Source organism: Mytilus galloprovincialis, chromosome 3, assembly GCF_965363235.1.
Source record: "Mytilus galloprovincialis chromosome 3, xbMytGall1.hap1.1, whole genome shotgun sequence".
NCBI classification, from domain to species: domain Eukaryota; kingdom Metazoa; phylum Mollusca; class Bivalvia; order Mytilida; family Mytilidae; genus Mytilus; species Mytilus galloprovincialis.
In genome coordinates, this window is record NC_134840.1 from 52,979,138 (window position 1) to 53,123,316 (window position 144,179).

The following is a 144,179-nucleotide window of genomic DNA, read 5'->3' on the forward strand; positions in this document are numbered from 1 at the left end:
AATTGTTTTACATTGTCATATCGGGGTCTTTTATAGCTGACTATGCGGTATGGGCTTTGCTCATTGTTGAAGGCCGTACAGTGACCTATAGTTGTTAATGTCGGTGTAATTTTTGGTCTCTTGTGGATAGTTGTCTCATTGGCAACCACACCGCATCTTCTTTTTTATATTGACATTACTCTGTGATATAACCACCAATACACTTGGTGTAAATTCAAACTGTAATTTTGATTTCAATATTTTATTTCTTTCATATGATATACAGACTTAAACTTTCAAGTCTTTGGAAATGCATCTAACTGACTGTCCAGTGATGAATTATGAGTCCGCTGATACCATAAATCTGGAAAGAAGATGTATAGCTTGTTTGATTAGATGGAAATTATCATAAGATCTATATATTACTGATGATGTATAATTAATTTTGGTTGTATTGGTTATCTACAGTATTGTGTTTCTTATGCCCGTTTTATTCAATTTTCCCATAACAGATGTGAAACTTTGACAATATGATAATAAAGTATGCAATTGTAATACAAGGTACCTATCTGACAAAGATGCAAACTAATTGTGACAAACAAATTAGTAAAGGAGGAAATTAGAACTTGATTGGTATACATTTCATAACATAATATTTAACCGTATTAACCGTATTAACATCTTCATCTAATAACTAGTTGTTTTTAAATTATTTGTTAATCCGATTCCCTTACAATTGTCCCTATAAAATTACTACAAAATACAAGATTAGAATTTCAAAAGGACCATTCTGAAACAACTTATGAATATAACAATATTCAACAAAGTAGAAAAAAATTCTAATTGATTTTTAAATATCATGATATATAAAAGGAGACTTACGGGCGTTCACAGACAAAGTTGATATGTCATGATATATAAAAAGAAACTTACAGGCGTCCACAGACTAAGTTGATATCACGGTCATGATATATAAAAGGAAACGTAAGGGCATTCACAGACAAAGTTGATTTGTCATGATATATAAAAGGAAACTTACGGGCGTTCACAGACACAGTTGATATGTCATGATATATAAAAGGAAACTTACGGGCGTTCACAGACAAAGTTGATATGTAATGATATATAAAAGGAAACTTACGGGCGTTCACAGACAAAGTTGATATGTTATGATAATAAAAAGTAAACTTACGGGCGTTCAAAGACAAAGTTGATATGTCTTGATATATAAAAGGAAACTTACGGGCGTTCACCGACAAAGTTGATATGTCATGATATATAAAAGAAAACTTACGGGCGTTCACAGACAAAGTTGATATGTCATGATATATAAAAGGAAACGTACGGGCATTCACAGACAAAGTTGATATGTAATGATATATATAAGGAAACTTACGGGCGTTCACAGACAAATTTGATATGTCATGATATATAAAAGGAAACTTACGGGCGTTCACAGACAAAGTTGATATGCTTTTGGCAAGGAACATCATTCCACATGAAGTTGCTACCACGAACTAATTCGATACAATCTTCTCCACCCAAGTTCATGCTAGCACTGTCTGGTTGTCCTGGAGCCCATCTAAAATAATCGATTGACCTGCCTTCCTTAGCCCAGATCCACTCGCCGTCCACTAGCAAGTCGGTACCACTAATCCAAACATCAGTCTGATTTGCTGTTTCATATAACAAGTAGTTAAAAATAATCAGTGTTTTAGTTTAACAACATTTTTTATTTGTCTTATTTTTTTTTATTGTGAAATTCCAAATATCATGCATATTTGACAAAACAACCTTTTTCCAAACGAATCGGATTCATCAGACACGATTAGGCTGGAATTTGGAAAGAAATATCGGGAGCATAAAAAAAAGAATCAAAAATACAATCGCAAGTAATAAAAAATTCACAAATGTATATAGAATGTTACGATTATTAATTATTAAATTTGATAAAAAAGTGCGTCTTATCGTTAACTTGAAAGGGCGGATATTTATTAAATTACCATTTTTCCACGTTGAATTAAGGTAACTTTCAAGAAAGAGTTGTTCTGCTTCTGTCTCGATAACTGCTAATTCTCCCTGGTAAATTTCACAAAATTTCTGAAATAATTAATCATAATTATAATTACCTTTTTAGTAGTGTAAGTAAAAGGTTCTTCAAAAAAAATACTCAACAACTGTCAGTACGTTTTAGATAATGAGGTTGATTCTGTCAGAGTATGCAACTTCTTCTGGACCGTCATAATCCAAGAATCAAGCAGTTTACGTTAATTTCAATTTTAAAAAGATTTTCAACAGCGACTGTCATTTGGAGTATGATCCAGTGTTTGAGATAATAGATTAATAAGACTTTAATGATAACAATTTGGTTGTTTCTTTGGTTTTCTTATCAATCGTTATTGCTGAAAATTTGGTGTTAAAAATGTGATGTTTCAAGAGGAAAACAGTGAATAAACCAGACATAGAATCTGGCAATGAGTCATGAAACAACAAAATACCAAATCTTTAAAAATGATATGGTTCTTGTTTTTAGATCATGTACATATCAAATATATTACCATGGCTTGTATCCAGGAGACTCGGAGAATTGAAAACAAGTAACACGAATCTCCATTATGGACGAAACCACCTGGACATTCAGAAAGTACTACAAAGAGAAAATTGAAGAGTTGTAACGAAAGAAGCTACACAAAGTCTGTGTCAATAATGGCCACTGTCGAAGCCACACTACTGTAACCATTTGATACGGTGCTTTTTGTCCGCTTTGGTTTTTGTTCTATAATTTTGCAATTTGTCCGACACTTTTGCTTTTTGTCCGACACTTTTGCTTTTTGTCCGTTGCTTCCGGTCCGTTTTGCTTTTATATACCGTGAATATATCCCGTCTATACGATATTTTCATTATTTTCTGCGTTTTCTTTATTTATCGATGATGCAATGTTTGTATTACTGCATTCATAACGCTAAACTAGGGCATTAGTCAAGAGTACGTTCAGGGTCACCTGGTATGTATGGTGCATATTAACTACATGTAAGAGTGCCTATAAATGCACATTTTACATGTCAATAAATTGAAACTCAGGAACGATAGTTTAGATAATTATATTCAGAATATTTTGTGTACAGAAATTGAACTTACCTAATGGTGATCCGAGAACAGCAAGAGTGATAAAAACTGACAAACATTTCTTCAACATTTCTATGGATCCAGGCTATCACAATTTTTGTCGTTCGAAGATTTATACTGAATACGAACAAATCTCTCAAAATATCCTCTAAACGTCTAGTAACGTATTTGAGAACGCAGTTATTTTTGTCCGTTACGATCCCTAGTCAAAGTACAGGAACAGTTTACTTTTAAGATCGGTGTTTCTGTGTCCAAGGTCACAGGTTATCTACTGTATATTCTACTTTATTTCCACATTATTGAACTGAACATGGAATTGATTGCCACGCTTACAATACTTGGACTGTTTGTTGTGAATGGTAAGATTCTTTTATCTTGTACTGGAGATTTTTAAAATATTGAATGCTTGGGGTTTTTTTTCGGTCATAAACTTAACGTTAACATTTTGTCAATCGTTTACTTCTAAAGCCTTGGCCACACCTTAACGGATAGCACGAACGGAATGCCAATTATTGGTATGTCAGATTTCTTGAGGTTCATAAATTCTTATTATTCATAATCGATCTTATAGTAAGGACACGTCTTCACTATCAAGCAGCTCTTATTCAGGCCAGACACTGCCCTTTTGGCGACATTTTGAAGAACAAACCAAAACCAGTTACACAGAAACATTATGAAAATTTATGCGATTTACATGTATTATTATTGTCGCCTTTAATTTTTCTGTATATCTTGTTCATCCATTTTATCCAATACGCTTCCGTTAGGTGTCTGTTTTATGAGGTACTCGTCCGTTGGGTGTACGTTCGACATCCGTTCTGTCGGGTACGTTTCCGTTTCTCGTACGGTACATGTCCGTTGTGTGTCCGTTATGCATTCGTTACGCATCTGTTTAATTTGGTCAGTACATCTACGGACTGCCAACGAATAACAATTTTGTCAACGGACAACTTTTATTTTCATCCGTTCGTGCTATCCGGTAAGGTGTGACCGAGGCGTAACTCTTTCAATAATATATTTTCCAAATGTAACTTGGCAAACATGTAAATTCAAAGCATTTTTTGCCAGCTATATTTTACAATTGGTTGAATTACCCCAAAGATGTGTTCTTGAATGAACAAATACAGCATATATATAACTCATAATATGATGAATTAATTTGCCAAGAAAACAAAAATAAATTAATCTAATTTAATTACAAAATGTACGTAATTATCAAAACATCCATATTAGCGTATTTTTTTTTTATGTTTTAGCCTTTTGCGATTGTCCTAATGGTTATATGAGGCATGACGATTCCTGCTATAAATTGTATGCTTCCACCAAAGCGTCATGGGCCGAGGCATTTGCAAGTTTTAAGATACATAATATATATATGTTAATTTATTATTATGTAACCAATACTAAATATTCATATGAACTGCTGTATACATTTTATTTTCGATTCCTTTAAAATTGTTTGGAAGTAAGTTGTCAAGTTAGTGACCACTTGTAAAAGAGGTCGGTTTAATGTTCTCTATATTTGTTTCAGTCATGAATGCGAGACAAATTTTAAAAAGTTATCCTATCTTTATCAGTACCTTTATATTTATTTAACATGTATTAATGATTTATAGTTCTTAAATACATTAACCTTTTCCTTAGTATTATTTCAAAGTTAATTTTTTCTGAAAATATCGTGCACAACAGTAACCGAAAAACAAAAATCTCAAGCCGGACATTTTGACATTAATATTTACTGTTGTATGGTAACGGTTCTTCTTCTGTTTAGGGAGCATCCATTTGGTTTTTAATAGAGAGGGCTAGGACGAAAAATTTTGTTCAGCATTTTTTTTAATGTAATCTTGTCCTGTCTTTTTATTTTCATTTTATTCGCTCCTGCATTTTTTTTATTAGTTTATCCTGACATTTTTTACATACAGTGTCATCCTGCCTTTTTTCCGCAAAGTTGTTCATCCTCCCATTGATTTTTTTACTCATAACTCCTGCATGTCCTGCCTTTTTTCCAAATTTCATCCAAGCCCCCATAAAAATCAAATTGTAGCTCTCTTATGCTTTAATTACTATTTCCATGATAACATTAGGTTAAATCAGACGTGTAAATGATTATATATGTGTGTATATAAATCTGTTGTTTTATCACAGATGTATTGCCAAGTGTTTGGTTCCGATTTGGCAATAATTGAAACAGCAAGAGAACAGAACTTTGTAGAAGGTTTTCTTAGAAGGGAATTCAAGTCAGGTAAAGCTCTCCGAATATCAATCTTCTTCTTATAGGGTATTCATTTGTACATTTTGTACATCTAGCATGTTTCGACATCAAATATTTAAGAAAAGGTATATACATGTAATGACGATATTGCGTCTCAAATGGTAACGTCAATTTCTTACGTTTTACGGCGATTAATGATTATTTGAGATAAGTTTTTTTATTTCGCTTGTAATTTTTGTTTTGCATATCAATATGGATACTTCTTAATGATTAGTTGTACTGAATATGCATGAAATATTTCCCACTGAAAGTAACGTAAGCAACAAACAACAAAATATATCGTATTTGGGTAATGCATAAATCTATATGAAATGAGAAGATATATACGGTATGATGAGTGCCAATGAGACAACTCTCTACCAGAGACCAATTGACATAAAACGTAATAAAATGCAATGTTTCCCCATTTAGATCCGAAAAGGAGGAAGATATATATTTTGCTTTACTATAAAAAGTTTGTCGGGAATTACAAGTTAAACGGGTCTTGCTTATAAAATTCAATTTACTAATAGCGGTTAAATCTTTGTATGATGTGGAGAGGTATATAGCCAATGGCACGCTTTAGGGCCAATTTCATTTTCACTTTCAAGTTCTATACATATAAATCTTATTGCAGAGAAATAAAAAAAAAAATCGAAGTTTTACGCTTCCCAAATTTGAAAATTTGAAAAAGAGGATTTTCCCCCTCAGTCATGATACTATAACTTTTTCACAACTTAAGAACCTCATCTAAACGAACAAACCCAGTCATCGGATTTTTTTTTTATACTTTGTGGTCTTATTGATAGTATCTGACCATCAAGCAAATTATGTCTGAGGAATTATACAGATGATCCACCCTAAATAGCGTACCCCGAATAGACAACGTTGAAAACGTATGAAAATCGTCCAGTGGACAAACTTGCAAGACATTTCATTTCTTTGAAAACGAAGTCGTTTTGACTACGCAAATTATTAAAAACTATGTAGCTGTTTTGCAAAGTTAAAGCACAATTACGAAAAAGCACTATGTAGCATGCAACTAATCTAATTTTTCAATGAATAGCGTCGCAAATGCCAATTCATTTGTAAAAAGCGGCAAAATCCGACATTGGACATCTTGCAAGACATTTGCCAGAAGCCGTTGCATTTTTATATGAAGTGTGAGTGCTGCAAAAATTCGATTCTGATATGGTCTATATATGTACTTTTGTGAGCATAATTTACACAAACGAAATATCATATGATCTTATATTTCAAAACCTATAAATTTTGATAACTTAACATTTTCCAAAATCTGACCATAATGACCACTATTTGTTTTTACCAAAAAATAGCGTTGATCGTTACAGGAACGCATATTCAGTAATATTGTAATACTTTATATATAAAGCATATCATTCTTTCGAATTTTCGTGGATATAACACTGTTTTGAAGAACACAAACACCCCTGCTAAAGTTATTATGCGTATAGTCTGTTACGTCTGACACGCATATTTTTGACGTTTTGTCTATATGTTGTCCTTATTTTAGACTATAGTAAAGTATGATAAAACAATTTGCACTTTTTTCGAAATAGTATTTACCTGTCTAGTCTATGGGTATAAGTTTTATAGCTTAACTGTTATGATTTTATAGAAAAGCTGTTTATTAGTGTGGACTTGTTGAATACACAGTATTGACGCAATAACGTGCGTAACGTCAATAGCAACCACCAATCATTAATCATTATAGCTTTAATCACGATAAAACTGAAATTATATGTGATATTTTGAAACATTTTCCCGTACTTGCGTTTCTCTAGCTATGGGTTGAGATTCTTATTTTCACTCATTCGACACAAGTTTATTTTTATAGTACTATCGAAATTACTTTTTGGGGACAAAAATGAACAATTTGGCTGAATCAGGATCAAGAATTAAACAGTTTCCCCATAAAAATCAATGTTATGAATTTAAAACAAATTGAAGCACACTGAACCTTAATAAAAATATCAAGTTCAATTTTGACAGCGGACATTTACCGTTGAAGAGATATGTTGCGGGCAGGGTACACGTGAGCCCTGTATTCTGTGGTTTACCAAACTTAACAAAACTTTAGCAAGTATGTTTGACGTCCAAACATTCAACGTACAGTACGATGATTTGTATTTGTTGTAACAATTCGTTGCTACCAATAAAAGTCCTTACACTGTACGTTGCTCAATATTCAAGGTGGAAATGGGAAGAAAAATTCCTATACACTTCGTGTTTTGTAAGTTTGTCATGGTAATGAATGTGATCCTGTATTATTTGAAGAGAAATAATCAACTAATTTTCCTCATATCCTTTTACTTGTATGATAACTCTGTCAATAAAATCGATTAACTGTTATTTCTAGAAAAAAAAATCTGTTATTTTGTTCTAGCTTTAAAAAAAGTTCAGGTCCATAAATTTGTGAAAATCACTAGTTGTAATCAAAATTGAGAAGAAAAAAAAATGACACTTACGTTTATTATGAATATATAAAGGTATGTCCGATGGTGTGTGGATAGGAGGTACAGATTCTTTAGTAGAAGGAGAATGGCAGTGGGTAAAAACTGGAGTGTCCATCAACCAACAGGAGTTCACTCATTGGTGGCCAGGAGAGCCAAACTCGAGTGGAAACCTCGGAGAAGATTGCATGGATCTCCTTCACCACGAAAATTATAACTGGAATGACGAACGGTGTGATCGCCAGGCAAATTTCCTTTGCGAAAAACTGTAAGTTTTGGAATTCATTTGTTTGATTTTTTTTAACTTTAGCGATTTAATTAAAAAGTTAAATGCATTTGTTTGTTTTAGAGCTTTAATTTAAAAAAATATCTTAAATATCATGTCATGGTAAAGTGATTTAAAGTTAGTTAATAGGTATAAGAAGATGTGGTATGAGTGCCAATGAGACAACTCTCCACCCAAGTCACAATTTGTAAAAGTAAACATACAACCTTTAACACGGAACAACAAGCTATAAAGGGCCCCAAAATTACTAGTATAAAACCATTCAAACAGGCAAACCAACGGTGTTGCCTATATAAAAAAAACGGGAAAGGAGAAACACTTATGAACCCCATCAACAAATGACAACAATACCTACTTTATATATTTTTCTATATCTTTTTCAGGGCGGCTACAGGACAGCAGATAATTGGATAAAGGATGGACTTAATCATCATATGATCGCTTTTAAGTCATAAACACAAAATAAAAATATCTATTATTTTTTTATATATAGACTGCCTTCAAATACACTACACAAAAAGTCATATTGTTTTCATTATTTGATCGAATCTTATGCTAATCTAAGGCTGTTATAGTTTACAGAACAAATACCATGAATGTTCTTCCTTTGTCTATTTTGTTTGTTCTTTTATTTGTAATACTTTGATTTTGACAGTTTTTCATCAGGAATAGTTTATTTACCATTTGGATGCAAATTACTTTAGAAAGTTTAAATGATACAAGATGCTGATTAAAGATTTTGGATTTATTAACTGAAAGTTCAATATATTTTTTTTATTCATAGAGGCTTAGCCATATGTATGACCTTTACTAATTAAAACTCGAATTGTAGCGTCTATATTAAGTAAGCAATAAAGTTGACTTTCTGAAATTTGAAAATGCATGTCCTGCGCGGACCTCGCATTCAATAAAATTGCGTTCTCTCTACGTGTCAGAACGATCAACAACACGATGAGCTATTATAATAGATATATATGTGGATGATAAATAGGATTTTGATTCTTTTTAATCATATTTATCGGAAAAAAATTGCGAGCTTATAATGTATCACCAAGAAAGGGATTTATTGTTGAGGTATGATATGTTTTATCCTCATGGAGAAAGTAAAGGGAAATGGACATGATTTACACATCCAGTTTTAAATTTACCAAATACAAAATCAATTTTAGTACCAATATTAAATGCTAAATGTTGTTAACACCTCTTTATTCGCAATTTGTTAAGACACGGTGGCGATAAGCTAAATATTGGCCTTTTGTCAAGACTGTGTTTCATTTTGTTGGTGTGTGTCTGTTAGTGGGGTGAGTTGATAGGTTTGTATATCTTTATTAGGGTTTACAACCATGTCTCCTTTTATCCATATTACTATTTCAATTTTGATTTTCTTTTTATCTACTAGCAGACTTGCATGTACAACAAATACGGAACAAAACTATAATGAACAAAACAAAAATTCGAGGATGAAAATATCGACTAAATGTTTTATGAAGTTTAAACAGCACAAAGATGATGATTATCAACCAGTTTGAGGTAATGCAAATCTTAAGCTCCGCTTGTCCGAATCATGGTACATAGTAGTTATTATACGCACACTTCTGAACTTGACTCTTGATATATGTTTGTGGTTCTTGTTTCAGTAACCTTAGACCTCATCTTATCATTTGTGAGATCGATGGCACATGGTATGGAATTGACTGTTCTTTGACCCATTAAGCAAAGTCTCAATCGTCTACCTATCTCCCTAGTCAGCTGCTCAGGACAATCTATATTAGGGGAGTCTCCGATATTTCGTTCAGCAAAAACTTCTTTCAAAGTCTAAAAATATACAAACATATTTAAACAGTCGAAATATGAAGCAGACCTTACTGTATGATCCTGTATCTGTGGTGCTTTTATATGTCCAAGTTAAATGGTATAAACAGGATATCATCTTTATAGCGGTACGTGAAGTTAATAATAGTGCTATTTGTTTTTCACTCTTCGTTAGCAGCCTTGGTTGAAACGAACAAAGGAACAAGTCGGTGAAATTTAGCGGTTTCAATTGAGATTAAATAACCAGAATGTTTTTTTTTTTACCTATTCCTTTTAAACTTTGATGGTTCGGAGGGTAAAACTCATCTTGTGTACGAAAACAAAAATTGTTTATCGATTTACATGTTAATGATTTGGCATCGATTTACATCGAAACATCAATTAATTTGAAATCTGACAGAACTCGTATGTCACCAGTTAAATACCTTGACAAAAGTCTTTCTCTTCTCTGTGATTTTCTGTTCAAATATTGTACTATCAGGATAACTAAGTGCTTGTTTTACCATGGAAAGATTCTGTTTTAGGAAAACAATTGGCAAACGTTCAGTTCTTCTTACTGCATTTAATAGGTCTAAAGACGATCTGTAAATATTATAAATTTAGTGTTTTTTCAATGTTCGAAACTTTTCAAAATTGAATAATAATGAAAAATGAAGCTGTTCCATTTACAGAATAGATGAAACGATCCTTGCTTAAATCAACACCAGTAGAAGCCGTTGAGTGTATTTAACTCATAGCTATTAAGTTCGATAAATCCTTACCACTGCTTTTCAAAACTTACATTATAACCGGCGTGTATAATGATAAGAACAAGTTGCTTTCTTTAAAAAAAGAAATGCAATCGTAAACCCAAATGCTTGTTTGGTATTATACATTACTAATGACCTTTTCGAAAAGCTAAGGATTGTCTACCCAAGAAATAGATTCCTTAACTTTGTAATGTATTTAGCCTTTTAACTTTTTTCATTCGAGCGTCACTGATGCTTTTTTTTTGTAGACTTAACTCGTGTCTGGCGTACATCATTTTAATTCTGGTATCTTTTTATATCTACATACCTTTTTATATATCTTTTTTTAAAGTGTGCACAGGTTTATAAACTTCTGAATTAAGAAATTCTTCGGCAAAACTAAGTTTCCCTGTACTAAGAATGTTTGAATTGATTTAAGTAAAATCAGGAAATCCTTAAAGTTTGAGATGTTTTATGAGACCAAAATAAGTCTCTTCATAAGAGGTCCCAATCAATTGCATGCCACAGGTTTCACCGCATACAACATCTAACATGAGTAAAGACAGCTTCAAATATGAGTCGGATATGATAGATAAAATAAATGCATCCTGAATTCCAGATTATAAAGCAAACTGAGTGCATAAAATATTGCGATAGGTTTGTGCAATTTGCATAAGTCATCTGGACCCGGTTGCACGAACGTCAGTTAGTTTAACTAACTGTTAAGCCTTTAACTGTTAGTTTAAATTTTAACTGCAAGTTACGTAACTATTGATTAAAAATCCGTTGCACAACAGTTAGTTACGTTTGAGTTTACTAATTTACGTTTAACTAGTAGTTTGGTATTTAACAATCAGTTATGTTCGACCTCGCGCAATTTCGCGTACTTTTGGCAGACATGGCGTCTAAGAGAGAAAGGCAACCAAACTGGAGCATCTCAGAAATAACTCTATTACAAGAACTTGTAGAAAAGGATGAGTTCGTGTTAAAATCAAAGCAAACAAACACCATAACAAATAACAAAAAAAATGAAAAGTGGGCAGAAATATGTTCTAAAATTAACGCAATGGGACTTCAAAAAAGAACGATGAAGCAAGTAATATATAAATGGGGAAACTTACAACAGAATGCAAAAAAAAACATATACTGAAGTAAAAAAACAGAGGAAATTGACTGGAGGAGGGCCGGCACCAAAGCCACCATCAGCCGTGGAAGAAAAAATCATTGAAATGATGAAGGACAGGCCAAATTTTAGTGGAATATCCTGTGGTTTTGAGTCCACTATGCCTCCAGTGTTTGAGAGTACGATTATTTTATTATGCATATGCTAAATAACTTTATATGAAATACATGTATACAGATACATGTATTAGCTAGACAATCTTTCTTTATTGTCATGTATCTATTTGTTTTGTTCACAAACGCTGGGGTTACAGTACAGTCATTTTAATGACGTCACAAAATGCAAAATAATCACATTTTTTACGATTTCGAAGAAAAAAAGAACTTACCTTTCAAATACTGGTTATTCCTTCTCTTTATATATGTACTCAATCTAACAGAGCAAGCGATTATTGAACACACTAAATCCTTTTTTTCCCTTTAGATTGCATGATTACAAGTTTGATGTTTTCTAAAATCATACATATGAACATGTTTAATTTTATAGTCATTCTGACTTTTCACTGAATGTCTATCGATTAAAAAGTCTGAATTTCCAGTAAAACTCGAGTGTATAATCCAACTCCAATGTTGACATTCCAATCATGCACACTTATATCAAGAACATGACGTGACGTCATCTTTTAAAACGTGTGTACACAGAAGAGGCCACCCAAATTAATTAATAGCCGAGTCGAAAGTAAAAAAAAAGTTAGCCCTTCATGACTACTTTCTTATACAAACATACTGTATATATAAATAAGAATACATGTATGTGGTATAAGTGCCAATGAGACAACTCTCCATCCAAGTCACAATGTTTTAAAAAAATAACAATTATAAGTCAAAGTACGGCCTTCAACACGAGCATTATAGATGTTTTATGACAATAAAATTGACTGATTGATTGCTTATATATATAAAAATCTGTTAAGTTTTAAGATCAGATGCATCTTTTTCTTTTCTATTGTTTTCACGTTGTATGAGACAATAAATTAATACAAATAAAGCTTTCGTCACAACACAAATTTCTTTTGCATCGCCTCGGAACAGGGGCAACGGTGAGGCAACCCAAGGGTAACTATGACCATAAGGGTGTGGATGGGGGTTTACAGAAAAGAGAATAATTGGCAAGAATGAATCACAGAAAGAATACGGAGAGAAATAGGCAAAATATTTAAAACAGAGAATAATGGGGAATAAGAAATAAAGAATAACTGCAAAAAAAAAAAAAAAAATGGGGTAATTTAATATACAAAAAAAAAAAAGACAATGAATACATTTTGAATTAAACAGTACTTCAGCAAGTAATTACAGAATAGCCAGCATTTGAGGCTTAATTAATCAGGGCTATGCAATATCATCAGAGTTATAAACCAAAATCGACGAAAACAGACCTTTAAGAGAGCAACCATTTGAAAATCGGGGGAGGGGGGAGGATATGCGAGTGTTCAAGTTGGGATGGGATGGGAGGGGTGGGGTGGGGTGGGTTGATTTTTTTGAAAACAAAATAGTTTGCTTCTACAATTTTGGAAAAATTTCCGAAATTTAAAAAAAAATGTTTTTCCATCTTAGTTTACTTGCTTCAACGGTATAATTGAAATAAAAAATAGTTTTTGCCTTGTTGCGAAAGAAAATACTTGTTTTTCGCCAAGTGTGTCGCGGGGGTAAAATCCATGCCCCCCCTCTAGAAAATCAAATGATTGCTCCCAAAGGGACCACAACTCAGACATCGTTACTTGTGCTACCTACCTATCTCTTATAATTGTTAAGATAATAGCCAAATAAACTCGGGGGGGGGGGGGGGGTGCTAAACGGTGCCTGACTCAATTAATTTATCATATATATACAACATATCATACCATTTTTCTTTTAATATACCACTTTTTACATTCGCTTGACTGTTTTTGCAGTTGGTCTGGTAGAGAAAGCTAAAAATATGCATGCAGAGATTCAGAGCTACTTAGAAAATTATACTGAAAGGTACAATTTACCCAGAGCAAATGATGTTCACCTTATACCTTTCTTGGAACCCTCAGTTGAGTCTAGTTACTCCGAAAACCAGATTGATGAACTTGTGAACTTTCTTTGCTCAAAATATCCAAGCCTGCAAGATATTTCGTCAAGGGATATTTCATCTCTAATACATAACATTGTACAGTTCATAGTTAATTACAGACAAGGAGGTAATATCCTTGTTAATGCGATCAATATTATAGACTCGTAAAAACTGCGGTTTGCTTGTTGTTGAAATTAAAGCTTTTGGTGTATACAAAGAGGAATAACTCTTGCTGAGGTATACGTAGATTGGGTTAACGCATAAACTTTTACTTCATGTCGTTATTGCTATATTTAAGATAAGTTAAAATATTATTTATTCCAATTATGGTCTCACAAGAAGCAAATTACAATTTTCAATCATAATTTAATATACATTTACAAGTTACACAGAACAGTCACTGAATACAACAAACAAACACCAATCACATAAATAGCCCCCCCCCCCCTTCCCTCTTTGCCTGCACACAGGCACAGTGTCCACTATTCTATATTCTAACCACGTTTCGGTATTACATTATCTACATTTGTTTCGGCCAAGATTTGTGAACGATTTAATGCTCAAAATTCGTTTAATGATAAATAAATATATATATGATGTATTATGATGTGTAAACATGTCCTTTTGATATACAACTCTTGTTTTATAGGCACTCCAAATGGATCTTTTGTAGAAAGTGAACTAGACAACAGTCAACAGCCGTGTTTCAGCGCACGTGTTGGAGATGGCCAGACAGGCAGTGTTTCGTCAATGTTTCCTGAAAGGTAAAGAACACTAGTTATTAAGCGCGGTCCTCGTTGAAGCAACAATTTGCTAACTGCTTTCAAAAATATAACACGCACAACAATAATACTGTATGTACATTTAGATTTTCAAAGAATGAATGTAAAACACTTCTCGAAATTTGAAATGATTTTTGATAATTTTATGAAAACGTAAAAAACATTTGTCTCAATATAGAATTATAAAACAGATTAACGATGAGTGATTTTTTTAGTAGCTTCACATCAATACCAAGATCAAGCACAGACTCTACGTCCTCCATAGCACTGATTAGTTTGACAGAAGAATTTGCAGTCGAAGAAGATGCCAGTTCTTCCAGTGTCGCTAAAAAGCCAGACGGGAAAAGGAAAAGGGTTTCTCTTGGTGATTTGCAAACGATGCAGTATGAGGTAAATTTTTTTAGTTTTCTTTTCAAACAGTAATCTCAGCCTTAATCTATAATTCCGATATATCATATATTATCATATTCGAAAAAATATTTTATGTATACATATATATACTGTATACTCTATATGAGCCCCGAACACTATATTTAAATACAACAAATAACGATGGGGGCCTCGGTGGCAGAGGGGTCTATGTAGTTCGTCATGACTACTAATGATCACTAGCCTGTCAACACTGAGGTTGTGAGTTCGAATGTCACTGCGGCGGGGTGTGTATTACTCCCATCTTAATTGACAAGGATTGAGAAATAGCCAAAATGTGCTGAAAACGTCGTAAAACCCCAACCAAACAAACAGACATACAACGATATTTAATTTGATGTGAGCTGCCCGTAGCGTAATATAATTGAGCTGGCTTAATTATTATTATTAACATACAGTGAAACCTGTACAGTGAAACCTGTATTAAGAGACCACTTAAGGGAGAGCAAAAAAGTGGTCTCATAAAACAGGTGGTCTTTAAATACAGGTTCAATTTAAATGAAATGCACTACTTGAGTATCTATAAATAGTGACCACACAGGTGATTGCTTAATAAACGTGGTCTCTTGAGCAGGTTTCACTGTGTATACTATATACGTTTGAACGTTGTTTTAAATTTAGACTTGTAAATATAGAATTCAGTATATAACTATTAACGTTATCTTGTGTAATTTAAAACATTGTACGATACAGGTGATAGTCACGCCTTGTTAATTTTACAGGTCCTTGAGAAGCAGAGAAGTCAAGCTGATTTGTTGACCACTAAACTGAAGATGGAGATAAACAGAGAAAAGCTTGAAACAAAAAACTTGAAATTAAGAAACACTAAGCTTCGTTTAGAGATAAGGATGTTAAAACAGTCTGTTCAGAGTGAAGAGAATGCAATGTTAGCATTGTCAGTGGTGCAATCAGACAATTATTGTAGCTAGATATTAATTGAACATACAGTATTGATACTTTTAAATTTTATATGTTTTGTATTGTTCACCAATTAACCAAATTAGGATAAAAAGGGAATGAATGTTTTTTTTTTAATTAGAGTGATGTATGGGTTTAAACAGTCATATTGTTTATATACTGTATTGATGTATGTCCTCACGGGCTTATGATTGAATAATAAAAATTTACTTTACATACTTCAGAAATATGATGTGGTTATAAAGTTTCTTATTGTCCTGCCATCCTCTGGACCATTGTAGTTCATCTGACCAACATCTTCCTGATTTTCACCAGATTCATCATCTTCCATTGGCTCCCGGAGCATGATAGCTATGTTATGTAGGATAGCACAAGCACCAATTATTCTACAAACTTTGGCGGGCTTCATGCGAACTTCTCCATGTAACACATGAAACCTTCGCTTCCACCAACCAAACACCCTTTCTATAGTGCAACGCGTGCGGGTATGTGCTCTATTATATGCCTCTTGGGAAGGTGTAGCCGGATGTAGATATGGTGTAAGTAGGAACTTTGAGCATGGATAGCCACTGTCACCAAGTAAAAAACCGTCATCTATGGAACGGTGTCTAGTTTGTAGGTATGTACTGACATCAGAGGCTCTGAACATGTGGCTGTCATGGGTACTTCCTGGCCACTGTGCATCAACGTTTATAAATTTTCCTATTAAGATTAATTCAAAGGAAGCTTTTAATTATTTGCAATTCCATGATGGCGCATTACATAAGTTTAAGTTAATCAAACCACTACAATGAAACAGAATAAAAAAAGCGCGACATAGGAATGAACCAATATACAAAACTATTATCAAAGGGAACTACTTTACTGGTCTGACACTTAAGGCTGATAAGGGATTTTTTTTCACTTCAATGTTTGTTTGCCAGAATAAAAAAGGGGGAGATAATAGGGTCTTTTCATTTTTTGTTATTTTTAGATGCTGAGATTAAATCATGAAAGTGTCCGATATATTGTGATAAATTGTTAATCTCCTGTGACTCTGTTTCATCTCATATATATTGAACGCAAAAGAAAGGCATGATAAAGTTGGCATTTCAATGTTTCTTCACATTCCTATGTTAAGTTAGAATTTGCCTTTAAACATTAGACTTGACACATTTGTGGCTCTAGTTAAGCGTATATTCAGTACATTTACCTTCATGGTCACATACGCCTTGCACATTGATGGAGTGCCAACCTTTTCTATTAACGTAGGCGGGTTCATCCTCCGATGGGGCTTGTATCTTTACGTGTGTCCCATCGATACACCCAATCACTCCTGGAAATAAACCTCCACGGAAGAAACCCTGCTTATTTCGATCCCTTTCTTCTTGACGTGCTGGCCATTTAATAAACTGGTCCTTCTTTGAGAGGAGAGCATTTGTTACATCATTTACTGCCCTACAGGCTGTGGCTTTATCCACACCCATCGTGTCACCTATAACTTCCAAAAAGCTTCCAGAAGCGTAAAATCGCAGTGCTAGCATTACCTTAATAAAAAAAAAATGAACATTATATTTAAGTACAGTATTCATTTATACATATACATACAAATGTTAAAATATTTGTTTTCCCCCGTCACCATGAGTTTGAATCAGCAAATTTTGTGGAGTTATGGAACAATTTTTCAACATTTACCAAATATGGGTCTTGTGGTTGCAACTCCTCTAAAGATTTCTTTGATATTTGGTAGGAGTCTGATATGTAGAGGTGCACATATACAACACTTTCATTCTGATTCAGCGAATTGTGTAGTTCTGAGGAATACATGGGTTGAGGACCATTTTCATTATTTGTTTAAACTGCTTGGACATGTAGCTACTGGTATTCTGTATATTGTTCGGCAAGACAATGTAGCTCATCAGTACTAGTCATTCAGGAACGAGATACTCCATATATAAGATCAATACAGTGGCGGATCTAGAACATCGCTGCAGTGACTGGGTGAGGAGAATTTTGAAGCATTTTTTTCACATAAGACTTATTATAATTAATCTTTCATAAAAGGTTGATGTTGGTGGTGGTGGTGGGGTGGGGGGGGGGGGGGGGGGCAGCAATTTATTATTACACATGTGTATTATACTTAAGCTCTAGGTCATTTTGAAATATATATATAACATATTTGCCTTTGGTTAATAAAATTATCAAACTGAGAGACAAGTGCTTGTAGGCAGAAATTGAAAGATGAACTGAAAAAAAAAATTTGGGTAAACAACTTCTGATTACAAAAAAGGCAATGTGCATAATACCTAAGTAAAAAAGTAGCCATTATGTTAAAAAAAAATAATAATGAGCGAAAAAAAAAGAATACAGAAATGAGAGACCTATACATGATCATACATCCATACCCTTAAATGTGTCGGTTATTACATTTATTTAACAAGACAGGCAGGCATATAAAACATTATTTTTATTTTAATGACATGTTGATAGATTGTGTTCTACATTGTTAATATTTAGGTATATAACATTTAGTGCATCAGGATCTTTTTCCTTTGCTTAGAAGGAATTGTACAATAAGGCATTGAAAGCATTCTACAAGCTACGAAAGGACTTCTTGTCACTGAATCCAAATATTAAAAACAGCCTCCACGTATTTGATCATACAATTAAACCCATTCTTTTATATAATTCGGAATTATTAATTTTTTTTTAATCCTTTCGAAACAATTAAATTCTCAGACTTCTACAGTTGATTAAGCTCTAGGTCACAGTGACGACAGTATAGTTTTCCGAAATATATAAGACAGTGTAATATCATTGGGATAATAACTAAAATCAGAAACGAAACCACTTCGTTTCTCCTTTGTTAAGTTTCGTTTTCATTTCCTCCAAAAAAAATTAACGACCTATTAAATGACCCAGCTTGCGGACGTGATAGAAAGCACTGTTGTTTTTAAAAAAAGGCACACATACATATCTAAACTGCTAGATGGAAAATTGGAAAAATATGAAACTGCTACAAAAATTTTTTTTATAATTACGCCGGAGTTGGATTATATATTTATAACTTCCATCGGGGAAAACATAATATCAAACTCGTGTGTCTTGTGTGACAATTAAGCTAGAAAAAGAGGGGGTGATACATCCGCATTTTCATTGACGATCGAAGCCCATGAAACAGCTATTGTGATCTATTGTGTGTTGGTGTGTATGGAATTATATACTAGGATAGATAGTGGTAGGAGAGATGATTAAATCCATGTTTGTAGTCATTTTTCAATTATTTTTTGTAATGTTTACGTTTGAATGGAGACTTTTCTTACCCTCAAACTGAACGGTACACATATATATATATAGTCTATAGAGAGAGATTTTCTTTGTTACTTAGAAAAATGAATCTTTGTCTAACTCTTACAAAAAGATAATATTCTAAAGAGTATACCTGCATTTCAACTGAAATTGGCTGACTCCTTCTTGTGGTGTGGGACAAATCATTCCGTAGCAAATCTGATATAAATTGGATTGATTCTCTTTTGAATCGAAACCTTGATCGTATCTGTCTATCACTAAGGGTGGCCAGCTCTATCCTTTCGCGATATACTCGCTGTTTTCGCAGTGCAAACACATTACCAAACAATAACTGGTTTGCCATCTTTGATTTAAACTGACTGTTAAATATTTAATGTTACCCCTCGGGCTTAGTTAAATCTGTAACTTAACTGGGGGAACTAACTGTCAGTTTACTGCTTGTTAACTTTTGTGCAACGCTTTTAATCCCTCGTTAAATTTAACGTCGCGTTAAAGCCGAGATAACGGTTAAGTTAAATTTAACTAACGTTCGTGCAACCGGGTCCTGGTTAGTAGGATTGCCAAAGGGTTATAATCGAAAAAAAAATATGTGCATTCCCAAGTGATAAATATAATAGTCGAGCTTTAAAATAGCTATTCAAATAGAAGCTGTAAATATATACTTTCAATTGGCTTCTTCTTTTCACAGTCAATTATTTCAATTCAAAAGCAAACACAAATTCAGCAACAATCTTTTGGTGACCCGACAGTCAGCGGTCTTAAGTTCATGTATTGCTTTTCTTTTTTTAAAGAAAGCAACTTGTTTAGAATATAAATCGTATTTCTTACATGCAATCTTATCTCGTATCGAAACACAGCTGGTTTCAACGTTTGACCCTAGTTAAAATAACTACGCATATATTGGAAGTAAATATTAGCAGCTTGTAATTGCGTGCAAGGAAGTATTCAAATGATAATTAAAGTAGCTTGCGTCATAATATATTATGCATCTTATGTAACATATCTCTATGGCAACTTTAAGATGCCAATGCTTATTCAACAGTAATCCGAATAATTCAGTCGTTATATCCTCGTGTGGGAGAAAATCGGACACGGAAAGGGCTTGAATTATTCCAGTTAATTCAACAGGTCAATTAATAAGCTATTGCGCAGGTGTGCAAGGTGGTCATGGAAAGAACAGATGTATTCCGAATAACATCCGGTGTTCCGAAAGACTACGGACATCGTCCAATATATACTGCGTAAACCCTCAGGGGTTTACGCAATAAGGACAGGAATTTCTTTAAATAAGTTATACCCAATTCAATTTATTTTATATGCAATAGCCTACACATTTTTTATGCTAAAAGTTTTCTTTAAAACAACCTCCTGGATAAATGGCGAAAAAAGCTTAAATTTATTTGCTTATAATACGGCGATTGTTGATCGTGTTTGACTGTTCAGCTTGAGAACAACTCTTTTGTTAGTAATATGGGGAATTTTAAAAGTGTCCATGTTCCATTTCTCTGTTAAGAAGTCAAGTTTTTCTTGAGCTTGTGTGATCTGAAAATGCCATATATAGCTTATAAAGGTATAGTTCTCTGATTTCTTTATATATTCCAGCACACGGGTAAATATGGATCAGAGTTTTAATCAGATTGCTGTCCTAGATGTGACATTACTGAACGCTGTAACATACTATTTCCAGCTTAATGTAAACATTTAAAAATAAAATTTTCACTGACAAATTCTTTTTTTTTAATACTGTTGTTAAATTTCAACCAATCAGTAAATAGTGCAAAGTACAAGAAAGTAAAAGGAGATACTTACGAATGAGGTTCTACAGCACTGTTGGAATGGTTTTCTCTTTTCCTTCTCCTTTCTCTGCTACACTCCATCAATAGCTGAAAATAGTCTTACAACAATAAAATATTTCATCTTGTGTGGCTGTCAATTGTCCCTTATACTCCCTTCTTTTAGAGAGTTTTCAGAATTTAAGTATTTTTTGGTATAGAATGAAATTCAAAACAGTGTGGCTGTGGCCATTGATTAACACATTAAATTCATCCATTGACTGGGACAATTTACGTTAACGTTTGTCTGTAACGACCACTGTTCACGACGTACCTACGATAGACATTTAAACTGTGGGGTCACCAAAGGTTTCTTAACGCCTTTAATTATAAAATAATTCGAAAAATTAATCAGGAATAACCTTTATGTTTTGATTTATATAATTGATATAAATCAAAGCTTTTAAAATTTTAATATGTTATTACTGACAACTATACGAAGGTCAAGTTCAATAATGGCGATTTTGACTTTTACCGTTCAGGAGTTATGGTTCTTGAAAGATTGAAAAATGGAGTTGTCCGTGCATTTACGCATGAACTGTTCTACCAAAGCTTCCCAAATTTTAATATGTTGTTACTAATGAAAGAATGGAGGTCAAGTTCAATAATGACGAATTTGACTTTTACCGTTCAGGAGTTATGGTTCTTGAAAGATTGAAAAATGGAGTTTCCAGTCGTGTCCGTGCATTTATGCATGAACTGTTCTACCAAAGCTTCCGAAATTTTAATATGCTGTTACTGATGACAAAATGGAGGTCAAGTTCAATAATGACGATTTTGACTTTTACCGTTCAGGAGTTATGGTTCTTGAAAGATTGAAAAATGGTTTTTCCCGTCGTGTCCGTGCATTTTCTCATGAACCATTCAACCAAAGCTTTTGAAATTTTAATATGTTGTTACTGATGACAAAATAGAGGTCAAGTTCAATAATGACGATTTTGACTTTTACCGTTCAGGAGTTATGGTTCTTGAAAGATTGTAAAATGGCGTTTCCATTCAGGTTGTTGCATTTACTCATGAACCATTCAATCTAAGCTTTTCAAATTTTAATATGTTGATACTGATGACAAAATGGAGGTCAAATTTGATATTGACGATTTTCACTTTCACCATTCATCAGTAATGGTTCTTGTGATATTGCCAGGACACAAATAAATGTTAATAAATCCGGTTTGCTGTCGTTGTGACAGCCTCTTGTTTTTTATATTTTATGTGTTGTTTTTTTTCTGTTGACCAAGTTTGTCATATTATGAATTTTAATTATCTTTAGTATATTTGTTTTTCTTGGCATCGTAAAAACAATCTATAATTACTATAAGTCATGTACTATAACATAAGTATGAAATGAAATAACAATATTATTAATATTTCTTTAAATTACTTTTACAACTACAATGATATTTTAAAACAACCATTGACCTTATTTACAGTACGACGAACTATTGACGGTTTTTTATTTATCACTAATATAGATTGGCTTTACAATTATCAAAAGATTCTTAAAAATGACTTATTGGAATTATGAGAATCATATTGTTTTATTAGTTAGCATAGATGCACTGTACTACCTGATTTGCACTCATGTCTGAAGGTACTAGTTCTGTGTCTGGTGATGGCCAGTATTCCTCGGGAAAGTCATAAACGCTAGGGTTTGGTGCTGGTCGTTTACCTTTTCTTTCTGTTGCTTTTGGTAAGGATTTGTGTTGGATAATATTAGTAGGAAGCATTTTTTCTGGTAAAGGAAGAACTTTGTTATTTTTACACACAGACTGTAAAAATCTGATCTTTTCGTCACACTTGATGTTACTTTTTGTCATCTTTAAAATATCTTTCTTGATGTTATCCCTATAAATGAAAAAAAATCTACATGCACACAATCTGAGAATTTCAGAACCGCTCCTATTAAAATCTATTTGTGATGTAGGGCCTATATACCCAATTTTAGCTCCATCATTTACAACAACAGGTCGAACCTTTTAAATTGTTTTATTTAGTAAAATTTATATCCAACACTGAGCAACTGTCCCAGTATTTACTTTAGGGGTCCCAATCCTTATAGAGCATTTCTAAACTATACTAAACCTAAAATCTTACCCTAACCCATACCTAACCATAACACTAGCCCTAACCATAAAACATAACCCTAACCTAAAATATCCCCTAACCTAACCATTACAATGAATGAACCCTACTCCTAAATTATAGGGACCCTTAAAGTAAAAGAAGGCCAACTTTTTATTGATAAGTAGATTGACGTTATTTGACTGTATTAACCAACTAAGTGCATTATTGCCAAAAATGACTGTTTATTAAAAATTTCATATTTTCTGTAATGGCCCTGTTTTTTTCTGTAATGGCCCTGTTTTTCTGTAATGGCCCTGTTTTTTCTGTAATGGCCCTGTTTTTCTGTAATGGCCCTGTTTTTTCTGTAATGGCCCTGTTTTTCTGTAATGGCCCTGTATTAATGCCCAGTTTGTCTGTATTCAGCCCTGTTAGGGTTTTTAATAAAGTTAATAAAACTAAGTTGTAAAGAGTATAATACCTTTTTGTATTTTAATTAATTTAGTAAGCAGCAACCAATATTAAAGAACCATATAAAGGGATCAATTTTCATCCTGTTTTTTAACACATATCTCTTTCAACTTAATATCTTGGATATTTGGTATATTTAAAGCTGTTTCAATATTTTACACTTTAGTTCAGTTGGTTAATAAATGTATTAAGAAATGGGTGTTTTTATAATGGCCCTGTTATATGTCCTCGGTCAGTAATAATGGCCTCGGATGTCTGTAATAGTCCTCAGCGTTGCCTCGGGCCATTACAGTCTTCCTCGACCATTATTACAGACCTTGGACATATAACAGGGCCATTATAAAAACACCTATTCATTAATACTATAGTAATACATGATACATAACGTAGGTGCCTCGACTCGCATTTGATTTAGAGTCACTTAAATCTAGAAGATGGAAACAGGATATATGTAAATCATATAAACAGACAATTTATTCCGAATGAGTATATCGCATACCTGAGGCCACAACTGTAAGATAAGTCAAGCAACTGATATTACTATTAGTAAAAAAACTTTTCTCAAATCGAGTAGTAAACTCTTGGAACCCGCTTCCCGCCTCTACTGTCATTGTGCATGTTTGGACATGTTCAAAAGGAAATTGAATTCCATAACCTTTTACCAAACATGATGTCTTACCTTTCTTTACGTAAGCTGTCGTTTTTATCTTCCACGTCATAAAACACGAAATTATGTATATCATATAGCCGCCAAAATGACGCTGTTCGATCCACTGGTCACATTATATCCTTTCATTTCCATTACTAGTAAATTAAGTTTTTTCCTTGTGCTGTCTCAAGCTGGAAAAAGTTGCATCCTTCATGCTTGTGGCATATTCTCTTATATTTTTATGGTTCTAGAGATAACTTCTGATACTGTGTACTACTTCATTATCTCTTGTTGGCCTGTTTTCAGTTTTCGATATTGGTTTGAAATCCACTGAAACTATTTTCCATTTTCATAGATCTTCATTTTGGTGTACACGTGGTTGTTTAAATGTGCATGAATATTCTGTATTTTGCGGAGAGCTTGTCGGGTATTTGATTTATTACAGTATATTTGTAGGACTCTAAAGTGCGATGGGGACTCTAAAGTACGATGGTCACGCTAAAGTGCGATGGTCTACGCTAAAGTACGTGGTTCCATACGCTAAAGTGCGATGGTCCGGAAAAATATAGACGTTAGAAACGCAGTTGGATTATGACGTTAAAAAAATGTACATGCCGTAAAGATAAATTAAAAATATTTGATCAACATATTTTTTAAACCAAATGTCTATGACATTATAATTTTAAACATAATTGTGATTTGTTCGGCTGAAGCAAATGCGGTTTTTTTAGTGCTAATAGAAGGATTTACATGTATCCTGCAACCGACCTGGCATTTTACTATACAAATACAAAATAGAATACGCATAGGTTCCCTGTGTCCTGTTTCTATTGGAAGCGAACAGATCCAATTATATCTAGTAAACGTTTGCAATTTATTTTGCGGTCCCCTTTAAAATACTGTCGATTTTATTGAAAATTAAGCGTAAATAATAAATTGTCGGCTAAAACATAGTTTGTACATTGTAGGTAAATAGAACATGTATTTGTACTCGTTACGAATATGGAGAAAGCTTGGCGAATATTGATTTTTTTCTTGCATTTACATTAAAGCTTGTACAAATAAATATTACTTATTCCGACTTTTGTATTTGTAATTTACGATGACGACTGTAAAAGGGAAAAAAAGGGGGTAGAATATTGATGAACTGTGTGAACGGCAAGCTTCGTCAATTATCAAAATATTTTCAAATACGCCTTAATTGTAAAAAAATGATTTAACAGGAAATACAGTATTTTGTCACAGTAAATGTTTTTTTTTAGCAATTATTACGTTGTTGGTCTTCTATAAACAATCATTTCATCCTACAGTCCAGTTTACTATAAAGCCTACATGTTTTACATATGTTATGCCCTAACATACTAACTTTTGCCATAAAAAAAAACACTATTTTTAAAAACCCATGTACTCTAACGTTTAAATCCCCCAACCTTTAATACCCTATTGATGCATTTCAGTTTTAGTGTGACATACCATCTTACGTTAGCAAACAAACAACCATCGCACTTTAGCGTGAAACACCATCGTACTTTAGCAAACAAACAACCATCGCACTTTAGCGTGAGACACCATCGTACTTTAGCGTAGACCATCGCACTTTAGCGTGACCATCGCACTTTAGAGTACCATCGCACTTTAGAGTCCTACATATTTATATTTCTTAACTCGACATAGTTTATGATGTTTTGATATTACACTGAAGTTGTGAACTTCAATACACAGTTGTATCGTAAAAGAAATCGAGCAAAGAATTATGCTCGAACTAGTTCTTGAACATACAGTGGAGTGTGAGCTTTGACTTTGTTTTGACAGTTTTATTGCGACTTTCAGATAAAGCGCAGCAATACAAATATTTTAGATTTGCTTTTGGTTTGTCTTGTTTATAAAGTGTTTTATCATTAGTTTTAGTACATCAATGTATTCACAAATATTTAGAATGAAAGAAAAATTGCAAAGAATCGAAAACATGAATATTACCGAATTAGACTATTTACCGGATTTGTAATAACATGAGAACACGACGGGTGCCATATGTGAAGCAGGATCTGCTTACCCTTCCGGAACACCTGCGATCACCCCCCCCCCCCCCAGTGTTTGTGGGGTTCGTGTTGCTCAGTCTTTAGTGTATTCTATGTTGTTTCTTGTGTACTATTATTTGTCTGTTTGTTTTTTTTCTTTTTTAGCAATGGCGTTGTCAGTTTATTTTCGATGAGTTTGACTGTTTTGTCTGGTATCTTTCGCCCCTCTTTTACTCCAAAACACGATGACAGATTCCTCTACAATTTTCAGAGTATAACTTTTATCCTAGCTTTCACAGTTTTGAACATAGCAGTTAAAACTGAGAGGTGATACACACTAACATTTCACGGGCGATAACTCAGCAAAGGGTCTTCAGATTTTTCTGATATTTTTGGGGTAGATAATACTTGCCATGATGTTGTTCATTTCAAACTTTTAACCTAGCTCCTATAGTTTTCTAAATAAAAGTCAAAAACGCCAAAAATGTTTGCCTCTTTTGTATCGTTTCTTATTTTGTTCGCCGCTATATAGCCTTTTTTTGTACTGATGCTGCGTAAAGCAATCACCAATCAATCATTCTTGTTTATATTGGGTTTTTTTGTTGTGTTTTTTTTATTTCCGTTACTTTGTACTTTGTGCTTTCCTGTGTGTTTTTGGCTCTTGTTAGTTTGTTATCTTGTTTTTCTCTCATCCGATCCACGGATGTTGGCGTTTGATTTGATGTTCATGTCTTCCAGCTTTCAGCCTTTGGATACTTGTTTCTTTTTTTTACTGTTTAATCTTTTCTGTTGCAAACGAGAAATTAATGAAAAAGTTTCACGATGAGCCAAATAGAAAGATTAATAAATACTTGTACTTCTGAGATGCAACTCCGCCAAATGTACACATGTTTGTAGTAGTTTAGAAATCCTGTCACTGGTTGTTTTAATTTATATCTTAATGATTGTGTTTTTGTTCATAATGGAATTTGGTATTAACTGACTGTTGACTATCCGTTTTTTCTAAATAGTACGAATAACGTTTAGGAAATAATGTGATTTTTCAGAATGAGAAAAGGATGATTAAGGAGGTTATTTGCTTGTCATGTTTTGGAATTTTTGTCAGTTTTTCGGAATCCTCTGCTGTTATTCATTTGAATGCCTTAAAAAATTTGCCCATTTTTCTTTTTAAAAATCGTTTACATGTATAATGATAAGCCATCTGTAAAAGTCTTATAAAATTTTATAATTATTTTTGATAGTTTTTAAGATTTTAAACTTGTCAATGATAAAGCTATGAAAAGTCAAGAGAGAACATTTTCCCGCCAAAATTTCAATGGCTAATATCTCGAAAACAAGCACATTGACCTATATATATATATTTTTTTTGCTCTTTTGATTCCTTTATTTATCCCCTATCAATATATACTAGTGTTTTGAAAAGTCAGTTAGAATCGAATTCATAACAGTGTGGCTGTGGACATTGATTGGCGCACTTTAATATCCCATTGACTGGGACAGATTAGGTGAACGTTCGTCTATAACGCCCATTGCTCACGACGTCCTTAATATAAACATTTAAACCGTGGGGTCACCAAAGGTTCTCAACGCCTATATAAAATAATTCGAAATACTAATCAGGAATTTGTGTTTTGATTTATATTGATCAATTAAACGTCCTTTACTTGTGTTTTTGTTATGTTTCGACAATCAATTTTCATAATAAGATATCGCAAAGCCATGTTCTTTCAGAAAAAAGAATGACTTACTGGCTTTAAAAGTTGCAATGCATGTATTGATTGATTATCTTTTTCGGATGTCAAAGCGATTTAACAATTGCGATTGTCGAGTTATGTAATCTTTTAACTTTTATCTGGTCTAATTTTATTTTAGAACGAATGCATAATCCACTTTCAAAAGTTGTGCAAATACGAAACATAAAGACAAAATATACTTCTGCCCTGTCTTTTTCGTACTTGAAAGTTATTGGATAGTAAGAAAGCTATTTGGATTAAACCTTGTGAAATTTGCATGCATTTACGTTATTGTATTGGCAAAATGTATCATTTGGTGTATATAGGAAACTTAAACCGTTCTGCTATACTGCTACTATACTTGTGAAAAACACTTGGCAACAGAAATGCATTCATCTTATCTATATCAAAAAATCGACCCAATTTACATAGAAATGGACGTCTTCGTGCATTTGTGATCGCAAATAAAATATGTTTCCGGACCTTATGAGTATTTGGACCATACGCGCATGACCATACCCGTCATTCGCGTACGGTCGGACCATACGTGTATGGTTGGACCATATTAGTATACCCTTATGGTCATGATATATGCGTATGGTCCAAATACTCATATGGTCCGGAACACATACATGATATTCTGTGCGTTGTCGGTCGTCTATTAATTTTTTTCTTTTGTTGATGGATTTGACGTCTTTCTGTGAGTGATTATTTGTTCATGACTTAAAACTTACTTGCAAATAATTTAAAACCAAGACTTGATTTATAAAAATGTCCAAACAAACCATGATTTTTTTTAAACATACATCACATCCATTGCAAAAGGCTAAAATTCGCCAGGTCTTTAATTTCAACTAAGTGAGTTCACTAAATTAATGTTGCGGACCATTTTCCAATTTCCATGCGGTATCCCTATTTTTTTTTCTCGCTCATCTTTTATGTTTGTTTTTTTCATGCCAAGACCTCTTGGAGCTTTCATTCTATAAAGTGTGTATTTTGCTAATGGTCGAAGGCCATACGGGGACCTATAGCTTGATAACGCCTGTTGGTCCCCGGAAAGAATGTGTCTGATTGTCTATCACACTACATATTCTTATTTTAACATGCAGTTATATCTATGATAAGAATGAAAATTGAATTGTCATTGAGACAAAGACCCAACCAAAGAGCAAAAAAAAAGAAAAAAAAAAAAAAAAACCCAAGGCAACGTGTAGATCTTTCGTATCAAGGGAATTGCTATAAATATATTTATTTCAGGTTAATAGTATTAGGCATACTCAAGTTATAAAATAGATCTTGTCGTTAACTTTTGCAACCAGCTTCTATGTAAAGTTTCTATAATGCACTGTTCATCTTTTTTGGGCTTCGACTTTTCCATTGGACAGACAATTTTGGTTTCGACTATTTTAAAAAGATGCATTTTTTTACAAAATCATACAAGTAAGGAGTCTCTGGCCTTTGGTAGTGTTGTATGTTAATTAATGTTTGTTTATTTATTTGTTTAGGAAATAAGTATGACGTACATTTTCACTGAACTAGGACACTTTTTATAATAGTTTTTCGATATCGCTAGGGCAAAAATAATCACGAATATAATGCCTACCCATGTTAAAACTACAATAAAGTATAGTTTGCATCAATTATTTCTTGAACCTACCATTTTTTTTTTGTCTGTGTTGGATTTGTGTGGCATTAAAAAAACGAGTATAAACTACACAGTGCAGCTTCCAACAAGAATACAAGATTTATTGATTTTAAAAATGCGACCAAAATTAAAAATTTGCTCGCAGCGGAAAAATTCAACAGTTTGATTTTCATTGAAATAAAATAATTGTTATGATTTACACACCGTTACTTTTTCCAATATAAATATTCGAACTATTTTGTTTGTTGTTTCCTTTATAAATTTACATCATTTTTAAAAAGACCACTGACTTTGTGTCTTCGATATTTAGAAGACTATAAAAGCGATGTTCATTATCTTTTTTCTGCTGTAAGTTTAATTTAGTTATTTTGTGTCATAATTGCCATCTCGTATGTTTTAAATTTGAATAAAGAAGATTCAGGTTGTCTTATACGTCAATGATACACACAAAAAAAACGATAACAAATAAAATAAGGTGCAACATTCATTCTCCATGAAAAGAATACATCACATGGATGTAATTTTTGTAAGAAAAATACCAATTTCGTGAGAAGTTGTGTGTTGGACTTGAAGAGCCAAGGCAAACTGACAAATATCTGAATGAACGAATCGATTTATGGCATATAAAAAAAAAAACAAAGCCCGCATGGTTAGCATTGAATAAATAGAAGGCCACTCTTAAATGATCACAACGTAGAAGTTTTTGTTCTCTTAATCAATAAGATATTTTCTGAAATAACGCGGGTCCCCATTAACTTAAAAGTTTTTTTGTTTTTTTTTTACCATGAATAAACTTTTTTTTTATTATTATTATTTATTGATATCAGCTCTGGACATTAATATTCTTAAAAGTGAAACTGTTGTAAGTGATGGTATAACAATTATTTAAAATAAATTCCTTAAATGATTTGTGAAAAGAAAGTTTCATTTTATGTATCAAAATGTGTAACAAATGATTATTTAAATCCCCACTTGAAGGCCTCCGATAGACTGAGTGAGCATAAAATCATCGCCCACGACAAACAAGTTATAGGTAAACTTTTCAGTACAATTACTAATAAACGTTTTACCGTCGACCACACTGTTATGAATTTCATTCTATTTTGAAACTGAGAAGCGAACGGATGTTTCCATACACTGAAACAAAAAAAACAGTAATACGTAGTAGAAATATATTTGTAATTTTCTAATATAACGACTTGGATTTATTGATAACATAATATACATAATAAACTTGCGTCAATTAAGTTCAGAACCCGTATTCACCGATTAGATCGTAGTCATAATCATATATATCCTCATCATATTCAAAATCGTTCTCCGAGTCACGGTCCGAAGGCGAGGTTCCGCTATCTTCGGTTTCTGGTTCGGACAATTTCATTGTTACATGAAGAGCATTTGCATAGCATTCGTCATATTTATCAAATACTTCAAGTCCGTTTAAATCTTGACTTGATAAATATCCAGCCGCAACTAAAGATAAATTATCTATTGGTGGAGGAACGTGAACGATCGGGTGAGGAAACGTTTCATTTATTTCGTACATTGAGGTAGTAAATGGTGCATCATTTTCTAAAACAAATATCCCATTGTTTGTTGCCACGTGTAGATGGAAGCCATATGCATCTGCATATTTGGTTAACTCTAAGGATGGAACTTTTCTTAACGATATGATCCATTTGTATCTTACTTCATCAAGAACAAGTGCCGGTTTACCAGGGTGGTAAATTAAAACCGTCTCGTCTCTTACGCACAAAGTGTATGGAGATGAAAAATCATCATAAGAAATATCAGGAGGAGATATTTCCCAAGAATTGAATATTCTATTTTTAGAATCAAACATAACGAAGCCAATATTTTTCTTGATACTGAATTCTTCTGATGGGCCAGTTCTATGTCTAAACCAAAGAAATACGAATCGATCATTCTTAACAACAGCTCTGGCGAGACTGATAAAACGAGCACCAGGAATTTGAAAACATTTGTACTGCTGATTAGTTGTATTGCACATGAAAATATTTCCTGTTCCTTCTCTGTTGCCAACAATATATAGGTGGTGATTACAAGCTACAATAGCTGGAGGGACGGATCTATAGTTCGTTAAGGTAGTCCGGTAGCTAGGGTTGTAGAAATCTGTAGTACGGAATGAATAGAGAACGGGAGCTCCTTTCAGCATATCTATCATCAGTATATTTATCTTCAACATATCAGTGGGATACGGAAAACTAGAACATAAATACATATATAAGCAACTTCTGTAAGATACAAGACTACAGACGGTCTGTCTTGTTGGGATTAAATGTGATAGCTTTTCTCCCGGTATAGGGAAACTGTACCATTTTCTGTCAAAAACACTGTAAACAAGCATCTTAATATATTTCATACCTTGATTACATACTACACTATATAATACTGGTTTTGGATCTTCCTGCATTCCAAAAGAACCGTGCATGACATTGTCTCGCACTTGAGATAGAAGAACATACCCTTTGGCCTTACGATTGCCGTCCGTAAGCGAAGATTGCATAGATATTTCACTTTTATAGAAATCCATGCAACCGAAGGACAGCATAGTACTCGGCGTATCTGTTGAGTCACATACCCAAAGTTTGATGCAAGCACTCAAATCTTCATGAAAATCTATTCGTGTAGCTCGATCGAAATCGACCCATTTTTGTATTAGTTTTTTGAGGTCAGAATAATTCGAATGAATCACGTTTCTTGGATCCTCCAGTAACTGGAAAAAATACTGTGGGGGTAGTTCTATGATATCAGGCTGGAAAATAAGATAGTCATGAAAGCGCGACTCAATCATCTTTTGACAGGCATTACAAACATCTAATAAATTATGGGTTTCAGCTAAAAATCTGACCCGGAGACAATTGGACAAGTCCAAATTACCTAAGTCTATATAGAATTGTCTGCAGTATTCCTTCACATCATCCAAAAGCAGAAAGTCTGAGATTCTTAATACTGCTTCTACATTCTCTATGCAGATGGTTAACGATCCCGTATACATGTAATCTAAAACTAGACCAAATACATCGTCCTCATCTAAAACAAGGGATTCAGTCAGATCTATTTCCTCTATACACTTTTCTCTCATCTCGCATGTAAACATTGAAAGAAAATATGGACTCCATAATCCAAGAATTGAACGATGTGCACTGAATTTTTTCCCGTTAATTACCAATGTGATGTCGCATAGTTCTCCTGTCTGCCGCTGTCGCAACAATGGACGAATAATAAAGTCGTGAACATTTTTGGAAAATTGTTTCTTCTCTGCTTTCATGTAACGTGACATTATTTACAAACACAGATACACATGGTTTATAGTATAATCAATACAAAGTTCCATCTATTCTTTAAATGGCGGATGTTATGAATAAATTATTGGAATCGTGAACAGATCAATAGAGGCTTACTATTAGATGCTTGGAAATCGATCAGTCTGTGACAATTTGGTAATACTGCAGATAATATATGTATGATAAAATAGGAGAAGTTGTCTCTCAATCAGCAAGGCTATAGATGTTAATCCATCTTAATTACAGTCGGAGTTTAATTACTGCATATATATAGTTATCTTCTCATCTTTTGCACATTATAATGTAAAAGTCTTTATTAAAAAAAAAACTTCCTCACAAATATTCATATCAACTTCAAGAAATATCTTTTTCAAGACAGTTGAGTTTTCCTAATTCGACTCATTCAAAAATAGTTCAAAATACTTTCATTAAAAAAAACCTGCTTATATATGTTCCGGACCATATAAGTATTTGGACCATACACGTACGGTCATGACCATATGCGTATACTCATATGGTCCGACGGGCTTATGAGTATGATACTCGTTCGGTTATTAACGGGCAGGACCATATGAGTATTTGGACCATATAGGTATTTTTTTTTTAATTACATTATATTAAAATTTAGAATAATACAAAAACTTTATCTAAAAAACAATGATGGTTACATGACAATTTATTAATTTTATAATTCAAATACTACGTACTTAAATTAGATGCCATAGTAAGTTTTCATCGCTAATTATATTCTTGCATGTAGGCTTGGCTGACATTTACTTCCACATGGTATCGTAGCTTTTTTGCATTTGCAAGTCTTGGTTGTGCACGATCTTTTTTATTTACACCTTTTGTTTGTGAGAGAAGAGCTAGCCTTTTTGTAGATGCGTACAGTGATACCGAGGTCTTGGGCCATTTCGATATTTCTACGGTGTTTTTAAGAAGCTCTAGAACTCAAATATCGTAACATGACTGCAATACACCATATTCATAAGACAACTTAAATAAACTATGTTACTTTCCAGTGACTTCTTGTGTAACGGTTCATTAAGAATTTTTTGGATTTTTTTTTAAGTCGTCGTCATATCGGTAATGACCATCGTTATACAATGTTTTTATTATAGTTTTGACAAGTATAAAGTAAAATTATCTATGTGAAACTTATAATTTTTATTTAGCTAATCTTTTTATTTAAGGAATGACTGTAATATTTTTTCTGTCTATGAAGAAATAACAAAAAATTTGGTGCACACTGAATAACGCGCGTAGCGGGTTATTTAACAGTGTGCAACACATTTTTTATGTTAATTCGAATAGACAGAAAAAATATTACAGTCATTTCTTATAATTTAATTCTAAATTCAATTTTAAACCGTAGAAAACCATGAAAAAACGTTGATGACGTCACGGTCACATGACTAAATTATGTCTATGGGCTGATAACAAAATAACGTCAGCCAATCAGAAGACGCATTACAATACTCATAGCATATGTATATGCTTCGATTTAGTAGTTATCGAAAATACTTTTCAAACTATCGGAAGAATAAACAAAACAAATCATGGGAGCAAAAAAAAAATCAGGAGAACTTTGTAAAATTCATAGAATAAATCAGAGAATAATGATAGAGATCTAAGCATCGGAGGTAGCCAATAAACGTCTTCTTGGAAAACTATATACTATGCATATTTTTTTAGTTAAGTCATTAACACCGACCAAAAATGAGGTTACAGTTAAGGAGAATAATTACAATGTCACAAACTAAATTATAAGCAAGTTACCCAAGTGTTAAAATCTAGTACATGTTTGGTAAACTTTGCCATCGATATTGGTTAAGATTTAAGTAATCTTCCGCTAGTTTGAAGAAAATAGATTTTTGACAAGAACATGTTTAATTTTTAATAAGCTTACAATTTAAGCGAAGAAAAGGTATAAAAAAATAGATAAATATAATGTAAAATAGACAAACTATCTACAAAATTGGTGAAATATGGTAAACCATCATGTGTACCACCAATATAACTGTATGATGTTTTTTCAGATTAGTTAAAGATAACATAAATCATTTGAAGAGTGATCCTTATCTGGTAAAAAAGTAAGAATCGTGGATGCCAAGCAACCTTATTGAATACTGGAAGATTGCTTCACACCGCCAATGAATATTTGGCTGCTAGCACGGTCTTGTGGGCATATCCAATGATTTCATTTTTTCAGTTACCCCAATACTAATTCCATATATGATATGCTTTCTCGTGGTCTATCTGATCATTGGATGTCACCATACTGTTGATTGTGCTTCTTATTTGAAAGATAAATAGATGATAGAAATAGCTAGGTCATGTGTTAAATGCGGTTCGAAAGGTATTTCAAAAGGTGTTCTACATGTTCTTATAAGTTATTCAGCTTTGGTTATTTATGTATTATTGTCATTTTGTGTTATTTTCTTTTGTTACATCTTCTGACATCAGACTAGGACTTCTCTTGAACTGAATTTTAATGTGCGTATTGTTATGCGTTTACTTTTCTACATTGGCTAGAGGTAAAGGGGGAGGGTTGAGATCCCATAAACATGTTTAACCCCGCCGCATTTTTGTGCCTATCCCACGTCAGGAGCCTCTGGCCTTTGTTAGTCTTGTATTATTTTTAATTTTAGTTTCTTGTGTATAATTTGTAGTTTAGTATGGCGTTCATTATCACTCAGTGAACGGCTAGTATATGTATTTATGTAGGGGCCAGGTGAAGGACGCGTCCGGGTGCGGGAATTTCTCGCTGCAATGAAGACCTATTGGTGACTTTCTGCTGTTGTCTGTTCAATGGTCGGGTTGTTGTCTCTTTGACACATTCCCCATTTCCATTCTCACTTTTATTTGCTTTTTATTTAGTGATTTGTATGCACAATTGTACTTCATTTCATTTACCTGTTTTTTTCATTAATTTATAAGTACTCAAATAGAGCTTAACTTTTTGAACATTTAAAAAGATTTTTGGAAATAGTGCTTTTCAAAGGTCTTTAGTTCAAAAGGTGGTCCTAAATAGGACGAACTTCCTTACAAGCATAGACGAGAATGAACATCAAATTAACATTTCTCTCCCATCCACAGTTGATCTCCTACAAAACCCATGCACAAAAAAAAAAGGAAAACAGAGCCATGCAGCTTATCAGTCAACAGTCACTTGGACAATCAATATACAACTAGGTGATATATTTTTTATGACTGGTAAGAGGACGATTTTAATTTCTTGTTGAAAGAATTAAAGATACAAGTTAAAATATGTTACCTTTTAATGAGGCCAATAATGCAATATTTATTATAAGGTGTGTTAAAAGCTGAAATACTGAAAGCAAAAATGATAAAAGGCAAACAGGTAAAAGTAATTGCATACACACTCAAAACAGTTCTCGAAAATATCTGTTTATGGTGGTCCTTATAAAAGACAATCTGCTGGTCCTTACAATTATTTCTATTGCAAAATACCCAGTGCGGATCCAGAAATTTTCATAAGTGGGGGCCCACTGACTGCCTAAGGGGGGGCCTGCTCCAGTCAAGCTTCAGTGATTCCCTATATATGCAAACAAATTTTTCCCAGAAAGGGGGGGGACCCGGCCCCCTGGGCCCCCCTAAATCCGCCTCTGATACCAATTTGTGTCAGTCGTATATAAAACTTTGGTGGTCAAAACATTCAGACCACATAGCTGTCAAGTTTCATTTGTATTTGTATTTTGTAAATGTTAGCTGGTATCATTTCTGTATAGAAATTTACACCAATAAAATTATTTGATTTGATTTGATTTTGATTTTGAAGCAAATGTGTTAACTTATATTTTGCAAAAACTGTATTAGATCAAAGAAAAAAAAAAAACAATAGATCAAAATGTCAAAGGAAAATGCAGCCAATGTACACAAATGTATGAGTCTTGACACCACTAAGACCACCACTTCGTCTAAATCCTGACATTTCATGTGATGAGACTCCCCAATTCAAGAATGTTTTTTGGTTGAATTATAATATTTTAGACTCAGAATGATTTAGAGCTTGACATTTTGTATATAGACATGCATCAGTCTACAATCACCACTTTTTATTTCTGTCATTTCAATGCTATCATTCATATATGTACACTTGTGATTTATTTTTTTATTTTGGGTAGATTTTCTCTTGCTTGATGGATATTGTATCCTTTAAATTATGCTATATTAAAGTCTGAATATGTATAAAGGGTCTAAATCATTTTTTTTCTTAATACAGGATTTCGCTATAAGTTTATGTTCCCTCACTGGTTACCTATTTTGATCAAACTGATGATCATACACTTCTTGGTCATTTAATTAGATTAATTTCATTTCCATTACTAATTTAATATAAAAGGTAATAATAATAAATAATAATAATAATAATCTATTTTATTATATATATTGTGTCACATATTGATTGACATACATATCATACAACAATATTAAAACATACATAGAACAATCTACCACAATACTGAAAATAATGTAAAAAATGTAATACTGGTAAATAAGGAAGTCAACAAATAAATATCACAAATTCAGTTGCCTAAACATTGCTAAAATGGTTTTCTTTAGAAGATTGTTTCACAGAACTACACAATGAAGGCACAGTTGAGCAATTCAGACTCTTGAGAGCCTCATATATGTTCATTTATGTTTTGTCCAAAAATAGGACATCTTTTCTAACATTATATTACAAGACCAAAATGTCTTAGAGCAAACTAGTTATAAAGCCTGAAATAAACAAAAAGAGAACTTTTGACATTTATCCAAATGCAATTTTTAGATAACAGACTTCTCTTGAACTGAATTTTAAATGTGTGTATTGTTATGCGTTTACTTTATTACATTGGCTAGAGGTATAGGGGGAGGTTTGAGATCTCATAAACATGTTTAACCCCGCCACATTTTTTGCGCCTGTCCCAAGTCAGGAGCCTCTGGCCTTTGTTAATCTTGTATTATTTTGATTTTAGTTTCTTGTGTATAATTTGGAAATTAGTCTGGCGTTCATGATCACTGAACTAGTATATATTTGTTTAGGGGCCAGCTGAGGGACGCCTCCGGGTGCGGGAATTTCTCGCTACATTGAAGACCTGTTGGTGACCTTCTGCTGTTGTTTTTTCTATGGTCGGGTTGTTGTCTCTTTGACACATTCCCCATTTCCATTCTCAATTTTATTATTTGAAATTGGAATTATATTTAATTATGGAATTTGTATAATTTCTTCTGCTTAAAATTTTTAATAAATTTCATGTTTATTCTGTACTTGAATGTTCTGTGCTGCGCGCAACACTTTCTTTTACAAAGAAGATGGTACATTTTCAATAGAATGTACTGTGCCGCGCACAACATTATCTATACAAAATACATTGTATCGAAAGTGTAAGGATTAATGTTCAAACATTATAATACCAAATAAACATGGAATTTATTAAAAATTTCAAGCACAAGAAATTATGCAAATTCCATAATTAAAAATAATTCCAAGTTCAAACAATAGCCTGTTAGATGCACATTTTGTATCTGATGTAAATAAATCAAATAATAACATGATGAATGACTTTTTTTTTATATTTTCATTAATCTACTCTGAAAAAGGAATTAGCAGCCTACAAAAGTACATACATATCTGAAACTAGATAAACATTTGATGCAAAATATATGTTACATTTACATGACATAACATTTTATCGACCATACATTGTATAACATATTATGCAACATACATTTTCATGAATAACAGTCTCAACGTTTTTTTTTTAGAAAGATGGACTTGACCTTTATGGAATAGAAAATATTTCTTTTGATACAGATACTCAGTCATCATGACATTTCGGCAATTGATCAAGCTCTCATGTAGATGCGGTACTACAAGATCACACTTCCATTCTTCTAACAGTATTTGTCTTTATAATAAACCAACATATAGTAAAATAAGATATTATTATAGTAGTATCAAAGTTCAACAATGTAGACAAATATACACAAAAAGCCATTATTTTAAAAAAGAGACTGAAAATGTTGAAGAAATAAGTACAGACAAATGGGATGGATTTGGAACAGTTTTAAAGGAGTTTCATTTAGCTGTTACAGAGTCAAACACTCAGTTCACTGTTCAGTATTTTGAAGATCTGGAATCAAGAGTGAAAGAGGAAAATCATCATAAATCCAAACTGTTTGACAATATTGTTATGATAGAATTGGAAGAAAATAAAAATTTAGATGGAGCTAATATATTTTTAGAGTATTTGTCCCAGAAAGGAAGAAAACTTGGAATTATCCCAAGAGTTGAGTACATAGAGTTGTTAGGGAAAACTAACAGTAATCATGAGAATGATGAACTAATTTACTCACAGTTTAAGGAATGTGAAGGTTATCTAGATATTTTAGACAGGAGGTTGTTACAAAAATTAATTGCTGCTTTTTCAACAACTACACAATGGAAGAAAGGCCTGGAATTGGTAAACAAGGTTGATTCTTATACAGGAATACCATTCTCATTTTATATCCCTATTTTAAAGGCTGCTTTGAACAATCAAGATTTAGAGTGCTTCATTTCTACCTTTGACATGGCATACAATGACAGACCTTCACACGATCCACATGAAAGCATTATTCAAGAAGTTCTGGAGGAAACTATAGATGTATGTAAAAAGTATCCGGAAGGTCCAACATTTGACTATCTTCTCAACATGCTTCAAAAGTATTATATATTTCCAAATGAAGACACAGCTAATGACATTCAAAACTACTTGGAAAAGTTTGTATTTTTAACTGTTAGATTTTTTTATATGCCAAAACTCAAAAAGCTCTGATCTAAAATTTTACTACAGGCCTCGACAATAACGCTTGTCCGATTGTCCGGTACCAGAGGGAAGAAAGGTCGGGCAAGTAAAAGCTGTATCAAGCTTGTCCGTCGGGACAAGTACATGATTATTCAGCAGAAAATAAATTTAATCCAACTTTGATGAACAGAGTAATTATAAACAAAAAACAAGAAAACAAATATTAGTTTGACATGTTTCTGCATTCTGTTTATTCAAATGCAAAACCTTTTTTCTTCAACATGTTTACTTGCAATCGATAAATTTTAACTGGTTCTTTGTCAGGTACTTTTCAATAGGTAAAATGTATACTATTCTCGGAAACCAGTCTTACTGATCTGAATCAATGATGCCTTTGTAGATAAGGTAACTTTACAGGACAGTTCTTCACCTCTACAGGTTCAACTGAAGTTTAATAGACAGTTTGGCACCGTAGGAGACATATTTAGTAGACATGATTGATAGACAGTTTGGCAAGGCCGGAGACATTTCCGACCAAGACAAATCATACCTCATTTTGCTACCTTATTCTGTTCCTTATAACAAATACCATACTGGTAATTTTTTCACAAAATTTTTATTTTTTTATTTACCATTAAATTCACACAATCATATTTGATCATAAGAAGAAAAAAAATACTGACAATATGGTGACCTATAGTTGTTAGTTTCTGTGTCATTTGGTCTCTTGCAGAGAGTTGTCTCATTGGCAATCATACCTTATCTTCTTCTTTCAATTGATTGCATTTCAATAAACTTTTTTCAATTTAAAGAAAAAAAGGATTATACAAATCCAATGAGTGTACAGGCCTATCAGATGGTGCCTCATGTTTTGAGTCTGATGAGACTGGCATTGATGAAAAACTAGAACCTAAGTCCTGTGACATGACTAGATTCAGTTGAACTTGACTCATATTTTTGAAAGGTATTTCAAATCAAACATATACATCAAATCCTGTCTATTGTTTAAATTCGTTTTGTTTCTTTAATCAAGTAAAAATATAAAAAGGTTATTTTTAATAGAAATTTTTTGTACAAGTAAATTTTGGTATGTACTTGTCCGACAGGACAAGTTGAAAAAAACGTTATTGTAGAGGCCTGTACTAGTACAATCTATCATTCTGATTTCTACATGTTGTTCTTATGTTAAGTTGTTACACCACTGTCCCAAGCTACATGTAGAGGTTGAGAGTTTAAAAGGACTCTTAACCACTTTACATGTACTTTTTTGTGTGTCTTTCCAAAACCAGTAGCTTATTGTTGAATGGGTGACAATGGTTGCTGTCACCTTTTTTGTTTTTTTCATAGTTACTGTAATAATAAATCAAGTTGCTGGTTTTATCATTTAAGTTGTTTACATTTTGCAGTGTAGTGGCTTTATACATGTTTTATGAATACATATAACAAATAGGTTTTGCTCATTCTTAAAGGTCATGCAGAAACCTGTAATTGTTCACATATTTGTTCTTTGGTCATTATTTGATAGTTGTCTCTGTGGTAGTCATACAACATCTTCTAATTTATCAAAAATAAACAAACAGGTAAATGCAAGTTATTAGCTTATTAGACAAACATCCTTAATCTAATAGTCTAGAAATTAAGCAGTGTCCTCACTCATTTTCATGTTATTTCAATTTTATAAAATTTTCTTTTTGCCAAATAGTTGGGAAGCTGGACAAAAACAGTTTTGTAAAATGGGCTATTGCCCCCCTCTTGCCACTGGGCTCCTATACCCTAGGATAATTTTTGGGGCGGTATAGTTTACAATTTTTCTTTTATGTCAATATTTCTACATGGTTACTTTTCTTTTGCATGTTTATCTATATAATATACAAATGTATCTTCTTTCAACTTTGAAGTTTTAATATGTAATGCTGTTTAAGGGAATACAATACAGGAAAGATCTCTCATTTAATTTACCTTCAAATCTTCAAGTATTATAAAAATCTAAAAGTAAGTCATTGGAAGGACTAAATGCAACTGAATTTGTAATTAATACATGTGTGCTCCTCTCTAACATGTCTAAAGCTATTGAAACAAAAGTGATCCTTCATGTATGTTGATTTTTCATTGAGATAAAACACAAGGCAATGTTGGTGTGCACTCTCAAAATATGCAATAATGCACACATATTTTGACAATATATCTCCATGTAGTTTATTTCTTGTTTTTTTTTCAGGGTTTATGGTTGTGAAGTAAAGAAAACTGTTATTAATTACAAGTATGCACATATATTCTCTTAGTAATTGGAGATTCAACTATTTTATTCCATTCTACAAACTGATTAACTTGATTAAATTTTGATTTTTTTTGGTCAACATGAAATAAGTAAATACAGAATGAATCAAATTATATGTATATACTTTTTAAAAGAAATTTACCACAAGAATTGAGTGCTATAAAACTTTTTATGAAGATTTGATTAGACAAAAGTTTTTTAATGATTTAAATAAATGATTTGTACTAAATGTTGAACAAAAGTTTTATTCACAGAAAAGTAAAAGTTTTATAGACTTTTAAAGTTTGAATTAAAGTTCCAAAAAATAATTTCATTTGTTTACAGGGGAGAGTGTAAAAGTTGTATGAGAAAAATGGAACATGCTGAAATAACAAAAGAAGAATTTCAGGAATTAAGAAGTGTATTTCTTGATCGTACCTTGTATGAGGGTGACACCTTTTATTGGACATCACCAGAAGAGTTGAAGACGTTCCTAAGTTTTCTCGAAAAGAATGGTCCATTTGATATAGTTATAGATAATCTGAATTTGATATTTTCTCAAGTCACAAGGCCTAACCAACATGGAAGTTCATTTCAGAAGGTTAATTTACTCAACATGCTTAAATCTGTACTTTATACCAGTGTCTCAGATAGACCAATACATATAACATATATATATACATAACATGACTGTAAATTCAGATATTATTGCGAGGTTTTTATTAATGCAAATAATATAATTTAATGAGTATCTAATAATAAGAACAAACATTCTGATATCTGATATATATTATACCTGTACGGAGATTTTATGTGAAAATTGCAATAATTAAGCTCTCATTTTTTCCACTAAAAAAAATATAACAATAATTAATGTATGCAATAATTTCTGAATTTACTCTATTAACATGATCAAGCAAAGCTTTTCTGAAAAATACTTTCCAGAAAACTTGTAACAGTCTTACATTTTATGATGTTCAGTGGTTGATTTTAATCATATAATCACATTTAATATTTTTGGTTTTAATCAGTTAAGTCTTTATTTTAAGGTCTATTCATGTAGATTGCTGTGGTGCTGAGGGGATGTCAGAAAAATATTAGCTGCATGATCAACAGTCAGGAAATATTTTCAGAACATTAAGAAATGATGAAGGAATACTGTGAATTCGGAAATTATTGTGTGCATTTATTATAGCGATTTTGTCATTTTAGACTAAAACACAATTTTATTTTTTGCGATATTGGAAAAAATCCTGTTTAATTCATATAAAAAAAATTTAAATGCAAGTTTAGATTATTCCGATTATAATCCTGTCACAGTTTTTACAATGATAAAAACATCGCAATAATTTACAGTAGTTAGTTTCTCTTTGAGTTTGGGATCAATATGTTTAAAAGAAAAAGCAACATATAGTTGAAAAATGTTTTGAGTATCATTTTTGGGCAAAATTAAAAGCATCCTTTAATCTTATTTGAGGTTTATTACACAAACAAAACCGTTAAGTTTAAGCTGGACAAACTTGCAAAGACTATAATCATGATAAACATTAAAACAATAAATGTATTTGCCAGCAAGATAATACATGTATGCTTACCAATTAAAATTACACATATTTCACACAGTTCAGCATTTACAGTAATTAAATTGATCAGTTCAATACTGTAAATTCAGAAATCATTGCAAGGTTTTTATTAATGCGAATAATGCAACTGGGTGGGGATCACAATAATAAGAACTCGCATTCTTATGTATGATACATACATCTGTATGCCGGTTTATCTGAAAAAACAAAAAATAATCTCACATTTTTGGTCATTGAAATACATGACCCTGCCCTATAACCTCAAGGATGGTACACTTTGTTTATACTGCTATTACTTAAGTAAATATAAGAAGATGTGGTATGGGTGCCAAAGAGACAACTCTCCATCTAAGTCACAATTTGTAAAAGTAAATCACTATAGGTCAAAGTTTGACCTTCAACTTAGAGCAATGGCTCACAATGAACAGCAAGCTATAAAACTAAATGAATGGAACTCAATGAAACTTCCAGACAGTTTTCAGTATTTTAATAATAAGCACATTCTATTTGTTTAAAGACATGAGGTCTAAACTGGTTTTATAGGGTTTCACATAGCCAAACATGGAATTGGCCCTATTAATTAAAATATGAGGTAGCTCAGTTTTGAATTTAGGAAAATGCACAGTTTTCTTGGTCTTTACATAGCTTTATTGTCAAAAGGAAAAGATAAAGACCTACTTATAAATTTTTTTTTTAAAACTTATTAAATTATTTTGCAGTGTCAAAAGGCTGTGGATTATTTTGCAAACAAAGGAAAGAGAGTATTAGTTGTAACAAGAAAAACTTTCCCTAGAGAATACAGAAATGCAAACACATTTAAAGTTCATAGAAGGTAAATTTTGTTTATATTGTAACAGGAGGGGGTCAGTGACAACACCTCCCTGGACATGCGACGACTAGTACTTGTCCCTATTGTATAAACATAATAAAATGGTTACCATTTGATCCTAATTCCCCCCCCCCCCATTTTATTTATTCAAAAAATTCTTTTGAGTATTATTATGCCCGCGTCACACTGTCCCGATTTTTACGCCGATGGCAACACGATTATGGAAATTTTCAAAATCGGGACTGATCGTATCCAGATCGGGCTATTCGTAGTGCCATCTTTAACCATCTTTAACCATCGGCCACTTTTTCTAGCCTTCGGGGACAACTTCGGGAAGGGTTCTAAATTTTTTAACATGTTAAAAAATCCCCGAAGGTGCATCCGATGTTGAGGGTTCGTATTGAGTTCGTATAACCATCCTCACCATCGTAATGTCACCGGGAATGCATCTTTGAACATCGTATTGCATTCGTGTTTCCATCGTTTCCATCGGGCAGTTTTAACATTACGATGTCTACACGAATGAATCAGGAAGCTATCCGAAGGTCTTACGATGGCAACACGACTTCGTGAAGACCTCGTAATCCCGTCGTGTTACCATCGAATAAAAGTACGGAGGCGACAAGATGGAACTACGACGGCAATAAATCCAGCTAAATGTAAGTTAGTTTTTGCGCTAAAATACATTTAAAGTGCCATGCGCGATATGCACTGGTCAGTCTAATACGACAGTTAAGAAAGACGTTCACAAAACATTGAGCTCATATCATATGATTCTATGAGAACAAGAAAGGCGACAGCATTGTTTCTATTAATTCAAATAGAACAAGAAGAGCAGCTATTACAGGCTCAGGATTTACTTTTACAAGTAAAATAAAAAAAAATTCAATTTATCATATCAAGTAACATGATGTTACTCATAAACGCGCCTCGTACACCAACACTGCAGGTACACGTATATAGGGAAACCAACTTTTTCTTCATTATTCTGATTTTTTATGTATCGTCTGAGTTGTTGTCACACGAATGTTTACTCCATAACCATTTTGTTTTCTATATGTCATATTTTGCCGCATTTGTTGCTTTCCCCACATCCTTCCTGTTGTCTATATTATTATGATATTCTCCTGGAAAGAGCTCTTTTTGAATAAAAGGGATCAACGAACCCTTTACCTTAGATAGATCAGTAAACATGGGCATAATTATCGGTGATTATTCAGACTAGTGCACACATTTTACAGTTCAAACAAGGCAATGCCGAGCATGGCACCCCCTCGTATGTAACATATTGGGGACAAATATGGACACAATATTTGTATATGACACGTGCAGAAAATGGTAAATTGAATATGCATATTTGATACATAAACTATTTTTTTTAGAAATCAACCAAAACATTCAGTAACTGGAAACACCTTTAATATTGTCTTTAGAACCAGCAGTTAAAAAAATGAGCAACCAATTTCCTGTGTACACGACGTCTTTTAGACATCGTATGGCCATCGCGCCATCATCGTATTCCATCGTGTAGCCTTCGTAATCCATTGTGTAGCCTTCGTGATCCATCGTGTAGGCTTCGGCTGAGATATGAAGCTTAAATACCCGTCTTCGGTTAACCTTCGTATGTCCATCTTTTGCTATCGTATATAATTTCGGCACCATCGTATAGACTTCGTTATTCATCGTACTTGCTTCGGTCACTTTTTGGTATTTTACCAGTAAGGACATTCCTTACAATGACATGCCAATTTACAGGTGCAAATTACCAGTAAGGACATTCCTTACAATGACATGCCAATTTACAGGTGTATTTCCTAACTTTTATTTTTATAATCGCAGCTTGCTAAATATATGATGATAAACTGGTGGTTGAAAAACAATGTGATTGATCTTTGTAATTGTTAACATCTGAATTTTAAAAACAATTTACTTATTTCAGTCATTTTTATCCAAAAATAAAGAGTAGAAGGCTTCTTCAATCCTCAAGTATTAGTTTGACAATGATTAATGTGATTGCATTTTTCAACAATTACAAACGAAGGCTCAATATTTTTTTTTATCTCTGTCCTACTTGACAATTGCATTTCATTTTTATGTATTTAATAGTGACATAAATATCTTATTTTTTGCAGTACACATGATGACTCTTATATGTTATTTGGTGCATTGTTCAGTGGTTATTCCTGTATGTTTATGTCCAAAGATTATTTTCGTGACAGTAAGCATAGGCTAGGAACAAAACATGGAGAGATTTTCCAAAAATGGCAGCGATCTAGGCAGGTTAGCTTGCTAACAAAAGCATACAGCGATCACTTTACTGTTTTGGTATGTATTTCAAAAAGTTAAAATATAGAGTGGGGTGCGCATATTCGCCGGGGACACAATTTCGCCGTTTTATAATTTTGAGTTGTAAATACTTCAAAAGATGGCTGAAATGGAAGAAATATGCCGGTAACTAAGATTTTTAAAACAAATATGATTTTATTTTAAACTACGACAAAATTGAAGCACTTACCGCAAAGGACCGAAAAACGGATAACGATTTTCGGCCAATTTTCTGAATGAATAACACGATTTCAAAGAAGTATTTCTTAGTAAATCTTTGACTGATTGCCCTAAATTTCAGTTCTGTACACCTTTAAAATGTCTGCTATTGCCATCTATAATGAAATTGATTTGAAAAATATTGTTTAAAGCTGCAGTTATTTGGGTTTAAATAGATGTATAAAAACGGCGAATATGTGTCCCCCATTGACAAATCTTCAGGCAATTTCAAACACCCTTTAATCTAACTTTTCAGATGATTATTTTCAAACAAACACGTTTTCAAGCTTAAGAATATTTTGCATTTGAAGTTATCTTCATGTAGAAATATCAGTATACTTCAAAAACATATAGACCTAAACATAAACTGTGGAAAACATGGAAAGATATGGCGAAAATGAGCACCCCACTCTAAAGAATTAGTAGGATACAGAAATAATATTTCGATAGCAAAGATTTGTAATTAACATGGTTTATATCTCTCTGTTTTAAACACCATGTTATCAAACACCACAAAATAACCTTTACACATTGTTTTTACTAATGTCAGTCATTCTGTCAGGTTGTTTTGCCAAACAGACTTTAATGGAAAATCCTCCACAAAATATATATTTAACAATGAGGCTGCTGGTAGAGCAATTGATTTTTCTTTGAAAAAGTTTTTTATTTATATTAATTAACGAGTAGTTATTAGCAAAATCTATTGAATGATCTATACAGTTTATATTTTATTTACAAATGTTTCCCAAATAAGGCCACGAATGCCCTTCATTATTATCCTTTGCATTTAATTTGTATGCTCTAATGCTTCTTATCATAACATATCACACATTCTAGTGTCATAACAAAGAATTCAAATAAACAATTGATCACCATGACACAGAACAGTGTATTTACAAATTTTTAATATGGTTCCTATCCTGGAAAAGGAGTAGAAAACTATTTTTTTTTTTACTTGACCATAGCAGAAGAGGGTTCATACTTTTGAAAAGTGTACCAATACATGTACTTTGTTCATAGATATGGACATGTTTAGAAATTATATTGCTGAAATGAAAGTGCCATCTTTATGCAATTCCTTTAAAAAATACCCCGAAGGTTGGTGGTTTTGCCAGGCTTCCTCTACCAAAAAAAAAAAACTAGTTGCCAGGAAATAGCCTAAATTGGGAACTTAAAAGTGGTTTTAAAACAATCAATTTAAAAAATACCTCAGAAGTTATTTACTTTTTTTCAGTGGCCAAGGACCTATGATCCAAGAGCTCAGATGACAGATGATGGTGCTTTACACATTCCTTTTAGAAGTGAAAATGACAGGATAACATCTTATGAAACTCCAACAACTTTCCTGTGCGCAAAATTTAATATTAAATAAATCAGTTTAATATAGATATATTTTGTATGATTGCCATTTTACAAATACCATATACTATAGGAAGGGAAATGACAACATGTTGTATCTTTTCTATAAGCAAAATTTAAAATTGATTAAATCAGTTCTTGTATATAGTATTTTCATACTATTCATTACATTTCTGCAGGCAGCATATTAAGAAAATTCTTAATGTTTTAAGCCCAATCATTCCAACCTCTAGATGTCATCTTTACGAACTAAGAAGCTTCTAGATATGGGATATACCTCAATCAGATAGTAAATTTTGTTTTGAATTTTTGTTTTGTTTTGTTTTGTAAGGTTGTCTAAATGATATGTCTTTTATTTATTTTAGGAAATAAGTTTACTCTGACATTTCAAAAGTAGACATTTCAGAGGATATAAGGAATCCATCCATGACACATAATCAGAACACTAAAAAAAAACTAACACAAATAGCAAAGGAATAGTGCTTTTATTGCTGTTCTTCATCTCAAAGTCACAGTGAAGCCTTCAACATGGAACAAAAATCAAACTCTATAATGTTTTTATTACTGTGAGATCATGATGCATGAGATCTTGCTTATTATGTACAATGAAGCTAGAAATAAAATTAAGGACAACAAATTTACCTGAAACTTAAAAAAAATGCATGTATGATAAAAAAATAAACAACTTTCGAGTTTGATGCATTTCAGTAAAAAAATCTGGTTGAGCGAGTGGTTGGGAAACTATAAAGCTATATTGCATGAATTATTCAGCAAATTAAATTCTCAAAATTGACAATCTGCACTGCTGTCATTAGGGAATTGTTATTAAGTATTTACAAAACAAACATTATTTCTAATTTATCTCGCACAATGACGATCGCTAAGACGCTTGATAAACGTTAATAGTGCAGGGATACAGGGGATCCCCTCTATCTGGTTAATGATGTCATAAAGGCACCCATAATTGACGAGTTTTTTCCGGTGAACATGGACTCGAAAGTGGTTTATTGAACTATACTTGTAATTCATAAATAATAGGCTTTTTCTTGAAGTTTGTCTCTCATTGGAAAATCATCAGTTTTACACAACCTGTCTGTAATCCTGCACTATTAAAGTGCAAATCCTCTTCAGGATCATCATTCTCCAGAATAGTTAAGAAACAATTCATGGGGGCTTGAATACATCATGATTTTACCACGGGTTGGACCTTTATGACAAATATTTTACCCTGAGCGAAAGCAAGGGGTAAAATATCGGCATAAAGGGATATTCAAGCCCCCATGAATTATTTGGATTCTAATAGGACAAATATGGCAATTCTTTTGGATCAAAGTGATCTAGGTGGAAGCACATATTTGCCGTTCCCATAAATAAACGCACTATTAAATTGGCATAGAAGAACGGAGCAAACTGAATAAGTGACATACTTCAACTATTTACAATAAGGTATTTAGATAGTTTTGGATGAATTTAAATGATAATTTACTTATATGTCTTATATGTATATAAAACAATGGCTTATACCACATTTTAACATCCTTTGTTTATGTTTCCTTCTTGTGATGATTTTCAGATTCACAAGCGTGTATTTTCCCATAAAATGCTTATATTCTAACGTCATCGTTCTATGATGTCGGGTACCTCATTCATAAATAAGCATACGAAGTGGGAGTACAATTGGAACAGCCCTAGCAATATATTCATATTTTACTTTGGGTGTGTACTCAAAGCGTTTGAAGGAAGTCATGTTAAAATCTAAAAATAATTCATGTTCAGTAGGTTCTTCCCTTACAACTGAAGGGAGGGTGACCATGAAACTAATTATATTTTAATTTCTGAAAAATTTCATGCAGTCTTAGCTTCAAACTTCTTCACCCATTTGCTCAACATGTTTGTCACACTGTGAAGGAATTCATTGACAGATATAACTAACTACAGTATCTTGGAACTTGAGTATATAGAGCTGTAAACATCAGTTGATATTATTGTGCTGTTATCATACCACATACCCATTTTGTGATGTGAAGAGTTGAATTGTGTACAATCACCTTTAGGATCATAGAAATGCAACCTTATAAGATGGGTAACCTTTCAATTTGGTTTCAAAATTCAAAGATATTGACTAGTACAGCAGGACAAGAAAAATCAGTTGGAATTTGGAAAGGTCTTAACAATCCGATCAAAACAAAGAATAAAATAAAAAATATAACCATAACACAGACAAAAGCTAGCAGGGTATTTATGTAGCCACATAAGATATGTTGGACATATAACCCCACATCCTGGATTGACATTTAAATATTCTAGGGACTGATTTATAGGGAATCGAAGAAGTTGATCATTTAAATTTTTTTTTTTTTCTAGTGCTTTATTTGATAACGTCTCACATACACGAACATCCTTCATCCATGGATTTTAATGCATATCATTTCATATAGATATATTCAACCATCTTTGAGGAATTGCAAAGAAAAGGAAAGAGCCAACGTTGTAATATTCAATGTAGTATTTCTTTAAAAACCCAATGGACTATCTTACCCACATGCAGATCTAATTTTGCATATATATGGATTTTACAATGTAATAACTTCCATGACAAGTGACACAGGCCAATAATTTCTAAGACTTGTTAGTTGTTGGACTTGAACATCCTACTTGCATACACATTTACTGGTATATATTAGAATCTAACAATATACCAAGTTTCATGTCGATTCCATGTAAAAGGAGTTATTATCAGGTCTATGCTGGAAATGGCAAAATTGTAAAGGGGAATCACAAGTTTCAAAGCCAATAAACCATGACTTAGGGTCTGGATTGAGATGTGCCAATGGTGATACAACTGCAAACCAATGATCATTGATCTACCACTAGTGGTTCCATATAAACTGACCTAATAACAAACTTATACATGTAAATTAAGCAAAAGTTTCAGTCAATAGACCATGACCATGACAAGAGGCTGTCACAACGACAGCAAACCGGATTTATTAACATTTATTTGTGTCCTGGCAATATCACAAGAACCATAACTGATGAACGAAGAAAGTGAAAATCGTCAATATCAAATTTGACCTCCATTTTGTCATCAGTATCAACATATTAATTAAAATTTTAAAAGGTTTGGTTGACTGGTTCATGAGTAAATGCACGGACACGACATTTTTTAAACTTTCAAGAACCGTAACTCCTGAACGGTAAAAGTAAAAACCGTCATTATTGAACTTGACCTCTGTTATGTTGTCATTAACAACATATTAAAATTTTAAAAGGTTTGGTTGAACGGTTCATGAGTAAATGCACGGACACAACATTTTTTAAACTTTCAAGAACCGTAACTCCTGAACGGTAAAAGTCAAAATCGTCATTATTGAACTTGACCTCCATTTTGTTGTCAGTAACAACATATTAAAATTTTAAAAGGTTTGGTTGAACGCTTCATGAGTAAATGCACGGACAACATTTGGTTGCCGCCCGGCCGCCCGCCTTACATCCCCAAATCAATAACCGACGTTTTTGACACAAAAATCCGGTTAAAAATGAGATGTGCCAATGCTTAAACAACTAAATTAAAATACCAAATATCATTGACCTTGCACTAGTGGTTGACCATAATCTGATCAAATTATAAATGAATACATTGTTGACACTGGAAACAGCATACCTATGTCTTGCTTTTTTACTCGGTGAAGACAAGACAAACATGGGTGCAAACACCCTGCATATTATGACTTAACAATGAACTTATCATCATGATATATGATAAACCATGTAAACCCTACATCTTAATGAGACAGTTTAGAGAAAACAGTTTGCTATAATGTTGTGCTATTATACTACTGACCAAGGTTAGGGGAAGGTTTAGCATTCTCAAACATGTTTAACCCTGCCTCTTTCTTTATGTACCTGTCCCCTCTCAGAAGCTGTGTGTCACATTCGTTTCCTTGTTTGGACTGTTTCACATATTTCATGTTTTTTCCTTTTTTATGTGTTTTTTTCTCTGGTCGTATGATGACCTACAATTGCTTAATGTTATTGTTATCTAGTGGATAGTTGTCTCATTGGCAATTAAAACCACATCTCCTTTGATTCAAAACTAATTCCTCATTATAATAAATCTTGGCTCTTCCTCCTAAATGCCAAATGTTTGAGAAAGAGGTAGCAAACATTGAGCATGGTACCATAAAGCCAGTTTATGTTCAACATTGATTGACACTAGATCAACTTTCTTTATATGGATCAATCAATCCTGCAAAGTCAACCATGGTGTACCAGGATGTCAATGATCTCTAGCAGAATCATGAATTTCTACTATTTTGGAAATAAAGCAAACTAACAATCAAATTCTTCCCCATTTTAATATTAAACCTATAGTTCAAATCAACCACAGTTATATAATTTACAATTCAAAACCACAGTATTAATAACAGATCAGCCAGTATAAATAATCTCATAAAATATGTATAACAAAAATAATAATGGATTTAAACAGGACGCAATAGCATCATATTAAAAAGATTCATTGTAACAGTTCTAATAAATTGATCCACTAGAGGCTTCAAGGAGCCTGGTTCACTAACGCAAAGCATGTACTGTGGGTTCATTTATTTTCGTTGATTGAGTAAAACTGGCCTTTTCATGGTTTTGCCAATCTCTGCATACAAAGCCTATTGAAAAATTGTAATCTGTTGAACATTTGAATTTGTTGTTCACCTGTTCCCATGAAACCCACGAAAATTAATATCCAACAAATAATGAATCCACAGTATTATAACCTAATGTATCTAACTGGTATCATTAGCTGACTCATTATCATTATAGTATTTAGGAACATCTTTCCACAATAGTTGAATGAAAAATATTGACTCCAATGTAAAAAGTCACATACTAGTTACAAATGCCAGCATAACAATTTGTTTAAGAAACTTGATTTATCTGAAATATTTTTTTTTTAAATGTCTAAAATAATTAAATAATAAATATCAAAATCCCTTTGCTCTCTAATGACAAATTGAAAACACAATAAAAAGGAGCATTTACTCCTGGAACATTCTTTTTTGGTCTTTTTTTTAAAGAGAAACATTTAAAATCTATTGAAAGACAGATAATGACATGTCATGGCAACTAACACTAACAAAACATATCACCATCACAGTCAGAATTATATTTTAAGAATCAAACAGGCTTGTTTGTATGGAATTTTTCATAGCTGAACTTATGATTGCAATAAAACTCAAATTCCCCCACTTTTCTGGGAAAAATTTGGTTGATTATATAGGGAATCACTGATGCATGACTGGAGCGGGCCCCTCTTACGCAGTCAATGGACCCCAACTTATGGAATTTTCTGTAACTGCCACTGAAGCTATAACATAGCAAGTCCTAACTGACTGTGCAAGACCCTCAAGGGTAGGCAAGGTCATTAAAACACCCCCCCCTTGTTTCATAGCAAGTTGATATTCAACTTTAAGTTCACACTTACTTTGTACTGTATGGAAACAAATTAAAATGTTTGAATGAATTTATTAAAAGTGACTTTTGTGTCAGATATTTATCTATAAATGAACTGACAAATTTGATATGATTTTCTCTTTTCAATAGTCATCTCTTATTTCTATTTAGACAACATTTTAAAATATATATCAACAACTAAATTTGACAAAATTTCCCAAGAAAAAACTAGTCCATCAACCTTTATGCATAAATTATATAAGGCAGTCATGGTTTTCGTGCATTTAATTTTTTTTTTCACCTGGATGTATTTTGAAGAGATTACCCAAACTAAAATAATAGAAAAAAGGATGACAATGGTATCCTCCTGATTGATTCACAGACAACAGGGTATTAATATTTGAATATCAAAAATGGATAATTAATATGGGAGGTAAAGGGTAAATTATAAAAAAAAAATTGTATAACATCCATAGATAACTTTTAGATATTTGAATACCAAATATTGCCAATATATGGAGAGGGAGGTAAAGAGAAAGTTAGCATACATTGGAAATCTAAAGTTTACATTTTTAAAGGTTTATATATATATATATATAAAAAATGCCCCTCCATTTATTATACAAGATAACAATTCATCAAGTGTATACTCCTTAAAATATATACATGTTCAACTAATAAATCAACTAGAGGTTCACATATTCATTTAAAACATGATAGTTTTGATTATCATATTAAGGAAAGGAAAAAACTACCTAATTTTAGGTTTTGTATTAACATTTTGTAGATCAAAATATCTCTAATATTTGTTCTTTAAATTTCTACTTTCAGGATTGACAAGGAATTTTTGCCTTGAAAATCTCCCTTAAATTTTGATATTTAAGCTAATCCCATTGGGTAATGTGAGAATACTGAAATGATTCAGTATTGATTCCGTATTCATTCATGGTTGAAATTTAAGTAATGACAGACTTCTAAGGAAATGCCCTAAACATAATATAGCTCCATTCAAGGTTTGACCTAAAGAACATTTTTCAAAGAGCATTTTGTCTATATTTCTTGACTTTTTGTTCCATTGAATTTCTGTCTCATTGACTTATAACACCACATCTCCATTTATTAAAATACAGCAGCTGGTTCTTCAGTGTTTTAAAGTAATTTCATCATACAATTTTATATCATTCTGACAAACATGTACACCAGTAAATAATCAATCATAGATGCCTAAAATTAGATGACCAAACAAAATAATATCAAGGTTAAAAAAAACACATCTACTCTATTCACAACTATCAAAAGTTAATAGACACATCAAACAAATTAATTATAAATATGCAAGTCTGTTGTAAAGGAATGTAGAAATTTAAACAATAGATTAAAACTGACCACATATTGATTTTTTTTCTGATGAATACAGAAATATTCGACAGAAAATGCCGTCATGGTTTTACTTTAGCTATTTATCAATGTTCACAATAAGCAGACACCATTTGAATGCCTTAATCAAATACAAAAGCAAAATTCTATCAAATATGTGATTCTCAAATATTACAAAGAATAAAAATTATGTTCCTGTAGAAGAATAAAAAAATTGGATTTAGAGTTTATATTTAAATATGAGCAATTGATTATAAACAAAAACAAGCAATGCAGAAATTAGCCGTCAGAGTATTTTTCACCTTCTAAAGTGCAACTAAACTCTATTAATAACTCAACTCTATAACAAAACTTAAGACTTCAGATTTCTCATATAAATGTTACAACTTTTGTCTTAATATAAACTCCATGTGGTGAACCAACGCCTGTGTGAATCGTTTCGATAGAGTCCCTGAAGTGGATACCTTGGTATGCAGGGTTGTCAAATTATGCAAATAAATGCAACATTAAAATAATACTCCAAATTGACAACAACACTTCAAATGGTCTGCAATTTTATTTGCTATGGTCTACATGTTTCGTCTGCACAGCAGGCTTCATCAGGACAATTTTTATACAGAAATTAATTTGAGCCATGGGAAGTTCATCCATTTAGATACCAAGCCTTTAGAACAATTTCATGTATCATATAATAGTAAAACGAACTCAAGTTACATTGTAAACAAACTGTAATTTTCTATATTTATCTTATCTATTTATAACTCTGTATTGCTACTTTCACTTTTCATTGTTTCTCTCACCATGACGATGTCAAATTCAATGTACCACTTTGAGTACTACAGAGATTAATTTCTGTATAAAAATTGTCCTGATGAAGCCTGCCTTGCAGGCGAAACATGTAGACCATAGCAAATAAAATTGTAGACCATTTGAAGTGTTGTTGTCAATTTGGAGTATTATTTTGTCTTAATAGTTTAACATAACAAAGACTTCTAATTTTTCATAAAAATAAACACTCAAAATGTACATGTAAAAACTTTTTGTATCAATAGTTAAACATTACAAAAGAAGACTGCAGATTTCTCATAAAATTACACTCAAAATTTATCAATTTTAATCTCGATAGTTTTACTTTACTAAAACTATACCTTAAAATATATAAAGCTTCCACTCAAAAATAATATATTGGATTTTTCAGACCTTTGAAGTTGTTGTTGTTGAAGCAGTTGGCTTTTGAGATTTCTTTTTCTGATTTGCATAGATGCGTAAAAATAAGGCAACAAATACAATGACTATACCTATCAACGCTATAAAGGTAACAGGATGTCCATATATAACACATGATAACAAGATAGCAAAGGCTTGTCGTAAAGTCATTATTATTGTGAATGTCACAGCTCCGAACTGTGAAATTGTGTAGAATATAAATAGCTGCCCACCAGCTGAACATAGACTTAAAACAATTGCATGAACAACAAATAAATGATGTCTTGCCATGAATGCAAATGAGTCAAAAAACCCTCCCTGTTCTAATAGTGAGACCCCAGTTAGTAAACAGGAAAACATATTGACTCCTGTCATCATTTGTATAGAGGAAACCTTGTGACGTTTAAACAACTCTCCTTGCCAGTTTGATGTAAAACTGTCGAAAGCCATATAACCTGCCAGTAGTATAACTCCAGATATTGTTGTGACGCTTCCTTTGTGCCTGGTCACGTCACCACTATTCAGAAGAAACAATGTTACACCAACTGATATCATACCAGCAGTTATATACTCATGGTATTGGTATGTTCTTTTAGATACAACTTTTCCCATTAACATAACAGGTATGACTTTTGATGCTTTTGCTAGAATCTGTGTAGGAAAACTAACAAATTTTAGTGCTTCATACTGACACCAGCTACTCATAATATTTGAAAATGAGCTGAATGAGTAATTATATAGTGGAGTTGTATGATGTGGCTGTCGTTTGAAAAATATTACTGTCATTCCAATGATAAATGCTAGAATTCGATTGATGAAAACTAAAAACTGAGAGTTTTTGAAGAATTCACCTTGGCCATTCTCTTTCCCATACTCGAAAGTCATTATTCTTTCTTGAAGTACACCCCATGTCAGATAAGCCCCCTGTAGGCCAACTAAACAAAAGACCAGAGTAAAACCCCTTTTCATTGGATTTTGAGATTCTTCTGTCCCTGAAGGACTTTCCCCGCCTTCTTCTGCGCTCTCCAAGCTGACTTTGTCATCATTTCCAAACACGCAATGTTTTATCAGGTTGGATAGAAAAGAAGGAGCTGAAAAGATATAAACAAGTTTTGTAATAGAATTTAATACTGTAAATTCAGAAATTATTGTGTGCATTTATTATTGCGATTTTGTCATTTTAGACTTAAATGCAATTTTAATTTTTACGATTTTAAGAAAAATCCTGTTTAATTCATATAAAATTATTTCAAAATGCGAGTTTAAATTATTGTGTTTACAACTCTGTCACATTTTTTGCAATGATAAAAACCTTACCAATAATTTCTGAATTTATATTAAAACAAATAAGTTTGCCATCATGGTGACTTGTAGTTATTCTTTATATCTTCTTGTCATTTATAGTCAATTTCCGAATACTAATACAGGTAGTTTACTTGAGAAACAATTGAGATGGTTTTTAAACGACAAAATTTTACATACAATGTATTACAAGAAATGTTCTGTCCTGACATAGGGTGTATTGCAATTCTATTCATTTACAAGTAGCTCATTTCTTTTTTCAATCAATGTAAACAATGCATTATTTTGTCATTCTTGGTCAATCTATAATTTTCATGACTAATATCAACAAGTGATGTGCTGTTCATTGAGCAAAATTCAACTAAATCTTAAATATTCTGTATTGTTATGGAAAAGGTCAGATATGTTGACCTCTCTCTTAAAAAAAAAAACTTTAAGAAATCATCAGAAAGATCTACAGAAATTTTATAACATATTGTCTGTAATCATTGGGAAAAAATATTCTTTCATTGTGACATTAACTTTTTTTAATTGAGGCTAAAAGTTGTGTTACAAATACTTATAAATACAGGCAAATGATTATAGAATAAGATCAAGATACTCAGTTATTTATAAACAATGGAGAAACCTAAACATGCATTTTACTAAGTATAATAACTACATCAGAGCTCTAACACTAAGTTAATATGTAGATCAAGAGTTTGGACAATGGTGAGTTGGGTCAGTTAAGATTGACATGAAAAAGTCTCAATCCTTCAAAAAACCAAAATAAACAGGTTAAAACAATCAGAAATAAATACATGTAGTAAAATGATTTGTTCTGAAAATTTACCTTTACCAATTTCTCCACCTTCATTAAGTATGGAACTTCCTGAATAAAACCAAAAGGTTGTAAATAATCTTTTCATAAAATATTAGTTTTCAGTGCAATTTGTTGCATGATTGTACATATTTTTTTGGTCAGATTTCATCAAGAATGCTCATTGCAAGAAGTTGGGGAAATGTATTATTCTGTCGACTGGGAGGTGTATTTCATTTAGCAATTTTGTGAAATTAGTTTTACTTTTCTACATAGAACTATGTTACACTTCCACAGAAAATAAAAGCCTCTCTTCTACCATTGATATGTTTATTTATAATTAATACTTTAACTGTACTAAAAGTTCAAAGCACCAAAAAGGCTTATAAATAACAAGAATAAAACCATCTAACAGATCAACTTTGCCTGAAGGAGTATGATTTAATGAAATACTAATGTTCTTCCTCCAAGAATATCTTGTCAAAAAAATATTATTAAACTGATTTGATATGTGTAAAAGGTAAAATCATGTACATGTAAATGTACAATTTTTTTTTCATTATATTTTCCCAATCATAAAGTTCCCCATATATAGTTGTTAGATACCAAAAAAATCTAAATGTACAGTGCTAATTAAAATGTCAACAAATTATGCCATCCATTAAAATGTGAAAATTTGAATCAGTGTTCTCCCCAGCATTTTCAAAAAGTTCCATAGAAATTAATATAAAATTGGTTTTCCAAACAATAAAGCATCGTGGGCCCTATACATTTTATTTTAAAATCCTAGAAGATACCACCATGGTAGAAATATAGAACAATAGTACCACAGTGCTTTAAGGACCTGGGGAGAACACTGTTCAGAATGGCTATATATATATCTTACCAGCTGTTTCATTGTATCTGATATTCCTCAAGTATCTCATCAACAAGTAACCAGGTACAAATATTGTTGCATAGCCTAAGAGGTTCAATAGAAGACGAACAACCCAGAAATCCATCCAATGGGTGCCGTCTCCTGACTGTGATTCCTCCCCCAGAACACATGGCAATATGACGTTTATAATAACCAAGATAACAAACCACATGATGGCAACAGAAGCTGCCCTGTAAAAGAGAATTTTAAGACAAAGTTAAATATATGCACTGATTATGTACATACATATATAAATCAAATTGCTTGTAAGCACAGGAGGGTAAAAATTGTGTTAATTTATCAGTAGGAAGTGAAATTAAATATTTTAAAAATTGTCAATAACGCATTGGTTGTAGTTGAGTCAATTCTAAATAATGGGAGATAACTCCAATTTTCAAAGATGACTTTAACAATGACATCATTCATATTTTTAGAACAGATATTAGATTCCTGCACCTTGCAAAAGCAAGTGTTATTTTCTCGACAGGTGTAACATCATTTTGTGACTTGAATATCTGAGCAGATATCATGTATAGTACATTGAAGAATTTCTGGAAATGTTCATTGATAGGATGTATAGAATGTTTCGATCAATGCACAATATTTTGTGTATCAACAGTAGTGATAAGCCTTGGAAGATTTAGATATCAAGTCAATAACATTGGGTTTTAATTGCATTACATGCAATCTTTACCCCAAAAACAAGAAGATGTGATTAATGACCAATGAGACAACTATATTCACAAGAGGTTGAATGAAGTGGATATAAAGTCACCTTCAACAATGAGATAAACCCATACCATATAACTGGATATAAAAGACCCTGACTTGTGAAATTTGAAGTCAATAAATAAAAAATTATTGAACATTCATATAATCAGAATTCAAAATCTACATATTTTACAAATAAAATTATTTTGACTTTAGCTGTCTCAGGATCTTAAAACTTAATACAAAATAAAAGATAAAAACCAAATTGGTAAATTCTCAGAAATATGCATATGAATACCTAGAATTTTATTTTCAATCTCTTGATGTGCCTATTTTTATTGATGAATATATTTTTTTTATACATTCCTATATCATGTATATAGCATGTATAGAAAACTGATTAATTATTATAAGAAATTTCATCAAAATCTATTCAACTAGAAACAGATGTTACTTCAGCATGTTCACTTTTATCTGACATCTTTTGTAACATCTTGACAAATAAGCCTTGGGAGGGACATTGTATCTCAGAGTTATAAACAAAGTTAAACATTAAGTGTAAATATTTGAAACCTCTCAACTATATACATGTATACATGAATGTAATATCATTCTCAATGCCAGAGAAATAATACACTTACGGGCAAGATGAAATATAAGGATCTGTCTTTAAATGACATTTTCATTTACCTTCATTTCATAAGCACAAATATAAAAATAAATTGGCCAAAAGTAAATTAGTAATTATATACCACACTGAATGCAGTGGGTTTTGGAAGACTCAATGATTAAATAACTGAGTGATACACAAATTCTCCTTCTCAAGCACAATAATATTTAAATTTAAGTAATACATGTATTAACAAATGATAGGGTTTCAACAACATTTTTTTCAATCAATATATCCAGTTATTTTTCATTAACAAATGTATCATAAAATAGCATAATGCACATTTATACAAAATATTCCTAGTTTTTACCAGATTTCACAGTTTGTTCTAATGAGGTACTGTTACATCACTGTCCTACATGTATGTTAGCAGGAAGGTTGAGCACTCACAAACATGTTTCACTTATTCTCTATGTGCCTGTCCAAAGACCTATTTAATAGTTGTTGGTTGCCATCTTTCATATCGTTTTGTTTTATGTCATTATTTTTTTCTCTTGAGCTGTTTTACATTTTGTTATCCCAGGACTTGTTATAACTCACTGCAACATTCTGCAGTTGTATACACTTTTGTCTTTTAGTGAATCTTTTTTGTCTCATTGGCAAATATTCCACATCTCAACATTTTTATACATTTTGTATAATCGAACTTAATGCATGAACTCCACATATCTATATAGAACTACACATTCATGTTTCTATAAAGATAAGCTTACTAGTATATATTTTTTAACGGGCCAGCTGAAGGATGCCTCCGGGTGCGGGATACTCTTGCTGCATTGAAGACCAGTTGGTGACCTTCTGCTGTTGTCTGTTCTATGGTCAGATTGTTGTCTCTTTGACACATTCCCCATTTCCATTCTCAATTTTATTAATGCATGAACCCCACATTTGTATATAGTTTAGCTTTATGCATGAACTACACATATATCTATAAAGTTATGTTTTATGTGTGAACTCCACATATCTATAAGGCTAAGCTTTATGCATGAGCTTCACATATGTACATAGCATTGTATAGTTTAGCTTTATGCATGAACTTCAAATATTTACACAGTTTAGCTAAATGCATGAACTTAACATATTTACATAGTTTAGCTTTATTGTTGAACTTCACATATTTATATACAGTTAAGCTGAATTCATAAACTCCACATATATTCATAAAGTTTAGCTTACTGGACTGCAGTAATTATAAAAGGTTATTTATCAGGATTCAATAATTTACCAATTCTAAAATATGTACTGTAAATATATATCTTTATTTCAAGTTATTTAAAAGTAATATATAAGTCAATTCAAAACTCTTAATCATGATAAATAAGTGCTTATTAATGATTCATAACCTGACCAGGTTTTCGTTAAAAAAAAAAGCCTGCAAATGCATAAAATAGTTTTAACTTATAATTTACAATTTTAAGTGTCATAGAGACTAGTTGTGTACAGACACCTCACCTCACTTATCCTCTTCATGCCGGTTCCTTATATCAATTTACTCTCTACCATTTATCTAATACAGTGACAGTCTATACTAAAAAGGCTATTATTTCAACTTGGAATTATATTTAATTATGGAATTTGCATTATTTCTTGTGCGTGAGATTTTTAATATATTCCATGTTTATTCCATATTTTATTGTTCTATGCCGTGCACAAGACTACCTATTAGAAAGAAAATATCACATTTTCAAAAGAATGTACAGCGCCATGCACAACACTAATAATAGTCACTATCTATACAAAATACATTGAATAGAAAGTGTTATGCACTGCTCAAAACATTAGAATATAGAATAAACATAGAAATTATTAAAAATTTCAAGCACAAGAAATGATGCATATAAGTTGAAATGATAACCTGTTACTAGTAGTTAGTATAGAAAGTCCCCGTCTAATATCATTGCTTCCTCTACCTTACTAAACAGCTTTTTTTTTTTTTTTTAATAATTATGATTATTAACTTACCTTTTGATAATATTTGACACACACAAATCCTAAAAATTTTCAATTTGAAGATAATTATTTCATTAACCTTTAGAGCTTACTGATTTAGAGTCTACCAATAATTGTATTACAAAATGACCATAAAATTGTTTTTACAAGGATTTATGTTCCCTACAAATAAAACATGTGTCATGTTTTAAATCTGTATTTAAAACAAAAACAAGAATGTTTACCTTTTTGATTTAAAATCATCTATTAATGTACACGAAGCTATTTAATTTCTTGTAACATGTTATCACAAATAAAAACAAAATAAAACAGAAAAAATCTAGACAATACAAAGACGTAATCGTATGTCTCTGAAAAGCCCAGAATTACACAGTACAAAATAATTTATACCGTCAATTAACTATTGATATATATATATAAAATAGTGTATAATATGAAATTAGGATTTAAACAATAAATAAAGTGAAAGGAGGTGATTACAAAACATTATATACATATAGAAAGAAAGGGTGCAATAAAGTGACCAAAATACTGTCACTTACCAGTTTTGAAAGGCAAACAGAAAATACATGTCAAGACTGCCTTTCTGCTAACATAGTATCTTAATACACTATTTTCACATTACATTTACCGACTTTTGACTCTGGATTATATCATTTTTCGACAGGTTACCTATGACATCCTGGTACTCAGTCAATTAAGAGCAACGTAAAGTTCTAAGTAACATCAAACATTTAATTGATACAATTCTTGGGGAAACTATGCTGCTTCATATTTTCTTTACACAACAAACTCATCGAAAAATAGTAAATTTCCCCTTATATCACACTGATTAAATGTTTGATGTTACTCCTTTACGTTGCTCTTAATTGACTGAGTACCAGGATGTAATAGGTAACCTGTCGAAAAATCATATAAACCGTAGTCAAAAGTCGGTAATATGAAAATAGTCTATTATAGACTATGCACTACGGCTGAAAACTTTTTGGTTTTGGTTTTCTGTTTTTTTCATTCTTTATAATCATGATCATAATATATTAAACTGATTTAGATTATGATTTTGTATGTTGTTTTTTTCCAAATTGCCAAAAAAATAACAATAATAAAAAAGAAACAAATTTTAAAACAAAATTGTTAGCAGTAACATGTATTTTTATTTAGCCCAAAAAAGACAAGTATTTGATAGGGTAAACAGAGTAGAGATATTAAATACAGTGTGGCTACATTTTATATGTGGTTTTGTTTAATAAATACCTTAAACCTTCACTTCAAATGTTTTCTTAAATTAAATAAAAATGATAATTAATAATATTTCTACAATTCTAAGTTAAAGTACATACAATAATTGACAAATTTCTATCATTATGTCAGATATCCATACTATAAGATGACAATACAAAACAATGTATGACCTATAAAATGCATGACCAAAAGCATTGTAATATAACATGTATTGAATTAATTAATTAAGGCTAAGGTACAGTCAAGTTTTTTAAGTAAAACGCTGGTGCAGTGATCAGTCTGCATGGCTGAATGCATTCATTTTGTTACTTGGTATTGAAGTGTAGTAAAGACAAAGATTTTTTCCGAATTATTTTCATCCAAGTTTGGCCTTTTACCTAAATTTTGAAATAAATTGATAGATAAGCTAAATTATCACCTTAAAGTTAAAGCTGTCATTTCCTTGGTATATTAAGTAAAAAGGTATTCATTATGTAATGTCATTTTTGAAATTAATGTTTGGTAATTCAAGAGATGTTATGTTGTTCATAAGGGGATTAAAAGAAATATACCAGCCTTTTTTTATGAATGACTTAATCTGATTGGGCAGTACTTTATTTTATGATTGTCTGATAAAACAATATGAGCAGAAGTAAGTTCAGTTTTTGAAAGAGTGAAAATAGACTTCCTTCCCATGTCGGGTGTCGCTGTGTGGTTGAAAAAAATACGATGCTATATTGCATGAAATGTTCTGCAAATTAAATTCTAATAAGTAATAATCAACACTGTTGTCAAAAAGAGGGAATTCTTTCTTAATTTTTCCTTCATAATGACGATCACAAAAATGTTTGATGAGCTTTAATAATAATAGGATACAGGTGGTCCACTTCATCTTGTAAATTATGTCATAAAGGTATGCATAACTTTTCAGGTAAAGGAGTCCCAAGTTAGAACCGGTGCAAACAAATGCAGCGTGTTTGATGTAAAGACTTAAGCAAAACAGTCATATAAAAAAACACAGGGCAAAAATGGAGATAATGGTTAATACATATAAATCATAAACTGTTATTGTGAAATGGATTGCATAATGTACAAATGTACATATAGTTGAATGTTGATATTACTAACATTTTCAATTGAAGATGTGTTTGTTGTAATACATGTACATTGTATTAATGATGACCATCATAGCCAGGCCAACCTCAAACAGTAACTTTCAACTCTACTACATGTACTATGTCTTGAGATTATCAACCCCCACAAATTAATCCATGATTAGGGTCGAGAAGAACAAGAACATTGACTTCACCCTAGTAAAAAATAAACCAAAAACAAACCAAATGGTTATTTACATCATTAAAACAGAAATTTATGTATAAAAAGTTTAAACATATCAAATTTAAAGAAAAGAATTGAAACATGCACATATTGCTCCATAATTATTATTGAAAGTTTAAAGACTTTGGCAAATTAAACCATGTCTAATAGAGGGAAAACAAGCATAATTTTTAGCTTTTGCATTGTGACATGTGTGTGATGTAAATATACATTTAAGTACGTGTATACAAGGGATTATTTCAAAAATCCAGTTTGAAAATAATGTCTAATAGCATGTGATGCATGTTAACATTCAAAATCCTGAATAACAGCTGGCATTAACAAAATACAATCAGATGTTAAATGCATTTTGCAGAATTATGAATAGATTTTTGTAGCATAAGGTATACTATTAAAAAATTAGAAATTTCTGTTACATTTAATTAGCACTAGCAAGTTTCTAGCAGGAAATTGTGCTTAAGGTTTTGAACAGTGTGCTTTTATGCAATTTATTTATTTTTACTTTAGGCTTAAGTCAATAGTCTTCCTAATTTTGAATATAGTTTTGACAATGACTACAAATGAATGTTTTTTTTTTTTTTTTGCTGGTTGGGTGCCACTTTCAATGCCCTTAAAATAGCTTCATGTTACGATGTATATCATATAATGCCAGCCAGTTTTTTGTTTGCAAGGCAGCATCTATAAAAATTTAGGAAAAACCAACAATCTACATTCATACATGTACATATACGGCTAGAAAACTGACAATCTTCGTCATTTAATATTGAAATAGATTTCACCTTTACAAGAGTTATAACTTGCAACCTCATTGCATAGATTACTGTTATAACTGTAAAAGAAGTTCACACATGCATAGAAAACTCTGTAATTCATGTCAAGATATAAACTAAGACCAACAAAAACATTTTTATGGTTTTCAGTGTACCGGTATATGTAATATTTATAAAGAAAATAATGTACCATGTTTACAATGCAAACCAGGTACTCTGCAGGGCGCAGCTTTATACGACCGCAAAGGTCGAACCCTGAACAGTCGGGGCAACTACATGTATGGACACAACATTTAAGCTTGATACAGCTCTGAATTTGGATTGTGATTAAATAGTTGACACAACATAGGTCTCTGACACAGAATGAATGTGGTCTAAGAACTTAAACTTAAAAACTTAAAAATTTTAAATTGGACATTTACCTATTATGGTCCAATATCCAAAATCTAATTACATGGTTAAATTCAGCATATATCATAGAACCCGAAGAACTCAGTTTTTAATGAAATCAAATAAAGTTAAATTTTAGACCCCTTAGACCTCAATGTGGACCAATTTGATAACCGGGCCCAAATATTAAAAATCTAAATACATGGTAGATTCAGCATATTCATTGATATTCATGATATTGAAGAACCCAATATATATTCAATTTTTGTTGAAATCAAACAAAAAGTTTAATTTTGGACCCCAATTTGGACCAACTTGAAAACTGGGTCCATAATCAAAAATCTAAGTACATGTTTAGATTCAGCATATCAAAGAACCACAATAATTCATTTTTTGATGAAATCAAACAAATTTTAATTTGGGACCCTTTTGGCCCCTTATTCCTAAACTCCCAAAATCAATCCCAACCTTCCTTTTGTGGTCATAAACCTTAATTTAAAATTTCATAGATTTCTCTTCACTTATAAATACTAAAGTTATTGTGCAAAAACCAAGAAAAATGCTTATTTGGGCCCTTTTTGGCCCCTAGTTCCTAAACTGTTGGGACCAAAACTCCCAAAATCAATCTCAACCTTCTTTTTATGGTCATAAACCTTGTGTTTAAATTTCATAGATTTCTATTTACTAACTAAAGTTACATGTATAGTGCGAAAAACCAAATGTCTTTGGACGACAACGATGACGCCAACGTCATACCAATATACGACCAAAAAATTACGATCGTATAAAAATGTTAATTTTGAATTTAATCTAATGAATATATGTTTAGAATCTTTTTTGTTTATTTGAAGCAATAAAAAAAAATATATAGCATCTTTGGTTTTTGAGTTTTCCAGAAACTAAATAATTTGCAAGATGAATCTCTCAGAATATCTTCAGTAATTGAATTTCATAGATCAATCTCAAAAAGGAATGTATTCACTGTGTTAAGACCCATTGATGGCCTTCAGCTGGTTTTTTTTTACTCTTTAGTCTGGTGGTTGCCTTTTTAAAACATTCCTATTTCCATTCTCTATATAATACATGTAATATATACCCATTACATCATTTTACAGCTTCAGTTACATTTTTGTTAACATATCATGCATTTAGAAATTTATTAGAATTCAGAAAACTATGTACATGTCCTCCCCACCATCATGACTGTTTTCGTAAATTTGAATTTCAATGAATAATATTCTTACATGTTGTTGTACTTGTGTGACATTCAGCATGTACAATTCAAGTGTTAACCCAAATATTGTCAGACTATTGTTTCAAATTGAGGACATTTAAATTAAAATATGATCAAAATGACATAAAAAATGCCTCCATCTGAAAGCACTTGTTTATTATAGATATGAAATAAAAACAGAATACAATCATGGTCCTACATGTATTCCAGTACACCTTTCCATTACAGGTGAATCTGACATAAATGCAATGCTACAATAAATATTATGGCTGTGAACATGGTGAATGATGTTTCTCATTGTATACATTGTATCCATGTATGTACAAAATTGCCTGTTTAGTTTATTCATTATCTTCATTGATCTTAGCTGTTTTAATATTTGAATTGCACTTTGATTTTTTTATACACAACCCTAAAACAAGGGGGGTATAAACCTGAACAAAATGTACATTGTAGGGCCGTAAATTGCCTGCCCTGTAAGGGGAGGCAGTTTATTATCGCCGAGCGGAGCAGGGCAAAATTTTTTTTGGACCCATTCCATGCAGAAAAGGATATTTTTACTTAAGTTAAGGGAAAATTTTGCAAAGACTTAAAATGAAAGCCCCTGAAGTTTGTCATTTTTTGTGGTCCAAATCGAACTAATTTTGAATTCGTTTCAAAGACACAATTTTCAAACCTTAAAATAAAAATGCATACTCAATAACTCATAATTTTATCTATCAAGTTTAAATTATTAAAACGTAACAATGTTTGTATACACCAAAAAGTTTTATTCTGGCTTTGTGAAATGCTAAGGTAATTTTTTTCTAACTGGACGAATCCCATCTTTTTAGCACTTTTATGCATTCAATATTCCCAACATTGTCACTTCTATGTATGCAGATGCAACAGTATTTGGTGGGAAAATTTTATGTGTGCAAAGGAGTTGAGTTGGGTACCGACCGTTCAGATCCAAATATTGAACACACCTGCATGCCATTATGATTAACCACCTTGTTGTTTTAACTTACAACCAGTGATATAAAAATAATGCATGATTTCAACCAATTTTTTCTATTCAGTGGTTTTTTTTTCCATTTTTTTTTTTTTGTCAGCCCGCAATAGGAGGCAACTACCTACATGCCTCTATGTAATTTACGGCCCTGACATTGTATGATGTATAAACCAGAAAAGTTCCTACCATACAGTGTTGTCATCATATTAACATTAGTACCTCATGAATATTTTCCCAAAAAAATATGTAGTACCTCATGAATATTTTCCCCAAAAAAATTACATCATTTTTGCATATTTTACTGTTTTATATAAAGTTTTCTTCCATTTCAGTTTTTGTCATTATTGGTCCTAATTCCATAAAGTGAATACATAATGCACTGGCTAAAAGATAAAATATGTCAGTATTGTCACGCCATATGTTTGAAAAATGTGACATTTTAGGGGAAAAGCACATAATTGCTGATTAAAACAGTAACAATATGTTACTATGTGACAGCCACATATAACTAAGTAAAGAGTTTACAGTACCTTTTGTGAGAAGGTTTCATGTTATTATTTTTTTTACTGTAAAACTCCTCTTATTGTTCATTCTCGGCCTGAACCGTATCACTATCACTATTACAGAAAGTTGTTTAGTTTATTTATGTGTGTGACACGTGAACCGTAATGAATAAATGTCAATTTACCTGTGATTTCCTTGGAACAAAACTTTTTGATTGATTGACGAGCTGCCAGCTAGGTTTGACTTCCGGTACGAAAAATAATGATAAAAAAGAAAGGCTAGCTTTAATAATAATATTCAGTTTGAATTGAAACTTTTATATTAATGGAAAACATAAATAAAAATATAATAACACGGCTTGATGCTTTTTATCAATTTACTCTATGATATTTTAGTTTTTTTTTTAATACGAAATCAGACAGTAAAGTCAGCACTTTTGAAAGAGCTTTATCACCCGGTATTTTTTATAATTTCATGGACATTTGTTCATAAAAATATGTCTCGAGGTAGCAGTGCAGGTTTCGACAGACATATTACTATATTTTCTCCTGAAGGACGACTTTATCAAGTTGGTAAGGGATACTGTTGGTTCGATAAGAAGAAACGAAAAAAAGGGGGAGGGTGACAACCACATTATCACATATATTTTTACTTTACATACGTCTCTATAAGTTCAGTACACACCACTTTCAAGACTTAGAGGTTAGCATCATTAAAGCTTTTTGAACTTTGGTCTACATAAATTCTTAAACCACATCTTCCTATATCTATGATAAAAAAATAAAAGCTAGCTGCTATATATATTCAATAAACATTCTATAGTATATGTTACAGGGAATTTGTAAAATCAGGGATTTTGTAAAATCACTGGACTAATCAGTGATTGTGTAAAATCACTAACAGTTTCAGTGGTTTGTAAAATCCCTGAAATTGTTCTGGATTTTACAAAATCACTAAAAATAGAGCTAGGGATTTTGTAAAATCCCTGATTACAATTAAGTATAACATGCTATTAGAAATGTGTTTTTCTTAATATAAATGTTGTAAATGTGTGTTTTGGTTATTTCCAAGTAAAAGAATATTGTTATTTATTGTAATAAGAGAGTTTATATAAGTTTACAGAAGTTATTTCTAGTGTTTAGTATAACGAATGAGTAATTAACGTACGTTTTACTTTATGTTATTAGTTGTATCGATTACGTCGTATATGGCGCAACTTTGTCATGTATTGTTCAGAACGTTACCGTTGGGTCAATATTTTAAGCGTGAACCCAAAAGTGTTCATTTGCGAGCTCTTAACTGGAAGAATTAATATGCCTAGATTTGATTATTCATAAGATTGTATTATTATAAGCATTTTGAGTCGAGGACTCCTATATTTTATGTAAGCATATTACGTTATGTTTTTCTTCCTGCTTAGAAGATTTACTTCCGGTAATTTGAAATAAATACCAGTGCAACGTCACGTTCGTTAGTCTTTGCTGTGTTTACGTTTGGTTTGCAGCAAGGCTCATCCCGGGGGGTCCTAGAGGTAAGAAGCAGCGCATTAGCTGTATGCCTTGCATTTATTTACCGTATTTATCATTGTAATATGTAAGATAATCCCAGTTGACCCGTACGAAAATACATGAGAAAGATTATTATTTTAGTAGTTTCGTCCCGTATGTTTATTATATATTATCGTTGGAATATTGTACTTATATGGAAAGATATCGGCTATTAATAAAAGTATCATTTTTACTATTGATCATTTATTCACGCTACCAATGACGAGAGAGAACAGACAACAGCTTTGATGTCCGTATTTATTCATTACTCCGTGTATTTACTAGTTTTATGAGTATTCGTATTTGCTAGCTTTAAAACTATATCAAAACATAGCAAGAAGCAGAAATTACGACAATAAAGATAGACCAAATGAATAATCACTAATGATTTATAAATATATTTGTTTAATAAATAAACTCTATGAGCTAGAACTTGTGTATAATGATAATGACTAAAAGGTATAAACGGGTATTTAGACCACTCTGAATTTGCTTATTTTTGCAAGACAAGTTTGGGTGACATCCCTATCACTATAAGCTATTGATATGTGAATTCTCTTAACTATGCTGTACATGTCTTCAAGACATACATAATATTTTTAAAACATCTTCATCTGATGAATATCGTTTTTAACAATTTTTTCAAATCTTCACATTGAAGAACTTCATACCTTCATTTATCAACAAAATATTTACTTTATTTGGATTAAAAGAGTTGAGAAATTTTAGAAACTTATTCAAAGTTATACTACTTTGTGATAGAATACATGTGTCTGATAAATGATCAAAGTAGGTAAAAGTTTGTTTATTTTTGCTTGGTTAGATTAACCTACATTATTAATAATACAACACTTTTTCATGCAGCAATAAAATGCTCTTGATCTGATATGCATGTAATATTTGCCACTGGATCACATACCCTAACCCACTCAATTTCTTATACCTTACATATGTGTTTTTCTTCTCTAATGACAGCAATCAACCTAATGTTCTGATCAGTTTTTATATTTGATTTAAAAAATTGATATAATTGGTTTTATTTTCTACAGTAATTATACAGAAAAACTATAATAAACAGTAACTTTCTTTCAAACACGGTAGTTATAAGAGCTTGTTTTGTCTTCCTTCTGTGGCTCATTGACCAAATAATCCAAAATGTTTATCATATTCCCTGGTTCCATATGTTGCACTTTAATTTTACCTCAATTATTTGAAGTAACTTTTGTGTGTATGTTTGCTCTTGATTTCAAGACATTTGTGCCTGAGCCATTGTTCTACAGTATGTCAGTTGTTTTGTGCATGAAAACCGCTCACTTAATATTAAAATAAAGACTAAATTAACCTCAAACTTATTGAGTGTTACTGTTGTAGTCTTTTTTCACAGAAATTCTTAATAAAAATGAATGAATGTATTTTACAAATTCCCTGAATTTAATCAGTGGATTTTCAGGGATTTTGTAAAATCACTAGTCAAAATAAGGGATTTTATAAAATCACTAGTCAAAATCAGGGATTTTATAAAATCACTAATCAGTTCAGTGATTTTACAAATTCCCTGAAATTTCAGTGATTTTGTATTTCAGTGATTTTACAAAATCACTGATTTCACAAATTCCCTGTAACATATACACCTTATCGCTATTTGTCCGCCATTACTGGATATCACACAGGTTCCCGTAAAATTTTGACGTCATAAAACAAAATTTCTGACGCCACAATGGAAAACTGATTGTTGTTGACGTGAAAAGTTCAAGCGGCCAGGTCAGCTGGGATTAGCGATAAGGTGTATTGTTATCTACATGTATTCATATCAAAATTTTCATAAGAATCTTATCTTATTATATCTTATTATTATCATAGATATAGGAAGATGTGGTGTGAGTGGCAATGAGACAACTCTCCATCCAAATAACAATTTATAAAAGACTTAAAGTAAACCATTATGGGTCAATGTTCTGCCTTCAACACAGAGCCTTGGCTCACACCGAACAAGTTCTTTTTTGTTTATCTCCATAAGAATTTGTGAACATTTAATTATAATAAAGAAGGCATGTACAGAATAGAATAGAATATTTTATTTACCAAATTAGGGCCCCAGGAGGGCATATAGCATACAGACAATATTATACATGTATTTACCCTTTCGAGACCTGACATCCACACTTCCACAACGTCCATAGGATACGTCAGCCATATTTTCCGTAGCCTGCAAAGACCAACTGTCCATAGGACTCATTGTCCATAGGCTATGGACAATCCTATGGACAATGAGTCCCATGGACAGTATGTCTTTGCAGGGTATGGACAATGAATGTCTTTGCAGGCTATGGACCATAGCCTGCAAAGACATTCATTGTCCATACCCTGCAAAGACATACTGTCCATAGGACTCATTGTCCATACCCTGCAAAGACATACTGTCCATAGGACTCATTGTCCATACCCTGCAAAGACATACTGTCCATAGGACTCATTGTACACACCCTGCAAAGACTTTTTATAGTGTAATTTGGGAGCATGATTCTACACTCAAACTCGGGACTGCTATCCCACAAGTCCAGGGTTTGAGTGAATTTCACTCGGTCTTTACCATGAAAATCATGCTCTCCAGTTACATTGGCACAGTGACCTAACTAAAGAATCCCACGGTGGTTAAATAGGATTTTTAGCTAGAGTATGAGTAGAGTCACAATGATATGATGACCACCATGACTACTGAGGTGGGGGGAAGTCTGACAGAAGCACTTCCCTTAGTACATGTGGTAGATACTTAGTCTGCCTTAAATATTAAAAACTTATTAATATATTTTTGTTATACGACCGCAAAAATTTTAATTTTTTGGTCGTATATTGCTATCACGTTGGCGTCGTCGTCGTCGTCGTCCGAATACTTTTAGTTTTCGCACTCTAACTTTAGTAAAAGTGAATAGAAATCAATGAAATTTTAACACAAGGTTTATGACCACAAAAGGAAGGTTGGGATTGATTTTGGGAGTTTTGGTCCCAACATTTTAGGAATTAGGGGCCAAAAAGGGCCCAAATAAGCATTTTCTTGGTTTTCGCACTATAACTTTAGTTTAAGTGAATAGAAATCTATGAAATTTTGACACAAGGTTTATGACCACAAAAGGAAGGTTGGGATTGATTTTGGGAGTTTTGGTTCCAACAGTTTAGGAAATAAGGGGCCAAAAAAGAGCCCAAATAAGCATTATTCTTGGTTTTCACACAATAACTTTAGTATAAGTAAATAGAAATCAATGAAATTTTAACACAAGGTTTATGACCACAAAAGGAAGGTTGGGATTGATTTTTGGAGTTGAGGTCACAACAGTTTATGAATTTGGGGCCAAAAAGGGGCCCAAATAAGCATTATTTTTGGTTTTTGCACCATAACTTTAGTATAAGTAAATTGAAATCTATGAAATTTAAACACAAGGTTTATGACCATAAAAGGAAGGTTGGGTTTGATTTTGGGAGTTTTGGTCCTAACAGTTTAGGAATAAGGGGCCCAAAGGGTCCAAAATTGAACTTTGTGTGATTTCATCAAAAATTGAATAATTGGGGTTCTTTGATATGCCGAATCTAACTATGTATGTAGATTCTTAATTTTTGGTCCCGTTTTCAAATTGATCTACATTAAGGTCCAAAGGGTCCAAAATTAAACTTAGTTTGATTTTAACAAAAATTGAATCCTTGGGGTTCTTTGATATGCTGAATTTAAAAATGTACTTAGATTTTTAATTATTGGCCTAGTTTTCAAGTTGGTCCAAATGGGGGTCCAAAATTAAACTTTGTTTGATTTCATCAAAAATTGAATAAATGGGTTCTTTGATATGCCAAATCTAACTGTGTATGTAGATTCTTAATTTTTGGTCCAGTTTTCAAATTGGTCTACATTAAGGTCCAAAGGGTCCAAAATTAAACTAAGTTTGATTTTAACAAAAATTAAATTCTTGGGCTTATTTGATATGCTTTATCTAAATATGTACTTTGATTTTTGATTATGGGCCCAGTTTTCAAGTTGGTCCAAATCAGGATTCCATATCAAGTATTGTGCAATAGCAAGAAATTTTCAATTGCACAGTATTACACAATAGCAAGAAATATCTAATTGCACAATATTGTGCAATAGCTATTAATTTTCAATTGGAGTTATCTTTCTTTGTATAGAATAATAGTTGATAATATATGTTGGAAATTTGCCAGACATGACTATGATGTCATTTTCTATTTTTATTTGCCAATAACTTTATGTAAATAACTTCATTGGAAATTTGCCAATATAAAATGTTGCTGATGAAGCTTTTTTTCCTTATCTTATCTAAAATGTTTTTAGATAATATATGTTGGACATTTGCCAGACATGACTATGATGTCATTTTCTATTTTTATTTGCCAATAACTTTATGTAAATAACTTCATTGGAAATTTGCCAATATAAAATGTTGCTGATGAAGTTTTTTTTTATTGTTTTATACAATAAACAATGTATATTCACTTTTACTACCAACCAATCTTTACCATTCAGTGATAACAAGCACTTTATTTTACATTTTAATATTTTATGATGTATTTAAAAGAGTAGTTATTGTTGCAAACTCCATTAGAAATTTGAATTGATATCAGTTTTGGAAAAAGGAAAACGGGGATGTGAAAAAAGGGGGGCGGGGGGTTAAATTTTTCTCATTTCAGATTTCATAAATAAAAAGAAAATTTCTTCAAACATTTTTTTGAGAGGATTAATTTTCAACAGCATAGTGAATTGCTCAAAGGCAAAAAAAAACTTTTAAGTTCATTAGACCACATTCGTTCTGTGTCAGAAACCTATGCTGTGTCATGATCAACTATTTAATTTTAGATTTAAAAAGTTTGAAGAAGAAATCTTTAATTGATTTGTAAAATCTTGACATTTGTTTTGTGTAAAAAAAACCCATGTAATGTCAAAAATTTGATCACAATCCAAATTCAGAGCTGTATCACGCTTGAATGTTTTGTCCATACTTGCCCCAACTGTTCAGGGTTCGACCTCTGCGGTCGTATAAAGCTGCGCCCTGCGGAGCACCTGGTTATCTCATTGTTTGTTTTGTTTTATGAAAATTATTGATGTTGTAATGTTTACGCCCTTTGGGGCCCATAATTCGATTAGAAATATCTTCTTCTTCTTCGATTGTTCATGTTTAATATATATAATGTGTATTCCAAGTGAACAGAACATAAGAAAAAACATAATTAACAATGTGAATACAGCATATAATATGTTATTACCATCTACAATGTACATGTATTTATCACTTTACTTTTTATAAATAATAAAATTTATTTCCCCCCCAAAAACTATTGAAGATATTGTCCCATGGCCAATACATCTGTAGAAGGTGTGGCTAACACATCCTATGGACGTCATTAGTATTAGAAAACATTTCTGAATTTACAGTATTGAAAAAAAAATTCTTTTTGATATTTGATAAAAGTTTTAGTAAATTTCTTTAAATGTGTTTTACAGAGTATGCCTTTAAAGCTATTAACCAAGGAGGGTTAACATCAGTTGCTATTCGTGGAAAAGATAGTGCTGTTTGTGTTACACAGAAAAAAGTTCCAGTAAGTATACTATATCAGTTTTATAAATTGGAAGGTACAATATGTAAGTTAATTAGGGATTTCCCTTGTGTATTTTATTATACGACCGCAAAAATTAAAGATTTTTTGGTCATATAGGTACATGTATCACGGCCGTGTCGACTGCGTCGTCCGAAGACGGATGGTTTCTGGATAATAACCTTAGTATTAGGTAATCAAAGTCAATAAGATTTGAACACAATGTTTGTAACCACAAACCACAGGACAATAAGTTGTGTATAAGTATTTAAATTGCTTTAATATTGTACCACAATGTTTATACCGGCATAAAGTAGAAGGTTGATATTTATTTTAAGGGTTATGCGGCAAACAGTCTAGGAATTGAGGGCCAAAAACAAGCATTTTTGTAGTTTCGGGACAAAACTTTTGAACAACTGTATGGATCTCTTTGACATTGTACCACAAGGTTCCATATAACAAAGGGAAGGCTTTGATTTAGTTTGGGGTTTTAATATCCCTGAACATTAAGAAATAAGGGGCCAAAAAGAAGCATTTTTCTAGATTACATAATGGATCTCTCTGAAATTATGCTACATGGTTTCTTACTACAAAGGATAGGCTTGAATTGAGTTTTGGGGTTCTTGCTCCATGGTGGGAGAAGGGTTTCAATAAGTGAGGGGTAAAAAAAGGGGCCCAAAAAAGCATTTTTGTAGTTTTCAGTCAATAACTTGTGTTTTAGTATATAAATCTCCCTGAAATTATACCACTAGTTTCCATACTACAAAGGGATGGTTAGGGGGGTTATGGCTCAAATTATTTAGCAATTAGGTGCAAAAAAGGGACAAAACCAGGGTTTTTCTGGTTAAAGGACAATTTAGACACTTTAAAGGCAGTGTAATGGAAGTAATGCTATTAAAATTTAAAGAATACTGTTATATATATATATTTGATTACTTGATTACCTCCCTTACACTGCTTGTTTTTAAAAGTTTAAAGAAGAAATCTTCAATTGCACAGTATTGTGCAATAGATTTGTTAGATCTTTGACCACATTTATATTGTGACAAAAACCTATATAATGTCAAAAATTAGATCACAATCCAAATTCAGACAGTATCAAGCTTGAATATTGTGACCAAATTTGCCCCAACTGTTCAGGGTTCAACCACTGCGGTCATATAAAGCTGCACCCTGCGGAGCACCTGGTCTAAACTTTAATTTGCAGATTATGGGGAGAAATAAAATTAAATGCATATATTACAATGACTTTTTCCTTAGGTTTACATTTGTGAATGTATTAATATCCCAGTACATACATGTACATCTTTGTTTTATGCCAAAGATACATTGTACAATTTACATGTATACTGTATGAATACTGGCAGAGTAATGACCTTTGCTTGATACATAAAAATGTTGATTTATTTAAAAAAAATTATTTAAATTTGTCAATCAGTGCATTTTTTAAGGGTCTAATTTCTATATAAGATGAATTGTAACTTTCGTTTCTTGGGAAAAAAAGGAAAAACTGCTACAAAAACATTTCCCCCCCAAAGATTTGTAGGACACAACTTCAAAAATTAGATTTATATTGAGAAAATAAATGAATGATTTAAGCAAGTAGCAATTTATCTTACATTATTTAAACAAAACATTTAAGATAAGGACCATTGTTTTGTTTTTTTCAGGATAAATTATTAGATGCTTCAACAGTCACCCATTTGTTTCAACTTACAGAAAATATAGGATGTGTAATGACTGGAATGGTTGGTAAGGATACATTAACAAATAATTTTTAAAGGAAAGAGATTACTTTTTTTTCTAAAAACCGACACAAATTTAATTCAGTTATTTAGGTTTTGATGTGGGCAATGAGGGCATTAAGTTTTGCCTTTTCCGCAGAACTTGTGTCTGTACGTCGTCAAATTGGTTTCCGTTCTCTAACTTACTTTGCTTCAACCAAATGTTGTAAAACTTATAAGCAATGGTTATGACCAGCAAACATAGAATGTGTGCTAATTTGGGTGGCTTCACTTTTACCATTCTCAAGGTATTAAGAAATGGAAATTTATATTTTTTTCGTCAACAGCTGATAGTAGATCTCAGGTACAGAGAGCAAGATATGAAGCTGCCAAATGGAAGTATACATATGGATATGAGATTCCAGTAGACATGTTATGTAAGAGAATAGCTGATATATCACAGATCTATACTCAAAGTGCTGAAATGAGACCTCTAGGATGCAGTAAGTTTGTTATAACAATTTTTCCTATGTCTAAAGTGACAATTTTCCAGTAGTTTATACCAAAGTTTTGTGTAAAGTATTATAATGTTTTTATGGATTTTAACAGGGTATATTGGCTCATAAACCCTATCAAGGAAACTATTCAAATTTCAGGATTAGGTGGGATATCTCATTCCAGAATGATTTATTTATTTTAAATTCACTTAATTAAAATTATAAAACAATACAAATTTTTATTTTTTTTAATCATATATTGATAGAAAATGTGCCTGTAAATTTTATTTTCACTTATTATTAATTTGTTATTTAAGGTATGGTAATATTAGGATATGATGATGAGAATGGACCACAGATATTTAAGTGTGACCCAGCTGGTTACTACTGTGGATACAAAGCTACAGCTGCTGGTGTAAAACAATTAGAAGCCAACAGTTTTCTAGAAAAGAAAGTGAAAAAGAAGCAAGATTTTACATTTAACGAAGCAGTTGAGGTATATTTTTACCTTTATAGGGATAATAAGGATTTTACCTATATAACTGTATGCATTTTGATTGTACCAAGCAAAGCCATGAGCTGTAACATAGTGCTTAAACGGTTTCAATATTTCATCAACAACTGTATTTTAAAATAAATTATATAATTTTTGCATGAAGAAAATGAAATACACAACACAGAATATTTCTTCTTTATGTATGTTTTCTTTTCTGTACATTCTGATAACCAAGTGCTATGAAATGTCTTTCAGGTGGCTATAACATGTTTGTCAACTGTTTTGTCTGCAGATTTTAAATCATCAGAAATAGAAGTTGGGGTAATCTCAGCTGATAAAAAATCATTCAGGTAATTATGATCAAGATGTTTAGTTGATCATTTTATGGACAAATTCTTGGCTTTAATATTAATATTATTTATGGCTGCCATATATTCACCTATATAAAATATCTCCATTTCAATGATATTAAAATACTGTATAAATAAATATGGGGGCAAAAACATCATGTTTCTTTGAATTTAGATAAGTAATTTTAAAACACTCAAACTAAGAAAATTGGTACCCATGAAAATAAATGAATCCTCAGTAGTTGATTGTATGTTAATTATTCTTGTCTTGAAAATGAATGAAATATTTGCCACTGGTAGTTAAGCAGGCAACAATCAACCAATCATCTAGTCAAGAATGAATGTTTTAATTTAAGAGTATGATTACAAATTTTATGAGGGTTGAAAATTTCTGAAGGAGCTCAGCTGTCGACTGGTTGGAATTGTTAAATTTGAACATCAGTCTAGCTGGATGTATGTTTACTACATTTAAGTACACTTGACCTCTTAAATAATGGCCCTCTAGAAATATTAGAGCCATGCATATTATTATTACAGCTGGTAGCTTTTTTGTTTCCATATGAACAATGGTTTAATTTTTTTTTAGAACTCTGAGTGAAGAAGAAATAGACCAACACTTAGTAGCTATTGCAGAGAAAGACTGATGATTACATCACCCTGATCAAGATTAATTTTCACTAGTGCTTTTGTGACGTTGACATTCTCATCAATTCGTTATACATATTGATACATTAAAAAAGGAATTAAAACTGTATGACCTTATTCCTGCCAGTTTTCTCATTTTTATGCTCCACATAGGGGCATTATTTTTTCAGTCTGTGAGTCTATTTGTCTGACCTGCTCTGGTTTACAATAATTTGTCAAGGTAGTTTTTGACGAAGTTTCAGTCCTATCAACTTGAAACTTAGTACACATGTTCTTTTTAACGACTTTTGTAATGAATATTCCTAGGGAGGTATCTGTGTGCTATGGGCACATTCTTTTTGGTAATTTATATTTTTAATTCAAGGTCTAAAATTTTTATACGGGAAAAAAAATGGTTATATATTGGTATCACCTCGTCATCGTCAGCGTCCTCCGAAGAGAGATGGTTTCTGGATACATTTGTAATAACTTTAATAAAAGTAAATAGAAATCAATAAAATTTTAACACAATGTTTACAGCCACAAAAGGAAGGTTGGAATTGATTTTGGGGGTTATGGTCTCAAAGGTTTTTAGGAATTAGCGGCCCATTTAGCTAGTTTCAGGACAATAAGTTGTGTAAAAGTATTTCAACTGCTCTGAAATTGTACCACAATGTTTAATACCATCGGTAGAAGATTGGAATTTATTTAAGGGTTATGGGGCAGACAGTCTAGGAATTAAGGGCCAAAAACAAGGATTTTTCTAGTTTCAGGACAATAACTTGTGTGTAACTTATGGATCTCTCTGACATTTAACAAAAGGAAGGCTGGGATTGAGTTTGGGGTTAATTTCCCTGAACATGGGGCCAAAAAGAAGCATGTTTCTAGTTTCCAGACAATAACTTGTGTTTAAGTTTATGGAACTCTCCCTGAAATTATTCTACAAGGATTCGTACTACAAAGGAAAGGCTGGAATTGAGTTTTTGGGTTCTTGCTCCAAGGGGGTTGCAATAAGTTGGGGGCCAAAAAAGGGGTCCAATAAGTATCTTTGTAGTTTCCAGTCAATAACTTGTGTTTAAGTGTATAAATCTCTGAAATTATATCACAAGTTTCTATACTACAGTGGTATGGTTTTTGGGGGTTATGGCTCAAATCATTTAGCAATAGGGGCAAAAAAGGGGGAAAACAAAAGTTTTTCTGGTTAAAGGACAATTCAGACAATGTAAAAACAGTGTAAGGGAGGTAATCCAATTCCATTTAAAGAATACTGTTATGTATATGTTTGATTACCTCCCTTACACTGCTTGAAAATTATGTATTAAGAAATGATGATTGCCTTGAGATGATTAGCTGTAATTTTTTTTTTAGAAGTTACTTTTTATTAATATTCATTTTAACCAAGACTGTATGACATTTTATATTTTAATATTTTATGATGTAATTAATGTTGCAAACTCCATTAGAAATATTTTTGGAATACAGGAAAGGGGGAGGTGAATAAAAAATGTTGGGGGGGTATAATTTTTCTCATTTCAAATTTAAGAAATTATTTTTTTTTTTTATTTTTTTTTTTTAGGGGATTAATATTCAACAGCATAGTGAATTGCTCAAAAGCAAAAAAAAAGTTTTTAAGTTAATAGACCACATTCTGTGTCGGAAACCTATGCTGTGTCAATTATTTAATCAAAATCCAAATTCAAAGCTGTATCCAGCTTGAATGTTGTGTCCATACCTGCCCCAACTGTTCAAGGTTCTACCTCTGCGGTCGTATAAAGCTGCGCCTTGTGGAGCATTTGGTTTGAAAGATGGTTAAGGATTCTTTTAATGGGTAGGTCAACAAAATTTAAAGATGTGACCGAGATAAGTATGGTTGATGTTTTTGTAGCTTCCTGCTTGATGGATGGATGTTTAAGGTCAAGTTGAAAATCAAATGCATATTCAGGAAAACATATTATCTTACCTCCTATACATTTCCAGGAATATGATTGGTTAAAAGCGTCCGCGTGCAAACCGTGTATATTTGATATTAGGTTAGTAGGGAGGCGGGGCTTATCTCATACACGGTTAGTAGTGGAGTTACGTCCCTTTATATTCCATATTAGGTAAGAAGGGGGCGGGGCTTATTTCATACACGGTTAGTAATGGTGTTATGTCCCTTTATAAAAACAAAACGGTACTGAGAAAAAAACTTAAAAGTTCCAACAGACGACGAAATTGATGATTAAGTTTGAAATAAATTCATAAAACACATTTAAACCTTACAAGTCGTTATTGTTGGCATCTGTTTTAAACCGGATTTTTGTGACAAAACTGTCGGTTATTGAATTGGGGATGTACGGCGGGCGGGCGGGCGGCAATCAAATGTTGTCCATGCATTAACTCATGAACCGTTCAACCAAAGCTTTTAAGATTTTAATATGTTGTTACTGACAACTAAATGAAGGTCAAGTTCAATAATGGCGATTTTGACTTTTACCGTTCAGGAGTTATGGTTCTTGAAAGATTGAAAAATGGAGTTTCCAGTCGTGTCCATGCATTTACGCATGAACTGTTCTACCAAAGCTTCCCAAATTTTAATATGTTGTTACTGATGACAAAATGGAGGTCAAGTTCAATAATGACGATTTTGACTTTTACCGTTCAGGAGTTATGGTTCTTGAAAGATTGAAATATGGAGTTTCCAGTCGTGTCCGTGCATTTACGCATGAACTGTTCTACCAAAGCTTCCCTAATTTTAATATGTTGTTACTGATGACAAAATAGAGGTCAAGTTCAATAGTGACGATTTTGACTTTTACCGTTCAGGAGTTATGGTTCTTGAAAGATTGAAAAATGGTGTTTCCAGTCGTGTCCGTGCATTTTCTCATGAACTATTCAACCAAAGCTTTTAAAATTTTTATATGTTGTTACTGATGACAAAATAGAGGTCAAGTTCAATAATGACGATTTTGACTTTTACCGTTCAGGAGTTATGGTTCTTGAAAGATTGTAAAATGGCGTTTCCATTCACGTTGTTGCATTTACTCATGAACCATTCAATCTAAGCTTTTCAAATTTTAATATGTTGATACTGATGACAAAATGGAGGTCAAATTTGATATTGACGATTTTCACTTTCACCATTCATCAGTAATGGTTCTTGTGATATTGCCAGGACACAAATAAATGTTAATAAATCCGGTTTGCTGTCGTTGTGACAGCCTCTTGTTGTAGGATCAATGGAAGTATTTTCTTAATGCTAACAGTATTGAAGACTTGCTCATTTTGAGAATCACTAGTCTTAATTTCACACGTTAAGATAGTTGGTAAGATAAATTTGTTACATAGTGTGCTAGTGACGTAATACGGTATCATATGGAGTCAGTAAATTCCATATGAGGATTTGAGCTTCGCTCTCACCCCATATAGAATTAACTGACCCCATATATACCGTATTAGGTCACTAGCACACTATGTAACTAATAATATATTAATATAAACCCTGCTTTGTACTAGACCAACACACTGAACCAGATTTTTAATTTGCTAGTCCGCAAGGTTAACAGTCTGCAGAAAGACAGGACACTCTAACTAGACACATTATTCTGACTTATAACAGACTAGTCTATGATCTTACTCCTAAATGCCATTAGATAAGTGAAAAAGCACTTAACAGCAAATACCAATTATTATACAACTGAAAAAAAATTGCTGTCGTACATTGGTATAACATCGTCGTGGTTCCATAGACTCTTAGTTTCTGGACAATAACTTAGTAAAAGTAAATAGAAATCTATGAAATTTAAATACAAGGTTTATAACCACAAAAGGAAGGTTGATTTTGGCTCTTATGGGCCCAAATAAGCATTTTTCTAGTTTCAAGACAATATCTTGTTGAACGGTGTATGTGTCTCTCTGAAATTATACCACAAGTTTCCATACCCTAAAGGGATATTTAGGATTGGCTTTTGGTGGGGTTATGGCTTAAACCAATTAGGAATTAGGGAGAAAAGTATTTCCTGGTTAATGGGCAATGACTTTAAAAGTACAACGGTGTTTTTGAATTACCTCCCTTCCACTCCTTTTAAATTATGTATAAAGAAATGTTATATTGTCTTGAGGTGATAAGCTGTCAATTTATTTTTAGAACTTACTGTTTTAAAAATGCTGATTATGGTATGTCAATTTTAGCCATGACTATGGTTGCAAACACCATTGGAAATTTGAATTGAGATATTGAAGATATCTTGAAGGAAAGAATTATTTTTTTTGGAAAAAGGAGGTGGTGAAAAAAAATGGGGGTGGGGTAGGGTTAAAAAGAAATTGTTGGGCGGGGGCAATTTTTTCTCAAGATTTCAGAAATTAAAAAGAAAATTTTTTCAAATAATATTTTTTTTGCAAAATAAGAATGAGTGGGTAAAATGTTTTTTTTTTTTTTTGGGGGGGGGGGGGGGGGGTGGAGGGGTTTAATTCACAATAGCATGATGTATTCAACTATTCAGGGTTGGACCCCTGCGGTTGTATCCAGCTATGCTTGATGAATCAATTTATTAAGTCTTGCATTTTGAGCTCTAGACTTCATTTTTCCAGTTCTTAATATCTTCGAATCTTCAAACTTTATCATTGATTCAACATTTTTCTCAGGAAAAAGCAATATAGGTGTATAGATTCATATTTGTATTAATCAATTGATCATTTCTGTACACTGGCATATCTTCTTCTTCTATACTATTAAACGAGAAGACCTCATTTTTGGTGTCGCTTCTCTTCTTTCCAGAATAAATTAATCAACACGCCTCTGTGTCCTATAGGTACAGTGCATAGTCTCATTTGTCATCCATCCATATGATTATTCAGATTGAGTTATTTTAGGAGAAAAACGAGAAAAAAGGCATCCGGATATTGTCCCGTCATTGTACGAAATTTTAAGTCAGATTAGACTTCCGGTTTGCGTTTTTCTGTATACTTTGAACATACATATACTACGAATAAAGTGTATTTTCAGAATTTTATCTGCTATCATTTTCAAGTTTACTATCCACGGCGGTCACAGAGTTTATTAAATAGAGAGGGTCTGTATACTATATCAATGATCACCATGGATCGATTAGTAAACTTAGAATTGAAAGTGAATACGCTTTATTTATATAGTAATGATTGTTCCTAATATACAGATAAGAGCTAAAATTATTCATGTGAACTTTTGATACTTTTTCTGAAATCCTCCAGTCATTAAATCTTTTACAAAATTCATTGATTACATAAAAAAAAAGAAGATGTATGATTGCCATGTTAAGACAACTCTCCACAAGTGACCAAAATGACACAGATATTAACAACTATAGGTCACCGTACGGCCTTCAACAAAGAGTAAAGCCCATACCGCATACTCAGCTTCAAAAGGCCCGAAATTACAATGTAAAACAATGCAAACGAGAAAACTAGCGGCCTTATTTACGTACAAAAAATGAACGAAAAACAAATATGTAACACATAAACAAACGACAACCACTGAATTACAGGCTCCTTACTTAAATAAATGTTCATAACATACTAAATGTATGTTCATATTGAAATTGATAGAAAACCAAAAATTGGGAACTTTGGAAAAAAAACATTTTCCTGTCCCCAATAACCTATATGACTTATGATACTTTTGCTGAAATTCTCCAGTCATTTTGTATTTTACAAAATTCTTCCAACAACACTTTACATACTTTAAACTACGCTCTGAATGCCCGCGATTTCGCGGGTTTGTTCTAGTATTTCATGAATACTCAGGACTAGAACGAATTACTAATATACCCAATAGCAAGATTATGCAAAGACCAGAATGAAGGACATCAAATATATCCTTGAGAAAAGAATCTATGATGGATTAGGAGCAGAAATTTTGCTTTGCAAAAAAGCAATTTTACAGACCCCTAGCTTTTGCAAGTATTCATTGACATGCAATAGAGGGTTGTACTTTTTCGACAGGACATGATTTTGATTTATACATACTAAAACAAAAAATTACGCCTGGTAAACTATCAAATCTCAACAAAATGGTTAAGCGAGAAAATAAGTTTACTGGCACTTCCTGTTCAGCTTTTCTGGTACAAAATATAGATAGGGTAGGTTTACGTTTCATCAATTTATTGTCAAATCTGCAAATATTTTGTTATATAGGAGAATGTGGTGCCATAAATAAATGAATGAGAGCGTGTCTAGTTGATTACTCGAACCAATGTGATTTGAAATGACATCGGATTGTCTTTACACCCGGAGGCCAGTATGTGCGGCCAGCTTAGCGAGGTATTTTTTTTTTACAAAAAGGCAATGAGTTCACCAATATAAAACGTATATATCAGTATATAGGTGTTCTTCTTTGTCAATATAAACATTTGTTTTATATTTCTTTACGAATATACGCGTATATGAATTTATTAAGCTAAACATGTTGTTAAGTATGTCAGGTTGAGATTGTCTGGTATCGGTTTTGATATTCTGGAACAGTTTAGAGACTATCTGTCAAATATAACTTCCATAGCTTGTTTTCGTTTTGACATTATTTTTGTATGATCAAGTCCTGTAGGTTTATCAATACAGAATCAAATAGAAGGAGTTTTTAAAGCCTAGAAAACAAAATGTAAAATCTAGCACTGTCCAATCATAATTTATCAATGTATTCACAGTGTTATCTTTTTTAACTGTAGTTGGAACGGACATCCTTGTCTAATAAGCAAGATAACATAAAATACAGAGAGAAAAATAGTAACATGCAAGATTCGAAATATATTTAATAGCAAACATCAAACTGTTATTATATTTATCGATACAAAAATGCATTTCAGTTACAGAAGCAGAATTTACATTGGCTGGTATAACTGTAAGCTCTTTACACTGAAGAAAAAGCTATATAATATATTCCTTTTCTTACAAGCAGAGACATATAATACATATTATATGTCTGTTACAAGTAAACAAAAGCTTATGAATGAAAGCCAACCGGAGTTTCAAAATTCATGAAGTGCAACTATTGGTTTGTACCGGATCAAAAGACTCAAATTCTACTCATTCCGAGAAAAATGAAATCAATTTAACAGGTTTAACATGACCAAGGTACAAAAAGAACCAAGAAGATAATCCTCTCTACCGTCAAGTTGGCCCATAACAGATATACTGGCTAACTTCTACTGATAATAGACCTGTAGCCCTTTTAACAAAAAATCTTAAGTGTAAAATTAATCTTACGATAAAAATATTAAGTTGAATTGTTATGGAACTTAGTATTTTAGACTTACGATAAATTTTACACTTACCATTTTTTGTGAAAAGGGCAACAGGGTGTTATGTCATTCGTGTAATCCTATCACGTCATCTTGTAAGAGCGTTTCGTATATCTTCGTTTTTTCTCTATTCTTCATCTAGGCTCGCCTAGCCAATGTCCCTTTGTCCTTGTTATGATCTAACTCCTGAGAGAAGGATACCAGATTACAATCCTTAGTTATCGATTATGTCTATTGCACAGCAGCATTTACTCTTAAAATTACTCAATAAGAAAATACCAGACACACAATTTAAAAAAAAATTAGTTTAATTGAATGCATAATTGTCCATTGATTATTTTTCTATTGCTGTGATCTCATTATTTAATATATCTTTCTTGGCTTGCTAGTTTGAAGTATTTGGTTTACTCCATTTGATATGGTTATTTGATATGTTTTAGATTGTGTTTTTTTTTTTTCGTTTTGTCCAAACAATGACTGATATGGGTTTGTTGACTTTACTTACCGGTTTTCTATTGATTTTGGCTTTGAAAGGCAATGTGCTTTCGGGTTTCATATCTACAAAAAACTGATCTAAGATCCTTATGTTGTCACGATTAATTCTATATTGATCTTTATTCGTTACGAAAATATAGTTAAATCTGTCCAGACTGAGATGAATCAAATGTTTTTCCTTTGGTTAATTTTTGCAAAAAATATCGTTATAGTGGATCATCTTTCCAAGTGATTGAAGTCTCCACATAGCAGTATGTGAATTAATACAAATACAAACAATTTTATTCAGTTGTATAACTTGTATTCAATAATTCTTATCAACCCTCGAATTTTGTCATCCATCTCTTTCTCAGTCAACGGAATGGCTAAACCAATATAGTCTCTGTGAACAATTATTCTCGATTATGAGTGTTCCCACGTTCAATGCTTTAGACTCCTACAATAATTTTGCATCAATGTCAATGCCTTCTTGTAATCTTCAACATACTTAAAGTTAAGAAGTATTATGTAGATGTAGATATCATGTAAAAGTGCTGTTCCGGTTTAGAAAGCCAATGAATGTTTTTGGCAGCACATATCTTACTTATTGAGAAGTTGTTTTATATAGTCGTGTTTTCTTCTTCATGCAATTTTCATTTAGTGATTTTCGACTTTTTTTTTATTACTGTCTCTCTATCTCTAAAAATTGTTCTTTTTCTCTGATGATTGTCTCATGTTTTGTGAGGGGGGGGCAAGGGGTTTAACTGTTATGCTGTTATGGGGCATTTTAATTCTTTGTTATCTGTTATTCTGAAAATATATTTACTGTTAGCTGTTATTGTCTTATTCTTTGTTAGCTGTTATAGGACTATTATCTATTTTGTTATCTGTTATTGTGAGAATGTATTTGCTGTTAACCGTTATTGAAAATTGGAATGTTAGCATTTTGACAGCCAATCTTCCATAGAATTTGAAGATAATTGAAAATTGGGATTTGAATGGATACTAGTCTCATTGGCAATGTTACCACATCTTCTTACAATGTATATCTATTGAGGTCTTTCTACTGGTAATATCGGGTGGCCCTGTATTTGCAGAAGAATTTCAGTAACATACATCACATAAACATATTAAAATCAATTGGACCCAGGACCATTCCAGTATATATTATTATTATACTTTGTAATAAATTCCATTGTCTGTGAACATGTAGCATTTTGTACAAATTATAATTCACTTATTACTTGTACAATAACTTATAGTATGGATTTTGTTATAAAAAAAGCATTGGTACACCCTATAGATTTTTTTTATTCAATGACCACATAATAATCTTTATGTTGTACTATTACACCACTGTCCCTGATTAGGGGAGGATTGGACACCAACTAGCATGCTAACGTTGACGCAGTCACATTCTGTATGTGCCTACTTCCAAGTCATGAGCCTGGATTCATTGGTTGTAGTTTGTTACTGTGTTACTAAGTTTCTCGTTCACTATTTTGTGGATAAATTAGGCAGTTAGTTTTCTCCTTTGAATTGTTTTACATTACTAAGTGGTATGGATTTGAATTATGGCTTTTGAAATTATACAACATCTTTTTCTTTTAGCATTTATATTAAGTGCTACTCCCTCTCTTTTCATTTACATGAAAGAGAACCCTGACCACCATATTTTTAAAAGCTTTTTAACTGCTTCACATGGCGAAAATTGAAGCTCTGAAACCATTGATGCAAATAAAGATATGTCTTCAGTTTAATTTTTCAACAAATACCCTTTTTAAAATCCTACAGCTTCTCCAATGCTGTACCCAAATTTTCCATATTCTATAATTTCACATAAGATGCGTGATTGGTGTTTCACCTGGTGTCATCCAAATTTTCACTAGGTCCAAATTCTATTATACTATCAGAATTGTCACTTGAGGCAATTTCTATTATCAGAAGAACCATAACTGGCATGCGTGTTTCAGTTACATGTCCTGTCTCCACTTATCTGGGTATTTTTGTATTTTATAAGTAAGTTTTATCATGAGGTCATTAAATAAAAAAAATATATTGTGCATCATTGAATGTTTTTTTTTATTATTTGTAAAGTATATATATTGCTTTTCAGAAGAAAAAAATCTAAAAATCAAATTTATAATAAAGTGTCACTGGCTGCACTATTTTCAAAAATTAAATAAAAAAACCTAAATCATTAACAATTGATACCTCAAATTCCCTAGATTAAAAATATCCCTATATCAAAAACTGAAACTAGTAATTTCGTTCAGAAAAATTCAACAATCATACTATAACTTATTGTACAAGTTACGGAAAAAAACAACCAAGGCAGAAATGCCTCAACGGCCGAAACGTCTTGTTTACACAAATTACAATTTTCTAGGTCCATACCACAAGTTATATACTAAGATCTACGAGTCATCTACTGGATTGGCCCTGAGCAGAGTTATTTTCATATTTCATTTACTGTTATCTGTTATTATCCTTTTCAATTTTTTGTTATCTGTTTTTCACCAAATCAATTCACTGTTTTGCTGTTATGGCATATGCAACTATTCCAGTCATAATTAGGTTCGATAACTCTGTATGTGACTGGTTTAATTATGGTTATGTAAAATGTACTGGTTACCCAAGTAATAATTTCAAAATATATATATATATAGATATTGCATCTTTGTTTCAACCCATCCGTGGTTTCCTTTCGTTGATATAAAATATTATCATAAAACGATTTCATAAACAATCGTATAATACTAATATATATATAAGTCTTGTCAAAATTTACATCGTGATTAGGTCACGTTGCCATGTTTGTTTTGTTTGATCACGTTGATGACTTAATTAATATCTCCACAATCTTGCTTTATCCTTAATTATCATACGAGTTACAATAACGTGTCATATTTAATTGCAATACAAACAGTTAAATCTTATTGAATTATTTGCATGTGTAAACTAAGTGTCGAACATCCTCTACGTTTGAAATTATTTGGTCGCCATTTTGTTATATGTAACTTCGAAATTTTATCAAAACAAATAGCATGTATCCACTTTCACAGAGGGAAATAGTGTTTAAATATATGCTGCATTAAGGTAAGACAATTATTGAAAAGACATGCATCTAACAATTTTACGATTTTCATCGTACAAATCTTCAAAAATAAATATGTCCATGTCGCCCCACGCTATCAATGTTCTAAACTGCATGGTCGGTGCATGTAAATCTTTATTTTTAGTGTGAGAGACTGTTTCTAATAAATATATTGAAGAACATGTGAAAAAAGAAATTTCTTAAGTACAAAAAGACACACTTTGATAAATATTTGAAATATTACTTTTTGATTTATAACTAAATGAATACCGGCATGTCGTGTCGTTGAACCTTCAACAGTGTCCGCCATTTTGAAAATATTGCTGAAGACTGCAAAAATATGAACTTTTCAAACAAATTTCGAAGCAAAAAGTTTAATACCTGAACTGATATGGTTTGCCATTTACTTTAAATAAATATGTTGTCGATCTTTTTAGAGGTTGGAAGGACATAAGTAACAATAAATTAATTGAGAAAATTGATTTTACAAAAAGGTCCCATTGCAATTTTGTCGAGTTTTAACGAAGATGTCAACGGAGGCTGTGTGGCTATGTCACCTCAATTTTCAAACTTATTTCGAAGCACGAAATCATATTTCTGAACTGAAACTTAAAACATATTTAATTGTAAAAATTTATAAACTGTAAAACGCGGGGTTGGAAGGAAAAATATACTTTATAACAAAAAAGTTATGACCGTTTTATCTATGTACCCCGTTCACTTTCATTGATAATCTATCGGCCATTAATGATATACAACAGAAGTGTAAAAGTCACGTGATGACGGAGATAGTTGGATATGGGGACCCCCTTGCCCCCCCCCCCTCTTTTGTATAGCGTTTTTGTTTTACTCCTGTAATTTCTTACCATATAGAAGATTCATATATTATACTAGACATTCAAGAATAGCCGCACATCAACAGAGTAGTCAACATGTAAACATGTTTTTTAATGAGCCCAATATTGAATGACTTATTTAGAACGTGCGTTATGGGTCTTATATAGACTGGCCTTTCAAGTTAATTCCACGAAGTACGTGTAGATGTAGTTGACCGTCCGTCCGTCCGTCTCATAATGGGTATATATAGCTATTCCGGATAACTCCTATTACAGTTGAAAGTTGAAAATCGAATCATGATGAAAACGATGGTGAGTGTTGAAAGAGAATGTTAAAAGCGAATTTTGAAAAGCAAAATAAAGAAAATTTGAATGTTGAAATCGAATCAGTTGAAATTATGTTAAAAATGAATGCTACAAAAAACTGAATGTTGAATGTTGAATATTGAACTAACTTGACATCCGTTAGATTTTTTTCACTTTAACGAATGTTTGTACATATATTGAAGGTGCGAAAGTGTTCAAGGTTTTGAAGAAGTAAAACGAATATGATGCTGCTCCCAATTTTTGTATGTACTATGTTCTGTATTTTCCATCTTGAGTAGGAGTAGGAGCACCACCATGGGTTTTGGTGTAAGACATTAAACACACTATATCGGTACAGGTTTCCCAGCCTGGCCGTGACGGTCTTACTACCAGAAAGTTAACCTTCCCCGAAACAATACGTACAATGTAATAAAGCATACGAACACACCCACTCACCTGATTCGCTCATCCTCAAAATATTAAAAATGCATTATATAAAAGAAACATTATATAAAATAAAGGATAAGGTAATCCCGGATGCCGCACAAATGCCTACAGACAACGAACGGGAAACCGGAGAGGAAAACCGATACCGCTAAATGCCAAGCTGTATTCCTGGTTTAGGAAAGCCGAAACTCCTCCGATAAAGAGCTCGGAAGGAAACTACCGATCCGTTAGAGGACGTGACAGCTAAAACCCTCAGACATCAAATAGATTAATCTGATAGTTTCCAACATGGAAACTACCAAGGATTTGTATAGATTTGTATAGTAGGAAGGCTTCTTACTATACAAATCCTTGAAACTACTAATGGATCCCATCTGACTACATGTCTCAAACATTGTCAAACCTGAAAATATCTGCAGAAACCTTCCTCAACAACAAAATATAATCCAAATCATAAAATATACGATGTAAGGATAATAATATTTATCCATGAAACCAATTTGACATAACAATTTCAATGATGTTGAAGGATTCTCTCTGCAAAAATTTCCACGTCCGCTCTCATCGGCATGCTCCACTCAACAAATAAATTTTTATTAAGGGCGAAAAATGTATGTGGCGATTTAACATTAATTTTATGTCCTCGCATTTTTCTTGATGTTCTAAGCGATTGATTTTTCTTATGACCATAGGCGACAGTTTCCGCGGCTGAATGTTTCATTATTTGTTAACTCTAGGACTAAAGACTGATAACGTGATGTTCCATGGCCTATTTGAACTGCACATAGTTTCCTTCTGAATTTTTCAGACAAGAATAGTCTACCTTGTAAGAACTAACCAATTGTGTCGATTAAAATTCCCATAAAAAAATAAAAATGAGTGTGTTCGGTGCAATGCCAATAATTGGGTGAATTATTCCACCGCCTTAACACAACGAACACCACTTTTCAGTTGGTAGCGAATAGGAAATTAAAACAGTAGCTGAAGGGGGAAAATATGGATCCAAATCAAGGGAATTTTGCCTCATATGGCACTGGCTTGACTCCTCAGCCTATGCAGTCTCCTATGCAGTCAATTCAGGTAAATTCTGGACCAGTAATTTGCAAAACATCATATTACTGTTTGTCCACATTAATTTACAGGACATCACAGGGGTTCCTACAAAACTACAAGATATAATATTTTGACGCCACAATTTGGCACAAAGTGAAAGTGATTGTATGATGTCAAAGCTTCAAGAGACACAGATTCCCAATACACAATATAAGATCTATTGCCAAATAATGCAAAGTCATTTAACCAATTAAGATTTGGCTTATTACTGACTACTAAAATAATGTTTACAAATGTATGTTACTTTGGTACTTTTAGGAACTTTATTTATGACTTCATTATGAATGTAAACAAAGAAAGGCAATCAGCCAGTTATTTTTTTGACTCCAAGTATAATTTATATAATAGGTTTTTCTTTCTCAATCAACAAGAGTCATTATTGAAATCCACTCCAAAACATGTAAGGAAAAAGGTGAAGACACAAAAACAATGTTCAAAATATCTGTAAAACCATGTCAAAATTATATCTCTTGGTTGAAAACCACTGAAAAATTGTTACATATATTTCAGAGTCCAATGATGTCACCAGCAATGAGTAATTTTGGTCTTGGTTCTACTCCAAATCCAGTGATGCCACCATCAAACACAGCTAGTTTGTATCCACCAACTCCTAATCCAGGAGGGCCGATGACACCTATATCACCAGCTACACCAGCGTCAGAAGGCATGGGAACTATGCCTTTAAAACCTCAACTTCAGTAAGCTGCTTTACAATTAAGACATCATTAACTTGGTTAACTTCTGTGAAGAGTACAGTCTCATTTCTCATGAACAAATGGTGATAGATATATATATGTATGCATACTAATGATACTTCCACTGTAATACTTGTAAATCATGTGCAAAATGTATATTATATAGAGTGCAGGTTTATTCTCAAACATACTGTTTTCTTTCAGAAACATTGTCTGTACTGTAAATCTGGGCTGTAAACTCGATTTGAAAAAAATTGCTTTACATGCAAGAAATGCAGAATACAATCCTAAACGATTTGCCGCTGTAATTATGAGAATAAGAGATCCTAGGACTACAGCTTTAATTTTTAGCTCTGGAAAAATGGTGTGTACAGGTGCCAAAAGGTAAATTTGTCAATATATATTAATATCATATTGGAACATTGTAGAAAAATATCAAATTTATTTTTATCAGCTTTAGAAATAGGAAGAACATTCAGACTTGCTGAAAGTTGCTGAGCATTTCTCCTAGCAATAAAATTAATATATGTTTCTACCATGTATGACTATGGTGTTAAGCAGGAAATGTACATGGCATAAGCACAAACCATAAAAAAAGACACCAAAGCGAACTCTGACAAGAAACAGTAACTTGTTAAATTGATCAAGATTAACATCTTTGTTTTTGGCAGAAACTAAGTGTCCTTCCTATATGATATGTTGTAAAGACACTTAGAAGACATGTTTAAGAATTAACATTGAAACAATGTTCCATCAAAAGTTGGTCAACTATGACCCTACTTAGCCACTGACTAAGACCTAAGATATGCATCTTATATTAGTCCTGATAATATCAGGGTTGTGTTCAATATTGTAGCTGCTACATAGATCTACATAGTGCTACATAGATTGTTGTCTACTGAAGTAGTAGCTAGCCTAGCTGCTATCAATATCTATGTAGCAGCTATGCTACACGTTCAATAGTCATAAATCTATATAGCTCTTAGTAGCCGCTACGATATTGAACGCAACCCTGATCTACAATCATACAAATTGGTATATTAATGGATCTCATGGAGGATAGTTGTCTCCCATTAGCTGTTTGTCATTTAGACATACATGTATGTGTTTAATTCTTCACTTCTTATCACATAGTAAACTTTTATTTAGTAGGAATATCAAATGTTCTCTTAAAACTCCAAGGTACATGTATAAGAAAATCGACCTCTATTTATACTGTTTTATTTGGGGATAAAGAATCAACACTTTTTATTGAATCGTTTACTTTATATATAAAAAAAGTGTTATTTTAGAACTGATTGTGAATGACCTCATTTCATTTTTAATGTCCGATAACTGATTCATATGTGAAACATTTTGTGATGTATGTACCATGTTGTATATTTATATTGTTTTGTTTTTCTTATATAGCGAAGATCAGGCAAAATTAGCAGCCAGAAAGTATGCAAGAATAGTACAGAAACTTGGATTTGCTGTAAGTGCACTGATATGCATAATGGTCTAATTGTTATTCAAACTTCAGATGTTTTGGGGAAAATAAAGGACATATTGTGTTATATATCTTGTCATAAAACTGAGCTTTTTTTTTTTTAAAGTTTTCTATGTTTTACCTGAAATGAAAGTTGTGTTATATCCATTTACAGTTAAGAACTCGTTAAAACAGTAAATACTAGCTGTTCTTTTATTTTGCAAATCAATATGAAATTGACATAAATTCATTTGAATTGTGGCCATATATGTATTCAACAAACAAACAAACTACTTTGTTGTTTATTATAATGTTTAATCATTATTTAAAAGGTGGACTGCAATAATATACAAGATTTATCATGTAGTATTTTCTTTAGTGTATAATGATTTTGATGTTCATATACATATACACAATGATAGGACATATATTTGATCAATGCAAAATATAATTTTTATTTGTTGATTATTTGATCTATGGAATATTTCTCCTTTTTTATGCCCCACTTCCGGCCTTATGTTTTTTGGTCTGTTTGTTCATCTGTCTCGTTTCATGTTAAGGCTTTGGTTAAGGTAGCTTTTTATGAAGTTGATGTCAAAACAACTTGAAACTTAGTTCATATTTTCCCTATGATATGATCTTTCAAAGTTTAATGCCAAATCAGAGCTTTGATCCCAATTTAACGGTCCACTAGACATAGAAAATGATAGTGCGAGTGGGGCATCTGTAAACTATATGGAAACATTTTTGTTTAACAAATATTTAAATACTAGGCAGCTTTTAACTCCTTCATGATAAGTTTTCATTACAGTGGACTCTTCATTGCAGTAATTTTAATCAAATAAAAATTATATCTTCTTTGTAGGCAAAATTTCTTGACTTTAAAATCCAGAATATGGTTGGAAGCTGTGATGTGAAGTTTCCAATAAGATTGGAAGGTTTAGTACTGACACATGGACAGTTCTCAAGGTAACTTCTAACATGTTTCTGTATTTCTATGTTGATCAAGGCTATTTAAGTCATTGACTGCATATGGTGTCATATTAAATGTTGAACTTAGCTGACTCTCTGAGGCTTGAATGAAGCAAAATAAAATTGCCATTTCCAAGATAAAGGCATTATTAGAATTTATAAGCCTCCTTAAGCTTGCATACAGATTCTGTAAAAATATCAATTCTTTGATCTTATGTTGCATCATTGACATCATATGAATAAGGTACATTTATTGCTGATAACTGTGTTTTCAAAGGAAAAAAGTTCAATTTGTTCCCATCCTTGAAATCTGATTTCACATTCACACTTAAACAATGTGGCCGAGTGGTCTAAGTAGTTACTACTGTAATCACTAGTCAGTCAACACTGAGGCTTTGAGTTTGAACCCCGCTTTTGCGGGTGCAATCTTAATTGACTAGGATTGTCAGTTTTTGTCGAGCCTGCAACTTTTGTTGCAGAAAGCTCGACATAGGGATAGTGATCCGGCGGCGGCGGTGTTAGCTAACTTCTTAAAAGCTTTATATTTTAGAAGGTGGAAGACCTGGATGCTTCATACTTTGTATATAGATGCCTCATGTTACGAAGTTTCCGTCAGTCACATGTCCAATGTCCTTGACCTCATTTTCATGGTTCAGTGACCACTTGAAAAAAAAGTTCAAATTTTTTGTAATGTTGAATTCTCTCTTATTATAAGTAATAGGATAACTATATTTGATATGTGCGTACCTTGCAAGGTCCTCATGTCTGTCAGACAGTTTTCACTTGACCTCGACCTCATTTCATGGATCAGTGAACAAGGTTAAGTTTTGGTGGTCAAGTCCATATCTCAGATACTATAAGCAATAGGGCTAGTATATTCGGTGTATGGAAGGACTGTAAGGTGTACATGTCCAACTGGCAGGTGTCATCTGACCTTGACCTCATTTTCATGGTTCAGTGGTTATAGTTAAATTTTTGTGTTTTGGTCTGTTTTTTTCGTACTATATGCAATAGGTCTACTATATTTGTTATATGGAATGATTGTAAGGTGTACATGTCCAACTGGCAGGTGTCATCTGACCTTGACCTCATTTTCATGGTTCAGTGGTTATAGTTAAATTTTTGTGTTTTGGTCTGTTTTTTTCGTACTATATGCAATAGGTCTACTATATTTGTTATATGGAATGATTGTAAGGTGTACATGTCTAGCGGGCAGATGTCATGGGACCTTGACCTCATTTTCATGGTTCAGTGGTTATAGTTAAATTTTTGTGTTTTGGTCTGTTTTTTTCGTACTATATGCAATAGGTCTACTATATTTGTTATATGGAATGATTGTAAGGTGTATATGTCTAGCTGGCAGATGTCATGGGACCTTGACCTCATTTTCATGGTTCAGTGGTTATAGTTAAATTTTTGTGTTTTGGTCTGTTTTTTTTCATACTATATGCAATAGGTCTACTATATTTGTTGTATGGAATGATTGTAAGGTGTACATGTCTAGCGGGCAGATGTCATGTGACCTTGACCTCATTTTCATGGTCCAGTGGTCAAAGTTTTTGAGTTTTGGTCTTTTTATCTAATACTATATGCCATAGGTCAACTATATTTGGTGTATGGAAATATTTTATGATCTTTATGTCAGTAGCGCAGGTTTCTTTTGACCCTGACCTCATTTTCACGGTTCATTGCAAAGTGTTAAGTTTTTGTGTTTTGGTCTATTTTTCTTAAACTATAAGTAATAGGTCAACTATATATGTTGTATAGAAGCATTGTTAGCTGTACATGTCTTCCTGGCATGGTTCATCTGACCTTGACCTCATTTTCATGGTTCATTGGTCTTTGTTTAGTTATTTTGGTTAATGTTAAGTTTATGAGACAGTTGTAATAAAGCTTTATACTTAGGACTATCTACATAATATCAATGATTAGTATAGAAGGCGAGACATTTCAGCGTGTGCACTCTTGTCTTAATGAAGGTCTTGGTTTCCTTTGGGCACTCCTTCTTCCTCCACCAATAAAACTGGCTGCCAAAATAGCCTGAATGTGGTGCTTAAAAGTGGTGTTAAAACACCAAAAAAAAATAATCAAATCAAATCACATCACATTTAAACAAAAAACTAAAGCAGTTGAACTGCATGATAATTTCAGAATAATAAGAAACCTAATTAGATTTGAACTGATGTCATGGACCATGAATTTGAAATATAGGTCAGGTTCAATTTTGACTACTGACATTATTGTTTAAGAGGTTGATTTTTGAATAGTCTGACAAAGTATCTGTTATCACTAGATCATCTAACTAGTTTCTGTTTTTTTCACTGATGTGATGCTCTATCAGAACAATGTGTTCATAGTTTTGTTTCCTATAGCGTTAATAGCTAATAGCTATATATGTATTTACACAAATAAAATTAAGTCTTGTATATATACGTTTATTATTGTATGCAAGGTATTCAAATGTACTCGAATGTGCTAACAAGCTACAGTATATTTTACAGTTATGAACCAGAATTGTTTCCAGGGTTAATTTACAGAATGGTCAAGCCAAGGATTGTTTTGTTAATATTTGTCTCAGGAAAAGTTGTGCTTACAGGTATTTTAACATAAAATACAGTTTATTATATTGAGAATTATATCGGCCAACAATGCTGTAACTGTATAATCATTAATGATATCTTGCAAATGATTGATGTTTACTGTTACATATATAAAATAAGAAGATGTGGTACGATTGCCAATGAGACAACTCTCCACTTAAGTCCAAATGACAGAAGTTAACAACTACTGGTCACTGTATGGCCTTCAACAATGAAAAAAACATAACCTGTAGTCATATACTACATTTAGATTAGATATTTTTATTTTACTGGTAAATCTGGAATACATGAACAAATGTGCTTAACTTTCAAATACTCTGACATAAGTTTTGATTGAAAAGGATGTGAATGAAGACAATATTAAAGCACTGAAGACAAATATCAAGAAATACATAGCAAAAACAATGTTCTCTACTCTAAAAGTCATTATAGTGGCTTTAACAATGTGTTACATGAAGGTTTAATTGACCTTCTTATAAAAGCTATATTTTAGAAAAGGAAGTTACAATCTTTAGCAGTAGAAAAAAGAGAAAGTTTAAGCCCTTTTTACTTCTCTGGTGTTGATTTCAAATAACAATGATATATTTTTAGAGTTATGCATAATATACCATATTTGAAGTATACATTGTATCTGTTTATAATATTCTAGAAGTAAATGTACTTTAATTTATTTTGCAGGTGCAAAAGTCAGAGAAGAAATCTATGAAGCATTTGACAATATATATCCTATTTTGAAGGGTTTTAAGAAACAATAGCATAGATTAGTTATCAGCATTGTAAATATTGTATATAAAGAATAGTGCTCCATTCATGTGTGAATGTGTCAAATTGGTAAACATGATTTTAAATCATTGTCTAAACATTCATTTATTTTATCATACTCGAGTGTATCCTTGATAATGATGACATACATTTGTAGATTGAACATTTCACTCTTCAAGATAATACAATGTTGCAGATAAGCTTGTTGTATAGAATAATCATATGAATATTATGTTTTATTAAATTATTATTTTGATAATTAATAATAAAATACTTACTGCAATAGAATTTCACAGTAACACCTTTTAAATGAAAAGAAATGTGAAGAAGAGTTTCACATAAAAAATTTAATGTTTGTGATTAAAACTAACAAGTGTCTGTTTGAGTCCCTATATTAACAGCAATTCTATGTATAGACGGTTGATAAGTATAATTTTGCTATTCATAACTATAGTATTTTTTTTAAGAAATGACTTATATTTTTTCTGTTTATGAAAAAATAACATAAATAATGTGGCGCACACAAAGCGGGTTATTTTAAAGTGTGCACTACTTTTTTTATGTTATTTCAAATAGGCAGGAAAAGTATTTCAGTCATTTCTTATAATTTGATTCTAAATTCCATTTTAAACCGGAGTAAATCGCGTTGATGACATCACGGTCACATGACAACATTATGTCTTATGTCCAAAATTAAATTATAATGCCTTCAACAAATTTCATTTTTCATTTCTAATAGCGATTATTGATTTGAATTTGAAATAACTGTTATACAATCAGTGGCAATTCACGATCATTATTGTTGGTTGTTGTCATAATTGCCACATTTTTTTATATGTAATGTTTGTTATATTTTACTACATAATGACGATAATATGTTTGTTACATTGTATGGAAGATGTGATTATGATTTGAAATTAAGCCCAGAATTCTTGCAATCTTTCCATCAGCGATTTCTATCACTTTGATTAAGAAAAGAGGAAAAACATATATTTAAAAAAGTGCATTTGAATTTTGCTGTTTATTAGAATATTTGCAGATAAAACACAATGACTATTGGACATATTCTAATTATAAATACATGTTTTTTTGGTAAATATACCTAGTTGTGAAAACTATTTTAAATGTAATTATTATGGAAGTTTGCATGTCAAAGTCATAATTAAGTGAAGTAGTGATCTTGATAACTAAATGTTCAATCCTTCTGACCTTTCAATCTTTAGTATTGGTTGATAAAAATATTTATTCTATTATTAAAACTGCACTTTACACATACTTTTCTTTTGCTATGCAAAACATTTTTCAACAGTTGATCAGCTTGAAGAATTAAATTCAGACCAGGAGATGTAAAAAAAAATTGGCAAATAATTGTTGTCAAACTGATATTCATCTGACTATGATTCTTATCAGTACTGGTAAGCAATGTGAATTTTGATTAGATTTGTTTATTTTTTAATACCCACTTTTTCCCCAATTTTACATTCATCATATTAAAAAATTTGGTGAATAAGAGAATGTCATCATCTGATCTTGATTTTATTTATTTCTTCTCTGAAATTTATAGTTACTATTTAATAGTTACTATGTCTGCCATTGTTTCTATGTTTACGTATCCCTTATTCAAACATTATATAGTGCATTCATACCATTTACCAAATTGTTAATACATTTTTTGTATTGTAAAAATGATAAGCTGTGAAATTTGTTTTCAATCATTACATGACTGTCGTATAAATATTATGGACCTAAATTGTAACATTGTGTCATAACATTCATTTTTTAATTATGTTGCAATAAAAACTATTTTGTGTAAACTTTTGTTTTCCTTGTGAATCTAGTATAATTTCCATTTCAGAAATAGTAAAAACTGCAGATTTGCATTTTCAGGAAAATATGGTGGTCAAATTGTTAGTGTCAATGTATAAAACTATATTCAGTTTGTATTCCCCTGCCATACAACCATTCCAAAGGTGGTTTCTGTTCTCTTACATTAGTTTGCTACAACCAAACTTAATGAAACTTATACACAATGCATATTACCACATAACACAGATCTAGGTAGAATTTTGGTGGTGTCACTTTAACTGTTCTAGAGCATTAGATCCCTTTATAAGTGGTTTCAATTCTCTTGCTCAAGTTACCTCAACCAAATGTTATGAAACTTTTACACATGACAATGATCATTACCACAAAAAAACAGCTCAAATTTGAATTTCAGTAGTGTCACTTGAACTTCTCTAGAGTTATGACCCTTTATAAACAGAAAAAAAATGCTGAATTTTTGGTTTCTGTTTACTAACTCTAGTTTGCCTCAACTAAATGTTATGAAACTTATACACAATGCTTTTTAGCACATAAAAAAACAGATTAAATTTGAATTAAAGTAGTGTCACTTGAACTGTTCTAAGAGTTATGATCGTTTATAAACGAAAAAATTGCTGAATTTTCGGTTTCCGTTCTCTAACTTAAGTTTGCCTCTACCAAATGTTATGAAACTTATCCACAACTCTTAATACCACAAAACTATGATGAAGTTCAAATTTGGGTAGCTTCACTTTTACTTTTCTTTTGTTATGTTCCTTTATAACTATTGTATAATATGCAAGCTGGGGCATCATCTGTGTCCAATGGACACATGCCCTATTTATTTTTTATTTGTTTTAAAGGACATTGTATAGGTATCAGTCCTTTCACTTTTTGAATTAAACTTACCAGAGGTTTTATACTTACAACTTGATTGATGTTTGATCATGATGTGTTGTTGATAATTTTATCCAGCTATTAGTTGTTATAGTCCTTTTACCCTCTATATATCAACTGCCTGAGAAGTGTAGTGGTTGAATGCTCACTTCAAGTGTAGATCAAAATAATGGAAGCAATTGGGAACCAGTATTAAGGTTAAAGAGTAATAATTTAGCAAATGTGGAAATAGTAACATCTAGCAAGAAATGTAATTGTAAGACGTACATATATGCTAGTGATAATCTTAAATGTATGTATATATAAATATAGATCATATTTATTGAAAATTACATTTTTTGTCGAGCCTGCAACTTTTGTTGCAGAAAGCTCGACATAGGGATAGTGATCCAGCGGCGGCGTTAGCTCACTTCTTAAAAGCTTTATATTTTAGGTGGAAGACCTGGATGCTTCATACTTTGTATATAGATGCTTCATGTTACGAAGTTTCCGTCAGTCACATGTCCAATGTCCTTGACCTCATTTTCATGGTTCAGTGACCACTTGAAAAAAAAGTTCAAATTTTTTGTAATGTTGAATTCTCTCTTATTATAAGTAATAGGATAACTATATTTGATATGTGCATACCTTGCAAGGTCCTCATGTCTGTCAGACAGTTTTCACTTGACCTCGACCTCATTTCATGGATCAGTGAACAAGGTTAAGTTTTGGTGGTCAAGTCCATATCTCAGATACTATAAGCAATAGGGCTAGTATATTCGGTGTATGGAATGATTGTAAGGTGTACATGTCCAACTGGCAGGTGTCATCTGACCTTGACCTCATTTTCATGGTTCAGTGGTTATAGTTAAATTTTTGTGTTTTGGTCTGTTTTTCTCATACTATATGCAATAGGTCTACTACATTTGTTGTATGGAATGATTGTAAGGTGTACATGTCTAGCGGGCAGATGTCATGTGACCTTGACCTCATTTTTAGGTTCAGTGGTCAAAGTTAAGTTTTTGAGTTTTGGTCTTTTTATCTAATACTATATGCCATAGGTCAACTATATTTGGTGTATGGAAATATTTTATGATCTTTATGTCAGTCACACAGGTTTTATTTGACCGTGACCTCATTTTCACGGTTCATTGCACAGTGTTAAGTTTTTGTGTTTGGTCTATTTTTCTTAAACTATAAGTAATGGGTCAACTATATATGTTGTATAGAAGTATTGTTAGCTGTATATGTCTGCCTGGCATGGTTCATCTGACCTTGACCTCATTTTCATGGTTCATTAGTCTTTGTTTAGTTATCTTGGTTAATGTTAAGTTTATGTGACAGTTGTAATAAAGCTTAGTTTTATACTTAGGACTATCAACATAATATCAATGATTAGTATAGAAGGCGAGACATTTCAGCGTGTGCACTCTTATTCTAATAAAGAGATATTTTATTATCAATCAAGATATTGATCTGTATAAAAGCTCTGTGCAATGATCGCTTAAACAGTATGTCTTTGGCATTAATGTCAGATAGATTAACGGTTTTATCTCTTAAGCAATAAATTGTGGATAATTATAACTAGAACTCACAAAAGGATTTTGCTCCTTTTCTACAAATTTTATCATCCCCCTTTTACATTTTGGACCAAGATTATATCATTTTCAAACACATCCTCATATAGAGCTCCAATACCGTGTTTATTCAGTATTTATCAAGCAGCTTATGAGGAGATTTACTAAAAAGACTATTAACACATTGTAATATTTATTCTAGTAAGTTGAATTATCTCCCTTTTAACATGTTAAAACAAGAAAATATTACTTTAAGCACATCCTCAGGCATAAGTCTACAATGGTGTAGAATATCTTCAATATCTCATAGTTTGCCATTTAGTTATTTAGATGGAAAAAAATCCTTTTAACAATCAGTGACAAAAATTACCACATGTGGAAACATTATATGTAAAATAAATGAAAATGCAATCAACTATATACAAATGTTTAGATGCAGAGGGTCTCCCAAATATCCTGCAAGGTTTCTGAGACTTTCTCTTTTTAGTTCAGGATGGATAGATTTCTTTTATCATTGGCCAATCAGAATCAGTAATTGTCCAAGGGCTTTTTGTCTGATCAGAACCAAATAAGATTTGGGAAGAGGTCTTTCTCAACATCATTCTAACCAATTTTATTTCACAATAATTACATTAGATGTATTTTTCATTATAATACGTTTTTCTGATTGGCTAGCTGCATATCTTGCGTTCTTCCTTAATCAATTGCATTACACAATAAAATTTATCATTCATGATGACACGAGGTCCCACAATAAAGTGCATAGGTGAATTAAATAAAAACTTGATAAAAATTGTGTTTTCCTGATCCTAGCTAAAAAATATAATCATAAATATTGAATGCTTCTTTTTGTAACTTCATTAGGTTGTAAAAGTGTAGGCTGTGTGCACATTTTTAGAATGAAGTGCTTTCGCGCTTCATACAAAATGTACTTCGGTCAACGCTTTTACGCCCCAATGAAGTTACAAAAAGAAGCATTCAATTCTTAATTGGCTTTTTGGATTCTGACAACCAATGAAAATATGATTTTCGATAATGTTTAAATTGAAAATTTGTGGCACAAATGCCACTATAAAATTGATTATGGAAATGGGGAATGTGTCAGAGAGACAACAACCGGCCGAAGAGCAGAAAACAGCTGAAGGCCACCAATGGGTCTTTCTATGTTTGCCATGGGATAAACGAAGTCCTTTTGTGAGTTCTAGTTATATCAAACTGATTGTAAGAAGCTTCTGTCCAAGTTTAGTAAAAATCCAGAATAGTTTATGAATTTAATATGTTTTAAAACTTAACTGCAGACTGTATGTAATTTTAATTGGAAGAAAAACTAAGTCCATTTATGTGTAAAATACAGAACCAGATGTTCTGCAGGGTGCAGCTATATACGACGGCTGTGGTCGAAACCCTGACCAGTTGGGGCAAGTATGGACACATCATTCAAGCTTGATACAGCTCTGAATTTGGATTGTGATTAAGTAGTTGACACATCATAGGTTTCTGACACAGATTGAATGTGGTTTAATGCACTTAAAAATATTTTTTTTTGCTATTGAGCAATACACAAAATAATTGTAGAAAAATTCTTTTAAATTTCTGAAAACTTCTAAAAATAAATTTACAGCTACACATCTCAAGACAATCATCATTTCTTAATACATAATTTTCAAGTAGTGTAAGGGAGGTAATCTGGTAATCAAACATATATAACAGTGTTCTTTAAATTTTAATTGAATGACCTCCCCTTCATTGCTTTTAAATTTTCTAAATTGTCCTGTAACCAGAAAAAAACCTGGTTTTCCCCCTTTTTTGTCCCAAGTTGCTTGATGATTTGAACCATAGCCCCTACCCCACCCCATAACCATCCCTTTGTAGTATGGAAACTTGTGGTATAATTTCAGAGAGATTTATACACTTAAAACACAAGTTATTGAGTGAAAACTAAAAAAATGCTTATTTTGGCCCCTTTTTGGCCTCAAATTCCTACACATTTGGGACCATAATCCCCAAAAATCAATCCAAACCTTATTTGTGGTTTTTAACATTGATGGTACAATTTCAGAGCAATTAAAATGCTTATACATAAGTTGATTTCCTGAAAGTAGAAAAATGCTTGTTTTGGGCCCCATTTGGGCCCCTAATCCAAAACGGTAGGGAATATCATCCCCAAAATCAATCCAAACCTTCCTTTTGAGGTATTGAACCTTTTTATAAAATTTCATAGAGATCCATTAACTTAAACTAAAGTTATTGTCCGGACACCAAATGTGTCTTCGGAAGATGACGCATTCGCAGACGACAACATCATACCATTATACGAACCCAAAATTTTTTGGAGGTTGTATAAAAACAGCAACAAAATTTTAACACAATTTCCTTCTAAATATAGCTTTGATCATAAACAAGCTTCTGTCCAAGTTTAGTACAAATCCAAGATAGTTTAAGAAATTTATCAAAAATTCAAAAACTTAACCATAGAGTGAATGTGATGTTTTCTGGCAAAAAAACCAAGTCCATTTATAAGTAAAATATGGAAAAACATGATTCTTTTTTTAACAAAATTCACTTCTGGATACTATCTTATGGTCATAAATAAGCTTCTGTCTAAGTTTGGTACAAATCCAGGAAAGTTTAAGAAAGTTATTTAAATTTCAAAAACTTTAACACAGAGTGAATGTAATGTTTCTTGGCAGAAAAACCAAGTTCATTTACAAGTAAAATACAGAAAAAATGGATTTTCTTTTACAAAATTTACTTCTGGATACTATCTTATGATCGTAAACAAGCTTCTGTCCAAGTTTGGTAGAAATCTAGTATCGTTTAAGAAAGTTATTAAAAGGAGTAGGGGCATTAAGGCCGACTTTTGGCCCAAGAAAATAAAATGTTTGATAACCATTTCAAATTGGCACATAAATGTTTAGAAATGCATAGGGTCAAGAAATATAAATGATAAACATAAAGATTTTTATTGGATGACATCACGATTGCGTCATAATATGTACTGTTTTCACAAAATCGATTTAAAATACAGAATTTATGCAGTTTTCTCTCTTTATTTCCGTTGTGGAAACATCCTGCGCAGCTGAGAAACATAATTTAACAGAATGCTTTATTATAACTATTGGCATAATCTCACCAAATATAAAGTTGTTTCTTTGGTGCACACATACTTTTTCAATCTAAAATATACTTAAAATTTGATGAAAAAACAAAGAAAATCATGATATTTAACAAAATATGCAAATTAGGTCATGATTTGATGCCATGGTAACTTGTTTAATGTCAAATTTGTTTTGTTTTTTTAAGTACCTTACACCCTAGTCAAGTTTTCAGTAATTTAAGGATATGTATGATAACTTTTGAATTTGAAGTGATTTTCGGGCCAAATAAGGGCCTTATTGCCCCTACTCCTTTCAAAAACTTTAACCACAGAGTGAATATTTGTGGCGGACGCCGACAGAATGTAGGATCACTATGTCTCGCTTTTCAATAAAAATCAAAGGCTCGACAAAAATGTAGATTTGAGGTTTGCTTTTGGTGTTTTTAGGTTGCTGTCTCATAAATACATATATCTCTTTTTATTCACATTGCACAGAATACAAAGAATGCACAAACCCAGCTGAAAATGGGGATGAACTTCAATATTCTGGAAGGCTAAACTTAACCTTCATGGATACTGGTAATGCTGTTTAGTTGTAATAGTGATAGTTCTGTTCAGTAAAATATGTAAAAAGTGAAGGATTAGTGATAAGACAAAGAACAAAATATTTTTTATTCAAATACAGGCACATATTGGGCAACATTTAACAACAATATAAAGAGGTGGATAATTTTACACAAATTTTGTATCCATTGATTAATTATACTTATTCTATCAAAAATGCACAGAAAACATTAACTTAAGGTAATTGTTTATATCATATCCACATTATCAAATACAGGCTTCCCTTAATCCCTGTACCTTAGACATGAACATAAAAACTAGAACTGGAAACTGTCAAAATTGTGATGTACATTTGGAAAAAAAAAGTGAATCTCTATGCCAAAGCCACAATTTATAATGATATGCCATTTTTTTTTTATTTAATAATTGTGTACACTTATTCTTCATTATTAAACAAACATATGTTTCTTAACATTATCAGTTTTCATTTAAAATATAAAATAATGGCAAAGAATGCTTTAGATGTATTTTTTTCGTAATACAAAATTCCTACATGCACTTAACAAAATACATGCACTCATCTCACTGTGAGGTACGCTCTCTCTCTCTCTCTCTCTCTCTCTCTCTCTCTCTCTCTCTCTCTCTCTCTCTCTCTCTCACTGAGATAAAAATTGCATCACACTGCAAGATCAAAATACCCCCTTAAATTAGTATACACTTGACTGCTGTTACATTACGAAACTATAATTGGATACTATGCTATTAAAACAAGAATTTGTGCATATGAACTTGAGGCTTTTAAAACAGGGTAATAAGAAAAACTCTAAACACAAGTACTTTTTCTGGGCCTATCACAACAACAGTATAACTCATGATCAATTTCTATTTTAAACAAAACTTACAGTCATGACAGTCATTTTTTATTCTGAGGTACAAAATGTATATCAATATATAAATGTATCAAGATAAATGTCATTTGATCAACACATCTATTTAATTTGCTTTAATTGTTGAAAGCCTACATGAACATTATGCTGTAGGAATGTAATGATTCGGATGCTGCATACATTTACACAACTTTTTCAATATAATGTTCATACAAAGATATAAATTAAAAAATGTTTTTTCATAATGTTACAAAATTAGCATAAAGCAGCAACCTTATCTTAAAATAAAAGATAACTCCACCTAACAATGTATGCATTTTTTTTTTGAAAATGATGCTAATTCATGACCCAATCAAATGACAAGTCACTGTTCGGAATATTGTCCCTAGTTGATGTTTTACAAATCTCAGGTGCGGATCCAGGATTTTGAGTGAGGGGATTAGAACAGACAAAACATTTGCATTAACCACAAATGTAGCTCCATAAAGAAGACCCAGGCATCCCAGGTAAATCAGGCTTAATCAGCCTCTGTATCTCAACGCTTTGCATTATTTGGAGAATTTGGTGGTGATAATTGCAGAACTTTCTATGTTTCTTTTCAATTCATTCACAATTTGAAAAGACTCATGAGAGAATTTGTAATATTGTGTAGACATTTGTTGTAGTGCCTCACTGATATACAACTTACATCCTCTTTTATTCCTATCAAAATTAAAGCTGTTGTAATTTTTCTATAAATTATAAATTTGATACAAATGAAATTTAATTTATTTTTTCTGTTATTTAATTTTATGAGTACATATTTTTTTGTAATTATAATTTTACCGGTAAGTGCATGATTACAAATAGTAAAAATATAATTTTTTAACTTTATCTGTTCATAATGACTTCTTATCACACAACATATTTCTGGCAATTTAATATAAATATCCTTCACCATTTAAAAAATCTTCTATCAAAAGGTAAAAATATTCATGTCTCAGAAACCTTTAAATGTATTTTAACTATTGATTCATGCAACCATATTACTAAAGGATAACTATATTCAACCGTCAAGACCCTCCCGATCTTTATAATTTTTACACACAGGGCCAAAAAAAGCATTAGAAATTATGTGTATCATACCAAATAATATATTCACTGATGTTATAATAAGATTTCAAAGATGATTTTCAAAATAGTGGATAGAATGGTACCAATAACAGACCAAGCCGATTCTCCCTCTTCCTGCTGAGTCCCTGCACCATACTGTGATGATGAGTAATCATATGTTTGGTATCCTTCTTCATTATTATCTTCTCCATCTAATTTGTTATATGAATGGACTAATTGTGCGTAGTTTGCATCATCATACTGTTTTAAGAAGTATATTGACAATCTGTATTCGGACATTTTATAATTAGGATGACCATAGATTCCTATACCTACTGGTCGTTTCATAGTACTTGGGATTTCTACTTCTTCCATCCCACAGGTGTTTGATTGTATAACATAATCTTCAAAGTTTGGAGATAAAGTATTATCAGATATGTATAAGTCAGCATCCCCTACTATTGATTCTAATGTAATGTGAAGACGTCCCTGAGTACTTAGTCTGTAATGTGTATAATTTTCTGCACCAATAGTAGCTGTTAAGGTTTGAAGTAGATGTTCACAATAAACCAAGTCCAGACCCCAATTGGCCCACAGCAAAAACTGTAACACTATGTGCTGAACATCCATTGTTTTAACTGTCTGAAAATGAAAAAGAAACATACTTATATTTTTTCTTCTATTAAAAGATTTTCTTCTGTAATGTGGATTTTTTCCTCCTTTTAAGTTAATAAATATTATGTTTTGTTTATCTATTTATCCAATAAAATTTCTCATAAATGTAACTGTTTGTTTTAAAAAATCATTTACTTAGTGTTAAATTTTGGGAGGTGAATAAAGTTATATCATGCACTTTTGAAATGATACACATATAATATGTATTATGGTAATAGAAGAATTATGCAAGGACCTAATTAAGACCTGAAGAAGGATAATACAGTTTCTCCCTGTTACTTCTGAAATCCTATAATATCAGTGATTTTCCTACCTTTATTTTGGGTACTAATATAGGCCCCATTCCCAATTAGAAAAACCATATTTTTTTCCCAAATGAACACTGAAAATTCGAAATTTAATCAAGTTTTATCATTCTTATGAAAAACCCTGATGATATGTATTAAAATGAACCAAGAAAAAAAAATTATATGTTAAAATTTGGTCATGATAAAAAATTGGAATTTTAAGAAATAAGCTCTTTAAACTAGGATGAAAACAATGATTTATTTTTTCCCAATTCACACATTATGTGACATTTTCCCAATTACCTAAGGCCAAGGCCCCATTTGAAAAAAGGTAGGAAAATCACTGAATATCAAGGTCAGTATATCCTTATAAATTGTCAGATATTCATAAGGACACACCAATTTAATTTCTTGCGATGCTTGAAAAGTAAAGGCGAGCAATTATAATTTTTTTAGGTAAATATAATTCTGGTATTAAATGGTCAAAACATGTCCAAGAAATTTGTAATATTCCTGGACTTTAACATATATCATTTTCTTATATATTATTCAATATATTTGGACCCCTTTTAAAAAAAAATTGTATCAAATATGATGTATTTCTCCCCATTTTAAGTTAAATATTTTAAGTTTTTCTATTTTATAATATTTTTCAAAAATATGACATGTATGAAGAGGGAAATGGACATAATTACATTTCGGGATGTGTGAAGCTAGAATATTAAAAAAAATAAATAATTTCTATTTTCTATTTAGAAAAAAATAGGTGCGGGCGGGTCCGTCGAACAAGGAATTAAATTGGTATGGCCTAACCATCTTATTTCACGAAAAAATTAGACTTTTTATTTGCAAAATTTTCCCCAAAGAACTATACATCTATCTGGTATTATATTGTCAAAACATGTCCAAGATTTTTGGTATATATATATATATATATATATACAAAGACTTTATTAGTATTAAAAATAAGAGGACCCCCCTTGTTCTAAATATAATGAATTTTCCCGTTTTTAAGTTGAAAAGCTGTTTTTTCCTTTCTTTTAACACAGCAAACTGATCCCCTTTTCTGAGGGACATCCCCTCTAAAAGGTATATCTCTTATTTGGGGGGGGGTCCCAATCTGTTAACAGACCACTTTTGAGTTACGTTCTCACATGAAAAAATCATAAATTAATCATACTGAATTATATGCCCCTTTATGATATTATTTACCAGATACAGGGGATTGCCTGTGTCCCTGCACTGTAAATTTTCATCAAGTGTCCGAGTAGCTGAGGAACCGTAACTCTTAAGGTCCTTTTTTATTTATTTTTAATTTTGCGGAACATCTATGGTCTGCAAAAGTAAAAAAAAACCATAAGGACCTAAGAGCTAGGGTTCCGCAGCTAGTGTCTGAGGGATTGTCCTTGTGCAGGAAAAATAGAAATGATATTTGTTCCATAGGTACTTGATATTCCCCAATTATGAGAGCAGCGCTTATTGTCAATTATAAGTATTTATTTTGCTAAATAATTCGTCCAATATAGCATATTTTTCTAACCACTAGCTCAACTTGGGAACAGAAGTGAGGATTCCCCTAAACACATAATGATGTTCATTAAAACTAAATTTTTAGACTGAAATGCATTGAACTCGAAAGTTTTTTATTGTATAACTAGTCCGAGATTACTCTGACGTCCAAGAGCTGTTTTGCCACAGCCCCAGCTTGTCTGGCCAAACAGCTGTTGGACGTCAGAGTAATCTCCGACTATTGTATAACATGCATATAATATTTATACAACCTATTGATATTAGGTGCCAGTTATATATATATAAATATATATATTTAATATTACTTTGCATAATAACAAACTGTTCTTTAAGTTGTATTGAGTCTTTTCCAGTTGGGTTTGTTCTAATAAATGTTTCTGTCTCATATTTCATTACATTGTATTTGTAAAATAATATATATTGTCACCATAAAGGATATCTTGAATACTTCAAGCTTATTATAGTCTAATATCTAAATGACATAAAATCTAAAAAGTGTATCATACTTAAACTTATAATCTTATTTCCTATTTTCTTCACCAAGCTATCTCTATTTACTTGTGTAAGGGGAGATAATTTACCAGTAATTGCCATTTCGGGAGATTTTTCATGAACTGTGAATGTTTACATTATGATTTGGCTTTTGTTGCATAGATTATATATCAACGGGTATAACATATCAAATGTCATATTTTCTAAATACTGTTTATCCTTACGTTTAAGATTTTCTTCGGGCACTTGTACACTTTCGTTTTTCCCCAGTGTGTACACACGTATTGATGACGTCAGGCACACAAATTGAAACATAGAACACATGGCCAGCAAAACAAAAGTTTTTCCAACTTGTGAAGCATGGAAAACCATATGTTTCCCAACATTCCATCACAAGAATCTTTGGTAAATGTTATTTAACAGTAGAAATGTCTATCAGGAAGTTGACAGTCCATGTATAAGAAAAAAGAGAAGCACACAAAAAAAAACTATTCATTCAAAGTCTCAAAGATATTTTTGCCATAAAATTTGGCATTTGCACAGTCATGACAGTGTTACTGTACAGTCCATGCATTGCTCCATTCATCTTATGGACACATTTCAAATTTTTTAGAGAGGGAAATAAAATTCTAGATCGTTGACATATTAGCAATACATACATGTGATGGACTGTGAAACTCAGATCAGGAGATTTGGAAATTTTGGTGAGGAGATTAGGACTCAGATCAGGAGGTTTTTTTATCGACATAAATTTTGTCGTAAATGTAACTGTATGATGTAGAAATGGTGTTTTTCTTCAAATTTCCATCAAATTGTAATATGTTTATAGTACCCTTTATATTGCCTTTCTATTTGAATGAAAATAAAATATTAAGAAGAATCTTTTTCTTGTTTTGTTTTTGATAATGTTTTTGATAATTGAGTATTCACTGCTTGCAAATAAATCATTATATTTATTTATCTTATCTGTATAGATTTGTATTCATGTCTCCATCTCCTTATCATTGGTAACTGTATAGACAAATAAGAAAGAAATATGCTATACATGTATATTTGCAACCTGATAAATTTTTTTAAGCATTTATGAAAGTCATATTTCTAGAATACTTAAAAGACTCAAACAGTATAAAATGTTTTGCTATCTTTAGCTAAATCAATTAAATCTTATATCTGACATAAATATTCTCTATCTCAAGGTTTTACTAGGAGTTAACCTAACTAAGATTTTTATTCTATCTTAAATAAAATGTACATATTGAGTATTCAATCACATTATATATGTGGTGGTGTTTAACGACCTTGACTGGCCTTTCAGCCCTCGCACGGTCGGTATCAATCACATTAATTAAGAGAGACTTACCATATAAACTTCAATTTAATCCTTGAAAAGAAGTCTAGATTGCTAAAATAATTTATAAATTTATATTTTTTTATTTGTCCCAAAACATTTAAATTCATTTAATTACCATCCTTTTATGATAATTTGATTAAAATATTATTCATTTATAGTCTTTTTACAATTTACATTTTTAAAAGCAAAATAACTTAAAACAGGATAAATCAAAGGGAAGTAACCAAATACACAAAGTTTTTTATAACACAACGGCAGTTAACCAGAGGTAAACATCGTTGATTACCAGTATGTTTGACACCCAAGCTGTCAAGTGAAGCCATATAATTATACTTCTTCTTTGATTTACAGGTAAAATTTAACACAGGTGTCAATTACACCTGTACGGTAGTAAGAAATTATCAAATATGGCGGCTGAAAATTTTCATTCATGAAATATTTCATACACGGGAGTTTTTTTCTCCTAAACGGGAGGACGGGAGGAGACCCCCGAAAACGGGATTATTGTACTCCCGTCGGGAGGTTCACATGTATGGCAATAGTCAATTGAGTCTAGTCCAGACAAGGGCACGTACTGATCTTCACTCAGCTGTGGCTGAACGCAGTGCAGGCGGTGTTGCCTCAATCTCACAGAAGCAGCTTCAAGTATTCAATTCATGCTGGACTCCATGCTGAGGAAAATTCAAAAATTTGCTGTGCGAAACTTGGGATGACTTGAAAATATGTTGGTGTCTCGTAATAAATTAGGGAACTACATCTAAACTTTGTCAAAAGAAATCTAAAGATCAATTAAGAAAATAGTTAAACAAAAACCTATACAAGACTGGTCAAACCTAAGCTTCCAATACAGTAGCTGCATCTTGGACTTGCATACCAATCCACAAACCCAGCTTCTTGTAATACTAGTTCAGTGCTGGGGAGCTTGGTACACTAGCAACAGATACCATAACACCTGAGCTCTGTCAATGAAATGGTATAAAACACTAAACTTGACAACTCTTTAGAAAAGGTGCAAAAGATCAGGAATCATCTTTTTCTTCAAAATTACACATCATCTATCATGTCTATCGTGTCTATAGTAGTTTTCTATTAAACATAAAGCAAAAACTCATACCCCAGAAAAATTGGGGTGAACTAGTGTGGTCTAGAAGGGTAAGCAGTTCATGCTCCAATAGTGGTACTTGACATATGTTGCTGATTTATATGATTAATAGATTTTTTCACATTGCAAGGGAAGAGTATATATACATTGATCCTAATCTATGAGAATATATATATATTCAAAACAATATAAAATAAGTCTACCAATGAGTACCACTGCTGAACTCTTAACATCCCAAGCATTTGTTATCTTAAGAGTAGATTCAACAGCATTTTCTTCAAATAGTTTTTGGCTGCCTCAATCTTCAGTTATACTTTTCTGCTGCAGGCCATGCCAGACACTCTTTTAAAAAAATATAATAATAGATTTGAACATGCCAATCCTTGTAATCTTTAAATCAGATGCTATTTAAAAGTTTAGGGTATAACTCAAGTGAATTCATGAGTCAATTAAGATTACTGATTATATTGCTTTATTTTATATTTTGTTTTATAGGACTGGGCATATGCCATGAGGAGAGAAATGCAGGTTTGTAAAATATTAAAGGTTCTTGCTACAGCAGTAGGTCTAATAATATTAAATTTATATATCCATATATGCCCCAATAGTTCTAATAAGTTTTAGATATTAGATGCAGATAAGCATAATTATATTTTTTCACTGTAGAATTGTATGTTGTTGTATTATTAATGACAAAATGGGAAAGTTTTCAGTTTGAGATAAAACAAATCATTGCTCTAAAACTATCTTGTTTAAAAAAAAAAGCAGAATATTTATTCAATGATACAATGCTATGATGAGAGCTATTTTTGCTTAAATAAAAATTCAATGAATTGCAATTCTGGGTTAAGGCTAATTCCACTAACTGTATGCATATGTGTACACTCTTTATTTTAGGAAATTCTTCCAAATCTCTACCTTGGACCATATGCTGCTGCAATGAAGTCAAAGGTATGGTTTGTGTTTGTTTATTTCTTTGTTGAGTTTTTTATAACCATTTGAATTAAAATGATATGATAAACAGAGATATGGGGGTATTCATTTGTGCATCATACAAAAGCAACCCAAATATTTCATGATGTTTTCTTCAAAGTAATGTAATAATCATCTAATAAGAATTTACATCATCTAGAGTAGAGTAGTAAGTCTTCAACTATACAGCCAAATAAAACAATCAGATATGAACACATGATGAATTTAATAGCTACTGTTGAGAAATTTCTCAGACAGCCAAGAAAGCAGGATAAAAAAAGAAGATTCATAAAATATTGTGAGAAAACTTCTGTATTGTGGCACATTTAAGATTACTAGGCTAAGGTTTTCAGTATATTTTGTAACATAGGTAGTCTACCAAGTATTTTCATATCACTTCTTATCACTTCAAAGAGTTTGAAAGTTAGAGATCATTGTTCTGAATATAATGAAACAATTTTGGTTACAGCTGAACATACTATCCCAGACAGGAATAACTCATATCATATGCATTAGACAGGCAGTAGAAGCAAACTTCATTAGAGCTAACTTTCCAGATCGTTTCAGGTAAAATTCTAATTTTTTTATTATCATGATACGTTCCTAGAATTGATGAAGTGAACACAATTATTATTGGGTTGCTGTCTCATTCATGCAAACCCACATTTTTTATTCATTTTAATTAAAAAAAAAAAAGTTTTTTTAATCAGTTTGTATAAGTATAATTGACTAAATGTGGTAAATATATTTGAAGCAAAAAGGCCTCAGCTGTAGAAACCATTTTCCTGTAATCTGCTGTAAAGTAAGCATATTGCATTATTGGCCTTGACCTAAATGAAACACATCAACAAATATCTCTATCATATAAGTTGTAATAAAAAACTAGATGAATAAAATCAATAAATTATATTTCCCAGTCAAGTTTTTTCTTCTAAATCAGCATTATTTCTTGTGGATGTAAGATCATGATTATTTTTAATTTACAGATACCTTGTACTTGATATTGCAGACAGTGTAACAGAAAATATAATTCAATACATACCTCAGGTAGGTTTAACAATTAACAGAAAAACAAAACTTTGTGCTTTTCTAATATTTTTATCCCTTTCCTGTTTAAATAATTATACGACTGCAAGAATTATTTTTGTTGTTGTTGTATATTGGTATCACGTCATCTGCGTCGTTGTCGTCAGCGTCATCTGAAGACAGATGGTTTTTGGATGATAACTAAGTATAAGTCAATAGAAATCAATAAATTTTTAACACGGTTTATAACCACTAAAGGAAGGTTGGGATTGATTTTGGGGGTTATGGTCCTAACAGTTTAGGAATTATGGACAAAAAAGAGACCCAAAAGGCATTTTTCTAGTTTTCAGACAAAAAATTGTGTTTAAGTGTATGGATCTCTCTGAAATTATACCATAAGTTTCCATACCACAAAGGGATGGTTAGGAATGACTTTGGGGGCATTGGCTCAAACCGTGTAGGAATTAGAGACAAAAAAGGGGGAACAACAAGACAATTTTACCAGAGAAAAGAAATTAGGGAGGGGGAATACGATTTATTTTTTTATTTTTTCTGGTTAGGGTAAATATGCAACAGCATAGTGTATTGCATAAAATAAAAAAAATAGGAGTAATTTTTTTTTTTTTTTTTTGGAGGGAAACATTATAGTGTATTAGACAAAAGCAAAATATTGTTCTAAGTTATTTGACTACATGGACTACAGTTGTTCTGTGTCTGAAACCTATTATGAGTCAAATATTTAATTACAATCCAAATTCAAACCTGTATCAAGCGTGAAAATTGTGTCTATTTTTTCCCCAACAGTTCAGGGTTGGACCTCTGCGGTCGTATCCAGCTGTGCTTGGCGAAGCAATTTATTGTTTATTTGTTTCTCTACTACACCAACTAAATATCTTCAAATATTTATTTGACATGCTGTAAATTTTCATTTATATAAAAAAAATAAAAAAAATATGTACAGTCAAACCTCGTTGTGTTGAAAACTCTGATGAGTCGAAGTAATTTCTCGGTCCCGGTAAAATTCCCGTTTGATCAATGCATAGTTACCTCTGATGAGTCAAACTCGGTTGATTCGAATACTCGGTTAAGTGGAGTAAATTTTTTAGTCCCATTGAAGTAAAATAATGTAAATTGACCCCGATGTGAGAACTTCGAAAGTAAGAATTTTCGAAAGATGCAGACCTAATGATAAAAATTTAAGTCAGATGTATTTCTTATGTCAACTAATCATTTTCAAAAGAGATTAAAGCTGAGTAAACATACTTGTTTGTATAACAGTTAAAATGACATGTTTATGGTGACCGCTAATTAACACCTTTGTTGATCGTTCAAGTGTGTTGAACATTTTTCACCTGAGATAAAAACGAAACGAATTTCAACGACCTAAGCCGAGATAAAATGAATCGTTAGATTTAAAACTCATTAATTACAATAGATAAAAGGATTAGGACAATTATAATAAAATCATGATAATCTAATGTAAAGCAGACGACCTCATCAGAGACCGTTCAGAACTTATTTCGGGCCGGGAGTGATTTCATAATTTATAGCGACTGACCTTTGTAAATATTTGTGTAGACTATTGATTTTATTTGTGCATGATTTGTATCTGTACTTATCTGTATCTGTTTTTGGGATACGATTGCTTTCAAGTAATCTGTAGACTTATACCGGTGGCTCAGAGCATTTCCCTCACGTCAATCGTTTTATTTTAAACATTAAGGAACATCTCAGATTCTTATGATTGTCTTGCTTTAAAAGGTAAAAACAAACGAAGGGATTGAACTAAAACAACTTTCCTATAATGTTCTTTTCATAATCTTCATGTTTGAAAATTCCCTTGACTTATATGCGTGTTTTTAACAACACGGCAATTCAGAATTAAGCAGTATTTATATTTAGTGTATTTATAAATTTAGAAACACGTCAGAGGGAATTCCCAGTTTTGGTAAAATGCGAGAGTTGTCCGAGTTCCGATAAATCTATTTCTGTCATATAAGAACTGAAGTGGAGTTTTTCTTATATGTTACCGTTATGAAACTGATATTTGAGATTGTACTTCTATAAAGAAATAGAGAACCATCTAGGTCGTTTAATAAACATTTACTATACGTTCTTGCTTCAGGGTTTGTTTAGGAAATTATGCGCATGCGTATAGTTTTCTTGACTTCAAGGGGTTTTAGATTGAATGGTTGCCCTAGATTCCACACTCAATTAATTAATTTATAACTCATGGGATCTTTTCTATGTATGTCTGCTATTGAGGGTTATTGTTGTTGCATAATTTTAAATCATACTAGAACACACCCGTGATATCGCGGGTCCGTGATTGAATTAAAGTATATAACTATGCGCAAGCCTTATTTTAGTATTATTTTTTATCTGATAAAGTCATGCCGCTAATAAGATACACAGTTTTCTCTGCATTCAAATCTTTCTGTTTGAACCCGTCGAACTGGAACTTATCAATTATTGGTAATATTAATTATTTGGATAACAAAAGGTCCTAGAATGGAGTAATTTTTAATCAACAGCATTGTCCTATGTTAGTTATAAATAAAGTTGAATTATTTGATTCACTGTTTTATGTCATGCCCGCTAACAAATTGAAAACGGTTCCTATATACACCATATTTTTAGTCCAGATTTTTAGTATTCGTATTGTTATCTTAGAAAGTCTTACTGATTAAAATACTACAATAGGTAACAATTTGCAATTGACAATGATTGGATTTAGTAGTGTCAACCCTGTGATTATGATCCGTGTATATAGCATAATCCTAAATACACCGTTTGGCGGTGCACCTGTCAGATGCGGAACGTACAGATAAGGTAATAGGTAACAGGTGAATATACTATTGGTATCGGTATCGGACTCGATCCGGAACTTCTTAATTATTGGCAATATTAATTACGTGGAAAACAAAAGGGCCTGGAGTGGTGTAATTTTTAATCTACACCTTTGTACTATATTAGTTATATATAAAGCTGAATTCTTTGATTCGTCGTTTTTACGTGATGACGGCTGACAAATTGGACCTCGTAATTTTAGTATTATAGATGCATCATTTAGATTAAAATAAATGTCGTCCATATCGTAGAACACTCCTTCCGGCGAAATAGAGCCTTCCATATTATCGTTTCGAGTTGTCTCCCTTCCGGAAGTAACTTCTGTGAATTCTGAATCAAAACAACACGTTCAGTATATAATTTAGCTCGTTCTGTCAATAAACGTCGTATCATATTAAAAACGATCGCAATTTAAACCGATAAATGTGTACGGAAATGAGTCATGATTACTGACCCAAAGGAATTAAGTATTTAAAGAGTTAGCAATGGGGTGCCTCCTAGAATTAACGTAGGAAAATAGGTGATAAGATAATGTACGAGGTGAAATGCCTTCTCTCACTCTCAGTCCCAGTGACTGCTGTGGAAAGTAAACTTGGAATTGATAGTACAAAAATAAAACACAATAGGCCTAATTACATTGTTCATACACTTTTATCCGGGATTGGCTATTTTGTAACTATTTTACATGTGGAGCAGGATCTGCTTACCCTTCCGGAGCACCTGAGATCACCCCTAGTTTTTGGTGGGGTTCGTGTTGTTTATTCTTTAGTTTTCTATGTTGTGTCATGTGTACTATTGTTTTTCTGTTTGTCTTTTTCATTTTTAGCCATGGCGTTGTCAGTTTGTTTTAGATTTATGAGTTTGACTGTCCCTTTGGTATCTTTCGTCCCTCTTGAATTAGTTTTAAAACTAATATTATCCAGCTACATGTATACATGTGTAAATGAAACAACGGCAATCGTATCCCTCAGAGCAATCTGCTCTTTGATTAATTATTACCAAGGACCAAAAATTGGAGATTGAATACATAATTATAAAGTGTCATATCGAGAAAAAAAAAAGGCACACTGTTCATTGTATCTAGTTTACACACATCACATTCCGTATTTCATGCATTCAGAATTTATGACAACACACTCGACCTCGAACCTCGATGAGTCGAACCTTGGATGAGTCGAGTACTTTGGTCCGGTCCCTTCAACTTGACACAACGAGGTTCGAGTGTAGTTTAAGCTACCATTCTACAGCCTCTTATGTTTTAAATTTAACCTCATTATGTGAACATAGCCAACTTGACCCAATATATATTAGAAATTACATTCTTTTTAAGCAGTATTATTTATATACAAATGGAACTCTTACCACTGACATTCTGACAACCAATGGACCATAACTGGTCTAGAACCGAGACCATTTGAGGTCAACTGGGAAAACAAAACAAAGTTTGTTATATTCTTTGATAAAAAGTAAATAACTCAAGAGAATTGACTTTCAAGAAATGTTAAGTTTATAACCTTTTTTGTTTTTCAGGTTAGACAATTCTTAGAAGAGTGTTTTTGCAGTGGTGGAAAGGCATTGATACATGGTAATGCAGGCATTTCTAGAAGGTAGGCTGGATAGAAAGAAGTAATGTCAAGCATCTGTACAACTGAAATCATGATTATGTTGATTTCAAAATTTTAGAACAATGTCTGGTAATCTCAAAAACAATTTCAGAAATTAACTGGAAAATACAACTTTGAACCAAGTTAGATTGATTATTAAAGTGCCTATCTATGAATACTGTAAACCAACTTATTTTCGCGGATACTATATTTCGCGTTTGATCCTTTCTAGTCCACTTCACGGCTATTTAATTTCGCGATTTTCCAGCTGACTTGGTGTATTTTAATAAGGTAACAACAGAGTTCTACATATTTGCGAAAATAAATTGCTCACGAAAATAAGTTGGTTTACAGTAATAAAAGACTGTAATTTTCCTGTATTAATCTATTCGGCATCAAAAACCATTTGATGGATGAATGGATGCACAGAAACTTAATACATGATAGTGAAATGCGCCATATATTCATGAGCATTACACAAATAGTTCTTTAATATCTTGCATTTTGAAACAGAGATAGAAATGAGACCATGTTATGGTATTGACCTTGTATGCACAATTCAAATAAATTGCCTTATGAAAGTCATGAAAGCCATATATTTTTTTAATTTAATAACTCTAAAAGAGTTATCAACGAAAATATGAATAAGATACTTTATTATTAACTTACTTGCACAAAAATTTCATTGAATTGAAATTTGAGCAGAATTATAATTAGGTTAAGTTCTTTCATAGTACAAAATGTACCTACATTAATTTGTTTTATTGCAGTGCAGCCTTAGTAATTGCATACATCATGGAAAAGTATGGACTTAGTTATAAGTATGTACACTTATATTTTAGACGTATATATAAGAAGTTAAGGAGATAAAATGTAACTTGAAAACAAAGTTTTTTTACAGACAAATAAATTCAATGCAGAGTTAACGTTTGAATGAGAATTTTGGGGAGTTAAATCTTATTTGAAAACTCTTCTGTTCTGAACAAAGTTTGTGATAATTCAAATGAGGTATATATAAACCAAAGATCAAATTGAATTTATTCCACTGCATGTTGATTTTGATAGTGAAATCAGCATTTGATTGGTTGAAACTATCACACGTGACGTCGAACAAAACTTCATATTCCCCTCTGAGTATCATATTCCCCTCTGAACATCATATTCCCCTCTGTAGATCGGGACCTAGTAGTATGACGTTACGCAAGGTTAATGTGCATACCGTTTTGAAAGTCGTTTAATTAAAATAGCGTTAGATAAGTTATTACCGTGTTTAAATTTATTCAAGCGTTAAAATAAAAAGACTATTAGTTTACCTTTGATCCGTACTGTTTATGCCGTGTTTAGCTATTTAAACAAGCAGATAAGAAAACAAACGTATACATATTAATATAGTATATTCAGAAAGTAAACGAAGCATAGGCAGTGGAATAAAACATTCATTTCCCTTAGCTTCGAGAGATATGAAGATTTGTTCACCCTTGAAAAATCACATTTCCCTCGGGCAAAGCCCTCGTGAAATATGAATATTCTTGGGTTAACAAATCTTCATATCTCCCTCAGGAACGGGAAATAAATGTATAATGTTTCATTTAGAGTGAGATATTGAAAACAAAATACATGTTTGAGATACGCCCGAGTCAATCTCACTAAAGTACAGAGTTCGACTCTGAACTTGGAAGAAAAAGAAGAAAGCACTAGTAATAATGAAATCATGAATCCGTTTTATTTATGATAGTGAATATGATATTCAGTATAAATATAGTGTGATATCTATCCTCTTATCAAACTTTGAAATTTGTTTTTAATACATGTATGATAAAAGATCACGAATTTTTCACCCCATTTGATGATACAGATACAAAATCATATCTTTATTACCAGTTTTCATATTATTCTGTATTTAAAAAAACTTTTAATAGTCAACAGTGTAAAACACATTTTACTGTAAAATTTTATGTCAAAGATTTATCAGTTTATGAATATTATTATTTTTTTTTCATATTTCTTTTTGAACAGAGACACGTTCCTTTATGTTCAACAGAAAAGATTCTGCATAAATCCAAATGATGGCTTTGCTCAACAGTTAACGGTAAGATATTTCAATTGTCTTATTTTTATGCCCCCACCTACGATAGTAGAAGGGCATTATGTTTTCTGGTCTGTGGCTCCGTTCGTCCGTCCGTCTGTGGTTCCGTTCGTCCGTCCAGGTTAAAGTTTTTGGTCAAGGTAGTTTTTGATGAAGCTGAAGTCCAATCAACTTGAAACTTAGTACACTTGTTGCTTATGAGATGATCTTTCTAATTTTTAAGCCAAATTAGACTTTTGACCCCAATTTCATGGTCCACTGAACATAGAAAATGAAATTGGGAGTTTCAGGTTAAAGTTTTTGGTCAAGGTAGTTTTTGATAAAGCTGAAGTCCAATCAACTTGAAACTTAGTACACTTGTTGCTTATGATATGATTTTTCTAATTTTTTTTTTTTATGTTAGTTCGATAAAAAGTTACCTGATTTTAGCATAACTGCTGAAGCAACGCTGCAGTTATTCTTGAAAACGGGATAACATGAGTAAACAGGCCCCCTATTGTGCCCCAGTTTTGACCTGTCTTGAAAGATAAGTTTAGAAATTGTATTATAAACACTCTCACAACTTCATTTCAAGAAAGATTGTAATGCGACATTGGAACTCTGTCTTCATCCAAACAATGGTTACTGTAGGAAATTTTATACAACTGGAAGTGTTTTATATGAATATATTGTGTTACATTAATCTTGTCCTTCATTGGCTAATGAAACAAGGTTTTGCAATAGTTGCAAGAACCTTATAGGAATTCGGGTATATCCTGATATGTGTAAAAGTTATACTTGTAGAAGAAATTCATGATATTAACAATGCAATACATATATAAATATATGACATGCTAAAAGGAGGCATTTTTCAACACTCACTATGTTACCTCTGAAGATATATTAACTATCTCTTTTTGTGGTTTTTAGGAATATGAACCTATTTACAGAGCCAAACTAAGTTTTCTGAGTGGGAGTAGATCAACTGATAACTGTAAGTACATGTGTTTCCTTGTTTTGTAATTTGTGAGGTTTAAATTACTTCTCCTTTTGACAGCAATTTGTCTTTTAAATATATTTCTATCTCAGGTTATACTTGGCTATATTTCCATAGGTGTGATATGTGTGATCACAACATCTTTATAAAGGTAGTTTCCTCATTCAAATGACTGATTTGCTTAATCCATGGCTTGATTTTGTGTTCTCTAAATGTTCAATCCTAAGAGCTGTCAGGGAGTGCATTGGTAGCTTCTTTGCATCTACCAGGCCTCATTAATCCCAATTTACTCATCCTGGCTTCAAGTATTGTCTTAAGGATGTCTGCTTGTCATGTTTTGAAATTTTTGTCATATTTCGGAATCCTCTGGTTTTATCTATTTGAATGCCTTAAAAAAAATTCCCCATGAACCCCCATTTTTCTTTTTATAAATCTTTTACATGTATAATTATAAGTCATTTGTAAAAGTCTTATAAAATTTTACTTATTTTTTAATAGTATTTGAGAACTTTAACTGGTCAATGATAAAGCTATGAAAAATCAAGAGAGAACATTTTCCCGCAAAAATTCCAATGGCTAATATCTCGAAAACAAGCACATTGACCCCTATATTTTGCTTTTTTGATTCCTCAATTTATTCCCTATCATTACATACTAGTTTTATGAAAAGTTATTTATTTTGAAACTGAGCAGCAAACATTCTTAAAGCATTTTCCATTGTTCTCTTTCTAAACATTACATAAGTCTCATTATCTTTACCATAACATGGCATTTTTATTACAATGTAATATGTGAATAAGATGTGGTATAATTACGCATGTTTATTATTTGCAGATCAGATGCAAATAAAAATACTACTTACACACAAATTTGGGAATAAGATATCTTTTGCTATGTTTGTTAAGTCACTTAACACAAGGAAACAGTATTTATTCACAACAGTATACACTTCAATGAGTATTTTTTCATCATTGGGGAAGCCTGCAAGTGTTTAAAAATGCACCTTAAGTTAATAAATGTGAGGTGTCTTTTGGTTGTGTATTGTTTTATTGATGTTTTCCTCTTGATATTTACCTGCATCTCTCCATGCACACAAGTATTCCTTGAAACAATACATGCATCTGTTTACAACCAAAATCATAGCTTAGAATATTATAATATAACAGTGTCTATGATTTCATTTCAGGTTTACTGAAGAGGAAACATATAGATGACACTGATGAGGATGAAGAAATGAGATTGCCAACTTGAAGAAATTCAAACTTTTTCAATTACCACCAATCAAGTGGTGGCCCTTTGTCACATAAAATATGCAGCTTGTGTTAGAACCAACAGGACTCTGGATGCAGAAATAAATCAGTGATGAATTTTGGTTGTTAAATTACATTGATATGTTGAAAATGGATTTGTGGCATTATTTTGTTATTGATTGTATATAATGATTTTTTTTGTACCTACAAGGTTAAATTCAGTAACTTCAATATCAAGTTTACTGGAGGAAGCAAAGTGATGCAGTGCTATCACGTGTCAGACACATATGTGAATATTTTTTTTTAATCAGATATTTCCATGCATGTTGTAATTTTAAATAATTTCATTATTATCAGTATTTTTAAGTGATTTCTCGTAAATATGTAGTTTCACAGTGTGAAATTATAGAATTCATTTCCTACTTTTCTATTAACAATAATTGCAGTGTTAAACATTTCCTTAATATTGCAGCTAATTTTTCTAATTTATAGAAATCAGTAGATCACCTTTCCTTCTGAGGATATTAACTGATGACTCAATTACTAGTGTCATAAAAATATAAAATATGAAAAGAAAACAATAAGTTACAATTACATAAAACTCTAAATTAAATATAATATCTTTATTGTTTAACAGAAACCAAACTTTTACTATTTTGAATTTGATTAAGAATTTTATGAACCATGATTATTTTTTATTGATAGTTTTGTGATTACCTGTAAAATTTGAGGGTTGTGGAATTTTTTTTAACATTACCACATATTGTTGATCTTTAACCGGAGTCTGGAACTTCATCAGGGTTCGTTCTAAGTTGTTCCTATTTTTCTTTGCCGCTCTATCAGTTTTCTCTTGAATTCATTTTTAAAGCAATTGCTTTTATGCCGTCGGGTATGGCCATCTTTGTGACCCAGATCAGAGACTCCGCCCAGATCAAGCCATAGTATTTTGTTAAACAGGCTCCTGGTCAGTCATTCTTTAACACCTATGTATGTTTTCTAATGCAATACATAGCTTGAAACTTTAAAAAAAAGTTAGTGGATTTAAGAAGTTTCAGAATATGTTCTTGTAGATGTATTTTTGTATTTAAAGGGTCAACCGTTTGACTATCAAATAACATAGAAGTCCGAGTGAAAAAAAGTACATTTTTATAAATGCGATTCCGTTTTCCGCCGTTCGTACGATGTTTCAACAAAATATGGATTCATTTCAGTTGTTGATTTAGTATTGAAAATTTAACTGAATTATCTCCTAATAAATACGGTTTTTTATGTTTAATTTGTGTTTCTTTAAGAGGTCAGGTGCTCTTGTTCATTCAAAAAATTATCGTTCATTCATACATTTATTGTAAAATCAAAATCACTACACAGGTTAATGCGTAGTGTCAAATTATTACCTGTAATCTAAAAATAGACAAACTTTATTTGCGCAAATAATTTAGCGGAACGAAACCCTTGTTGAAAACACATAACAATAAGTTCGTTTTCCTTTTCTGTCAAAACTCCGTAATATTTATCGATCACCTTACTAATGAAATGGACCCGTCCAAACGTAGTAGATGCCAAGTCGGTCATTTACAATTTGGAATTTTCCAGTTTATTAATACATAGATTGAAAAAAAGTACGTCTTTTTAAATATCATGATCAAAACTGGGTTTGCATAACAAATGCCAGATGAAACCATTATCCTGGTCTTTTCAGTGAACAAGTCTACTACGTTTGTTGACACTCGACGGTCCATCGTGTTAGCAATTTTATTTCACATGTTTTCGAAATATTGAAGATCCTTTTTCGCAATGTTTCCTGAAAATTGATAAATATCAAAGCAACGTAGAGCTGTTGGTTCTTGTTCGTATAATAAAATTGAGAATGGAAATGGGGAATTTGTCAAAGAGACAACAACCCGACCATAGAAAAACATACAACAGCAGAATTAAGGTCACCAACAGGTCTTCAATGCAGCGAAAAATTCCCGCACCCGGAGGCGTCCTTCAGCTGGCCCCTATACAATTATATATACTAGTTCAGTGATAACGATTTAATGTCATGTTTGTCTGTGATGACCCCCCTTTTCGGGATTGCATGAGAATTGTAGTTATCTCGTACCCACATGCACTTGTTTCTATCCATAGGAAGGTCGACTATCCATATAAAACTATTTATATGGATAATCGACCTTCCTATGGATAGCACTTGTTTCTATCCATAGGAAGGTCGACTATCCATATAAAACTATTTATATGGATAGAAACAAGTGCCTGTGCTCGTACCGCATTAGAAGGACACATATCAACTGAGCAATAATGTTTGGAACTTAGTTTTAAAAATGATGACAAAGTAACATTATGAAAATATTTTTATTAAGCTGAAAGATACATTTATTCTTTACATGTTTATGTCTTGTAAGATATTTTATTTCTTTCCCGTTTTTTAACATTTGCGTCTGAAAAGTTGAAATGTTTTAACTTAATCATTTGTGTTAATGGCTAAATATAAATTAATAATGAAAATTGTTAAAATTAAATCAATAAAGGAAATTATTGCCAAGGAAGTTACAAACACTACCAGGGGATAATCCATGATGATTTCTTTTTGAGTTATATGTTTCAGCACATGTATATTTGACCCCAACTTTAGCCTGGTAAACGTGTTGTCTCCTTGTGAAATATAAAACATATTAAAAATGACTTTCTGCTAAAGTCTTTTATTTATATAAAGTTAAAACCTTCTTACTTTAAACTAGACAACACTCATGTCAGGTTTAATTCTTGTATATATGTGGATGAAAAATAAAAGTCCCCAAACATTAACATGGCAGCAATTGCTTTTACAGCCTTTAAGGCTTTGATTAATCCTGTGTAGGTGCAGTGTCTTAGGGTTCATATATTATATTAAGTTTCAGGGGAGATAACTTAAAGTAAAAATAAATGTTCAATTCTTTGTTAAATTATCTCCCCTAAAGCTGTGTTGATTCCCCCTAAGAATGAGTTCTATTGACATTTTTAGTGTGAAATGTCTGCATGCATGATTTTTTTTTTGGACAGAACATGTTTAAAGCAACTAATTTTTTTAAAAAGATGATTTCTAAAAATTAAAAAGTAACAAAACAACTAATTTTATTAAGGTTGCCCAAGGAGCTATTTTTTTAATTTTAAGTCCCAACTTTCCAGTTTAAAGTAGACAGACAGTGTAAAATAGAAAATGATGAAAAAGGAAAAACAAACATTGAAAAGAAACTTCAGAAATACTTGTATTGATTTTTGTTACATATTGTATTTTTTTGTTATCTAAAGAAATATTTTCTTTAAATTGTACATTTATAATTTGTAAAATATTTGTTACCATGTTTTTTTTAAATGTTACAGAAAATAGAAATAAAACTACAATATAATAACTATTACTGCCATATGTATTGATGCCTTTAGAATTTGTATCATCCCCTCCACCTAAGTGACAGGAGGCAATAAAGTTTGAGACATTCTTTCCCAAGAAAAACAAAATATTTTATTTAGGATTGAGATTGCTCATGTAATCACAGGCTGGTACCTTTTTACTCTGGGTTGGGAACCCCCCTTTTTTAAAATGGCTGGATCCGCCCCTGTAAATTGAATATTCAAATTCAAATATATCATGTCTAGCCTGCCCATAGCAAAATTAACATAATCAGTCAAACTAAAAGCAAAAGATGTACACATCACAAGCAATGAGTAAATGTTCCCATCAAACTATATTGACATATTAACCACTTTCCACCAAATAAACTCTGTTGAGAAACAATAGGTATACAGGTACTCAAACAAACTTGAAAAAATTGGAAAGGAAGAACCAATTACAATGTAGTGGGTTTGCCTTTTTTGGTCTCATAACATACCTGATTGAAGGTTATTCTAGAAACATGTATTGTTAGAAAGGTGAAAATATCATACATATTTTTTAACCGACAGACAACTTTATTTCATTTGGAGCTTCTTAAGCTGTGCATCATACCAAATAAGGCTGAAAGGTCTTGGTAGTTAGTTGACATATAAACAGACCAGTTCAGACAGCATTCTTTATGATATGAGTTCATGGCTCCGGGAATAAAAAAATATAGTAAGGGCTAATCAACCTAACTGCATGTAAGTAACACACCAAATACACCCTCATTCGAGAATTACTATATTGCCATTACCTTGTCCATCCAATCAGTAACTTTACCACGTTTATCTCTCAGAAATTCTCAAACTGAATGACTTTATATTTGTTCAGCAGTTTGACAGTGATGAGTTTTGATGTTTGAATTCTTTTAGATTTGTCGGATACCTACATCCTGTTTGTTCATCTTTTAATTTTTTTTAATATGCTGAATGAACTTAAAGTGTCTCAAACATTTCTCTTTTACATTTGTATTATTGAATAGAATGTCTTCATATTTGGTCAGCAGCTCAACAGGACTGGTTGTTGCTAATGTGCCCAGTTTGACAACTTCTTCCTGTTTACTGATACATTGAATTACAAGTGGGGTATGCCTAGCACAACAATGTGTGCATCCTTGATATTTAACATTGGGTACACTAGTTTCAATCACCATAAAACTATACCTTGAAATTTAACCAATTTTAATATAGAAAATGATACTGAATGCATCTTTTAAAGCAAAAGAAAACAAAAATTATTTCATTTTTATTTATAAATAAATGTTTGCTTAATTTTACAGTCATTCATCTAAGTACAGACATTCCATTCTAATTTACCCAATATACTGAGGAGAAAAAAATATAATTATTGCACTAATAATATCGTTCAGTTATGGAGATTCAACAATTAATCACTTTGTGTATATCAATGTTTCTGTGAACCTTTAAAGTAGAAATCTATTCCTTTGTTTTGCTTCTGTGGGGGTCCTTGATTTCGACCCTGCAAGAAAAAGTATATGTAAATAAACAAGAGTGCACATGCTGAAATGTCTCGCCTTCTTTACTTATCATTGATATTATGTTGATAGTCCTAAATATAAAGCTTTTTTCAACTGTCACATAAACTTAACATTAACCAAGAAAACTAAACATTGACCAATGAACCATGAAAATGAGGTCAAGGTCAGATAAACCATGCCAGGCAGGCATGTACAGCTAATAATTCTTCCATACAACAAATATAGTTGACCTATTGCTTATAGTATTAGAAAACAAGACCAAAACTCAAAAACTTAACTATAACCACTGAACCATGAAAATGAGGTCAAGATCAGACAACACCTGCCAGTGGGACATGTACACCTTTCAGTCCTTCCATACACGGAATATACTAGACCTATTGCTTATAGTATCTGAGATATGGACTTGACCACCAAAACTTAACCTTGCTCACTGATCCATGAAATGAGGGTGGGGTCAAGTGAAAACTATCTAACGGCTATGAGGACCTTGCAAGGTAAGGACATACCAAATATAGTTATCCTTTTACTTATAGTAAGAGAGAATTTAACATTACAAATAATTTTAACATTTTTTTTCAAGTAGTCACTGAACCATGAAAATGAGGTCAAGGACATTGGACATGTGATTGCAGAAACTTTGTAACATGAGGCATCCATATAAAAAGTATGAAGCATCCAGGTCTTCCACCTTGTAAAATATCAAGCTTTTAAGAAGTTAGATAATGTCGCTGCCGTAGAAGCTGACGACAGATCACTATCCCTATGTCGAGCTTTCTGCGACTAAAGTCGCAGGAATGACAATAAAAACTACAGTGCATACATTTGTTGCAATCTTTTCCTTTTACATGAATAAAATACCAATTACTATTCCAAGTCATTTATACAAATAACTTTAAAGAAAAAAGCGTACTAAATGTGACAATTTCAACTATACATGTATAATATTTAAATTCAAATATATCATGTCTTGCCTGCCCAGAGCAAAATTGATATAATCAGCAAAACAAAAAGCAAAAGATGTATACATCACAAGCAATGAGTAAATGCTACAAGCAAACTATATTGAAATATTGACCACTTTTCACCAAATAAAATCTGTTGAGAAACAATAGGTATACGAGTACTCAAATCAACATTCTTAACAATCCTATAGAATTTAACAAAATCAACAGTATAGTCAGAAGAACATTTGAGGAATCCAACTTTTGTTAGTGAGAAATGTTCAATGTTTGATTTCATGATTTTGCCTTAGTTCTAATAATAGCCTATAGAACAAGAATGTGTCTATAGTACACGAATGCCCCACTAGCACTATCATGGAACTGTAGTATACTATAGTCTTGGTTCAAGGAGTTTAAAGTTTTAGTATAACATAGGTTAAATATTTGGTTTAAAGCAGTTTTCAAGTTTAAAAAGTTAAAGATAGGCTGTGGTCACATCAAATGAAGTAAACTATCAAATACATTTGTCAAATTAGGGTTTTGACCCAGATTTCATGGTTCACTGAAAATGTGAATATAATTATGCAAGTCTAACTTGTTGTTCTTTGGACACGTAATCTTATTTTACAGATTTTGCATGTTATACACAATATCTTATTTATAGTATCTGGACAAGTTGGCTGATCAACACAGAAAAAAAAAATCAAACTTAAAAGGATTTTTAAGGCGATGTTGGTATCAAGGTGGTATCAATCAGCCTACTAGTTTTTGTTTTTATACTTTTTCAAACAATTAACCAATTGATAACTGACTGAAAAAACAATGTCCCCTTATATATCATAAATATGGCATTAAAATACACTTACAGATTTTTTATTTGTGTGTCTGCTCCATTCTGGTGCAATGACAATAGGATTTGGGTAAGTTTCACCCAATGAGACCTCAGCTCTTCCCAAGACTGAATTAGGCAGTGTCCAGACATGGTGTACTGATCCATCTTTTATCTTTTCTAATTCTGGTACCCACAGTCTAACATATTCTCCCTGGAATAATAAAGGCTTCAATAAAATGTCAATCAATATACCAGTAGATACATGAAATGATTATCTCCCTTAGTACTTTAAGCTCAATTTATGAAATACACATGATAATATATTTTCTGAGAGCATTAAGAGGGGATGCTCTTTTTAAAAATGGAAATCATCTAAAGAACCAGTTAAGAATTTTGGATTTTTGAATATACAACTTGTGGTATAATTGTTTTTAAATGTGACTTCATTTTTAAGCATTTTTTTGCCCATTAATCTTTGCATTTTTAAAAGCATCATAAAAAAGTTCTTAATATAAAGTATTTGCATTACAAAAGAATACTTACATCTGGATCATAATCTAGTCCTTGTTTGACCATATTGAACTTTCTATCCTCTCTTGGATCATTTCCAATGCCAGCACTGTATAACCAGTTACCATAGTTACTAGTTACATCATGATCTATCTATAATGGTTCAATTGAAAAATATTATAAAACTGCACTTGTCACTGGTGAAAGGCTTTTTAGTTTTTTTAAATTTGATTAGTTCAGCTGTTCTAAATCATGCTTTCCAAAGAAATTAGGAAATACTGTGGAGTCATTTTTATTCGTTGGATACCAATATTGTGGTTTTTGAGGGTACAGGTGAACCACAAATTTAAATGTTCAACAATCACACACTTTCCATAGTCTTTGTATGCAGAGATGTACAAAACCATGAAATCAAATACCCAAGAAAATGCTGGTTTCAATCAATCCACGAAAAATTAATACCCACGAAAATAAATGAATCCAGCTTACTGTTCTCATATGCATTGGTTTTTTTTGGTTGGGTCTAAGAGGAAGAATATTTCTTTTTACAGTGACTACATCCTTGATGTTAATTTTTTATCTTTTTCACATGGTTAAATGCCGGGTTTCCGCTAGCGGTCGCCATTTTCGCAATTTGCGAAAAAATAATAATTGTGGCGATTAAAATTTGTCATTTGCGAAAGAATTTGGCGAAAGAAATATATGTAACGATCTATTTTCATCCATCTTGTTTATTTACTTTATTTCAGGCTTTCTCGGACTTTACCTGATCAGACAATACTAAGAATTCACCTTGAACTCGTTATGATTTTGACAGAAAATCAATAATCAGCTGATTGCATTTTACAGCTATCAACAACAAAGGACTAATTAATAAAGGTGTTGATTGTATTGTTTGAAAAAATGATAAAGTTAAACAGCGTCCGTCAAATGTCACATAAAGGATTTATTAACCACTTTGCGACGCACGTGTTCGAAGCAAACTTTTGACGTCTCCTTTACTTCTTTTATAAATGATAGTCCAGAAAAGAAAACTGTTGTTATGATAATTTAAAACTTTATCCTTTGACTTTGATAAAGATAATTGATTTGAGAGAGTACTTTAAAGTCGTTTGAGTGACATGACGTGATTCAAGAATAGTTTTACGTTTCAACTTTTTCATTTACGATAGTATTGAAAAGAAAACTGTCGTTGTGAAGAAATCTATACAAATTTAAAGGTTGGTAACAACCCCTCGAATGAGAGTAACCCTTTTATTTATGACTACATCTTAAATGAGGGATCACTTTCAAGTGATAAAAGCTTTGTTGAAAAAAAAAAACATTTCTTAGTTCAAAAAGGCATATTTTTCTTTTGAAGAAATAGTTTTCCCAAAGAAATGTACATCTTTCTGGTATTATTAGGTCTAATCATGTCCAAGAATTTTATTTTATTCAGAGATTTACATCTTCTTTATTATTAAAAGTAAGTCGCCCTCTTTTCAACACGTTGTTCAAAATATAATGAATTTTCCCCCCTTTTAAGTTAAAAAAAGTTCTTGTTTTTAAAAGTAAATGTTCAGTGTTTATTTATTACAATATAGACCCTAAGATAAGTTTGAAAGAATAATCATAGACAACAATGGGCAATGGGGCTAACTTATCTTATTTAGGGGTGAGGTGGGGGTAGAAAAAAAGGAAAATTCAAAAGAAAAATATGTGTATGTTACTTGACGAAAAAATAATAAAGTGGCAAAAAATATATTGTTTTGGCAAAAAAGGTGGCGAAAAAAATATTTGATCCAGGGGAAACCCTGGTTAAATGAATATAATTTTTCCGAAAGTAAAACTTATATTGACCAGATAATCACATATCATAGACCTATTGATATAGTTCTATAAGAAAGGATTGGATTAACAAAGACAGTTCATAAATATAACTGACTTAGGATGACTTTGTTTTGGCACATGTCATCAGAGATGGGCAACAATTGTTTGAAGAGCTACTAGTTTAAACCAGGTGCTCCACAGGGCACAGCTTTATACGACCGCAATAGTTGAACCCTGAACAGTTGGGGTATGGAGTATGGACACAACATTCAAGCTTGATACAGATCTGAATTTGGATTGTGGTTAAATAGTTGACACAACATAGGTTTCTGACACAGAATGAATGTTGTATAAGAAATTAAACTTAAAAACTTTTAAATTGGACATTTACCTATTATGGTCCAATATCCAAAATCAAAATAGATGGTTAGATTCAACATATCAAAGAACCCAAAGAATTCATTTTTTTAAGAAATCTAATAAAGTTCAATTTTGAACTCTTTAGACCTCAATGCTGACCAATTTGATAACTGGGTCCAAGACTCCAAATATCAAAAATCTAAATACATATGGTTAGATTCAGCATATCAGAAACACCATATATTAAATTTTGTTGTTAAGATCAAATTTAATTGTTTATAGTGTATTAATGTACGTTTTTTGATTGAGTTAAGCCTGCCAATTGATATTTTACCATGTGTTTTTCTATGTTGTGATGTTATGCTATTGTTTCAGAAAAAGGGAGAAGGTTTGGATCCATTAAAATGTCTAATCCCGCTGCAAATGTTTGCACCTGTCCTAAGTCAGGAATCTGATGTACAGTAGTTGTCGTTTGTTTATGTAATTTAAACTTGTTTCTCGTTTGTCGTTTTTTAATTTTATATAGATTAGATTGTTGGTTTTCACGTTTGAATGGTTTTACACTAGAAATTTTGGGGCCCTTTACAGCTTGTTCGGTGTGAGACAACACTCCGTATTGAAGGCCATACATTGACCTATAATGGTTTACTTTTTTTAAATTGTTATTTGAATGGAGAGTTGTCTTATTGGCAGTCACACCACATCTTCCTATATCTAAAGTTTAATTTTTTACCCTTTGGACCTTAATGTAGACCAATTTGAAAAGGGGACCAATTATTCAGATTCTAAATACATGGTTAGATTCGGCATATCAAAGAACCCCAATAATTCAATTTTTGATCCAAAATGTGTTTTAAACAAAAGATTCAACTTTTGATTCAGATTTCTTCAATATAAAAACTTTTTGGATTGTAGATGGTGGCCAAGGTTAATTATGCCACAAACAATTAAAATTATGGGAAAAAAAGTACCAAAATTGACCTTTCAATACAAATAATGTTAATGTAAGGGGTCATAGATCAATAAATACTTAAGGAAAGTGCCAGAAAAAATATGTTTGTCTTAATAGTATTATCTCAAGTATTTCTATATGAAATTTGTAGTTTTTTGGCCCGAAACAAAAAATTAGGGCCAATTTTAACCCTTCGTGAACCTTCTCCTTTCATAGATTTCTATTTACTTATGCTTAAGTTATTTTTGCGAAAACCAAGAAAAATGCTTATTTGGGCCCTTTTTTGGCCCCTAATTCCTAATCTATTGGGACCACAACCCCCAAAATCAATACCAACCGTAAGTGGTATTGAACCTTCTTTTAAAAATTTATATAGATCCATTCACTAAAACTAAAGTTATTGTCAGGAAACTAAAGGTGTCTTCGGACGACGACAATATCATACCATTATACGACACAATTTTTTTTTTTGAGACCGTATAAAAAGAGTATAGAGGTAACACTGACACCATTCGAAATATATATATCAGGATGCCCTATGAGGTCAAGAGCATCTAATGTTTGAAGTATTCCCAGGACAATCCTCAAAACCAAAATTACAGACATTGAAAGACATTAGAAGTATTTCAATATATATAAAAACTAAAGATTTAATGGTCAATGTCATGAAACATCTTTGACTATGTGCAATAATAGTGTGAAGTATGAAACAGACAGTGTATAGTTATGGATGAGAAACATATATGGGGACTAACCAATAAGGTCATTCTTATTTTAAAATAATTTTAACATTTATTTGCAAGTGTAAAAATAAACCCATTTAAAGTTATTTGATTATAATTCTATGTGCAGAATGAACTTTGGTTAAGGACTTAGCCTTTTATACTAGCATACCACTTCTTGTTTTGGTTAAAATATATTTCAATAGCATCAAGATGCAGAATTTTATGCTATACATCTAGGAAAAGGGAAAGAAACAATGATAGATTTAACATTCATTTCACAATCGGGAATCATCACTTACAAGTTGAGATTCAAACCATTCAGCACCCATTCTCCAATCAAGTTTTAAATCTTTTGTCAGGAAGCTGGCAACATTCTACAATAAAAATATATAGCCATCATTCTTACATACAAAATGGATGCAGGCAAATTTTTCTTTTTTTTTGGAAAGAAATTTAAAATATAAAACTGATTCTTAAAACTGCAAAAAGTGAAAAGAAAATATTAAGTTTTATTTTATTTACAAACCCATTCATTCAAAATACATTATCTCAGTTAAAATGAATCATTACAAATAACATGCAAAGAAAAAAACTTTCTTTTTATCTCAAAATTTAAAAACAAAATCTTACTTGTCTCCCCCTGTTTGACATAAAACCTGTAGCAGCCATTTCTCTCATATTTGCATCAACATATGGAACACCAGTTCTACCATCTGAAAATGGAAATATTCTACTGGTTTTACAGATTTCTTACAATGTTATAAATAGTGAGAAAGTCATAAGTCTAACATGCAAAGTGAAAGGTGACTGATACCACTCCCTACCAAATGCAAAATTCTGTAATCCACATATCTAAACAATAATCACCAGATAAACATTTTAAGCTAATATAAAAAGAAATTCCTCCTTCAGAACTTAATAAAGATACATGCACAATGCATTAAAATGAGAGCTTATACCTGACTTTATACAACTCCCTATATATATAGTAAAAGAGTGCAAGAACACTAAAGACAAGCAGTCATTATTATAACATGCATTGACCTGACATGTATATCCATTATTCAATTTATCATATCCTTGTAAGGTTGTAATATATGTAGCCTTCTTTGGGTTTATTTTGGTGCGTTGTAACATATGTAGCCTTCTTTGAGTTTATTTTGATGCAAGTACAAGTTAGACAGTTTTTAATATATACCCTTCCATGCTTCAAACATAACTTTATCTTGTTTCCATGGTATTCTCTTATTCTGAACACCTACAAACAAATTTAAATTGGTTAATAAATTATACATTTACATACTGATATGCATCAAAAGAAAATAAATATAAAGAAATTCAGCACTGAAACTATCTTTTCTAGGGGAAAATATTAAGTCTTTTTTGTGTTTTTACTTCGAATTAGTCAAATAAAATATTTCAAGGCTGCACACATTATTGAAATGTTAAATCTGACAAAATAAAAAGAAAATAAAGTATGTTTGATAAAAAAAAGTAAAAAGTAATGAATTCAATTAATTCTTACCTCCTTCATAAAAGATCTGGTTTCCATACTTGAGTGCCACATATCTAAAGTAGTCCCTCCAAAGCAATTCAAAGATTACCCAGTATGTTGATTGGTTAGCTGTTCGTTCCTGTTCATACCTTTTTATCTCCCAATATATTTTACGTGGTGAAATGCAGCCATGAGCCAGCCTTTCAAAAAGAAATACACAATTCATTGGAAATAAAAATTCTTATTTGAACTCAATGTTATATTTTTGTATATAAGTGTTTGGTATCTGTCTCAGTAAGATTGATTTATTGATTGGCAGTTGCTTATAAAGGTCAATTGCAAGAATCTCTATAAGAAATAGACCAAATAATCTGTCTATTGTGTTTATAATTGTCATTTCATATTTCTTATCTATCATTTGGACTTCTTTTTTTCTTACTGTTTAAGTACAAACTCAATATCAATTTTTGTAATTTATTGAAACTTAATTATAAATTACCATGTTGAAAACTTTGTAGAATAATCTGCACCAATCATGCCGTTTCTAGTTTCTTTGTATGTTGCCACCTTGTCTGTTTCCCATAGGTAGTGGTTCAGTCTATCTAATGCCACTGTTTCTCCTCCTTTGAAATTTAATGCACCTCTGGGATCCACAGGAACAGCTACAACAAATACATTCCATTTTAGTTCATAAATCAGACAAAATGTTGACTATTCTGCAAAAAAATACTAATATTTTAACATTACACAGTGAGCCTGGTTGTATTAATCTTGCTTATGCACATCCCCAGGTAGTAAATAGAACTTTGTTACATCAATACCTGTCTATCTGTTTAGGAGTTGCATTTACAAGACTGTTACCTTATATTGCAAGATTAAGTTCAGTTTGGTTATCTCCCCTTTAACATGTGGGACCTGAATTGTATTCCTTTTTGCATATCGTCCTATAATTTTTACATCTATAAAATTTCATTATATCTATTTAGCTTTTAAGAGATGGTGAGTTGATAAATTGTTAATAAATATTGCAATATGGTAATTAAATTGAATTATCTCCCCTTAATATAAGATAATTTCACACATTCTTCCTTTCATGTGGACCGTGCGAGGGCTGTATAACCAGTCAAGGTCTTTAAAAACTTCCATCATCATTCTTTTCATGTAGACCCATAAAAGATAATAAAATATGAGAATTTAAGATACTGAAGCAAACGAAGTACAAGCCTATTTTTACAATTTTTAGTAAGTAAGCTACAGTTATTATGAAGTCATATATATTTACTAACATTTAACACCTAAATCTTCCATGGTAGGAATCTGCCCTTCTTCTAATCCTTCCGGAACTGGTTTGACATCATCAACATTTATAATTTTCCTTACAGGACATTTGGCTTCTACGCTTTTCCTAAACTGGGTATAAACATCAGGTAAGCTGAAATACAAGAAAAAGAACATATGAATTAAACAAATGTACATTCGGTCTAAGGAAAACAATGTATTTTGTGATAATTTTGATACAAAATTAATATTGTAGTGTAGAAGAAAAATTTATTCTGGTATATACATTAACAAAAATTTTAACCAACATAAGAATATCTCACACCCAGATTCATATGGTTATATCATTCTGCACTGTTTATTTCATTGGTGTGTAAAATCTTTAAGAATTAGAATTAACTAAACTATAATGCAGCTTTGGCATAATCATAATCAGGTAGGTCATAGGTCATATATTCAAAATATTTTTATAAATTATATTTCTTACTTGTTAACACTGAATGACAGATCACTTTTATGATATAAAGTATGGCCCCAGAATGTTTTAACATCAATTCCACTATGATTCAATGCCTTTTCAACCTTCAATTCTTCATAGGTCACCTGGAATAAGAAAACTTAAAGCCTGAAAATTTGAACAAATCAACTTTACTGTTCTTTTAAAAAGATATCAACCATAAAATTGATTGTTTACAAAATATGGATGTCCTTCATTCAAATTACTTCAATATACCATTATTCACTTGTGTATACTTTAATAAGAAAATAAATCCTATAAAAGTTTTTTTTGTTTCATTTTATCTGAAACAAACAACTTTAAGCACATTTAATTAATATGAGTATTACATGTATCCTCAAATGCAAAACAAGGAGAAATATACATGTAGTTACAAAATGTACCTCTTCATGAAATACCAAATTCTGAACATCACTCAATGTCTTCACCAGTTCTGGTACAATGACTTCTGGTTTCCCCACTCTAACTATCAAATTGCTGTAAAATAAAGCTGACAAATATAACAAACACTCAAACTTTGTTTCATTAAACTCTGTTTTGTGTTGAAAACTATAAAAGAGGAGGAATGATATCTTGAAAATACAAGGTACATTATGTATACAGAAACAAAACAAAAGATGATGCAATGCTTGACCTTGATAAATACTTTGTTCAATCTACTAGTAATATCCCCTGCTGATGCACATATTTGATCTGCCTAAGGGCAATAACTGTAAAAAAAATATCTTTTAAACTTTTTCATAACATTCTGCACAAGATTGCTAACAATGCTACTTTCAATATAATTATGGCACCCTCAACGGAGTTGGGGTGACGTATTGTTATTCTACGTTTCTTTTTTTTCTTATTTTTATTATTCTTCCACACATTTTGTCCATCGTGTTTCTAAGAATTGAGTGATCCAATAATGTTGGCACTATAACATAATGAGGATACCCATGTGAAGTTGTGCATCTGACTCTGGAATTTTTTTTAATGGCCGCCGTTTCCATGGAAACTGCACAATTGTGAAAAAATCTAGATTTTGGTTTTGGTGAATTATTACGTTATGCTTAAACTTAGAATCATTATATTTTAATACAATGTAGGTGCCCACTATATACTGGTTTTGGTATGCTTTTGGCAATCATTGGAACTACTATGTTGCCATGGAAACTACACAAAAAATTTCAAAAATATCAAAATGCTCAAAACTTAATGAAACTTCACAGTAACGATGAGCAACATTGGAAGATGTGGAATTTGGCTTTGGAATTTCTAAAATATCTGTTGTTACCATGGAAACAATGCAAAAAGGTAAAAATTTTGAATTTTCACAGAACATTCCAGAACATCAATGTTAAATTTATTCTAGAGACATGAAACTTTATGAAAATGTTCTCCAGTATGCCAAGATGTCAAGACAATATTTTGATAGTTCAAAATGGCCGCCGTTGTCATGGAAACTAGGGCCAAGTTTTGCATTGACCCTATGGGAAAATGCATAAAATATGCATTTTCTCAGAGAGTAGTGCACCAAAGTTAATGAAACTGTATTGATATATAACATGACATGTGGACATGAGATGTCTGCTTTTAGAATTTTGGAATTATCTACTGTAACCATGGTTGCAGCACAAATGTTCAAAATTTCCAAAAAAAATTATGTGCTGCAAACTGGATGAAACTTTACAGGAATAGTGACTGTCATGTGCGGAGTTGCATTTTGAAGTTGGAATTTCCAAAATGGCCGCCGTAACCATGGAAACAGCAAAATTGTTCAAAATTTCAAAATGCTCCAAACTAAATGAAATTTTGCAAAAAGGATAACCTGCAGGTGTAGACGCACTCTTTGACTTTGGAATTTACAAAATGGCTGTCGCTCGCCTGGCAATGGGGGTACGAGGGTGCCATCCGTTATTGCTAGCAATAACAAATCTAGTTCTATTTACAATGGGTATAATAACCCCTGTAATAAACTTATTTTCAAGACCTTGCTGATATTCATCTTTCAAATAGGTATAAATTTTATAAAATCTGACAGGAAAAGTGGATTTTAGAGTGCTTACAATGCAATGATCAATATAAATTGCATTTCAAAGGAACATAAAAACTGTTAAAATCAGATGCTCTGTAGGGCCCAGCTTTATACGACCGCAGAGGTCTAACCCTGAACGGTTAGGGCTAGTATGGACACAACATTCAAGCTGGATACAGCTCTGAATTTGGATTGTGATTAAATAGTTGACACAGCATAGGTTTCTGACACAGAATAAATGTGGTCTGACTATGCAGTATGGGCTTTGCTCATTGTTGAAGGCTGTACGGTGACCTATAGTTGTTAATGTCTATGTCATTTTGGTCTTTTGTGGATAGTTGTCTCATTGGCAATCATACCACATCTTTTTTATAATGAACTTAATTTTTTTTTTTTTTGCTTTTGAGCAATTCACTATGCTGTTGAATATTAATCCTCTCAAAAAAATAAATATTTGAAGAAATTTTCTTTTTATTTTCTGAAATCGGAAATGAGAAAAATTGACCCCCCCCCCCCATTTTTTTCCACCTCTCTCTTTCCCTTATTCCAAAATTGATCTCAATTCAAATTTATAATGTAGTTTGCAACAATAACTACTCATTTAAACACATCATAAGATAATTGAATATAAAATGTCATACAGTCATGGTTAAAATTAATATTAATTAATAGCAACTTCTAAAAAAATAAATGGGGAATGTGTCCTAAGGGACACAGATGATGCCCCCACTAGCATATAACATTATAAAGAGACATAACTCAAGAACTGTAAAAGTGAAGCTGCCAAAAAATGAACTTAAAATGAATTTAGAGGTAATAAGCACTATACATGTATACACATTTCATTAAATTTAGTTGAGACAAACTTAATTTTAGAGAACAGAAACTAAAAAATTCTTTGATTTTTCCATTTGTAAAAGGGCAAAACCCTAGACTGGTAATCAAAGTGCTTGTAATCACTGAATGGTGAGACTGCTCTAATTTATCAGTTGGTAGTAAAGTGAATATTGCATTGTATATTGTATATAGCATTGATTTAAGTTGATTCAACTGCTATTCTGGACAAAGAAAGATAACTCCAATTTTCAAAGAAGATTTCATAAAGCATTGGTTTTAGGTGATTCAATTCCTATCCTAATTCCTAAACCTTAGGGACCATAACCCCCGAAATCAATCCAAAGCTTTCTTTTGTAGTTATAAACATTGTGTTAAAATTTTAGTAATTTCTATTTACTAATACCAAAGTTATTACCCAGAAACCATCTGTCTTTGGACGACTCTGACGAGGATGTGATACCAATATACGACCGCAAAAACGTTGCGGTTGTATAAATCAAAGCCTTAAAGGCTGTAAAAGCAATTGCTGCAATGTTAATGTTTGGGGACTTTTATTTTTCATCCACATATATACAAGAATTAAACCTGACATGAGTGTTGTCTAGTTAAAAGTAAGAAGGTTTTAACTTTATATAAATAAAAGACTTTAGCAGAAAGTCATTTTTAATATGTTTTATATTTCACAAGGAGACAACACGTTTACCAGGCTAAAGTTGGGGTCAAATATACATGTGCTGAAACATATAACTCAAAAAGAAATCATCATGGATTATCCCCTGGTAGTGTTTGTAACTTCCTTGGCAATGATTTCCTTTATTGATTTAATTT

At 31.9% G+C, this 144,179-nt stretch overlaps 10 protein-coding genes across 21 annotated transcripts in view; 5 read left to right on the forward strand and 5 right to left on the reverse strand.

Annotated features, from left to right (window-relative positions):
* Positions 1-225: 225 nt before the first annotated feature.
* On the reverse strand, positions 226-3,259 carry LOC143068290 (perlucin-like). The gene is made up of 5 exons (XM_076242216.1): positions 3,118-3,259; positions 2,538-2,626; positions 1,983-2,079; positions 1,427-1,655; positions 226-343 (listed from the first exon to the last, which is right to left on the reverse strand). The coding sequence occupies exons 1-5, from the start codon at positions 3,173-3,175 to the stop codon at positions 319-321; spliced, it is 498 nt and encodes a 165-aa protein (XP_076098331.1). The 5' UTR covers positions 3,176-3,259; the 3' UTR covers positions 226-318.
* Positions 3,260-3,337: 78 nt separating this feature from the next.
* Positions 3,338-8,587, forward strand: LOC143068289 (perlucin-like). Its single transcript, XM_076242215.1, has 5 exons — positions 3,338-3,464; positions 4,362-4,453; positions 5,251-5,347; positions 7,867-8,098; positions 8,500-8,587. Exons 1-5 carry the CDS (start codon positions 3,416-3,418, stop codon positions 8,528-8,530), a joined length of 501 nt encoding a protein of 166 aa, XP_076098330.1. The 5' UTR covers positions 3,338-3,415; the 3' UTR covers positions 8,531-8,587.
* Positions 8,588-9,577: 990 nt separating this feature from the next.
* On the reverse strand, positions 9,578-24,458 carry LOC143068288 (uncharacterized). 2 transcript variants are annotated; one of them, XM_076242213.1, is made up of 5 exons: positions 24,337-24,458; positions 22,694-22,970; positions 21,103-21,176; positions 10,354-10,510; positions 9,578-9,931 (listed from the first exon to the last, which is right to left on the reverse strand). In XM_076242213.1, the coding sequence occupies exons 2-5, from the start codon at positions 22,940-22,942 to the stop codon at positions 9,698-9,700; spliced, it is 714 nt and encodes a 237-aa protein (XP_076098328.1). In that variant the 5' UTR covers positions 22,943-22,970; positions 24,337-24,458; the 3' UTR covers positions 9,578-9,697. The 2 variants fall into 2 exon arrangements, with proteins under 2 accessions (XP_076098328.1, XP_076098329.1); XM_076242214.1 differs by lacking the exon at positions 24,337-24,458 and adding an exon at positions 24,157-24,277.
* On the forward strand, positions 13,643-16,360 carry LOC143068287 (uncharacterized). 2 transcript variants are annotated; one of them, XR_012976149.1, is made up of 4 exons: positions 13,643-14,003; positions 14,526-14,640; positions 14,877-15,048; positions 15,810-16,360. XR_012976149.1 is itself a non-coding variant. In XM_076242211.1 (4 exons), the coding sequence occupies exons 1-4, from the start codon at positions 13,757-13,759 to the stop codon at positions 16,014-16,016; spliced, it is 744 nt and encodes a 247-aa protein (XP_076098326.1). In that variant the 5' UTR covers positions 13,643-13,756; the 3' UTR covers positions 16,017-16,360. The 2 variants fall into 2 exon arrangements, 1 of the variants encoding a protein (XP_076098326.1); XM_076242211.1 differs by having other exon boundaries at positions 14,874-15,048.
* Positions 24,459-29,782: 5,324 nt separating the features above from the next.
* On the reverse strand, positions 29,783-33,054 carry LOC143068291 (uncharacterized). Its single transcript, XM_076242217.1, has one exon. The coding sequence runs from the start codon at positions 33,004-33,006 to the stop codon at positions 30,952-30,954; it is 2,055 nt and encodes a 684-aa protein (XP_076098332.1). The 5' UTR covers positions 33,007-33,054; the 3' UTR covers positions 29,783-30,951.
* A 3,034-nt stretch (positions 33,055-36,088) lies between these two features.
* LOC143068292 (mitochondrial ribonuclease P catalytic subunit-like) lies at positions 36,089-48,408 on the forward strand. 2 transcript variants are annotated; one of them, XM_076242219.1, is made up of 7 exons: positions 36,089-36,205; positions 38,786-39,782; positions 42,026-42,067; positions 42,410-42,665; positions 44,367-44,479; positions 46,609-46,801; positions 48,255-48,408. In XM_076242219.1, exons 2-7 carry the CDS (start codon positions 38,848-38,850, stop codon positions 48,390-48,392), a joined length of 1,677 nt encoding a protein of 558 aa, XP_076098334.1. In that variant the 5' UTR covers positions 36,089-36,205; positions 38,786-38,847; the 3' UTR covers positions 48,393-48,408. The 2 variants fall into 2 exon arrangements, with proteins under 2 accessions (XP_076098334.1, XP_076098333.1); XM_076242218.1 differs by having other exon boundaries at positions 36,097-36,226.
* Positions 48,409-52,723: 4,315 nt separating this feature from the next.
* LOC143068293 (adenosine 3'-phospho 5'-phosphosulfate transporter 1-like) lies at positions 52,724-69,897 on the reverse strand. 9 transcript variants are annotated; one of them, XM_076242222.1, is made up of 5 exons: positions 69,397-69,475; positions 64,016-64,040; positions 59,401-59,621; positions 58,548-58,586; positions 52,724-57,504 (listed from the first exon to the last, which is right to left on the reverse strand). In XM_076242222.1, the coding sequence occupies exons 3-5, from the start codon at positions 59,600-59,602 to the stop codon at positions 56,402-56,404; spliced, it is 1,344 nt and encodes a 447-aa protein (XP_076098337.1). In that variant the 5' UTR covers positions 59,603-59,621; positions 64,016-64,040; positions 69,397-69,475; the 3' UTR covers positions 52,724-56,401. The 9 variants fall into 9 exon arrangements, with proteins under 9 accessions (XP_076098337.1, XP_076098338.1, XP_076098343.1 ...); XM_076242223.1 differs by lacking the exon at positions 69,397-69,475 and adding an exon at positions 69,239-69,368; XM_076242228.1 differs by lacking the exons at positions 64,016-64,040; positions 69,397-69,475 and adding an exon at positions 69,874-69,897.
* Positions 69,618-80,183, forward strand: LOC143068295 (proteasome subunit alpha type-6-like). The gene is made up of 7 exons (XM_076242230.1): positions 69,618-69,784; positions 76,263-76,357; positions 78,025-78,106; positions 78,426-78,581; positions 78,893-79,071; positions 79,327-79,421; positions 80,008-80,183. The coding sequence occupies exons 1-7, from the start codon at positions 69,709-69,711 to the stop codon at positions 80,063-80,065; spliced, it is 741 nt and encodes a 246-aa protein (XP_076098345.1). The 5' UTR covers positions 69,618-69,708; the 3' UTR covers positions 80,066-80,183.
* Positions 80,184-93,136: 12,953 nt separating this feature from the next.
* Positions 93,137-126,368, forward strand: LOC143068296 (TATA-box-binding protein-like). The gene is made up of 16 exons (XM_076242231.1): positions 93,137-93,535; positions 94,079-94,266; positions 94,468-94,647; positions 95,674-95,737; positions 96,597-96,700; positions 99,205-99,299; positions 99,982-99,989; positions 115,894-115,926; positions 116,296-116,349; positions 116,840-116,937; positions 117,357-117,417; positions 121,777-121,853; positions 122,621-122,671; positions 123,867-123,939; positions 124,846-124,909; positions 126,099-126,368. Exons 1-16 carry the CDS (start codon positions 93,452-93,454, stop codon positions 126,161-126,163), a joined length of 1,299 nt encoding a protein of 432 aa, XP_076098346.1. The 5' UTR covers positions 93,137-93,451; the 3' UTR covers positions 126,164-126,368.
* Positions 126,369-130,810: 4,442 nt separating this feature from the next.
* LOC143068297 (cryptochrome DASH-like) overlaps positions 130,811-144,179 on the reverse strand; it is a 16,991-nt gene continuing 3,622 nt past the window's right edge. The window contains exons 3-13 of the mRNA XM_076242232.1: positions 140,881-140,974; positions 140,468-140,583; positions 139,989-140,134; positions 139,202-139,364; positions 138,733-138,902; positions 138,406-138,465; positions 137,838-137,920; positions 137,507-137,581; positions 133,395-133,514; positions 132,886-133,062; positions 130,811-131,056 (exon numbers count right to left, since the gene is read on the reverse strand). Coding sequence (XP_076098347.1) covers positions 130,982-131,056; positions 132,886-133,062; positions 133,395-133,514; positions 137,507-137,581; positions 137,838-137,920; positions 138,406-138,465; positions 138,733-138,902; positions 139,202-139,364; positions 139,989-140,134; positions 140,468-140,583; positions 140,881-140,974 — 1,279 coding nt within the window. The 3' untranslated portion in view covers positions 130,811-130,981. The remainder of the gene's footprint in view (positions 131,057-132,885; positions 133,063-133,394; positions 133,515-137,506; positions 137,582-137,837; positions 137,921-138,405; positions 138,466-138,732; positions 138,903-139,201; positions 139,365-139,988; positions 140,135-140,467; positions 140,584-140,880; positions 140,975-144,179) is intronic.

Excerpts from the sequence above, each read along its gene's own strand:
- LOC143068290 (XM_076242216.1), bottom strand. The coding sequence starts at position 3,175 with ATGTTGAAGAAATGTTTGTCAGTTTTTATCACTCTTGCTGTTCTCGGA. Across the intron at positions 2,627-3,117 it reads TGTTCTCGGATCACCATTAG|TACTTTCTGAATGTCCAGGT; the intron begins GTAAGTTCAATT and ends TTCTCTTTGTAG. Across the intron at positions 1,656-1,982 it reads TAATTCAACGTGGAAAAATG|CAAATCAGACTGATGTTTGG; the intron begins GTAATTTAATAA and ends TATATGAAACAG.
- LOC143068289 (XM_076242215.1), top strand. The coding sequence starts at position 3,416 with ATGGAATTGATTGCCACGCTTACAATACTTGGACTGTTTGTTGTGAAT. Across the intron at positions 3,465-4,361 it reads TGGACTGTTTGTTGTGAATG|CCTTTTGCGATTGTCCTAAT; the intron begins GTAAGATTCTTT and ends TTTATGTTTTAG. Across the intron at positions 4,454-5,250 it reads CGTCATGGGCCGAGGCATTT|ATGTATTGCCAAGTGTTTGG; the intron begins GCAAGTTTTAAG and ends GTTTTATCACAG.
- LOC143068287 (XM_076242211.1), top strand. The coding sequence starts at position 13,757 with ATGCATGCAGAGATTCAGAGCTACTTAGAAAATTATACTGAAAGGTAC. Across the intron at positions 14,004-14,525 it reads AGTTAATTACAGACAAGGAG|GCACTCCAAATGGATCTTTT; the intron begins GTAATATCCTTG and ends CTTGTTTTATAG. Across the intron at positions 14,641-14,873 it reads TCGTCAATGTTTCCTGAAAG|TAGCTTCACATCAATACCAA; the intron begins GTAAAGAACACT and ends TGATTTTTTTAG.
- LOC143068288 (XM_076242213.1), bottom strand. The coding sequence starts at position 22,942 with ATGACAAAAAGTAACATCAAGTGTGACGAAAAGATCAGATTTTTACAG. Across the intron at positions 10,511-21,102 it reads AGTGCTGTAGAACCTCATTC|ATCGTCTTTAGACCTATTAA; the intron begins GTAAGTATCTCC and ends TAATATTTACAG. Across the intron at positions 9,932-10,353 it reads AGAGAAAGACTTTTGTCAAG|ACTTTGAAAGAAGTTTTTGC; the intron begins GTATTTAACTGG and ends GTATATTTTTAG.
- LOC143068291 (XM_076242217.1), bottom strand. The coding sequence starts at position 33,006 with ATGTCACGTTACATGAAAGCAGAGAAGAAACAATTTTCCAAAAATGTT.
- LOC143068292 (XM_076242219.1), top strand. The coding sequence starts at position 38,848 with ATGACATTTCGGCAATTGATCAAGCTCTCATGTAGATGCGGTACTACA. Across the intron at positions 39,783-42,025 it reads ATTCAAAACTACTTGGAAAA|GGTTTATGGTTGTGAAGTAA; the intron begins GTTTGTATTTTT and ends TTTTTTTTTCAG. Across the intron at positions 42,666-44,366 it reads ATGGAAGTTCATTTCAGAAG|TGTCAAAAGGCTGTGGATTA; the intron begins GTTAATTTACTC and ends ATTATTTTGCAG.
- LOC143068293 (XM_076242220.1), bottom strand. The coding sequence starts at position 69,258 with ATGAAACCTTCTCACAAAAG. Across the intron at positions 59,622-69,238 it reads ATGAAACCTTCTCACAAAAG|GGCAGCTTCTGTTGCCATCA; the intron begins GTACTGTAAACT and ends TCTCTTTTACAG. Across the intron at positions 58,587-59,400 it reads CAGATACAATGAAACAGCTG|GAAGTTCCATACTTAATGAA; the intron begins GTAAGATATATA and ends GGTTTTATTCAG.
- LOC143068295 (XM_076242230.1), top strand. The coding sequence starts at position 69,709 with ATGTCTCGAGGTAGCAGTGCAGGTTTCGACAGACATATTACTATATTT. Across the intron at positions 78,107-78,425 it reads TGTAATGACTGGAATGGTTG|CTGATAGTAGATCTCAGGTA; the intron begins GTAAGGATACAT and ends TTTCGTCAACAG. Across the intron at positions 78,582-78,892 it reads AATGAGACCTCTAGGATGCA|GTATGGTAATATTAGGATAT; the intron begins GTAAGTTTGTTA and ends TTGTTATTTAAG.
- LOC143068296 (XM_076242231.1), top strand. The coding sequence starts at position 93,452 with ATGGATCCAAATCAAGGGAATTTTGCCTCATATGGCACTGGCTTGACT. Across the intron at positions 95,738-96,596 it reads TACAGAAACTTGGATTTGCT|GCAAAATTTCTTGACTTTAA; the intron begins GTAAGTGCACTG and ends TCTTCTTTGTAG. Across the intron at positions 116,350-116,839 it reads CTGCTGCAATGAAGTCAAAG|CTGAACATACTATCCCAGAC; the intron begins GTATGGTTTGTG and ends TTTTGGTTACAG.